Source organism: Bos taurus, chromosome 6 (assembly GCF_002263795.3).
Source record: "Bos taurus isolate L1 Dominette 01449 registration number 42190680 breed Hereford chromosome 6, ARS-UCD2.0, whole genome shotgun sequence".
Lineage (NCBI taxonomy): Eukaryota > Metazoa > Chordata > Mammalia > Artiodactyla > Bovidae > Bos > Bos taurus.
Genome location: NC_037333.1, coordinates 9,402,605 through 9,546,783, shown reverse-complemented (window position 1 = coordinate 9,546,783; position 144,179 = coordinate 9,402,605).

Sequence of the window (144,179 nt, the reverse complement as noted above, 5' to 3'; positions counted from 1 at the left end):
TCCTGCAACTTTACTGTATTCATTGATTAGCTGTAGTAATTTTCTGGTGGAGTCTTTAGGGTTTTCTATGTAGAGGGTCATGTCATCTGCAAACAGTGAGAGTTTTACTTCTTCTTTTCCAATTTGGATTCCTTTTATTTCTTTTTCTGCTCTGATTGCTATGGCCAAAACTTCCAAAACTATGTTGAATAGTAGTGGTGAAAGTGGACACCCTTGTCTTGTTCTAAATTTTAAAATTTGTTATTACTTGGAATTGCTTTACCTTGGAAATCATAAGGGCTTTCCCAGTAGCTTGCTGCTGCTGCTAAGTCACTTCAGTCATGTCCGACTCTGTGCGACCCCATAGACAGCAGCAAACCAGGCTCCCCCATCCCTGGGATTCTCCAGGCAAGAACACTGGAGTGGGTTGCCATTTCCTTCTCCAATGCATGAAAGTGAAAAGTGAAAGTGAAGTCGCTCAGTCGTGTCTGACTCCTAGCAACCCCATGGACTGCAGCCTAGTAGGCTCCTCCATCCATGGGATTTTCCAGGCAAGAGTACTGGAGTGGGGTGCCATTGCCTTCTCCTCCCAATAGCTTAGTGGTACTTAGGAATTCTCCTGCAGTTTAGGAGATGCAGTTTGATCTCTAGATTAGGAAGTTCCATTGGAGGAGGTCATGGCAAGCCACTCCAGTATTTTTGCCTGGAGAATCCCATGGATAGAGGAGCCTGGCAGGATATAGTCCATAGGGTCACAAAGAATCATACATGGCTGAAACACGCATGCACACACTCAGAAATCTTATAATCTAACAATCTTTGTCCTTTTTGCCCAACAATATATCAGGGTCCTTCTCAGTATTTATTTTACCTATTTGTTGTTGTCAGTTTCAACCCTGTCATCTCAACTCACTTCATATTTTCCAGCATGCCAATATCTCAACACAGCATTAATCTGCCTCATATTACTCCAAGGGTACAACATTTAAATCAGTATTTGTCAACTTTAAAAAAAATCTCCTTCCCCAAGAAATACTTTTAGACATTTTATTTCCTAATATTGCCCTCCATGGATCTATATATTTATTTTGTATTATATGTATATTTGTGCTTTATAAATAATCAAGAGAAAGATTATTTTTTCATCCCTATGAACTAATATCATCTCTTTGGAGGTGGTGTATTCTCTCTCTCTTTGATAATGCTTACTATAAATATTGTTGTTCAGTTGCTAAGTTGTTTCTAATTCTTTGTGACCCCATGGACTGCAGCACACCAGGCTATAGATTTTACTTTGTCTATATTCAACCCTCATCCCAGAGGTACACAGTGCTGGAGCAGAAAGGGCTGGAGCAGGTGCTCAGTGTGGATCAGAGCACAGGCTGCAGTGGTCCCAGAGCCAGTCAGATCTCTCTTGATTTGCTGCCGTCACAATCATCAGCAGTGGTTGTGTTAGTCCCATTCAAATGTCTTCCTTGGTTTAAGAAAGTCCATTACAACTGTTGGGGCTTCCCTGGTGGCTCAGATAATGAAGAATCTGCCTGCAGTGCAGGAGACCCGGGTTCAGTTACCTAGTCAGGAAGATCCCCTAGAGAAGGAAATGGCAACCCATTACAGTATTCTTGCCTGGAGAATCCTATGGATAGAGGAGCCTGGTCCATGGAATATAGTCCATGGAATTACAGAGTTGGACGAGACTGAGTGACTAACACAGCACAATACAACATAACAATTGTGCCCTCACCTTAGCTGCTGTAGCCCTTGCCATATTATGGAGCAGGAGGAGAAAGCTGCCAGAATTCCTGGGCCATTTCAGTTTCCTTCCTTTGGCCTGTTTTGGGTATAATCAAGAGTTATACTGTGTATAACTCTTCACCAGAGAGACCTTGGTTTCTTAAAGCCCTCCTGTTAGTCTCAGTGATGTTCAAGACACAAAAGGGAGCTCATCTTACAGGTATTGGAATCCCCAAGACCTATGGTGCCCAACATGGGAATCGAACCATTCACTCTCCAGAAAGCATCCTTAAGCCTATATAATCCCTTCCTCTGACTATGTCCCTTTCCAGGGGCCCACATCCAAATCTAACTGCTTCTCTCCCTTTCTTAGCTGATACCCATGTAGATAGTTCCTACAGCCTTGGTTTTACAAGAGTCTTTCTATTACACATGTTTATTCTCACTGAGAATTGCTCCACATATAGATGTAATTTTCTGTGTTCAATAGAAGAGGTAAGCTCAATAGAGGAGGTAAGTTCAATAGAGGAGGTAAGCCAATCCCTTCTCCATGGGATCTTCCTGACCCTGGAATCAAACCCACATCTCCTGCATTGCAGGCAGATTTTTTGCCAGGTGAACCACCAGGAAGCCCACTTGTGCAGCAGGGAACAAATAATAGTTGTTGAAGAATGGGATGGATTTCAAGGCGTTGGAAGCCTTGGGAAAATGTTATAAGCTCAGGAAAGGTGACTAATATCAAGAAAATCTGTGAAGTTCATAAGAATCCTACTATGCTGCCACCTTGATATCCTCTTTCTCACTCATAATATTTTGTGTCAGTTAATTCTAATATATAAACTCACTGGAATGATAATTATGTTGCCTTGTTTCTGTTGAAGCTCACAGTAGTACTTTCCTTAGAATAATTCTAAGCCACGCACAGTCACACATTTTTTTCCCCATATTTTACATTTTATAAATATGTCTATGATTCATTTTGGGTCAACATTAAGGTATATTATAACATTAAGGTATGCTGCTGCTGCTGCTAAGTCGCTTCAGTCGTGTCCGACTCTGTGCGACCCCATAGACGGCAGCCCACCAGGCTCCCCCGTCCCTGGGATTCTCCAGGCAAGAACACTGGAGTGGGTTGCCATTTCCTTCTCCAATGCGTGAAAGTAAAAAGTGAAAATGAAGTCGCTCAGTCGTGTCCAACTCTTAGCGACCGCATGGACTGCAGCCTACCATGCTCCTCCGCCCAGTATAATTTTAGGTTAATATAATATTTGTTTAGATATTAAAATATTTAGTGCCATTTTAGAAAAAATAATCCTTTTTCTATTAAATGGCTTTATACTTTTTCAAAACATAATCGATTACATTCATGTGGGTCTTTATATGGACTCTATGGTAATTTATTGATTTACATATCTATCCTTTCACCCTAACAGAAATTATTTTCCCTTATAGTAAAATTTAAAAAGATGATGTGAGCTTTTCAACTTTGTTCTTCTTAAGTTCCTTTTTTAACAATTAATTTTGACAAGTATACTGTTTAACTTCTAAATGTTAAAAATACTTTTTTTTCTGATATCTTTCTGTCATTTATTTCTAGCTTAAGCTTACTTTTACAACATTTAAATACGAAGATGTGCTTTATGGCTGGAAACATAGTCTATCACAAGAATGCAGGTGCTAGAGCATGCACTGGAGTAGAATGGATGTGATGCCTACGTGGTGCATGCATGCTCAGTTGTGTCCAACTCTTTGAGATCCCGTGGACTCTAGCCCACAAGTCTCCTCTGCCCATGGAATTCTCCAGGCAAGAATACTGGAGTGAGTAGCCAATCCCTTCTCCAGGGGTCTTCCTGACCCTGGGATCAAACCCACATCTCCTGCATTGCAGGCAGATTCTTTGCCGGATGAACCACCAGGAAGCCCACTTGTGCAGCAGGGAACAAATAATAGTTGTTGAAGAATGGGATGGATTTCAAGGCATTGGAATCCTTGGGAAAACGTTATAAGCTCAGGAAAGGTGACTAATCTCAAGAAAATCTGTGAAGTTCATAACACTGTTATGGAATCTTTTAAGAAGATATTTACCCTGTGTATACAGGGGAATAATCATTTTCAGTCCAGTCGCTGAAAATAAAGCTCAGAATCCAATTATATGCAAAGATACAGAAATTAGAATGTGCTTAATTCTAATTAATTAATCGACTTAATAAGAAAAGTTAATTGACTTAATAAGAAAAAACTCTCAAAGTTTGACCAAAAACTGCTTACATTATAAACCATGAGAAATACTACCTCAGAATGCATTTTCCACTTTGGGAAGTCAAAAGATATCTTGTGATTCCAATATCTCATTTTCCATTTCCATGGGAGCATAAGAGTTTCTGCCTGATTCAATATTTCTCAATATTTTCATCCCTCTGCTCAAAAGTCTTTGAAAAAGTTTTATATATATATATATATATATATATATATATAATGTCTAGTAATTTAATTTATCTAGATTTGTACTTCATATATAAAAGATAAGGTATAAATCTCCCTCTTTTTACTCAAAGCATGGTTAGTGACTAAAAATCATTTTCAAGTTATATTAAAATTTTAAGGCTACTAGCACTTAAATTAACATAACTTTACTTAATGACAATATTTAATATGCTTGGAAAAAATTATACCTCTTGATGAAAATAAAAATGAATAATTAAGTACAATCTGGAACCAAATGGTTTGTCAGTTTTTCTAGAAGTAATTCTATATTTTTGGTAAAGTACATCTCTTGGCTCTTCTTTTTGTTCATAAACTACTTTTTTATGATTCAATTTATTATAATAATTGTGTAATAATTCAACAGTTTCAAGTGAAAAAATTGAACTATCTTTGGAATATTGTTGTTGTTTAGTCATTTAGTCTTGTCTGACTCTTTTGTGACCCCATTGACTTTAACCTGCCAGGCTCCTCTGTCCATGGGATTATCCAGACAAGATTATTGCAGTGGGTTGCCATTTCCTTCTCCAGGGGATCTTCCTGAGCCAGGGATCAAACCCATATCTCTGTGTCTCCTGCATTGCAGGCAGATTCTTTACCCTTGAGCCACAGGGGGTAGCCCATCATTGGAATAGCCAATTATGGTAACTTAGAGAACAAAATTAACTTGTTTTTGTTTTTATGTATATGACTCATAACAATGACAACATAGTTTAGAGATCAAAATTTACATTTAATTTTTAGATATATTTACTAACAAAAATTGTTAAATTGGCAAATATAAAGTACTATATACACATTTTAAATTGAAGTAAAAGTTCTGAAAACAATCCTAGATGAAATGATGACTAAGACGTAAACCAAAATATTTTTCTTTCTAAAAATTTGCTCTCAGTTTGTCACTGAAAAACACTGTCAAACATGAAAAGCCACAATGTAGAATCAATGACCATTTCTACCTATTGATTTTAAAATAGATATGATCATTCTATTATGAATTATCACGAGATGAATGTTCTACACACTAGTAGATATTAGATCAAAAGTCTTTTTGTTATTATTGGTGTTAACCATGTTCTAAAGTGGTCAATAATGGAATAACATTTATTTTAACTTTTCACTTATATGAAATAAGAATGTTTAAGGACTACAGGGTCCCTAAACAATAGGTTTTGTCCCTTTAATTTAGGTGTCAGCAAGCTTTTCTGCAAGTGTCCACTTAAGGAAATAGTTTATGCTTTATGGATCATATAATCTCAATTTTTCCATTGTAATGAGAAAACAGCCAGAGACAATATGGGAAAGTAATCACTGTGGCCGTGTTCCAATAAAACTTTATTTATAAATGTCAATTTGCTGTACAGACTGACATTTGCCATCCCTATATTTTAATCAGTAGGCGTAAAATAACAAAATAGCAGGAAGCTTTAATAATAGAACATTTTTGATGCTTTGAAGCTTTTCTACAAGGAAAAAAATCACATCCATTTTAATTTATCCTCATTGTGTTCCTGCATTTATTCATTCTATGAAGATTTATCAAATACCTAATAGTTCTCAAACACCATGGTACAATATGTATAACCAGAAGTGAATGTGTTTAGATATTATACAACTATTAGTTAATTTTTGTCATTCCAAAATTAAGTCTCTATTAATATTTGTTGCAAAGAATTCCCTCTGTAAGTGAAAGTAACTGGTAGACAGAAGCAGATATCTCTTAATTATACATAGTGTTTAGTGAATCATAGATTTTAATATGTAAAAATTAAATTGGCACTCAAACTTTTCTTGATAATTTGAATCAGTACCACACTTGTGGTCATCAATACCAATTTATTAATTACTTGCATATTGTCTGAAGGATTATTTCTGTGTTTTCTCAAAACTCACACAATGGAAATTAGTGCTGAGGAAAAAAAAAAGTTAAGGGTGTGATTTTACCAATCAAACTTCTCATTAGAAATAGTCTCAAGGAAGTAACCATTTAATTGAATGAAAGTTGACTGAAGCAAGCACACAGACTGCTAAATAAACAAATGAGATATGCATAAATTAGATACAGTAGAAATGTCAGATAATCATTATCAATCAGGACTTGGCAAAAAATAATGACTGAAATATTAAACAAAAGTGAGTAAAAACATACTTATTAAAACCAGCCAGTTTGACATGATCAAGAATTGTTGGGTTTTGTTTATTAGAGAGATGTTGTGTTACTGAAATGTCCGTGTCTAGTACACTGCAGTAGATCTTTAAGTCAACTTTCAACTCAATTGAAAAGTGTGATATTTTACATGATCTGCAGAAAAAATAACTTTGGATTGTTTAATATATAGACTGACTTTACCAAGGCTTAAAAGAGTGTGAAATATTTCTTTCTAATGGGAAAAAAAAAAGTTTTTTTGAAGGATGACTTCTAGCTTTTTTCAAAAGCAAGTCTCATCATAAGTGTGTCTTATATGTGGGCTTCTTCTATCCAGGAGTAGCTTATATTTCTTAGGGTTTTCCTGGTGGCTCAATGGTAAAGAATCTACCTGCCAATCCAGGAGACACAGGTTGAGTCTCGGGATTGGGAAGATTCCCTGGACAAGTAAATGGCAACCCACTCCAGTATTCTTGTCTGGGAAATCCCATGGACAGAGGATCCTGGTGGCCTACAGTCCATGGGGTTGCAAGAGTCTGACCAGACTAACAACAAAACAATAATAGCATGCATTTCTTGATGTAGAACTTCTCATGGCAAATACCCAAATCAAATAATTGAAAGATTAAGTGAATGTAATACACACTTCCTTGATAAAGGCTTGTTCTCAGTAATCTTTAGACATTTGGTCCCATTTGTTGTTTTTGTTGTTCAGTTGTCCAGTTGTGTCTGCCTCTTTGCAACCTCATGAACTGCAGCATGCCAAGCCTCCCTATCCCTCACCATCTCCTGAAGTTTCCCCAAGTTCATGTCCATTGCATCAGTGATGCCATCCAGCCATCTCATCTTCTAATGCCCTCTTTTCCTTATGCCCTCAGTCTTCCCCAGCATCAGGGACTTTGCCAATGAGTTTGCTGTTCACATTAGGTGACCAAAATACTGGAGCTTCAGCTTCAGCATCTGTCTTTCCAATAAGTTTTCAGGGTGGATTTCCCTTAAAATTGACTGGTTTAATCTCTTTGCTGTCCACGGGACTTTTCAGGAGTCTTCTCCAGCACCACAGTTTGAAGGCATCGATTCTTTGGTGCTCTGCCTTCTTTACAGTCCAGTTCTCACAGCTATGAGTGACCACTGGGAAGACCATAGCCTTGACTATACAGATCTTTGTCAGCAGAGTAATGGCACTGCTTTTCAACATACTGTCAATGTTTGTCATAGCTTTTCTGCCAAGAAGCAGTCACCTTCTGATTTCATGGCTGCATTCATCAGCAGCAGTGATTTTAGGGCCCAAGAAGAGGAAATCCATCACTACATTCACATTGTCCCCTTCTATTTGCCATGAAGTAATAGAGCTGGAGATCAGTCCTTGGTGTTCATTGGAAAGACTAATGCTAAAGCTGAAACTCCAATACTTTGGCCACCTCACGTGAAGAGTTTACTCATTGGAAAAGACCCTGATGCTGGGAGGGATTGGGGGCAGGAGAAAAAGGGGACGACAGAGGATGAGATGGCTGGATGGCATCACTGACTCAATGGACATGAGTTTGACCAAGCTCCAGGAGTTGGTGATGGACAGGGAGGCCTGGTGTGCTGCGATTCATGGGGTCACAAAGAGTCGGAAATGACTGAGTGAACTGACTGAATAGAGCTAGATGCCAGGATCTTTATTTATTTATTTTTTGTTAGTATTTAGTCCTAAGCCAGCTCTTTCACTCTCTTCTTTCACCCTTATGAAGAGGCTCTTTAGTTCCTCTTTGTTTTCTGCCATTAGAGTGGTATCATCTGTATATCTGAGGTTGTTGATGTTTCTCCTGCCTATCTAGATTCCAGCTTGTAACTCATCCAGCCTGGCATTTTTCATGATGTGCTCAGTTTAGTTCAGTTCTGTTTCTCAGTCATGTCTGACTCTTTGTAACCCCAAGAACTGCAGCAGGCCAGGCCTCCCTGTCCATCACCAACTCCTGGAGCTTGGTCAAACGCATGTCCATTGAATCGGTGATGCCATCCAACCATCTCATCCTCTGTTGTCCCCTTCTCCTGCCTTCAATCTTTCCCAGCATCAGGGTCTTTTCCAATGAGTCAGCTCTTTGCATCGGGTGGCCAAAGTATTGAAGCTTCAGCTTTAGCATCAGTCCTTCCAATGAATATTCAGGACTGATTTCCTTTAGATAATTGACTAGTTGGATCTCCTTGCAGTCCAAGGAACTCTCAAAAGTCTTCTCCAACACCACAGTTCAAAAGCATCAATTTTTCAGTGCTCAGCTTTCTTTATAGTTCAACTCACACATCCATTCATGATGTGCTCAACATATAGGTTAAACAAAAACCATGACAGCAGACAGCCCTGTCACTCCTTTCTCAATCTTGAACCAATCAGTTGTTCCATACAGAGTTCTAACTGTTGCTTTTTTGACCCGCATACAGGAGTCAGGAGTCAGGAGACAGGTAAGGTGGTCTAGTATTCCCATCTCTTTAAGAGCTTTCCACTTTGTTATCCACACAGTCAAAGGCTTTAGCATAGTAGATGAAACAGAGTTAGATGCTTTTCTGGAATTCCCTAGCTTTCTCTATGATCCAGAAAATGTTGCAATTTGTTCCCTGGTTCCTCTTCCTTTTTCTAAACCCAGCTTGGGCATCTGGAAACTCTTGGTTCACATAATGCTGCATCTAGCAAGCAAGATTTTAAGCATTACCTTACTAGCATGGGAGATGAGTACAATTGTCTGATGGTTAGCACATTCTTTAGTACCTTTCCTAGGAATTAGGATAAAGATTGGCCTTTTCTAGTCCTGTGGCCAACTGCTAGGTCTTTCAGGTTTGCTGACATACTGAATGCAACCACTTGATGGCATCATACTTTAGGGTTTTGAATAGTTTTACTGGAATTCCAGTTCTACTGGACTTGGTCCCATTATTGAGACATTAATATTAGGAATTTACTCAAAGGACCAAGGAGGGGATATAAATGTGCCACATTTTGTTTGTATGCTTATTGTAAATAATAATTTGCTTTTAAAATACTTTATTTTCCAGAAAGACTCAGAGGAACTCCCTTAGGTAATCAAGTCTTGAACTACCATATTAAGTCTTCTGAGTGTGGGCTTATGAAAGACCAAGTGATAAATTAACATTTGACCCTGATCTCACTCTCACTGAGACCAATGAGGCTGTTCAAAACCTGTCTTTATTTTCTTCATTCCTAAGTGGATAATTGAAATAGTCTAAGGAGCTGGCAAAGCTCACACATTGGTTTCCTGAGTTGCAGCTAAATAGTCATTATGGTAAAAATGGCAAAATGTAAATCTCTAAAATGGCCCCATGCCAAATATTAAAGCAAATGCAGTGCAGTGTTCAAGGAGAAATTGCAGAAAATGTGGCATTATAAATGTATGGGTGGTGATAACTATTATATCTTCTTTTAATCCATCCATGTTGCCCCATGGAAAATCAATTGTGTTATCTTAGATAATAGGGAATTAATGTAAACTTAACAAAATGGTAGCCCCATTTGCACTTCCCTGTCCTGGATGTGGTTCATTAATTGGGTGGATCAATATGGCCCCTGGATATTGAAGACAACATAAAGTCTTTAATATCTAGGTGGAGGGAAAAAAAAAAAGAGTTCTTTAAAGGTATAGAGATAGAAAAGAAAAGTCATTTTTTTCTTTAACCTCAGGCTTTAATATTTTCTGTCTGCTTCTTTTTATAGGTCTGCTAAAACAGCTAAGTTTATATATAGAGTTTACTTTGTAAACTTAATTGACTTTGCTTCCTTTGGCAATGTGGTGATATTAAATTTTTCAAAAGAGAATTTTCCCTTTGAAATCAGTAGAGCATACAAAGAAAATTTGGTTTATTTCCCAATGTGTATATCCAATTTCCAAAGAACTTTCTAAGAACTAAATAGTCATTTAGTGTTTTTGTTCTAGTCACATGCATTGCGTGTGTGCGTGCTAAATTGGTTGGTTCTTCATGTCCGACTCTGCACACCTATGGACCATAGCCCGCCAGGCCTCCTCTGTCCATGATATTCTCCAGGCGAGAATATTAGAGTGGGTTACTATGCTCTCTTCCAGGAAATCTTCCCAACCCAGGGATGGAACTCACATCTCTTATGTCTCCTGCACTGGGAGGCAGGTTATTTACCACTAGTGCCACCTGGGAGCCCAGTTCAGCCCAGTCACATGTATTATCATGTTTTGTTTTCTTTTTTCATCTTGCCCACCTTTAAATGGCTGACCATCCAGGCCACATGGCTATCATTTTTTAACTTAGAGGACAACCTAACACAGTGACAATGTTTTTGAGAATAAGTGTCACTGTATGTCTGTACATTTTACAGTCATTTCAAGTAACATTGATCCTAGCTAGTGTGAAAGACCCACAGTTCTAAAGATATCTGTATAGCACTGATGCGTTAAAAATTTAAATATTCCTCCTTGAAATACATTTAGATATGGCTTACATAGATTTGTATTTACATTTATTTTTTTCGTAATTATTTTATTTTTAAATAATAATGCATATATATGGACTTTAGAAAGATGGTAACAATAACCCTGTGTACGAGACAGCAAAAGAGACACTGATATATAGATCAGTCTTATGGACTCTATGGGAGAGGGAGAGGGTGGGAAGATTTGGGAGAATGGCATTGAAACATGTAAAATATCATGTATGAAACGAGATGCCAGTCCAGGTTCGATGCACCATACTGGATGCTTGGGGCTAGTGCACTGGGACGACCCAGAAGGATGGTATGGGGAGGGAGGAGGGAGGGGGGTTCAGGATGGGGAACACATGTATACCTGTGGCGGATTCATTTTGATATTTGGCAAAACTAATACAATTATGTAAAGTTTAAAAATAAAATAAAATTTAAAAAAAAACACTTTAAAATATTGTATTAGTTTTGCCAAATATTGAAATGAATCCACCACAAGTATACATGTGTTCCCCATCCTGAACCCTCCTCCCTCCTCCCTCCCCATACCATCCCTCTGGGTCGTCCCAGTGCACCAGCCCCAAGCATCCAGTATTGTGCATGGAACCTGGACTGGCGACTCATTTCATGTATTTACATTTAAAATTAAGACGGAACAAAATGCTAACACTTTTACTTTCTGTTTCAATGCAGTCCCTTTAAATAAAAGTATGCTTCATTGTTAAAACATCACAATATGCTAGGGATTTATGTCAAAACAAAGAGTAATTATAGCAAAATATTTTTGTATTATTAGTAAAAAATCACAGGTATACATTAAAATCAATCCAGTTATTTAGTTAATATCTGACAAAGATTAGAGCAGAAAGTTGTCATTCTGGTTTTAATTTTGAAACACTGTAGTCAACTCTAACTCATTATGTCAGATTCCTGCTCCATCCTCTACTTATTAACAATTTATAGATATACATTTTTATAAGAGTTACAAAATAAACTAACCATTACTGTACTGGACAAACAATTTATTAAATAATATCCTAATGACTATAGCCAACATATGTTTCAAAGTTTTATTTGCAGAGAACATTAAAATATATAACTTATTTTTTGCTATAGTGGAAAAAGTAATTGAAAAATAAGATAAACTGATGATGTATTGAAGTAGATAATATTTTAGGAAGGTCGTGAAAAATTCCTTAAACTGATGTTATTGAGAGTTATTAGAGAAGCTACAAAAAGAATTAGTGGAAATATATTGAAATTAGTTGCCAGTTAGAATACACATATTATCATAAAAGGGGTGTGTATTAATTTTTGTTGCCATGTTACAAATTATCACAGATTTAATGGCTTAAACAATGCTCTTTGTTCATCTAAAAATTTCTATAGGTGAGAATTCTGGTCAGAACATAATTGAGTTCTCTGCTCAAAGTCTCAAAGCCTGTAATCACAGTATCTATCCACTGGACTGAGTTCTAAAATGAGCTCGGGATAAGTTGCTGGTTATGGTGCCTTGTTGAATTAGTAGAATAATAGGCAGCTTTCAAGGATGGCCTTTCATGACTCTGCCCATTTTTTGAAATATGAGCACAACTCAGTGACTTGGTCCTAACAAAAAATAACAAAATGAGGGGAGATCATTTCCACAATTAGGTGACCAAAGCAAAATAAAAAACTGTGACAGCGTGCTTGGTGGATCTCTCTTTTGCTGAATCTCTGAGGAAACACGATGTCATGTTGAGAGATACTCTTTGTAGGAGTTCACATGGCAAAGGACTGAGATTTATCCCTGGCCAAAGTCTCATGAAGAAATAAATTCTTCCAACAAGCCTGCCGATCATATCTTGATTTCTGAAGCACAGAGACTGTGAGATAACAAGTATTCTTGTTTTCAATTCAGTTCAGTTCAGTCTCTCAGTCATGTGCAACTCTTTGCGACCCCATGGACTGCAGCATGCCAGGCCTCCCTATCCATCAACTCCCAGAGTTTACTTAAACTGATGTCCATTGAGTTGGTGATGCCATCCATCCATCTCATCGTCTGTCATCCCCTTCTCTCCTGCCTTAAATCTTGCCCAGCATCAGGGTCTTTTCAAATGACTCAGCTCTCTGCATCAGATGGCCAAAGTATTGGAGTTTCAGCTTCAACAAAAGTCCTTCCAGTGAATATTCAGGATGGATTTCCTTTAAGATGGACGGGCTCGAACTCCTTGCAATCCAAGGGACTCTATAAAGAGTCTTCTCCAACACCAAAGTTCAAAAGCATCAATTCTTCGGTGCTCAGCTTTCTTTATAGGCCAACACTCATATGCATACATGACCACTGGAAAAACCATAACCTTGACTAGACAGACCTTTGTTGGCAAAGTAATGTCTCTGCTTTTTAATATGCTGGCTAGGTTGGTCATAACTTTTTTTCCAAGGAGTAAGCGTCCTTTTATTTCATGGCTGCAATCACCATCTTCAGTGATTTTGGATCCCCAAAACATAAAGTCAGCCACCGTTTCCCCATCTACTTGGCATGAAGTGATGGGACAGGATGCCATGATCTTAATTTTCTGAATGTTGAGCTTCAAGTCAACTTTGTCACTCTCCTCTTTCACTTTCATCAAGAGGCTCTTTAGTTCTTCACTTTCTGCGATAAGGGTGGTGTCATCTGCATATCTGAGGTTATTGATATTTCTCCCAGCAATCTTGATTCCAGCTTGTGCTTCATCCACCCAGCATTTCTCATGATGTACTCTGCATATAACTTAAATAAGCAGGGTGACAATATACAGCCTTGACGTACTCCTTTTCCTATTTGGAACCAGTTTGTTGTTCCATGTCCAGTTCTAACTGTTGCTTCCTGATCTACATACAGGTTTCTCAAGAGACAGGTCAGGTAGTCTGGTATTCCTATCTCTTTCAGAATTTACCACAGTTTATGGTGATCCACATAGTCAAAGGCTATGGCATAGTCAATAAAGCAGAAATAGATGTTTTTCTGGAACTCTCTTGCTTTTTCCATGATCCAGCAGATGTTGGCAATTTGATCTCTGGTTCCTCTGCCTTTTCTAAAACCAACTTGAACATCTGGAAGTTCACGGTTCACATATTGCAGAAGCCTGGGTTGGAGAATTGTGAGCATCACTTTTCTAGCGTGGGAGATGAGTGCAATTGTGTGGTAGTTTGAGCATTCTTTGGCATTGCCTTTCTTAGGGGTTGTAATGAAAACTGACCTTTCCCAGTCCTGTGGCCACTGCTGTGTTTTCCAAATATGCTGGCATATTTAGTGCAGCACTTTTGCAGCATCATCTTTTAGGATTTGAAATAGCTCAACTGAATTCCATCACCTCCACTAGCTTTGTTCGTAGTGATGCTTCCTAAGGCCCACTTGACTTCACATTCCAGGATATCTGGCTCTAGGTGAGTGATCACACCTTTGTGATTACCAGGGTTGTGATGATCTTTTTTTGTACAGTTCTGTGTATTCTTGCCACCTCTTCTTAATATCTTCTGCTTCTGTTAGGTCCATACTATTTCTGTCCTTTATTGAGCCCATCTTTGCATGAAATGTTCTCTTGGTATCTCTAATTTTCTTGAAGAGATCTCTAGTCTTTCCCATTCTCTTATTTTCATCTATTTCTTTGCACTGATCCCTGAGGAAGGCTTTCTTTTCTCTCCTTGGTGTTCTTTGGAACTCTGCATTCAAATGGGTATATCTTTCCATTTCTCCTTTGCTTTTGGCTTCTCTTCTTTTCACAGCTATTTGTAAAGCCTCCTCAGACAGCCATTTTGCTTTTTTGCATTTCTTTTTCTTGAGGATGGTCTTGCTCCTTGTCTCCTGTACTATGTCATGAACCTCCGTCCATAGTTCATCAGGCACTCTGTCTTATCAGATCTATTTCTTAAATCTATCTACCCTTAAATCTATCTCTCACTTACACTGTATAATTGCTGCTGCTGCTGCTGCTGCTAAGTGGCTTCAGTCGTGTCCGACTCTGTGCGACCCCATAGATGGCAGCCCACCAGGCTTCCCCGTCCCTGGGATTCTCCAGGCAAGAACACTGGAGTGGGTTGCCATTTCCTTCTCCAATGCATCAAAGTGAAAGGTGAAAGTGAAGTCGTTCAGTTGTGTCCAACTCTTTGTGACCCCATGGACTGCAGCCTACCAGGCTCCTCCATCCATGGGATTTTCCAGGCAAGAGTACTTGAGTGGGTTGCCATTGCCTTCTCCGATATAATGGTTAGGGAGTTGATTTAGGTCATACCTGAATGGTTTAGTGGTTTTCCCCACTTTCTTCAATTTAAGTCTGAATTTGGCAATAAGGCCACAGTCAGCTCCCAGTCTTGTTTTTGCTGACTGTATAGAGCTTCTCCATCTTTATATGCAAGAATATAATCAATATGTTTTGGTGTTGACCATCTGGTGATTTCCATGTGTAGAGTCTTCTCTTGTGTTATTGGAAGAGGGTGTGGCTATGATCCATGCATTCTCTTTGCAGAACTCTGTTAGCCTTTGCCCTGCTTCATCTTTACTCCAAGGCCAAATTTGCCTATTACTCCAGGTGTTTCTTGACTTCCTACTTTTGCATTCCAGTTCCGTATAATGAAAAGGACATCTTTTGGGGGTGTTTATTCTAGAAGGTCTTGTAGGTCTTCATAGAACCATTCAACTTCAGCTTCTTCAGCATTACTGGTTGGGGCATAGACTTGGATTACCGTAATATTGAATGGTTTGCCTTGGAAATGAACAGAGATCATTCTGTTGTTTTTGAGATAGCATCCAAGTACTGCATTTTGGACTCATTTTTTGAACATGATGGCTACTCCATTTCTTCTAAGGGATTCCTGCCTGCAGTAGTAGATATAATGGTCATCTGAGTTAAATTCACCCATTCCTGTCCATCTTAGTTCACTGATTCCCAAAATGTTGATGTTCACACTTGTCATCTCCTGTTTGATCACTTCCAATTTGCCTTGATTCATGGACCTAACATTCCAGGTTCCTATGCAATATTGCTCTTTACAGCATTGGACCTTGCTTCCATTACCAACTGAGTTATTTTTGCTTTGGCTCCATCCCTTCATTCTTTCTGGAGTTATTTCTCCACTGATCTCCAGTAGCATATTGGGCACCTACTGACCTGGGGAGTTCATCTTTCAGTGTCCTATCTTTTTGCCTTTTCATACTCTTTATGGGGTACTCAAGGCAAGAATACTGAAGTTGTTTGCCATTCCCTTCTCCAGTGGACCATATTTTGTCAGAATTCTCTACCATGACCAGTCCGTCTTGGGTGGCCCCATTCGGCATGGCTCAGTTTCATTAAGCCATTTTTTTTTTTTTTTTTACTCAACTACATTTTGGAGTAATTCATTATGTAACAATAGATAACTACTAATGGAATAGTTACACCTTCTTTCAAGTAGTAACAGTTACAGTCAGTTCAATATCTGAGTGATCTGTAATATGACATTTTGTCATATATGTATATAGAATATTTTATTTGATTTAACCTTATGATATCTGTGTGGAAAGAAAAATATACCTTATAGTTGATGACAAATTACTTCCTAAAATGTTATATCTGTTGTATCATTGAGAAATTTTAAGGATAAGCATATATTTTAGAAATACATGAATTTTGGAATGCACTATACCATTTTTTTCCCTATTGTGATGTAAGGACCATCTATATTAAAATAACCAGTAGTGAAACCTGAGAAAAGAAGGCTAAATTCAGGGCAAGCTCCCTGGAAATCAGTCGGAGCCTCTAGGTCTGGATGATATGAATCCTGAATTAAAGCATTTCAAGGAGATGAAAATCAATCTAGCATATAGTTTTGAAAGTCTCCAGTCTGGTCCTTTACTCTCCATAGGCAACTACTTTAAAATCTTTCAATATACATTTTAAGTTTACTTACATAATTCTATATGATACATGTATTCTGTTGATTCTTTAATTCATTTTTTCCAGCTTTGCACAATATTTAGTGATTTTCACCTATGGTAAAATGTAATCAGTCTCTGTTACAGTCCCTCCCTGCTCCAGTCTATTTTCTCTCCCCTCCAATGCTCTCAGTAAAAAATATATCATAATTTGGTATCTATACTTGATGACTACATAAGCACTGCTATCAGTACCATACAATGCTATAGTTACTTTTCCATTGTGTTTGCCATCACCCCCAACTGTTAGCATTAATACATGGTTGTTTATTGATGTTCTTTAGTATTTAATTCTTCTTATATAGATAATCCTAAAAATTATTCACCTGTAAGCTTATTTCAATACAGTAAAATGTATAAATTATTAATTTCAGTATACTCTTGCTGGAGATATCTGTCAAGGATCCTGATTTTTTTCTTCCATTCAGAACTTTTTTTCTTCTTTTTTTTTACTATATCTATTCAATAGAAGATAACTTAGATATTTCCTCTACCATTTTCTTTGTTCTGTGTTAAATTCTTCATTAACTGGATCTCATATCTCACCTTTAATTTTGTTGGTTTGTTTATTCATTTTGAGCATCCCATGGCTTCCTTTCAAAGGAAACACAGACAGTATCTTGCAAATTGTTGTTGTTCAGTCATAAGCTGTGTCTGGCTCTTTGTGACTGCATGGACTGCAGCATGCCATGCTTCCCTATCCTTCACTATCTCCCCCAGTTTTCTCAAACTCGTGTCTGTTGAGTCGATGATGGCACCCAAACATCTCATTATCTGTCACTTCCTTCTCCTCCTGTCCTCAATCTTCCCAGCATCAGGGTCTTTTCCAATGAGTCAGTTCTTAGCATCAGGTGGCCAAAGTATTGAAGCTTCAGCATCAGTCCTTCCAATGAATATTCAGAGTTGATTTCCATTAGTATTGACTAGTTTAATCTCCTTGCTGTCCAAGGGACTACCAAGAATCTTCTCTAGCACCACAATTTGAAAGCATCAATTCTTTGACTCTCAGCCTTCTTTCATTCCAGCTCTCACATCTGTACATGTAAATTGTAAAGTTCCTTAATTACAGATTACCTGGTTGGAAATAATTTTTCCTCAAAAATGTGAAATATTTACCCATTGTTTTATTTCATATTGTTTTGGCAAAGATTTATGCCTTTTAAATCAGTTATTTGCAAGCAAATATATTGTTTTTTTTTTCTTTGTATTCTTCTCATTTTGTTTTTGTCCCAGTTTCCTCATTGCAAGCTTTAGATTTCCTGTATATATTTGATTATATACATTTTAATATAGATTTGATATTTCTCATTATCATATTAAAAGTAGCATGGTCCTTCTTGGAATGGACACCTATGAAATTTGGTTCTTATGAATTGTATCTATTATTTCTGTGGTGCATTTCTTCACTCCAGCTTCTCTTCCTTTGTCCAACTTTTGTTGGTTGAATATTGGATCTCCTGAAATGATTCTCTCCTTGACCTCTTTCCCACAATACTTTACTTTCTAGGAGGTTTTCTTGCCTATATTTTCCTTAGAATATTTGTTTCCTGATTATTGTTTATTTCATGATAAAACAAATTTTTTTTGGTTACCAATTCATAAAATGGTAAATGGAAGCTCTGAGTTTATGTGTCTGCCTTATGCGAAGAATGCTAAGAGGGCGCTTAGATATTTGACTGTTGGGCAGCCCTCACACTGCTGAGACACATAGAAAAAGAGTGGTCCCAAAGAGAAATATTTTAAAGTTCCACATACAATTTACAAGAACAGCTGTTCTGCTGAGTGTCAGAAAGGGACTAAGAATTTAACTTTACATTGTAGAGATCAGAGATCAGCAAGGTCTGTTCACCATGTATTTTTGTACTGACCATTAGTTAAGAATGGTTTTTACATCTTCTAATGATTTTTTAAAAGGCTACTTTTGGCACATGAAAATTATATATAAAGTGCAAACTTCATTGTCTATAAATAAGCATTTATTGTAATCCAGCCAATTTATTTGTGTATTGTCTCTGGTTACTTTTATTCTATACAATCAGTTGTACTAGTTGAATAGTTGTGACTGAGATTGTATTTAACCTCTCGTTGGTTTATACTGATATTGGGCTTACTACAAATTACAGCGATGTAGTTGTAAGTTGACACAATTTAAACTGTCATGCGTAATATGATAATACAGTGTATTTTCTTTGTGTTTGTTATTAGTCAATATCTATTGCATAAAAACAAAAAGGAAATGTACAATCCAAATGCCATGCTTTTAAGGGGTTTAGATAATTTTCTTACATGATTATATGGCAAGACATTTTAGTTATGCATCTATACTCTGGTTGGACTAAAATAATACAATATATATATAAAGATTCACCAACTTGCAAAAATTAGTTGTAAAAATAGAAATATTAAAGTAGAATATTTTATCACCATGGAATTTTTACACATATACACACACATACACACACACATAGGTCAAAATGAGGCTACAACAAAAGTAAGTTTCCAGGTTATTCATTTGTTAGCCAAGAAGGGAAAGCTATTTACCTATGGTGACTTAATTAAATCATGTTTGACTACAGAGGCTGAAGAAATGTATTCAGAGAAAATAAACTTAAGACTGTTAACCTTCAGTTGTACCAATGGATTTACAAGTCTAGGACATCAGGAGAAATATCAATAATAAATTAAAAAACAAGATTTCCTATTTTTCTTTGGCTCTTGGTGAATTGACAGATATTACCAATACTATTTAGTTGTTTGTTTATTTGAGAAGCCAAAGCTGAGCTTGAAGTGACTGAAGAATTAACTTCTATGAATAGCTTGTGTGGTATAGCCACAGCCAAGAATTGATAAAAACATAAATTTAGTTCAACCAGAAATGGATTTCACTAAGATGTATTACAAATAAAGGGCATATAAATATATGTGGAAGAGAAAAAGGTGTGATTGGACAAATATTAAAAGCTTGTAAGAACTTAATGCTTATCATTATGTTTTTATTTATTTATTTATTTTAGTAGCAGGTAAACTTGCAATAATTATTTGAATCTCAGTTCAGTCCAGTTCAGCTCAGTCACTCAGTCATGACCGACTTTTCGCGACCCCATGGACCAGAGCACGGCAGGCCTCCCTGTCCATCACCAACCCCCAGAGATTACTCAAACTCATCTCCATTGAGTCAGTGATGCCATCCAACCATCTCATCTTTAGTCATCCCCTTATCATCCTGCCTTCAATCTTTCCCAGCATCCAGGTCTTTTCAAATGAGTCAGCTGTTTGCATCAGGTGGCCAAAGTATTGGAGTTTCAGCTTCAGCATCAGTCCTTCCAATGAATATTCAGGACTGATTTCCTTTAGGATGGACTGGTTGGATCTCATTGCAGTCCAAGGGACTCTCAAGAATCTTCTCCAATACCACAATTCAAAAGCATCAATTCTTCATCATTCAGCTTTCTTTACAGTCCAACTCTCACATCCATACACGACTACTGGAAAAACCATAGCCTTGACTAGACAGACCTTTTTTGGAAAACTGATGTCTCTGGTTTTGAATATGCTGTCTAGGTTAGTCATAACTTCCCTTTCAAGGAGTAAGTGTCTTTTAATTTCATGGCTGCAATCACCATCTGCAGTGATTTGGAAGCCCCCCAAAATAAAGTCTGCCACTGTTTCCCCATCTATTTGCCATGAAGTGATGGGGCCAGATGCCTTGATCTTAGCTTTCTGAATGTTGAGCTTTAAGCCAAAGTTTTCACTCTCCTCTTTCACTTTCATCAAGAGGCTCTTTAGTTCTTTGCTTTCTGCCATAAGAGTGGTGTCATGTGAATATCTGAGGTTATTGATATTTTTCCCAGGAATCTTGATTCCAGCTTGTGCTTCATCCAGCCCAGCATTTCTCATGATGTACTCTGCATAAAAGTTAAATAAGCAGGGTGACAATATAGAGCCAGTTTGGAACCAATCTTTGTTCCATGTCTAGTGCTAACTGTTGCTTCCTGACCTGCATACAGATTTCTCAAGAGGCAGGTCAGGTATTCTGGTATTCCGATCTCTTTCAGAATTTTCCAAAGTTTATTGTGATCCATGCAGTCAAAGGTTTTGGCATAGTCAATAAAGCAGAAATAGATGTTTTTCTGGAACTCTCTTGCTTTTTCGATGATCCAGCAGATGTTGGCAATTTGATCTGTGGTTCCTCTGCCTTTTCTAAATCCATCTTGAACATCTGGAAGTTCATGGTTCACATATTGCTGAAGCCTGCCTTGGAGAATTTTGAGAATTACTTTGCTAGCGTGTGAGATGAGTGCAATTGTGTTGTAGTTTGAGCATTCTTTGGCATTGCCTTTCTTTAGGATTGGAATGAAAACTGACCTTTTTCAGTCCTGTGGCCACTGCTGTGTTTTCCAAATGTGCTGGCATATTTAGTGTAGCACTTTTGCAGCATCATCTTTTAGGATTTAAAATAACTCAACTGGAATACCATCACCTGCACTAGCTTTGTCCATAGTGATGCTTCCTAAGGCCCACTTGACTTCACATTCCAGGATGTCTGGCTCTAGGTGAGTGATCACACCATCATAATTACCTGGGTCATGACAATCTTTTTTGTACAGTTTTGTGTATTCTTGCCAGCTCTTCTTAATATCTTCTGTTTTGAATCTCATATATGGTTAAACCAGTATTCCATACTGATCTTTATTTGGTCTTATGAGCTTAACCAACATTACTTGCATGCATTTTTATCAGAAATAAAAGTTAAATATTTCAACTTAGTTATAGGTCTTTAAAGGAGTAGGTGCTATAATTTAATTGCACCTCTCTAGGCTCATGGCTGACATTGACATTTTTATAAAAGAAAATTATTCTCAACTGCTATTAACATTGAGTAGCTCTGGAAATTAGCTTTTGCTAAAGATGTGAGATGAGTGTGTGCTGAGTCACTTCATTCCTGTCTGATTCTTTATGACTATATAGACTTTAACCCCCCAGGCTCCTTTTTCCATGGAATGCTCCAGGCAAAATTACTGGAATTGGTTGCCATGCCCTGCTCCAGGGGTTCTTCCTGACACAGGCATAGAACCCATATGTCTTATGTTTCCTGTATTGGCAGGTATGATTTTTACAAGCACCACCTGGGAAGCTCACATTCTTGATAATGTTCTTTAAATGCATTTAACCTAAATTTGCAAGGCAAAAAAGTGCTGATATGCGAAATATATACTATGTTGACATTTAGATGAAAACTAATATTGTTCAAACCACCAGTAATATTAAACTGCTCTATATACTTGCTGTACTCTCAAAGGTAAGGTATAAAGTGAGAGCACCACCACCCCTCCCACTCCAGTTTGCAGCAGATGTATTTTCTGAGCTCAAACCACAGTTCTAGCAGCTTTTTTTTCCAGACCTCAGTAGAAATGCAAAGGAAAATTTCATATTTCAAAATATATTTATTCAATTGAAGACCTTTCACCCAACCTGCAATTGGAAGTGATTAATCTGCAAAATAATCATATACTGAGGGAAATATCAATAGAAAAATGTAAGAGAATTTGGTATTTCCTTTAAGCCTTGAATAATCTCAATTAAAATCATATGCTCATTGATTTCTATCAATATTTGTCAATACCTATCATAGTGAAAAGACATTTTCAAAGATGAAATACAAATATCTCATCACATCCCATCATTAACAGATGAGCATTTGGAATTTTTCGATGATAAGTAATACTAACTTTGAATTTTAATTAAGTGAAATATTATTTATTCCCTATTTTAGTTTGCTAGGGCACCATAATAATTATGACAATCTGATGGATTTAAACAACAGTTTTGTTGTCTCACAGATCTGAAGGGTAGTAGTTCAAGTCAAGGCTTTCTCATGTGTTTCTTTCTGAGGGATAGGGAAGAATCTGTTTTCAGTCTGTCTTCTGAGTGATTTAGTAGTGGTCTTCAGAGTCCCTCCACTTGTTGACACATTGTCCCAATCTCTGACTGATGATCATAGTAATGATCAAGGTAAATGATGGCATTTACCTTGTGTGCATATCTGTCTCCATTTTTTTTCATTTTATAATGACATCAATTATACTGAATAGGGCCCATCCCAGTGAACTTATTTTAGCTTGATTACTTCTGTGAAGACATGATCATCAAATGAGCCCACATTCTGATGTTTAGGACTTCAACATAAAAATTTTTAGAGAACAGAATTCAACCCATAAATTCTTTGAAAACGAATTTCATTCTTCTTATTAGCAAAATTATACTATAAAATTTATTATTTTTTATTTGAATATCAGTCATTATAGTTTGTGTAAATGGATTATATATTAGTGCTACTCCTTTGCTCACCAATCTATGTGGTGAGTCAGATTTTAGTTTCTCTATGTGTCAGTTTATCCAGATATGCATCCTCCATTTGTAGGAAAGAATTGAATACATGGCTGGAAGGTTTTGTGGAGAAGACTCAGTAGGCTAATTGTTCCTTTATGTTCAGCCCTTTTTCCTGATTTAAATTCAACTCCTCCAGCCTTCCAACTATTGTACTTGGGGCTTGTAATTCTCAATATTTTCTTAGGTTCTTATATATAAACCATATTCATGATTAGTTTTCAAAAATAATTTTTGCTTCCAACTCCAAGTTGTTTGCCATCCATCCATCTACTTCTTATGTCCATCTTGTCTGTTGTACCTTGAGTCCAATTAAGTGTTCAGTGAAGAAAACTGAGATTAGGAGTATACAGAAATGGCCAAGCCCTCATTCTCAGTCATTGTCTAGGGGTAGCCTGGAAATAACAAGGTTTCAGTGTAAATGCTGAGGCAGATCCTAAAGACAGCATAGCTGAAATTTGTAGGCTAACTGCACTCCCTGAAGTTGAATGGCAAGTTCTTTTTTGAAGGGATATTTGAATAATACATCCCCATTGTTGATGCAGTTCACTTCATAGTGCTACTTAGATTTACTATTTTTTTCACTCTTTGTTTAAATTTTTTAAAGGAGTTTTCATTTCACAGAAAAATTAAAGGGAATGTAAAGAGATATCCCATTTACATCCTACAGTCATATATGCATATATTAGTGAACTCAGGTCCAGTTGCCAGCTGCTCTTAAATCAATACCCAAGGGGCAATTGTTGATAGAAAGGAAAGTTGCTTTTAATCAGAATGTTGGCAAACTTGGGAAATAGTGGACTCATTGTTCTCCAAAAACTGTTTGCAAAGATTCTGCCCAGCCATGAGTTTTCTGAAGGGAGAAAGGGAAATAATCTCTGTTAATCTTTGAGATGGGGGTCAGAGTCATCACCATCCCCCAGTGCATGCAGGCTTGTTGACTTCTTTCTTTATATGCCATCTTGTTCACACAGTTTATTCACACAATTTGATTGCAAGGTTACTGAAGGGGAATCTAGGAAAGAGATCGATTATCTGTTAATTACTTGTCCTTTATTTCCACGTCTTTGATCTACAGAAAGAGCCAACAGGTTAGGCAAGATCAAAAGATCTGAAAGGTTTGCTAGGGCCAAAAAGGAGTAGAGACTGTGTGTGTTGAGGGGGTGAGGGTGGTGGTGCCTGGTTTAATACTTACAATGTAGCTTGCCTTAAATTGGCAAGAAAAGGGATTCCCTGCTGAGGGTGGTTTCCTGCAAAGAGCTGCTTACAAATATCCTCCTCCATTATTAGCATTCTCCCACCAGAGTGGTATATTTGTTACAACTGATGAACAGCACTGAGGCATCACAATCAAAGTACCTTATTGGCCTAAAAGCTGAGCCTCCCAAAAGAACTAGATTGTCATAAATCTTCTCCCCCAAAGTTTTGCAGCTCTTATCACTAGTGAGAAGTCAACAGCACAACAAAACAGACATTGTCACAAAATCATGTCACCCATGACTTTGCTATCACATGCGCAATATGAGTATAGTTCCTCCTCTGTTCCAGTTGGGTTTTTATGCTGACAGGAAACTTACAAGATGAGGTAATCTTAAGAAACAATGGGCATTCCTCATTACCTTTTGTAACCATCTATTCTAAACTGCCTCATTCTTTTGAGGGGTCCGAATCTCTGGTGCCATACTTTTCTCAGTCAGGATTAAGGCTGTTGGGGAAGAAAATTTTTCCTCTGTCCTCTTACATTTGATGTCTGGGGCTGAAAATTAACAAATTACACATCAGCAAGAGGTAAAAGGGCAATTCTGTCATGCAAATAATATGGCCTTGTTTCAGAACTGAAAGGTAGGGGTTATGTTATAATTCTTCCAATAGTACATAAACTCCTCACTGAAAATTTCTCTACAACCAACACTATAAATTCTGAAGATTTTAAGTTGCAGATTTCAGGACTGCATGCATCAAAATCTGAAGCTACTATAGAGCCCTTTTGTGTTTTAGTCAGTTCAGTTCTGTTCAGTCACTCAGTCATATTGGACTCTTTGCGACCCCATGGACTGCAGCACACCAGGCTTCCCTGTCCATCACCAACTTCCGAGCTGACTCAAATCCACATCCATTGAGTCAATGATGCCATCTACTATCTCACTGTCTGTTGCCCCCTTCTCTGCCCGCCTTCAATCATTCCCAGAATCAGGGTCTTTTCCAATGAGTCACTTCTTCCCTTCAGGTGGCTGTTGTCTTGGAGTTGCAGCTTCAACATCAGTCCTTTCGATGAATATTCAGGACTGATTTACTTTAGGATGGACTGGTTTGATCTCCTTCCTGTCCAAGGGGTTCTCAAGAGTCTTCCCCGACACCACAGTTCAAAAGCATCAATTCTTCAGCGCTCAGCTTTCTTTATAGTCCAGCTCTCGCATCCATACATGACTACTGGAAAAACCATAGATGGACTAGATGGACCTTGTTGGCAAAGTAATGTCTCTGCTTTTTATTGTGCTGTCTAGGTTGGTCATAACTTTGCTTCCAAAGAGCAAGTGTCTTTTAATTTCATGGCTGCAGTCACCATCTGTAGTGATTTTGGAGCCCCCCAAAAGAAAGTCTGTCACTGTTTCCATTGTTTCCCCATCTATTTGCCATGAAGTAGTGGTACAAGATGTAATGATTTTAGTTTTCTGAATGTTGAGCTTAAGACAACTTTTTCACTCTCCCCTTACACTTTCATCAAGAGGATCTTTAGTTCTTTTTTCTGCTGTAAGTATGGTGTCATCTGCATATCTGCAGTTATTAATATTCCTCACAGCAATCTTGATTCTAGCTTTTGCTTCATCCAGTCCAGCATTTTTCATGATGTACTCTGCATTTAAGTTAAATAAGCAGGGTGACAATATACAGCCTTGACATGCTCATTTTCTGATTTGGAACCATTCTGTGGTTCCATGTCCAGTTCTACTGTAGCTTCTTGACCTGCCTACAGATGCCTAAGGAGGCAGGTATGGTGGTCAGGTGTTCCCATCTCTTTAAGAATGTTCCACAGTTTGTTTTTGATCCACACAGTCAGAGGCTTTGGTATAGTCAAGAAAGCAGAAATAGATGCTTTTCTGGAACTCTCTGGCTTTTTTGATGATCCAACAGATGTTGGTAATTTGATCTCTGGTTCCTCTGCCTTTTCTAAATCCAGCTTGAACATCTGAAAGTTCGTGCTTCATGTACTATTGAAGCCTATCTTGGAGAATTTTGAGAATTACTTTGCTAGCATGTGAGATGAGTGCAATTGTGTTGTAGTTTGAGCATTCTTTGGCATTGCCTTTCTTAGGGATTGGAATGAAAACTGACCTTTTTCAGGCCTGTGGCCACTGCTGCATTTTCCAAATTTGCTGGCATATTGCATGCAGCACTTTCACAGCATCATCTTATAGGATTTGAAATATCTCAACTGGAATTCCATCACCTCCAAAAGCTTTGTTTGTAGGGATGCTTCCTAAGGCCCACTTTACTGCACATTCCACGATATTTGGATCTAGGTGAGTGATCACACCATCATGATTATCTGGGTCATGAAGATCTTTTTTGTGTAGTTTTTCTGTGTATTCTTGCCAACTCTTCTTAATATCTTGTGCTCTGTCAGGACCATACTATTTCTGTCCTTTATTGAGCCCATCTTTGCATGAAATGTTCCCTTGGTGTCTCTAATTTTCTTGAAGAGATCTCTAGTCTTACCCATCCTATTGTTTTCCTATATTTCTTTGTATTGATCACTAAGGAAGACTTTTTTCTCTCCTTGTTATTCTTTGGAGCTCTGCATTCAGATGGATACATCTTTCCTTTTCTCCTTTGCCTTTCACTTGTCTTTTTACAGCTATTTGTAAGGCCTCCTCAGACAAGCATTTTGCTGTTTTGCAATTTTTTCTTGAAGATGGTTTTGATCACTGCCTCCTGTGCAATGTCACTTCCATCTATTGCTCTTCAGGCACTCTATCAATTCTAATCTCTTGAATCTATTTCTCACTTCCAGTGTATAATCATAAGGGATGTGATTTAGGTTACACCTGAATGATCTAGTGGTTTTCCCTACTTTCTTCATTTTAAGTCTGAATTTGGTAATAAGAAAGAAGTTCATGATTTGAGCCACAGTCCCTATTCAAATTTTTGGCCTCTTTTCATTGGGTATATGGGTTGGTGACTTATTCTCAGGTGAGAGAAATGGCTTACCTGCTATAGTGGTCCCTTGTTATGGCAGAAAATTCAAGTTGTAGCTGTATACCTTTTAGTTTTGAGGGAATTAGCCTGGTATGACCCCTTCCCTGCTGCTGCTGCCACTGCTGCCTAGGTCGCTTCAGTAGTGTCCAACTCTGTGCAACCCCATAGATGGCCTCCTACCAGGCTCCTCTGTCCCTGGGATTCTCCAGGCAAGAACACTGGAGTGGGTTGCCATTTCCTTCTCCAATGCATGAAAGTGAAAAATGAAAAGTGAAAGTGAAGTTGCTCAGTCGTGTCTGACTCTTAGCGACCCCATGGACTGCAGCCTACCAGGCTCCTCCGTCCATAGGATTTTCCAGGCAAGAGTACTGGAGTGGGGTGCCATTGCCTTCTCCGGACCCCTTCCCTAGATCCCTAGAAAACTTACTGAAGGAACTGTTCTCTGATTCTTCATAAGGTTTGCTTATACCTTCTAGAGCACATGGCTGTTACTGAAACCTACACTGTGTTAACCTCCTATTTAGTTTCCCTGTCTGCAGATATCTTGAGGTAATGAATTTCTTTAATGCTTTTCAGGGTATTCAGATAGCTCAATTTTCTGAAGACTATATTATGGCAGAAAATGAGAACATTAACATAGACCTGGAACAAATTATGTTTTTGCCATTCCATGTGAATTTGAACTATTTCTGATCTTTCTTTATTTTTTTTTTCTTTCCTTTTTTTTTTTTTTTTTTTTGAGAGGGTGGTATATAAAAGAATACATTTGACAAATCAATGACTGCATATTATATACCTAAATTTTCAATCTATTCTTGCAAAAATTCTATCTCATGGATGGTGGGCACAACTGTGTCTATGGCTTGCTTGAGACTGTGGTATTCTACAGTTCTTGTGTTAAGACCTGCCTGAACTATACAACATAGTTTTTTTGTGTGTGATTTGTATGAAATATGACTACTCCCACCCCCTTTAGATTTTTAAGGTATCATTAGTATCTTCTATTTCCCTGGATATAATGATGATGATGTGGTTTACTACAGAGGTTTTCCTCCTCTAATAGCTTTTGCCCATTAGTCCAAAGACTTTTATGGGTGTTATTCCAACTTCCAAGTATATAGGTTTCAATTATACACACATGGCATTGATAAAGTGGCTTACCCACTGGTGCTAATGGTTAAAGAATCCATCTGCCACTGCAGGAGATGTAAGAGATGCAAGTTTGATTTGTGGGTCTGGAAGATCCCCTGGAGGACAGCACGGCAACCCACTCCAGTATTCTTGCCTGGAGAATCCCTTGGACAGAAGAGTCTGGGGGGTTCAGTGCATAGGGTCACAAAGAGTTGGACACAGCTTAGCACAGGGTAGATAAATGACCCTGGGTGGGTAGATGGAAAAAGTAACAACTGTAAACCAGATTCTGACTTGGATGTCCATTATCTAGTTTCTGTTCATTTTCTAAAAGAGGGACCATGGTGATGCTCTAGGTATCTGGCATAAATATCACATTATAACCTGTAGCCAACAGTCACTGAAATTTCTGGGGTTTCTCTTTTCCCATTGTATGTGAACTGGATTTTATCCTTTTAGGAAAAAGATCAGAGGAATGATTATACTATACACATGCCTTGGTGTTGTTGGTCCTTCCTCTGTAGGTTCCTGTGTTCACAATCACTTATAGCTATGTGCTTATTTATTCATGTTTTGTATAGAACACCCACAAACACATGCACACTCATGGAGTCCTTTCTTTGCAGAGTAATGCAAGACCATAAAAATAAATTTATAAGCTGAAATCATACAAAGTATTCTTAATTGAATCAATAGAAAATATGATTTTCCATAAACGCTAAGATCATTTTTCAAACTTTAATTTTTTCTTACCCTCAGTTGTGTTTTTAAGGAAATGGAAAAAAGACTGAAAACCTAATGTTTATTTGTTCTTAGTCACTCAGTCATATCTGACTCTTTGAGATCCCATGGATTGTGGAATTTTCCAGACAATAATACTGGAGTGGGTGCCATTTCCTACTCCATGGGATCTTGCTGAACCAGGGATCAAACCTTCGTCACTTGCATTTCCTGCATTGGCAGGCAGATTCTTTACCATTTTGCCACCTGGGAAGCCCAATATTCATTTACTACATTGTAATTTAAAATATCAGAATTAACATGTCTTACTTTGCAGAAAAATGATCAAGAATACATTGAACAGTGGTTGCCTTTTTCTCATTGTATAATCTACAGTTTGGAACAAACATTTTTTATGTCATGAGGAAGTGACATGCTTCTTCCTGTGTTTGGGTCAGCTTTCAGTATTTTATCGTTTGCACTTTCAGTGTCATGAAATATTTCCTATAGTTCCTTTAATGACTTTTTTTGGCTGGTGTCATTTCCTCTGGAACTTCTTTATCCTTTTCATCATTACCATATTTTTTAGACTGATAAGTTTATCTTCACTCCAGTCTACTGGCTGCATATCCAGAGTTTCTTCAATTGTGATAGCCCAACATTCTGACAGTCATTTGTTTCTTCTCTAAATTCAGTTCATCTGATTTGAATTTCATTTCCAGAATAATCACCTTTTCTTTTCTTATTGGCTACTTCCCTCTTTTGATTCTGGATTATTATATACATGATAGGGGCTTGTTGTTCAGTCACTAAGTCATGTTCAACTCTTAACAACCCCATGGACTACAGGACAGGACACCAGGCTTCCCTATCCTTCAATATGTCCCCCAGTTTGCTCAAAGTCATGTCCATTGAGTCAGTGATGCCATCCAAATATCTTATCCTCTGTCACTCCCTTCTCCTTCTGTCCTCAGTCTCTTTCAGCATCAGGATCTTTTCCAGTGAATTGGCTCTATGCATCAGGTGGCCAAAGTATTGGAGCTTCAGCTTCAGGATTGATTTCCTTTAGGATTGTCTAGTTTGACTTCCTTGCTGTCCAAAGGACTCTCAAGAGTCTTGTCTAGCTCCCCAATTTGAAAACATAAATTCTTTGGTGCTCAGCCTTCTTTATGGTCTAGCTCTTACATCCATACATGACTACTGAAAAAACCATAGCTTTGACTATATGGACTTTGTTGGCTAAATGCTATCTCTGCTTTTTAATGTGATGTCTAGGTTTTACACAGCTTTCCTTCCAAAGAGCAGGTGTCTATTAATTTCATAGCTATAGTCACCATCTGCTGTGATTTGGGGAGCCCAAGAAAAGAAAATCTGTCACTGTTTCTACATATTCCGCATCTATTTGCCACAAAGTGAGTGAAGGGACCACATGTCATGATCATAGGAGCCATTCAGTGGGGAATAAGCAGGAACCACAGTTACATGCATTGCTATTTATGTGTGGTTTTGATGATGAAAGTGCATTCACAGACTCTGAGAGAAGTAAAGTGATTGGTCACTAATCACGGTGTTTATCCGTTACTCATGTGAGATTTGAAGACTGGGGACCTAGAAGTGACACTAGTACTTTCTCAATGGAACTGTAGTATCTGAAATTTGAGTGTAGATGTTGAGGTGGGGAGACAGAATTATTTAAACTCTGGTAACTGAGATTCACACACTTCAGATCCATGTTAAGTGAAGACTGCTTCTGTCCTTGTGTTGACTGTGTGTTTGTGTGTGCTGCTCTCCACCATCCGAGATCTATTGAATTAGAAACTCTAGGGTAGAGCACAGTGATGTATATTTCTCTATTTTATCAAGCCTCCCAAGTGATTTTGATAGATGTAGGTTACACACACACACACACACACACACACACACACACAGAGTAACTATCATTGCCTGCCCACCTACTTTGTTCTTAGAGATGTAGCCTTCACAACTTTGTGCAGATCAAGCCCCCTTGCATACTATGATAATCACAACACTCTGGATTGCTCCTAGTAGCTAGGAACTAATACTTGACTTCCACTGCTCCAGGTTCCATCATTCCTAATGATGTTAACAAGCCTAGCTTTGTAACACCTTCTTCACTCACCCCTAACCTGCAGAGGGAAGTTACCAGGGACCTTAGTAATGATAGTGCCCCTCTCATTATACCATTTCTGATGGACTTGGTGGAAGGGTGTGTCTTCTGGTTCTTCCCTTGAAACTTAGTAATCTGTCCTGTCTTTTTCAACTAATAAATTCTTTTTCAAAGGGTAAAGGAACAAAAGTATCAAAGGAAAACTAAGAAATTTGCAACGGAGATGTATAACATATATCATTATACTATCAGTTCAGTTCAGTTGCACAGTCGTGTCTGACTCTTTGTGAACCCATGAATCGCAGCGCGCTGGAACTCCCTGTCCATCATCAACTCCGGGAGTTCACTCAGATTCACATCCATTGAGTCAGTGATGCCATCCAGCCATCTCATCCTCTGTCGTCCACTTCTCCTCCTGCCCCCAATCCCTCCCAGCATCACAGTCTTTTCCAATGAGTCAACTCTTCGCATGAGGTGGCCAAAGTACTGGAGTTTCAGCTTTAGCATCATTCCTTCCAAAGAAATCCCAGGGCTGATCTCCTTCAGAATGGACTGGTTGGATCTCCTTGCAGTCCAAGGGACTCTCAAGAGTCTTCTCCAACACCACAGTTCAAAAGCATCAATTCTTTGGCGCTCAGCTTTCTTCACAGTCCAACTCTCACATCCATACATGACCACAGGAAAAACCATAGCCTTGACTAGACGAACTTTTGTTGGCAAAGTGATGTCTCTGCTTCTTAATATGCTATCTAGGTTGGTCATAACTTTGCTTCCAAGGAGTAAGAGTCTTTTAATTTCATGGCTGAAGTCACCATCTGCAGTGATTTTGGAGCCCCAAAAAAGAAAGTCTGACACTGTTCCCACTGTTTCCCCATCTATTTCCCATGAAGTGATGGGACCAGATGCCATGATCTTCGTTTTCTGAATGTTGAGTTTTAAGCCAACTTTTTCACTCTCCTCTTTCACCTTCATCAAGAGGTTTTTTAGTTCCTCTTCACTTTTTACCATAAAGGTGGTGTCATCTGCATATCTGCGGTTATTGATATTTCTCCCAGAAATCTTGATTCTAGCTTCTTCCAGCCCAGCATTTCTCATGATGTACTCTGCATATGTTAAATAGCGGGGTGACAATATACAGCCTTGACATACTCCTTTACCTATTTGGAACCAGTCTGTTGTTCCATGTCCAGTTCTAACTGTTGCTTCCTGACCTGCATGCAAATTTCTCAAGAGGCAGGTGAGGTGTTCTGGTATTGCCATCTCTTTCAGAATTTTCCACAGTTTATGGTGATCCACACAGTCAAAGGCTTTGGCATAGTCAAGAAAGCAGAAATAGATGTTTTTCTGGAACTCTCTTGCTTTTTCGATGATCTAGCAGATGTTGGCAATTTGATCTCTGGTTCCTCTGCCTTTTCCAAAACCAGCTTGAACATCTGGACGTTCATGGTTCAGGTATTGCTGAAGCCTGGCTTGGAGAATTTTGAGCATTATTTACTAGTGTGTGAGATGAGTGCAATCATGTGGTAGTTTGAGCATTCTTTGGCATTGCCTTTCTTTGGGATTGGAATGAAAACTGACCTTTTCCAGTCCTGTGGCCACTGCTGAGTTTTCCAAATTTGCTGAGTTTTTTCCAAATTTGCTGAGTTTTCCAAATTTCTCCAGGTCAGTAGGTGCCCAATATGCTACTGGAGATAGGTGGAGAAATAACTCCAGAAAGAATGAAGGGTTGGAGCCAAAGCAAAAACAATACCCAGTTGTGGATATGACTGGTGATAGAAGCAGCTCCGATGCTGTAAAGAGCAATACTGCATAGGAACCTGGAAAGTCAGGTCCATGAATCAAGGCAAATTAGAAGTGGTAAAACAAGAGATGGCAAGAGTGAACGTTGACATTCTAGGAATCAGCTAACTAAAATGGACTGGAATGGGTGAATTTAACTCAGATGACCATTATATCTACTACTGTGGGCAGGAATCCCTCAGAAGAAATGGAGTAGCCGTCATGGTCAACAAAAGAGTTCGAAATGCAGTACTTGGATGCACTCTCAAAAACGACAGAATGATCTCTGTTTGTTTCCAAGGTAAACCATTCAATATCAGAATAATCCAAGTCTATGCCCCAACCAGTAACACTGAAGAAGCTGAAGTTGTACAGTTCTGTGAAGACCTACAAGACCTATTAGAACTAACACCCAAAAAAATGTCCTTTTCATATGGGACTGTGATGCAAAAGTAGGAAGTCACGAAACACCTGGAGTTGAACAGGCAAATTTGGCCTTGGAATACGGAATGAAGCAGGGCAATGACTAATAGAGTTTTGCCAAGAAAATGCATTGGTCATAGCAAACACGCTCTTCCAACAACACAAGAGAGAACTCTACACATGGACAATACCAGATGGTCAACACCGAAATCAGATTGATTATATTCTTTGCAGCCAAAGGTGGAGAAGCTCTATACAGTCAACAAAAACAAGACCAAGAGCTTACTGTGGCTCAGATCATGAACTCCTTATTGCCAAATTCAGACTGAAATTGAAGAAAGTAGGGAAAACCACTAGACCATTCAGGTATGACCTAAATCATTCATTATAGTATAGCTCATATCTAATAGAATAAATATTTTCAAATATTCTACCTAGTAACATAGATGTATTCTTTCTTTATCTATTTAAAATATTTATTATAATTTTTAATTTTATGGAAATTTTGAATGTTATTTTCCATTTACAGTTATTACAAAATATTGGCTATAATCCCTGTGTTGTACAATATATCCTTGATGGTATCTTACACCAATAGTTTGTGCTTCTCACTCTCCCATCCCTATATTTATATCCCCACACTGGTAACCACTAGTTCGTTCTCTGGATCTGTGAGTCTGCTTATATTTTTGTTATAGTCACTAGCTTGCTATATTTTTTAAAATTCTACATATAAAATGATATGATATTGTATTTTCTTAGACAAATACAGTATTTTTTAAATTGAAGTGTAGTTAATTTATGCTGTGTTAATTTCTGTTATATAGCAAAGTGATGTAGTTATACATATACATATATATATATATATTTATATACACATTCTTTGTAATTCTTTTCCATTACGGTTTATATTTAACTGTATTAAATACAGTTCCCTGTGTAATACAGTAAGACCTTGTTATTTATCCATTTTATATACATGAGTTTACATCTGTTAATCCCAAACTCCCACTTCATCCCTTCCCACTCTCTGCCCTTGGCAGCCACAGGTATGTTCTCTGTGTCTACTGCTGCTGCTGCTGCTGTGTCGCTTCAGTCGTGTCCGACTCTGTGGGACCCCATAGACGGCAGCCCACCAGGCTTCTCCATCCCTGGGATTCTCCAGGCGAGAACACTGGAGTGGGTTGCCATTTCCTTCTCCAATGCATGAAAGTGAAAAGTGAAAGGGAAGTCACTCAGTCATGTCCGACTCTAGCGACCCCATGAACTGCAGCCCACCAGGCTCCTCCATCCACGGGATTTTCCAGGCAAAAGTACTGGAGTGGGGTGTCATTGTGTCTGCTAGTCTGTTTATATTTTATAGGTATGTTCTTTTGTGTCATATTCTAGATTCCATGTGTAAATAATATCATATAGTATTTATCTTTCTGTTCTGACTTACTTTACTTAGTATGAGATTCTCTAGGCCCATCCATGTTGCTTCAAATTTGTTGTTGTTTAGTTGCTAAGTCATGTCTGACTCTTTGCAACCCTATGTACAGTAGCCCACCAGCCTCCTCTGTTCATGGGATTTCCTAGGCAAGAATACTGGAGTGGGTTGTCATTTCCTTCTCTAGGGGATCTTCCCTACCCAGGAATTAAACCTAAATCTCCTGCATTGGGAGGCAGATTCTTTAATGCTGAGCCACCGGGGAAGCCCATTGCTGCAAATGGCTTTATTTAATTTATTTTCATGGCCAAGTACTATTCCACTGTACGTATGTGCAACTTCTTCCTTAGTCATTCACCTATCCATAGACACTTAGGTTGATTCCTTGTCTTGGCTACTAAGGGTGGTGTCATCTGCATATCTGAGGTTATTGACATTTCTCCTGGCAATCTTGATTCCAGCTTGTGCTTCTTCCAGCCCAGTGTTTCTCATGATGAACTCTGCATAGAAGTTAAATAAGCAGGGTGACAATACACAGCTTTGACATACTCCTTTTCCTATTTGGAACCAGTCTGTTGTTCCATGTCCAGTTCTAACTGTTGCTTCCTGACCTGCATATAGGTTTCTTAAGAGGCAGGTCAGGTGGTCTGGTATTCCCATCTCTTTCAGAATTTTCCAGTTTATTGTGATCCACACAGTCAAAGGTTTTGGCATAGTCAATAAAGCAGAAATAGATGTTTTTCTGGAACTCTCTTGCTTTTTCCCTCATCCAGCGGATGTTGGCAATTTGATCTCTGGTTCCTCTGCCTTTTCTAAAACCAGCTTAAACATCTGGAAGTTCATGGATCACATACTGCTGAAGCCTGGCTTGGAGATTTTTGAGCATTTACTAGCGTGTGAGATGAGTGCAATCGTGCAGTAGTTTGAGCATTCTTTGGCATTGCCTTTCTTTGGGATTGGAATGAAAACTGACCTTTTTCAGTCCTGTGGCCACTGCTGAGTTTTCCAAATTTGCTTTTATATTGAGTGCAGCACTTTCACAGCATCATCTTTAGGATTTGGAATAGCTCAACTGGAATTCCACCACCTACACTAGCTTTGTTTGTAGTGATGCTTTCTAAGGCCCACTTGACTTCACATTCCAGGATGTCTGGCTCTAGGTGAGTGATCACACCACCATGATTATCTGGGTCATGAAGCTCTTTTTTGTACAGTTCTTCTGTGTATTCTTATCACCTCTTCTTAATATCTTCTGCTTCTGTTAGATCTATACCATTTATGTCCTTTTTATCAAGCCCATCTTTGCATGAAATGTTCCCTTGGTAACTATAATTTTCTTGAAGATGTCTCTAGTCTTTCCCATTCTGTTGTTTCTTCTATTTCTTTGCATTGATCACTGAGAAAGGCTTTCTTATCTCTCCTTGCTATTCTTTGGAACTCTGAATTCAGATGCTTATATCTTTCCTTTTCTCCTTTGCTTTTCTCTTCTCTTCTTTTCACAGGCCTATTTGTAAGGCCTCCTCAGACAGCCATTTTGCTTTTTTGCATTTCTTTTCCATAGGGATGGTCTTGATCCCTGTCTCCTGTACAATCTCACAAAACTCCATCCATAGTTCATCAGGCACTCTGTCTTATCAGATCTAGTCCCTTAAATTTATTTCTCACTTCCACTGTATAATTATAAGGGATTTGATTTAAGTCATACCTGAATGGTCTAGTGTTTTTCCCCACTTTCTTCAATTTAAGTCTGAATTTGATGATAAGAAGTTCATGATCTGATCCACAGTCAGCTCCCAGTCTTGTTTTTGCTGACTGTATAGAGCTTCTCCATCTTTGGCTGCAAAGAATATCATCTATCTGATTTCAGTTTTGACCATATGGTGATGTCCATGTGTAGAGGCTTCTCTTGTTTTGTTGGAAGAAGGTTTTTGCTATAACCAGTGCATTCTCTTGGCAAATTCTATTAGCATTTCCCCTGATTCATTCCATATTCCAAGGCTAAATTTGCCTGTTACTCCAGGTGTTTCTTGACTTTGTAATTTTGCATTCCAATCCCCTATAATGAAAAGGACATCTTTTTTGGGTGTTATTTCTGAAAGGTCTTGTAGATCTTCATAGAACCATTCAACATCAGCTTCTTCAGCATTACTGATTGGGGCATAGACTTGGATTACTCTGATATTGAATGGTTTGCCTTTCAACAGGAAACGAACAGAGATCATTCTGTCATTTTTGAGATTGCCTCCAAGTACTGCATTTCGGACTCTTTTGTTGACCATGATGGCTACTCCATTTCTTCTAAGGGTTTCCTGCCCACAGTAGTAGATATAATGGTCATCTGAGTTACAGTCACCCTTTCTAGTCCATTTTAGTTCGCTGAGTCCTATAATGTCAACATTAACTCTTGCCATCTCCTGTTTGACCACTTCCAGTGTGCCTTGATTCATTGGACCTGACATTCCAGGTTCCTATACAATATTGCTCTTTACGGCATTGGACCTTGCTTCTGTCACCAGTCACATCCACAACTGGGTATTGTTTTTTCTTTGTCTCCAACCCTTCATTCTTTCTTGAGTTATTTCTCCACCTATCTCCAGTAGCATATTGGGCACCTACCGACCCGGGGAGTTCCCCTTTCAGTATCCTATCATTTTGCCTTTTCATAGTGTTCCTGGGGTTCTCAAGGCAAGAATACTGAAGTGGTTTGCCATTCCCTTCTCCAGTGGACCACATTCTGCCAGACCTTTCCACCATGACCCACCCATCTGGGGTGGCCCCACACAGCATGGCTTAGTCTCATTGAGTTAGACAAGGCTGTGTTCTGTGTGATCAGATTGGCTAGTTGTCTGTGATTATGGTTTCAGTGTGTCTGCCCTCTGATGCCCTCTCACAATACCTAATGTCTTACTTGCGTTTCTCTTATTTGGTCATGGGGTCTCTTTACAGCTGCTCCAGCAAAGTGCAGCCACTGCTCCTTACCTTGGATGAGGGGTATCTCCTCACCACCGCCCCTCCTGACCTTGAATGAGGAGTAGCTCCTCTCAGCCCTCCTATGCCCATGCAGCCATGGCTCCTTTCGGCCACCGCCCCTGACCTCAGGCATGGGGTAGCTCCTCTCGGCCACTCCTGTGCCAATGCAGCCTGAAAATCTTGGTAACCTCTCCTGACCTTGGGCTAGGGGTAGCCCCTCTCAGCCAGGCTTTTGCACAGTCTGTCCCAGCTGGCGCGCTTCTATGAACATCAGTTCAGTTCAGTTCAGTTGCTCAGTCATGTCCGACTCTTTGCGACCCCTTGCACCTCAGCACGCCAGGCCTCCCTGTCCATCACCAACTCCCAGAGTTCACTCAAAACTCATGTCCATCGAGTAAGTCATGCCACCCAGCCATCTCATCCTCTGTTGACCCCTTCTCCTCCTGCCCCCAATCCCTCTCAGCATCAGAGTCTTTTCCAATGAGTCAACTCTTCTCATGAGGTGGCCAAAGTACTGGAGTTTCAGCTTTAGCATCATTCCTTCCAAAGACACCCAGGACTGATCTCCTTTAGGATGGACTGGTTGGATCTCCTTGCAGTACAAGGGACTCTCAAGAGTCTTCTCCAACACCACAGTTCAAAAGCATCAATTCTTCGGCATTCAGCTTTCTTCACAGTCCAACTCTCACATCCATACATGACCACTGGAAAAACCGTAGCCTTGACTAGACGGACCTTTGTTGGCAAAGTAATGCCTCTGCTTTTGAATATGCTATCTAGGTTGGTTAATACTTTCCTTCCAAGGAGTAAGCATCTTTTAATTTCATGGCTGCAATCACCATCTGCAGTGATTTTGGAGCCCAGAAAAGTAAAGTCTGACACTGTTCCCACTGTTTCCTCATCTATTTCCCATGAAGTGGTGGGACCAGATGCCATAATCTTCATTTTCTGAATGTTGAGCTTTAAGCCAACTTTTTTACTCTCCTCTTTCACTTTCGTCAAGAGGCTTTTTAGTTCCTCTTCACTTTCTGCCATAAGGGGTGCATATATCTTTTAAAATTCTAGTACTGTCCAGATATATGCCAAGGGTGGGACTGCTGGATCATATGGCCTCTCTACTTTTAGCTTTTTGAGAAGTTTTCATACCATTTTCCATAGTGGCTGCATCAACTTATGTTCCCACCAACAGTGTAGGAGGGTTCCCTTTTCTCCACAGCCTCTCCAGCATTTATTTGTAGATATTTTATTTCTAGAAGGAAATAGAATTGTCCACTTTCCTTTTCTCGGGTCACATAGTGTTTGGCAAAGTAGATTCCACTGAGAGTATGCCCTGGTTATGGAGAATGTTGTGAGTATATTTTAAAATGATTACTTTCCTGTTCTTCCTACTTGACACAACAGGAATTTTTTCTCCAGTCTCAGTCAAGAGAACCTTGTGAGGTTTCTGGTAGTGATCCTTAATACTAGGTCCCTAGAAAATTTTTAATTCTCAGGGTAGTCCTCAGCCTCCAAAACAGTCATCCTCCAGCAATCTGTCAAAACCGGTTTAAGTATCTCTGTCAATCCCTGGCCGCAGTGACTTCTGCTACAGATAAGCTGATGATGATTGTGGCTCTTTGTATTTTCCTCCCTCTCCATTTTTCAAAGTAGTGGTTTGCCCTGTTACTTCAATTCTCTAATAAATCTAAGAAAAGTTAATGATTTTTATTTTGTTCAGCTTCTTTTTTTCTTCTTTTCATTATGAATACAGTATTGATGACTTTTAAGCTCTTTACATGTCAGTGCAAAAACTGGAGCAACAATTTTTTAAAGATCTTTTTCTCCTTACTTACAGAATTTAAGCAGTGTAATAAAATCTTTGATAGTCACTTAACTTTCTTTCACTTTTTTATTCTAAAGGTCGCCAACCAAGCTCCTTGCTCATCTGTTTATTTAATAAATTTAATAAATCTTAAATGTATTTATTTGCTAGCAAATAAAATTGACATATGATTGTAATATTTATTAAAATTTATGTCTTAAATCACTGTTACTGTTTTATATGGTGTTCTCTTTATTATTATTATTTATATTAATACACAGTTTCTGAGTTTTGGTATTATGTTAAATGTATTGTTTGTGAGCAAATAGTAATTCAAAATATGGATTATATATCTGTTCTATTATGTCAAACTATTTTGAGAGGATTTGTATCAGTTCTCTTGGCAAACATATTTTTAAAATATGCTAATATATGCTTAGTTTTATATCATCTTTGCTGAATCATTAATCAAGTAATTTTATGCCCCTCAGTATAATCAGTAATCAGCATGAATTTACTTTTGACTAAATCAACATAACTTTTTTTTTTAAGTATGGTTATCTATAAGGGAGAATCAATTATTTGTCATTTTAAGTACACTCCAAATCAAGACAAAGTTATATTTTTTCAGTGTCTAGCTTATGCATACTAATAAAGGCACTTAATACATTATGCTTCAGGGGATATTGCTCTCATATCTGCTGTCCTACATTTTTTATTTTTCTGTGGATACTAATCAGTTTTACACCTTGAGCTGAGGGACTGTGACCTCTTATAGAGGAGAGATTTGACAAATAGGTACATTAAAGTGAAATAATTCAAAACTGCCAGTTATTTATAAACAACTCTTTAGCTTCTGAAATATAGCAGAATGTTATCATTCTCAAAGTTAGCACCATTAACTTAATAGACAATACCATTGTATTTCAGTGACAATAGATTAGTTATATTCTTCAACCTTGAAGATTATGTAAAATCATTACTAGCTTTAGGAACAATTCTTCAGGTGAAAGGAAGAAATAGAATATTAAAAGTGTATATACTTTCATTCCTTTGTTGGTATCCTTCTTCAGTCTGCAAATCTCTGGGGTCACACAGAGTCAGACACACAACTAAAGTGACTTAGCAGCAGCAGTAGCAGAATTGCTACAGTATTGCTCTTTGTCCTTTTTTCTAAGCCTAACATCCCCATTAAGACTTTTCCCAAAGCTGCAAGATTTTACCACAACCTATTAGGAGTGATATGACCTAGATGTTGCCTCACTCTGACTCTTTTGTTCCATGTTATTAATTAATCCACAGGGAACATTTTCCAAATATTTTAAGTTTTCTGGCTTTATGGAGGAGAAGGCAATAGCACCCCACTCCAGTCCTCTTGCCTGGAAAATCCCATGGGTGGAGGAGCCTGGTAGGCTTCAGTCCATGGGGTCAGGAAGAGTCGAACACGACTGAGCGACTTCCCTTTCACTTTTCACTTTCATGCATTGGAGAAGGCCATGGCAACCCACTCCAGCGTTCTTGCCTGGAGAATCCCAGGGTCGGGGGAACCCGGTGGGCTGCCGTCTATGGGGTCGCACAGAGTCGACACGACTGAAGCGACTTAGCAGCAAGAGCAGCAGCAGCAGAAGCTTTATAGAGGTATAATTGATAAGTAAAAGTTTTGTGCATTTAAGGTGTACATCGTGATGTTCTAATATATGTACATTATGAAATGATTACCACATCAAATTAATTAACATACCAGTCACCTCCCAGGATTACCTTTGGGTATGTGTGGTAAGAATACTTAGTATCTACTGTTTAGGCAATTTTCAATAATACATTATTATTAACTATAACCACCATGCTATGCATTAGGTTCCCAGAACTTATTCATCTTACTGAAAGTTTATATAATTTGACCAGCATCTTCCAATTTCCTTCACCTCTCAGCCCCTGGCAACCACTGTCCCTTTTTTTCTTTTTTCTTCTATGAGTTCAATGTTTTTAGATTCTACATATAAGCATCACTGTATAGTATTTACATTTCTCTGTCTGATTTGTTTCTCTTACTCCAGGTTCATTTATTCCAGGTAATACACTCTGGCTTCATTTGTGTTTTTGTCATGAATGGCAGGATTTCCTTCTTTTTTAAGGATGAATAATATCCCATTATATATTATGGAATATTATATACTATATATGAAATATTATATGATATTCTAATATATATCACATTTTCTGCAAACATTCATGTGTTGATTGACACAGCTTGTTTGCATATATGGACTATTGTGAGTAATGCTGCAGTAAATATGGGAAAAAAGATATCTGTTTAAGACACTGATTTTATTTCCTGTGAACTTGTATCCAGAAGTGTAATTGCTGGATGATACAGTCATTCTATTTTTAATTTTTTCAGGAATCTCCATACTGTTTATCACAGTGGTTGAAAAACAGATTCAGTTCTAGACTTGCCAAGTCCTGGTCCTCCAGCCCCAAACATCCCAGCACTAGCCATTTTGCTTTGTCTCTACACAACTGTATCAGGCAGCTGTGACTGTTCAATAAATGTCCCAAAATAAAATTGTGTACATATAAGGAACCACTTTAGTCTACTACAGTCCTGTGGAAGCCATGAATGCTCTCACCCTGGGCACTAGAGCCAGGTAATCCAGAGACATACGCCGTATCTGTGGCCAATAACACTATGCCCAGACTTGTCCACAAAATCTGTTTCAAGAGATACAGCGATACCTGGACAGGTGGAGGAAGAGACCAAAGATGCCACTGCTGAGCTCCACCACCTGCCACTGATGCCAGTTCTGCCCTCAGTCTCTAGCTGTTTTCCTAAATTTCAGTCCTGCCCCTCAGGCCATAGCTACAGGCTTCCCTGATGGCTCAGTGGTAAAGAATCTATCTGCCAATGAAGGAGATACAGGTTCAATCCCTGGGCCAGGAAGATCCCCTCTAGAAGGAAATGGCAACCCACTCCACTATTCTTGCCTGGGAATCCTGACAGAGGTGCCTGGCAGGCCACAGGCCATGGGGTGGAATAAGAGAGTCAGATACAAAGTAGCGACTAAACAACAACAGCAACAAATAGGCCTCTTGCAGGAAAAGTGTGAAATGTTTCAACCTGCTGAGTTTGCAACAGACCCTGGGGATTAGCCAAGTGAGTCTGGCAAGACCTTTAAGAACTTCTTAACAGCTTTGTAGGCAGGACCTCTTGGACACAAGCCTTGCTGGCATTAAGACTAGGCATTTTGGGTGCACATCACTTAGGCAAAAGTCTTAAAAGTTTGGGTGCTGCATGTGGACCTACAGCCATCAGACTTCAAAGAGAAGAAGCTCAGGGTTTTGAGTTGCTTCCTGCTTGTGGGCCGCAAGACCAAGGGGTAGAGTTTTTGGTGATACTGTATCTCAGCTTCCCCCATCTGGATATGCAAGTTTTCTAATTTGTTTGCCAAACGTAGGAGTAGCTCAGGTAGATTTTAGATTTCTTTCAGAAAAAAAAAATATTTCATATTTAGCTGTGGGTCTATGTGTCTGTGGGCAGAGGTGGATTCAGGAGCCTCCTAAACCTCTCTAACCCTGTCAGGAAATTCCACAGTGCAAATAAGTTCCAGCACCATTCACACCCATTTCCTCTGATTTCTGAGCTCAGATTAATACCACAAATATTTTTTATTATTTTTTTTCTCATGACTTTGTGGTTTGGTTGAAAGATCCTTTTGATCTGTGCTATATTGGCTGGAACTGAATGAGCTTCATGAACTCATTCACATATCCGGGTCCTTAGGTATACTGGCTGCCTCATCTGTCACGTCTGTCCTCCTGATCTCTGACCCTTCATGCGCTAGCCTAAGCTTGTTTATATAATGGATAAAGGTTCCCAGCAGCGAGCGAAGGCAAACCTGTATGCACCAGCACCATCAAACTTCTGCTTGTGGTCATTCTTGTTATTGCCCAATTGGCAAAAGTAAGTTATATGGCCAAATTTGGGCTCAGAATAAATTCCACTCCTTAATATAAGTAGTGGCAAGGTCTCATCATACAAAAATATACTTAAAGAGATAGAAAGCATTATTAAAGCAATTTTTTTTTACAAACAATCTACACATCAGTCTTCAGGCCTCTCCTCAATTTTGTCTTCCTAAGAGTGATTCCTTCCTAAGAGACCTTCCTTCTTAAGATCTCTTCCACCCTCCTCCATTTACATGTTTTGTGCTTTTTTATACCCTCATAGAGACCCTTTCAATTTTCCCTTTGGAGAATTAACTATAATTCATAATAACACATGTCTTAATATATAATTTAATATTTTTATTAACTAATTGATGATGATTGTATTTCTTAGTATATTTTATCAGAATCTATGCTTGTTAGCTGCTTATCTCAGTGAACTCAATAGCCATCTCAGTGCCAACTGAACTGACATTTCTCAATATCATTTAAAAAGAAATTGATCATTGAATGTTGCCAATGGGTTAGAAATGTAAACTTCAGTGGAATAAAAACTGTTTAAAAGCATAATGGATTATGATAAGCATAGAATGTTTATGTATGTGTTTGTGTGTGTCAGTGATAGATACATTTTTACCTTAGTATAAAATTTTTGTTACACAATTTCACTTTAATGAGATAAAACTAATGCATTAACTTTGGAAAAGAGAGTTTTCAGAGAGGAGGATTAAATAACATTAAACCATATAAGGCAGGTAAAGGAATGAGTCTTTGAGACTCACTTCATATTTTGTACATATTGCATTTTTACTCTCTTAGCACAAATGGTGAAGTCTGTTAGAGCATGTGTTTTCTCTCTTTTTTCTCTGCAGACCAACCTGGCTGCAGTAGTAGCTCTTATTTGAGCCCTTCCAGATAATATCATCCCACAAAATATTTACTAGCAATTTAAACTTTTCATCAGAATATTATACAGAAATAAAGACAGAATAATGCAGAGCAAAGAAAAGGAAGTTTTGTTTTGTTTTATGTGTTTGTTTTTACAAAGTCTACTTCACAGCAAAGAAATTCCAAAGTTAGTATCAGATATTTTTCTCTTCTAATATCCCTTCATGGTTTTCCAATGTCTAGGACAAGCTCCCCTCTGTTACATTAAAAATAATTTTAACTCTGCTTTCATTTCTATTAAAAATGTATATATCAAAAATCATATTGTTTGTTAGCAAAAGCCAATTTTCCTGTAAATAACAGTGTCTACCTGCCTTAAAAGGCATGTTGTTCCTAATCCTATTTGGTTGTTCATGTTCTTTATGTTCCCATTGCAAAATACTCACTCATTGAGTATTTATTCTTAAGTATGAAATTAATTTTACTGTATAAGAACTCTGATGACTAATTTATATCCTCTCTTGGATAGAATAATGTAGTATACTTGTGCTAGATGGAAGAGAGCAATGTCATAAAACACATGGGCTTGAGTAGTAGCAAAGACTACCCAGATATGAACAGAAAGATTAAAAAATTAGATTTGGAAAAAGGGTTGAAACCAGGATTTCAGATATAAGTGGGAAAGTCATATTTAAACTCTGAAAAACCAATATCATGAGAAAAAAAAAAAAGAACCTTGAGTAATTCAATTTTTATTATAAGGAGGAAACAGGAGGAAAAGGGGACAACAGTGGATGAGATGGTTGGATGGTATCATCAACTCAGTGAAGGTAAGTTTGATCAAGCTCCGGGAATTGATAATGGACAGGGAAGCCTGGCATGCTGCAGTTCATGGGGTCGCGCAGAATTGGACACGACTAAGCAACTGAACTGAAACTGAAAGATTATATGATTTTATCAGGAAACAGGCAAATGATATGAGAACTTGCAAAATATGGTAAAATAAAGTTGTAGAAAATGAGAAATACATTCTAGTCTCTAAATTGTAAAATTTATTTATGACTCATTGAAGAACATATATGTATAATTTATAATGAAAGAATATACAACCCATTCTGTATCATCAAAATATTGTCATTATTGTCTAGGAATATAAAATACAATATATGATTACAGTCAGAACTTTGAAAACAGTTGTTCCCCCAAGCAGCATACAGTCAATTATTCTTTGCATTCTCCGAAAAGCAAACTGTTCATATTTTATAATTATCCTTGCCTTTTACTGAAATTCTAGAGATAGCCCATGGCTTAAATAGCCTTTAAGCAAAAAAAACCCTCTATCAAAATCTCATTCCTCTTCCCTAGAAGATTAATCAGTCTTTATAGATCCCTACTTGACCCTGATAGACAGTTTACCTTCTATATTCCACCATGCAATATTACAGAGTTCTATTATTTCTCATTTTCTTTTTTTTTAATTGGTAATATGCAATTCTTGAAATCCTTATCTAATTTGGAGGCATTGCTTTACAACTCTTTGGGCAAAATCCACAAAAAATGCAGTATAACCTTATATATCTAGTACAGCTTTATCCAGTATGATAAACACATGTTTTCAATTATAAAAATGTACTTATTTTAAAACATTTGAAAAATACAGAGAACAAGAAGGAAATGTAAAAAGCACAAAAATAAGGCCTATATTCCTCTTATCTAGTATATCATGTTCCTTTGGGTGCCATAAGAAAATACCAGAAGCTAGGTGCCTTAAAATAACATAAATTAAGTTTCTCTTGATTCTGGAAGCCAGAAATTTGAATAAGTGTGTTGGCAAAATCATGCCTCCGCAGAAACCTGTAGGGGAGCATATTTTCTTGGTTCTTCCAGGTTCTGATGGCCTCAGGCATCCCTTGGCTGTTATGAAATAGCTTCAATCTCTGCTTCTATTGTCACATTACTATATCTTCTCCCTGTGTATCTTCACGTCTTCTCTACTTCTGACCATTTACATCACTTATTAGGACACCAGTCATACTGGATAAAGGACTCGACAGTTAAAATCTTAACTGATTTTACCTGTAATTACCCTGTTTCCGAAGAAGGCGATGGCAACCCACTCTGGTACTCTTGCCTGAAAAACACCAAGGACAGAAGAGCCTGGCGGGCTGCAGTCCATGGGGTCACAAAGACTCAAACATGAATGAGCTACTGAGCACCATGCTCACTTTGGATATTTGTTTGTCATATCCATTAAAAACATATAATTTATCAAGACCAACCAATGCAATAAAGATTAAACTCATTTTACACAGCAGAAAAACCCTAAAGCTCAAGGAAATTCTAACTTTTACTCCAAAATCATTTTCCATTATACCAAAGTCCTCACAATTTATTAATAATGCAAAAAAGAGTCACTTGGGTATACATGTTAAAAATGTTTATTTCCAGTCAAGATAACTAAGAAATTCTAAATCAATAAAGAAAAGGTAGGGGCAAACTGGAGAAGGCAATTGACAACCCACTCCAGTACTCTTGCCTGGAAAATCCCATGGACGGAAGAGCCTGGTGGGCTGCAGTCCATGGGGTCAAGAAGAGTCGGACACGACTGAGCGACTTCACTTTACGTTTCACTTTCATGCATTGGAGAAGGAAATGGCAACCTACTCCAGTATTCTTGCCTGGAGAATCTCAGGGACGGGGGAGCCTGATGGGCTGCCATCGATGGGTCTCACAGAGTCGGACATGACTGAAGCGACTTAGCAGCAGTAGCAGCAGGGGCAAACTAGGTATAATTATTGCCAAAAGAAATCCTAATATCCCATGTGCCTGGTTGCTCAGTAGTGTCCAGTTGCTTGTGACCCCATGGACTGTAGCCTACCAGACTCTGTCCATGGGATTCTCCAGGCAAGAATACTGGAGTGAGAAGCCATGCCCTCCTCCAGGGGATCTCCTGAACCCAAGGATCAAACACAGGTCTCCCATATTGCAGGCAGATTCTTTACCATCTGAGCCACCAGAAATTCTAAATCAATATAGAAAAGTTAAGTGAAAACTAGGTATATTTATTATTAAAACAAATCCTAATATCCTAGTTGACTGTAAATTTGAAAGACATGTCTCTGCATAAAACATATTCCTTGTTTCATAACATTTGGGATCTTATATAATAAACACACATAGCAATTATGGAACCATAAAGACATGATGTGATTTAAATTTTTAAATAATTGTTGCAGAAGCTCAGAGGTGGGAAGATAAAAGAAGACTGATTCATTAAAGAAAGCTTCATCATCCTGATCTGAACTATGTATGTCAGGATTAGTGAATAGGAGAATAAGGTATATAAACACTTTCTATGAAGCTTGAGCATAACATGTGCAAGATTAAAGCACATAATACCTTAGGAACTGAACAGAAGAATTATGTTGGGCAGATAAGATTGAATAGTGAAGCCTAGCTTAAATTTTTGCAAATTCTGAATATCAGTCTAAGGAGATATTTCCTAAGTAGTTACAAGTTCCAAGGTCAATACAGGGCTTTCAAATTTTAATAAATTTATAAAAAATATAAAATGGTTTGGAAGGGAAAGAGAATGGATGAAGAAATACCATACAAATATAACTCTATTAGAGAAATCAAGATATGTAATCATGGGGAAGAAAGAAAAAAGAAAGGGATATTACATGAGAATGACTTCATTGGGAAAATAAGCGATCTAGTTTACTACACATAAGAAAATGAATAAAGCCTACAAGGAGGGAAAACAGATAAATGTCAAATTAACATTAATAAAACATTAATTATTTACTGAATGAATTAGTTATAGTTATAATAGCATAAATTAGTTATTGAAAATTATAAGGTTCTTGAAGAAGTTTAATCATAAGGAAAGTAAATTTGGAAATGATGAGACGCTATCAAAACTGCTAGGAGATTCAGGTATACAGACTATGTGAATTGAAGGTTTTCAAACATAGTAAGTAACAATAATATTACCAAATTTCTAAGAACTTTAAACTCTGTGCTAAATTTATGCCACTACAATGATAGATATCACTATAACATGAGTGGAGTGTTTCCCATTTTCCCTGTGAGGTAAAGTGGGTGTGGAAAATAGCTTTTCAGTTGAAGTCAGGTCAGAGTAGAGTAGAATCATATTCTTTTACCATTGAAACAAGTTAAAGGCCAAGAAGGTCCTCTGTTCTCCTTGAATGTGAATGTCCTGAGTATAGTACATATGTATTAGCCATTTCTCTGTTTGTAAAACCTCAAATATTTTGGCTAAATAAATGAAAGAAAACAACAACAACAACAATATCACTCCCTTGTGACCACTGATGTTAGATAAGTTTAGTTACTATTACAGTGATATCACATAAAATGACAAGTATGTTCTACAGAATATAAGTGGAATCGTAGTGATTTTTAAAATATATATTTACATTTGCAGTGACAGATCTTTTGGAAACAGCAAACCTAGTTTTCTTTGAAAATAAAACATTCGATAGAGAAATTTCATTAAAGCATTTAGTTGACAGATTAATTCTATAACTTTTTCTTTGTGAGAAACATTTCTATGGCTATGTTTCTAAAATATATAAACTGATATACTCACACCCAATTATAATGAGCAAGACAGATTGGTTTTTGTACACAATAGCATTTTTATGGACTCTTATTTCTTCATAGACCACTTAGCTGTAAATAATCCATGCAAATAGCAATTAGACCTTTCCTGGTTTATGCATATAAACATAATGGTTATTCAAGGAACAAGGAAATGTTTCAAGCAATTTTCTGTATAAAATATGCATATTTAAAACCATATGTTTGAAAGGCTTAGTAAATAGTTTTGAAAAGAACTACAAGGGAGTTAATTCAGAATGGTAAATTTCTGTAGGTATATTTCTCATGCAGAACGAAGTTAGTAACCTTCATATACTGTAGCAAACAGGGCAAAAACTGTTGAATTTCCTGTTATTGTCTTGAAGAATTATGCTGGTAAATATTTCAATGTGTTTTTCTTAGTTATTGATAAGGGATGAAAAATCAGATGTTCCCTTAACCACAGTGTAGTTATAGAAATTAAGGAATTATATATAATATCATATATGAAATGAGTCGCCAGTCCAGGTTCGATGCAGGATACTGGATGCTTGGGGCTGGTGCACTGGGACGACCCAAAGGGATGGTATGGGGAGGGAGGAGGGAGGAGGGTTCAGGATGGGGAACACATGTATACCTGTGGCAGATTCATTTTGATATATGGCAAAACCAATACAATATTGTAAAGTTAAATAAAATAAAATTTTTAAAAATGACAAAAAAAGAGAAATTAATGAATTAGCATTAGATATAGTACCAGTATTTCATGTGATGACCATATTAAAACTATATATTGTCCCACTAGTGTCACTTGTAGAAAAAGAAAATCTGGTCCTGCATCCAGTCCAGAATTTTACCTTGAACTCATTATGCTTCTTTAATTTCCCTTAATAGGTTCTGATAGCTCCTCAGTCTTTTCTCGTCTTCAGTATCATTTGTATTTTGTGGGACGTCTCTCAATTTACATTTTTCTGATGTTTCTTCATGTTTATCTGCAGATTAAGCATTTTTGATAGGAATGTTTAATCCTTTTATGAGCATGATCACAGGAAGAATATAAATTCTACATATGATTTATTGCTAGCAATAACTTAGTTTATATGTTATCTTTCTAACTTCTGCTTTGTGATGTTTCTGTATTTCTAATTTATAAGTCTTTGGGGAGAGTCCTATACTGAAAGTGTAACCAAGATTTATGCCTTATTTTGGCCTTGCAAAGGAGCATCAGCAAAAATGTGTAGGAGAATTTTATGTCCACTGTACAATTAATCACAAAGACATTAAGACTTACATTGAGTAGACTGAGGTGAAGAGTTATGCAGCAAGTGATCTTGCATAACAGGAGTACAGGCAGAATTAATAACAGGTGTACATGAGTTGGAGTATTGTCTGAAAGAAAATGAATCTAGTTTCTTCTATTATTCTCTGTATTTTTCTGTAAAATAGATGGCAGGATATCAGCTTGATAAGAGAGAGGAGGAGTTGTTAGGGATTTGATGAGAGAAAATGGTTATCCTAGAGATAATTAAGAGTTCATTGATTAGAGAAAAAAAGAATGCCTAGGAGAAATAATACTCAACTTGAGATGGATAAGCACCTCAGTTCACTTAGAATAAAAAGAGTGAACATAGCTGTTTTATTTATTATTTTCTTCTTGGGAGCATTTACTGAGTGTGAAATGATTTGTAGTTGACCCTTGAACAACACCAGTTTGAACTACAAGGTTTCACTCATGAGTGGATTTATCAGTAGTAAATATAGTGCTACATGCTTCATGGTTGGTTGAAGCCACAAATGTGGAATCTGGGATATGAAGGTCCCACTGTGGGACTTGGATGTCCACTGATGTTATGTCCCTTGCGGGTTCTGGAACCAGTCAGTCCCCTGGGAATAGTGATGGATGAGTGTAGTTTCAAGGACAGAGAAAAGTTTGAGAACCAAGTATTAAAAGTCTACAGTGGAACAGAGAATGATGAGTGAAAGTGAAAGTCACTCAGTTGCATTCAACTCTTTGACCCCATGGACTATACAGAATTCTTTAGGCCAGAATACTAGAGTGGGTAGCCTATCCCTTCTCCAGGGGATCTTCCCGACACAGGAATCAAACCAGGGTCTCCTGCATTGCAGGTGGATTCTTTACCAATTGAGCTATCAGGGAAGCCCGAGAATGATAAGAAAGGGAGGGAAAGTGAAATGTATTGGTAGTGTAAATAGATTTGACCAAAGTAGTGGTTGAATGGTCTAGTGGTTTTCCCTACTTTCTTCAATTTAAGTGTGAATTTGGCAAAAAGGAGTTCATGATCTGAGCCACAGTCATCTCCTGGTCTTGTTTTTGCTGACTGTATAGAGCCTCTCCATCTTTGGCTGCAAAGAATATAATCAATCTGATTTCGGTGTTGACCATCTGGTGATGTCCATGTATAGAGTCTTCTTTTGTATTGTTGGAAGAGGGTGTTTGTTATGACCAGTGAATTTACTTGGCAAAACTCTATTAGCCTTTGCCCTGCTTCATTCCATATTCCAAGGCCAAATTTGCCTGTTACTCCAGGTGTTTTTTGACTTCCTACTTTTGCATTCCAGTCCCCTAAAATGAAAAGGACATCTTTTTTGGGTGTTAGTTCTAAAAGGCCTTGTAGGTCTTCATAGAACCGTTCAACTTCAGCTTCTTCAGCATTACTGGTTGGGGCATAGACCTGGATTACTGTGATATTGAATGGTTTGCCTTGGAAATGAACAGAGATCATTCTGTCGTTTTTGAGATTGCATCCAAGTACTGCATTTCGGACTCTTTTGTTGACCATCATGGCCACTCCATTTCTTCTGAGGGATTCCTGCCCACAGTAGTAGATATAATGGTCATCTGAGTTAAATTCACCCATTCCAGTCCATTTTAGTTCGCTGATTCCTAGAATGTCGACATTCACTCTTGCCATCTCCTGTTTGACCACTTCCAATTTGCCTTGATTCATGGACCTGACATTCCAGGTTCCTATGCAATATTGCTCTTTACAGCATCGGACCTTGATTCTATCACCAGTCACATCCACAGCTGGGTATTGTTTTTGCTTTGGCTCCATCCCTTCATTCTTTATGGAGTTATTTCTCCACTGATCTCCAATAGCATTTTGGGCACCTACTGACCTGGGGAGTTTCTCTTTGAGTATCCTATCATTTTACTTTTTCATACTGTTCATGGGGTCCTCAAGGCAAGAATACTGAAGTGGTTTGCCATTCCCTTCTCCAGTGGACCACATTCTGTCAGATCTCTCCATCATGACCCGCCCATTTTGGGTTTCCCCACAGGCATGGCTTAGTTTCATTGAGTTAGACAAAGCTATGGTCCTAGTGTGATTAGATTGACTAGTTTTCTGTGAGTATGGTTTCAGTGTGTTTGCTCTCTGATGCCCCTTGCAACACCTACCGTCTTACATGGGTTTCTCTTACCTTGGGCGTAGGGTATCTCTTCATGGCTGCTCCAGCAAAGCCCAGCCATTGCTCCTTACCTTGGATGAGGGGTATCTCCTCACCGCTGCCCTTCCTGACCTTCAATGCTAGTAACGCTAGTAAGTAATGCTCAAAATTCTCCAAGCCAGGATTCAGCAATATGTGAACTGTGAATATCCTGATGTTCAAGCTGGTTTTAGAAAAGGCAGAGGAACCAGAGATCAAATTGCCAACATCTGCTGGATCAGGGCAAAAGCAGGAGAGTTCCAGAAAAACATCTATTTCTGCTTTATTAATTATGCCAAAGCCTTTGACTGTGTGGATCACAATAACTGTGGAAAATTCTGAAAGAGATGGGAATACCAGACCACTTGATCTGCCACTTGAGAAATCTGTATGCAGGTCAGGAAGTAACAGTTAGAACTGGACATGGAACAACAGACTGGTTCCAAATAGAAAAAGGAGTACATCAAGGCTGTATATTGTCACCCTGTTTATTTAACTTATATGCAGAGTACATCATGAGAAACGCTGGACTGGAAGAAACACAAGCTGGAATCAAGATTGCCAGGAGAAATATCAATAACCTCAGATATGCAGATGACATCACTCTTATGGCAAAAAATGAAGAGGAACTAAAAAGCCTCTTGATGAAAGTGAAAGTGGAGAGTGAAAAAGTTGGCTTAAAGCTCAACATTCAGAAAACGAAGATCATGGCATCTGGTCCCATCAATTCATGGAAAATAGATGGGGAAACAGTGGAAACAGTGTCAGACTTTATTTTTTGGGGCTCCAAAATCACTACATGGTGACTGCAGCCATGAAATTAAAAGACGCTTACTCCTTGGTAGGAAAGTTATGACCAACCTAGATAGCATATTCAAAAGCAGAGACATTCCTTTGCCAACAAAGGTTCGTCTAGTCAAGGCTATGGTTTTTCCTGTGATCATGTATGGATGTGAGAGTTGGACTGTGAAGAAGGCTGAGCACTGAAGAATTGATGCTTTTGAACCGTGGTGTTGGAGAAGACTCTTGAGAGTCCCTTGGAGTGCAAGGAGATCCAACCAGTCCATTCTGAAGGAGATCAGCCCTGGGATTTCTTTGGGAGGAATGATGTAAAGCTGAAACTCCAGTACTTTGGCCACCTCATGTGAAGAGTTGACTCATTGGAAAAGACTCTGATGCTGGGAGGGATTGGGGGCAGGAGGAAAAGGGAACAACAGAGGATGAGATGGCTGGATGGCATCACTGACTCGATGGATGTGAGTCTGAGTGAACTCTGGGAGTTGGTGATGGACAGGGAGGCCTGGCGTGCTGCGATTCATGGGGTCGCAAAGAGTCGGACACAACTGAGCGACTGATCTGACCTGATCTGATCTGAGTGGTTGAATAGGTGGTGTGAGAATACTGGAATGAGTCATTTTGAAAAACGGAAGACGGTAATCAATACTGAAATGTTTAAAATGATGATCTTGGAAGTGATAACAGTTGTTGATAACATACACGTATATATTTATGAATATACATATATTTATACAATATGTATGTACATGTATACATACACATGTGCTCACACACACTAGTGTGTGTCATTAGGACAGTACACATAGATAATACAAGATGTGAATATTCTGATGCCATATTGGTTTTCATTGGAGAAATAAAAAAAAAGGAAAAATAAACAAAAGGAGGCACTGTCTGTGAGAAGAAAAAAGAAGTAAGGAGGAACTCAACCTCACCAACACACCTGCAATTTTTGTGGTCAATAGAATAAAGGAAAACACATATCTAATATTTGATAGAATATCAATTATAAGTTATATACAGTGTAACTGACATATGCTTTGTGTATAAATTGTTTTCATTTCTTATATGTGACCATCAAATGTGAAATTGTTTGGTCATATGGTAAATGTATCCTTAAATGCATCTCTTTTAATATTCATTGATTCAGAGTCCATTTTGTTGATATTTAGATAGCCACAATTTAAAATTGAAAAGAGCTGGACTGTAGCCCACCAGGCTCCTCTCTCCATGGCATTTTATGGGCAAGAAGACTGGAAGTGGGTTGCCATTTCCTTCTCCAAGGGATCATCCCCACCCAAGGGATCAAACCTAGGTCTCCCACATTGCAGGCTCAGCTTAGCAGCTGAACCACCAGGGAAGCCCATATAGCCACAGTAGTTTTTTGTTTTTGTTTTTCTTATTATGTGTGTGCTATATGTTTATTCATTCCTTAGTTTTTCATTTATTTGTGTTTTAGAAATTTAATTGTGTCTTATGGAGGCTTGTATTTGGGTCCTTTTATATGTTCAGTCTTGCAATCTTACCTCTTTAATTAGCATGAATAATTCACTTATATTTAATGTAATTATATGGTTGATATGGTTGATACTGATGAGTTTTTGTGCTGGGGATTCCCAAGATCACACCCATGTTTTATGATTTTCAAGAGAATTCAGAATATAGCCATACTCATGGTTATGATTTATTATTAATAGAATAGAAATATACACAGTAAAATTAACAAAGGGAATAGGTACATGAGGCAAAGTCTGGAGTGCAAGCTTATGAAGAGTCATCTCTGACTACAGTCACACAAGGCATGCTTAATTCCTTTAGCAAAAATTGTGACACCATATAATATAGTAATTCAGGCACGGTTTTTATAGGAGGCTAGGCATATAATCATCCTCTACCTAGTGTGTACAAAATATGAGACTTCCACAAGAAAGTGAGCTGCTCAATACAAGCCACATTGCTTTTACAGACATTTTAGGCACACTGAGCTAGATTTATCAGTTCTGAGAATGGCAGGAATCCTTCCAAATTCCAAGTTTCCAGATGCGAGGTAAGGGCTAAACTTTCAGGAAGGTCTTTTTCAGGATAGCAGTCTCAAATCTGCCATCTTAATCCTTTTTTTTTTTTTTAATATATAGTCCCTCCCTTTGACACTTAGTCTAGTTATCTTTAGAAAAATTTATTTTCAGTAATACCTATGTAGGTCAATCTGCATATTGATCTCATTTATGCCCATCAGGATTAGTTAAAACTAATCTCATTAAATATAAAGATCTCTTGTAGAAAGTCAAGTGACTGCTTTCTTAGCTTCTGCATTAACCTTTTTACTTGGCCTGAGGTATCTGTCAAAGCAACACTCTGTCCAGTATGTTATAGCTGACCTGAAACCCATCCAGGGCTGAGGGCGTGCCATGATTGTCAGAAAACACGCATAAGAAGTACAGTTTAGAGCTAACACATGGTGCACCCTAGGAACAAAGAGTTTGTGATTGCCAGGACACTGCAACAGGGCATACATTGTTCAGGCAGCACAGGGAGCTACCCAGCCCTGCTACCCCAGGATTCGCAAGTGAGTTTGGAGAGTATTAGAGTGGTTCCCTGAACGCAGTCAGTTTGAAGTCTTGCTTATCTATGATACTAATTCATCTACCTCACCAATGAGAATGGCATCTGAAGTTGTGCTGTGTGTAAAGTTGAGGAGCTAAGGATATTGCCTGTAGTCTCACAGCACTGTCAGGTGTGGTCTTGAACTCAGAGTCCATTTTCTTTTTAATTAATTTATTTAAACAGAAAAAGTTTCAGCCCTTTAGAAAGACAGCATAGGAATTATCCTTGAGGAAGAGGGGAGAGCTTTCAGGAGCACTTCTGAGAAACAAAGATTCTTATTGTCTTACAGTTTCTCTTATGTCTTCCCTGGTTATGTTTACTCATAGTTTATAAAATCAGTGTGTCCCATTTAGCATAAGTAAATTTTCAATTTTCCCAATCATATTTTTTTTTGGGGGGGGATTACTTTAAAAGTAAGTTAGAATGAATCTCTATCTACTTTTTTTTTTCCCAAAAAAGGAAGTTCCTGTGAGAAGTCATAAAGGGAGATAGTCCTCGGCATGTGTAAGGACATGCCTTACATGTCTTACATTCCATGTCCTTACACAGGCACAAGAAATAAAGTTAGGATGTCTGTAGAAAAGGTTAGGACTGTGGTGATAGTGGATGCTTTCTAGAGATTATCTTAGGCATAGGTTAAATTTTAGGCAAGGCCATTTTTCTTTGTGGCTTCTGTTTCAGATAGCATATTTATTTGATATCAGTCTTAATCATTAAATAATTTTGCAGTGCCTTCTACCCTGTATATCAACATTAATGCTCTGCTCCTATGCCACTAACCAAATCAAGTCCTATGTCCAAGCTCACCATGAATGTAGAAAGGAAGTCTGCTCTTTCCACTGGACAAAGCTGTATCACATGACAACATGAGACAGCAAGCTCGATCCTTTTGTAGAAACAATGAGTGAATAAATGGAAATAATAATACAATCTACTGTACTGTCATTCATTCAGTATTTACTAATTCTATATGGTGGTCTAAATGCCTTTCATATGTTAAGAGGGATTTTTCACCATGTTTCAGGTGAAAGTATAATTTAGTATAATTATTCCTGAGTAATTTGAGCATGGCATTCAATTAATTTAATTTATGCCTGAATTTATTATTTATACCAATTTTCAGCAATTTGTATAATAAAAAGACATACACATGAACCACTTACAGACTTCAGTATAATCTCAAATATATATGCTGCTGCTGCTGCTGCTGCTGCTGCTGCTAAGTCGCTTCAGTCATGTCCAACTCTGTGCGACCCAATAGAGAGCAGTCCACCATCTGCCATCCCTGGGATGCTCCAGGCAAGAACACTGGAGTGGGTTGCCATTTCCTCCTCCAATGCATGAACGTGAAAAATGAAAGTGAAGTCGTTCAGTTGTGTCCAACTCTTCATGACCCCATGGACTGCAGCCTACCAGGCTCCTCCGTCCATGGGATTCTCTAGGCAAGAGTACTGGAGTGGGTTGCCATTTCCTTCTCCAATGCATGAAAGTGAAAAGTGAAAGTGAATTTGCTCAGTCGTGTCCGACTCTTAGCAATATCATGGACTGCAGCCCACCAGGCTCCTCTATCCATGGGATTTTCCAGGCAAGAGTACTGGAGTGGGGTGCCATTGCCTTCTCCATCAAATATATATACATATATATTTAAAACCCTACAATTATATATATATTTCTTGCTTTATTTGTTTATTTATACAGAAACACATATGTATATGCTCATCATAAAACCATTTAGCTGTATCAGTGGTGACATGATGTAATTGTGTCAACAGGAAAAGATGATGGTCAGCAAAGTGAAACAGAGTTGAAAACTATTACTTGATAAAGTAATAGGCATGGAAACCATGTTAGCTATGATGAGAAATTCATGATTTAATTTTATGAGTTTAAGTTTCTTAGTTTTATTTAAGTAATGTGCTTCAGTTTATAAAATTGGGGTAATAAACAGTAAATTTTATGGGGCTCTATGTGAATAAAATTAACATATGTTAATTTTGGAATTGGAACAGTTAGAACCAGACATGGAACAACATACTGGTTCCAAATTGGGAAAGGAATACGTCAAGGCTATATATTGTCACCCTGCTTATTTAACTTATATGCAGAGTATATCATGAGAAACACTGGACTGGAGAAAGCACAAGCTAGAATCAAGATTGCTGGGAGAAATGTCAATAACCTCAGATATACAGATAACACCACCCTTATGGCAGAAAGCAAAGAGGAACTAAAGAGCCCCTTGATGAAAGTGAAAGAGGAGAGTGAAAAAGTTGACTTAAAACTCAGCATTCACAAAACTAATATCATGGCATACGGTCCCATCATGTCATGGCAAATAGATTGGGAAACCATGGGAATAGTGACAGACTTTATTTTCTTGGGCTCCAAAATCACTGCAGGTGGTGACTACAGCCATGAAATTAAGAGACACTTGCTCCTTAGAAGAAAAGCTATTACCAACCTAGACAGAATATTAAAAAGCAGAGACATTACTTTGCTGACAAAGGTCTGTCTAGTCTAAGCTATGGTTTTTCCAGTAGTCATGTATGGATGTGAAAATTGGACTATAAAGAAAGGTGAGTGCTGAAGAATTGATGCTTTTGGACTGTGGTGTTCGAGAAGACTCTCGCGAGTTCCTTGGACTGCAAAGTGATCAAACCAGTCAATCCAAAAGGAAATCAGTCTTGAATACCATTGGAAAGACTGATGCTGAAGCTGAAACTCCAGTACTTTGGCCACCTGATGTGAAGAATTGACTCAAGAAAAGACCCTGATGCTGGGAAAGATTGAAGGCAGGAAGAGAAGGGGATGACAGAGGATGAGATGGCTTGTTGGCATGACCGACTCAATGTACCTGAGTTTAAGCAGGCTCCGGGAGTTGGTGATGGACAGGGAAGCCTGGTGTGCTGCTGTCCATGGGGTTGGAGAGTTGGACACGACTGAGCAACTGAACTGAAAGCAGTTGGATCATTGTATGGAAATAGTAAATATTTAGCTTTAACACATTATTTTTAATTTACCCCTGTAAAAATGTACATGAAAATATGAAAGGAGAAATGTCTAAACTTTTTTTTGTGATAGCATTTAATTAGTATCATTAAAGATATTTCTCTTGAATATGATGTTTTCCTTAAGCACATATAGTTAATATGTCAAAAGTTTCTCTAGTAGTCATTGAGGTCATTATTGAAAGGTACTTGAAGTGAGACAATTTGGGGCCTGGCAATAAAATGATGTGTTTGAAAAAAAGAGGAACTAAAATGTATGAAGTGAAATGAAGTGAAGTCAATCAGTCGTGTCTGACTCTTTGCGACCCCATGGACTGTAGCCTACGAGGTTCCTCCATCCATGGGATTCTCCAGGCAAGAATACTGGAGTGGGTTGCCATTTCCTTCTCCAGGAGATCTTCCCGACCCAGGGATTGGACCTGGGTCTCCCTCAGTGTAGGCAGATGGTTTACCGTCTGAGCCACCAGGAAATGTAAATGTATAAGATGTATAAGACTTTGTAATTAATTATATAGCACAAGCAAGGAAAAAGATCATTGATTAATTATAATTTTCTGGCTGTATCTGGAATGGAGGATAATGCCAGAACCCAGATCAGGGAAATGAAGTAATAGAAAAGATTTAATGGAAAGTTTGAGATTTGAATTTATACAAGTTTGTCATGATGACAGAAACCTTATTTCAATACGCACATTTAGCACAGACCCACATACTGAGTACAGTACCTTTAAGATACCGTGTGTGACGCTTGAAGATACATGTCCTTGCATTGATGCAAAAATAAGACAAACATGTTGCAGTTCACATAATTATGGAGGACAATCAAAATTAATTCGGATACTTGAATTTGTAAGAAGTTCTATTTCCTTTATGATCCATATTGTATTCTTAATACAGTGATATAAAGGAATTAAGTGTGACATAAAAAAACATTAAAAGAAATACTAGATGATATATCATAATGCATTGTCTCCTTAAATGTCTAATAATCTGACTATATATGAATAACAAAGAATATTTGCTCTCTCACTCTTTGGATTTTTATTTTCTACCCACACTTATTATTATTTCTTTACCAGTCCCTCTATAGAAACAGATTAATTTCACTATGATTCACAAGATGAATTTGCCTTAATATTCTTTACCAGACAAGGACTCCTAAATCTTGGAGCTGCTAACCCAACTCCTAAGTGAACTATGATTTCCATGATACAAAGAAAAATACCTGCATGATAAGGTTTACTCTTTGATGAATATAATATGTTGTCTTGATAAAATTAGATCTTTATTAATTTCAAAATCATTTTCTGGCTGTGTTTAGGGAGTTAAAAAGATTAAAATATATTGCCATGAATTTCACAGAAGTGATTTGTTTGGGTGAATTATCTGATAACCTAACAATTATAGGTTATATAATTATAGGTTATAATATCTGATAACCTAAGCCACTGTTAGAAAACTCTTGACTATTATCTGATGAAAAGTTAATTAAAACATTCAGCTAGCACATTTGTCTTTCTTTGAAGTTCCAATAATCATATTAATGGAATACGAACAGAATATGTGAAAAGCAAAGGCAAGCAAAAGTTAGGAGATTTGGAATACATGAATTAGAATTTTTTATACAGTAATTTCCTATGCTAAGCCAAATTTTCAATAATTGTCACATAAGAGATTCATTTGAAATTTTCTAAGAAATTCCAGTGGGTAGGTTTATTTTTTTGATCAAGCATATGAATATAAAAATGAGCATGAAGAGTGACCTTTGCTATACTTCTGATTTCAAGCAGCCAATTGTTTAATGTTGACAATCTGGCAAAGAAAACACCAGAAAAAAAAAAAAAAGAAGAAGAAGAAGAAGAAAGAAAAGAAAAATAACCATAGACTAATGAGAAAACAGAGAGAAAAGTAAGTAAGTAACTCATGAAGCATTTTGATTATCACTCACTATATCTGTTTCAAACATTATATTAAATGCATTTATCTATTGCTTTAACAAGTATTATTTAAGGAAAATTAGTATAAAAGGGGGCTTCTCTTATGGCTCAGCTGGTAAGGAATCTGCCTGCAATGCAAGAGACCCAAGTTCAATCCCTGGGTTGGGAAGATCCCTTGGAGAAGGCGATGGTAACCCACTCCAGTATTCTTGCCTGGAGATTCCCAAGGACAGAGGAGCCTGGCTGTTTGCAATCCATGGGGTGACAAAGAGTCAAACACGACTGAGTGACTAACTCACACATGCGATATAAAAGGAAGAATTGAAGCAAAAACAGATGAATGTGCACATGATATTATTCAACTTAGAGGAGAACGCTATTGCATAACAAAACAAAAATTCTCAATATATTATTTAAATGAATTTGCTGAGTTGTAAAAATAGTACAAATTAATTTATCAAAGAAAAGTATTAAGCATGATGCATTATATTTCTATTTAGAATAAGCACTAAATGTGTGGATCTTTTAAATGTTTACTGTATGAAATTTTATCATTTACTCAAGATTTCTTCTATCCATAAAGCATAGTATTTAGATGAATAACTATGCTGATGCACTGATTCTGCTTTTCAAAGCTGCTTCAAATAGAAATTACTATTTCCGAATTAGTTGTAAGGAACATACGCTAGCAAAGCAAAATTAGTACTGAATAAGATTTTACATTTTATGCAAAGAGAATACATTTAGAAAGTAATTCCTTAAAATTGTTTAAAAAATCCCATTTTATGTGCAAATGATTTTGCCTTTGGGAAGACATAAGATGGAATATATCTCCCCAGCAAAAATACAAACATTAACATTTTGTTTTAGGCAGATGTTGTCACAGATGTACGGGAAGATTTAGGATGTGCTCTGACCAACCAGCAGAAATTACTCTCTCACAGACGAGTAAGCATCCATACCAAGTGCACTGTCACCAGCCTTGAATTTCTGTGTAACATAATGAAAAGCCATCTGTCCATTGCAGCAACTGGCCAAGAGAACAACCCAATACACTATTTGATTTCCCTATATTTAAAAGTGAAATAACAGTATTTCTTAACACAGCTCATTTTTTCTCTAATATTTTAAATAAAGGGCTCTCCAAAATCCTTGACAAATTTTGTGGTTCACGATAAAAAGCAAAATGTCTACCGTTGACCCAGATGAAAACAATGTTTGTTTTGACTATTTTATACTGAGTTCTCTTTTCTTTTTAAGTAATACACATTAGGTTTCAGAGCAGTTTTAGGTTTACAGAAAAGTTGAGCAAAATAAATGCAGAGAGTTTTCATATACTATCTCTCTCCTATTCTTACATTACCCTGTTTTAATAACATGCATTGCTGTGGTATTAGATTGTGAAGAAGTAACTTCAGTTTTGGACTGTGAATTTTAAATCATTATAACTAGACTCAAACATATCTTTATTAATAAAAATAGGAACCATTACCGTCAACACATTTTGCCAATGAGAAATACTTTTTTTTTTTCCTGTACCATAAACATCCATGTTTCAGAATTGGACAAACTCTTGTAAAGTATTTTCTGCCTCCTGCTGGTTGTGGAAGCATTTTCCCCACAAAAAGTTGTCAAGATGCTTGAAGAGGGAGTGGTTGACAAGAGATTAGGTGAATGGTAGATGAGGCAAAACTTCATAGCCTAATTCATTCATCTTATGAAGCAATGAGGTCAGGTTATTGTCATGGAGAAGAATTGGACCCAATCTGTTGACCAGTACCAGCTGCAGTCATTGCAGTTTTGGGTGCATCTCATCGATTTGCTGAGCATACTACTCAGTTGTAATGGTTTTGCCAGGATGCAGAAAGCTGTAGTGGATCAAACCAGCAGCAGACCACCAAAAAGTGACCATGATCTTTTTGGTGCAAGTTTGGCTTTGGGAAGTGAAAGAGGAGAGTGAAAAAGTTGGCTTAAAGCTCAACATTCAGAAAACTAAGATCATGGCATCTAGTCCCATCACTTCATGGGAAATAGATGGGGAAACAGTGTCAGACTTTATTTTTTGGGCTCCAAAATCACTGCAGATTGTGATTACAGCCATGAAATTAAAAGATGCTTACTCCTTGGAAGCAAAGTTATGACCAACCTAGATAGCATATTCAAAAGCAGAGACATTACTTTGCCAACGAAGGTCCATCTAGTCAAGGTATGGCTTTTCCAGTGGTCATGTATGAAGGTGAGAGTTGGACTGTGAAGAAAGCTGAGAGCTGAAGAATTGATGCTTTTGAACTGTGGTGTTGGAGAAGACTCTTGAGAGTCCCTTGGACTGCAAGGAGATCCAACCAGTCCATTCTGAAGGAGATCAGCCCTGGGATTTCTTTGGAAGGAATGATGCTAAAGCTGAAACTCCAGTACTTTGGCCACCTCATGCGAAGAGTTGACTCATTGGAAAAGACTCCAATGCTGGCAGGAATTGGGGGCAGGAGGAGAAGGGGACGACAGAGGATGAGATGGCTGGATGGCATCACTGACTCGATGGACATGAGTTTGAGTGAACTCCCAGAGTTGGTGATGGACAAGGGAGGCCTGGTGTGCTGCAATTCACGGGGTCGCAAAGAGGAGGACACGACTGAGTAACTGAACTGAACTGGGAGTTTCTTGTTGGTCCAACCACTGAGCTGGTCTTCGCTAGTTGTCTATAGAACCCACTTTTCAGCACACGTCACAATCTGATTGAGAAATTGTGCATTGTTGTTGCATAGAATTAAAAGAAGACAACACTTCAAAACAACATTTTTTTGGGGGGAAGTGGGTGGGTTAGCTCATGAGACACCCACTTATCAAGCTCTTTCACCTTTCCAGTTTGCTTCAATTGCTGAATGACCATAGAATTGTTGATGTTGAGTTCTTCGGCAGTTTCTCATGTAGTTGTAAGAGGATGAGCTTCGATGATCCTCCCCATTGGTTGTTGTCAAATTCCGATGGGCAGCCACTGCTCTCCTCATCTAAACTTCTTGAACCTGCACTGCACTATATGTTTGTTAGCAGTTCCTAGGCCAAATGCATTGTTGATGTTGCGAGTTGTCTCTGCTGCTTTACAACCAATTTTGAATTCAAAATAAAAAAATTGCTCAAATTTGCTTTTTGTCTAACATAATTTTCCTAGTCTAAAATAAATAAAAAATACACATCAATTAATGTCATTAACAAAAAACATAAAATGCTAAATGCCCAGTAAAATTATTTATAACATAACCACATTTATTTAAGAATATATTCCAATATCAAACAGGAAAGTTCAACAGTGCAAAACTGCAATTAATTTGCACCAATGGTCACAATTGAATCATTATTATTAACTAACATTTATACCTTTTGTTACCTTTCACTCATTGTCTTGTACACATTTATGGGTTTTGCTAAATGTATGTCATTGCAGTATCATACAAAATATTGTCACTGCTCTGAAAATCCTCTGCACTCCACCTGTTCATCATCTCCCTTTTGGCCCCTCAACCTCTGGAAACAACTGGTAATTTTATTCTTAAGCTTTGCCTTTCCCAAAAGTCATGCAATATGAAGGCTTGGAATCATACCACATAGTCTTTCCACATTGGCTTCTTCCACTTAGAAATATGCATTTAAGTTTTCTCCATACTTCTTCATGGCTTGATGACTCATTTCTTTTTAACCCTGAGTTTTGACATATTTTATATAACCATGGAGCCATTATAGTGATATCAAGATTAACAATATACCCATCATTTACAAAAGTTGCCTTATTCTATTTTTGAAAATTAATAGACCAAGACTTTGATTTTGAGAAATTTGAAGTTTATCAAAAAACTGAATGAAAATATTCAGAATTCCCAAGCTTCCTCACACACAGCCCCAATTTGCCCCATTATTATCATTTCCTTTTAGTATAGGACATTCTTTTTCACAATTGTTGAGTCAATATTGACGTGATATTATAAACTAAAGTTCACAATTTACTTTAGAGTTCACTTTTTGTTTTGTACATTCTATAGGTTTTATAAAATATATAGTGATCTTCATCTATCATTATATTAAATTACAGGATAATTTCACTGGACTAAATATCCCTTGTGCGCTCCCTATTCCTCCTTTCTTTCCTCCTCTCTGAACCCCTGATAACCACTTATCATTGTATTCTCTTTTTCTAAATGTCAAACAATTGGAACAATATAGTACATAACATTTTATGACTTGGCTCCTTTCACTTAGTGATATGAATTTAAGGTTACTCTGTGTGTGTGTGTGTATTGATAGCTCATTTTGTTTTATTGCTGAATAAATCTCTCCAATTATTACTGAATGAATCCCTCCATTGTAGAGATATACTACATTTTGTTTGTCCATTTCCTTATTGAAGGACATTTAGTTTGCTTCCAGTTTAGGGCAATAATCAATAAAGTGGCTTATGAAAAACTGTTGTGCAGATTTTGGATGAACATACACTTTCAACTAATTTAGGTAAATACTTAATAATGCATGATTACTGGATCATATTGTGAGACATATGTTTATATTTGTAAGAAAACGCCAAACTTTCTTCCAAAAGTTCTGTATCATTTTCCTTTTTCAGCAATGAATGAAAGTTCCTGTTGCTCCACATTCAGCATTCAGTGTTATCAGTGTTTTGGCTTTTAGACATTTGAAAAGTTGTGTAGTGGTATCTTGTGTTTTAATTTGGAATTCTCCAGGACCATAAGATGTTGAGCTCCTTTTATATACTCATTTACTATCTACATATCTTCCTAGATGAGGTGTCTGTTTACATCTTGTGACTACATTTTAATTGAGTTGTTTTCTTATTGTTGAGTTTTAAGAATGATTTGCCTATTTTGGATACAAGTCTTTTAACAGATACATGTTTTGCAAATATTTTCTCCCAGTCTGAGGCATGTCTCTTCATTCTCTTAACAGTGTCTTTCACAGAGCTGAAGGTTTTAATTCTAATTAAATCTTTCTTGGTTTTTAGCAGCTAAGTCATGTCTGACATTTTGCAAAGCCATGCACAGTATCTGCCAGGCTCCTCTGTCCATGGGATTTCCCAGGCAAGAATAATGGAGTGGGTAGCCATTTCCTCTTCCAGGGGACCTTTCCAGCCCAGGGATCAAACCCACATTTCCTGTATTGGCAGGCGAATTTCTAAACCAATGAGCCACCTGGGAATCTCAATTAAGACCTACATTAAAAAAAAAAAAGTATTGATCATGCTTTAGTTGTTGTCTCTAAAATCTCACTGCCAGATGGCATCACCAACTCAATGAACATGAGTTTGAGCAAGCTCCAGGAGTTGATGAACAGGAAAGACTGGTGTTCTGCAGTCCATGGGGTTCGCAAAGAGTCGGACATGACTGAGTGACTGAACTGACTGCACTGAAATCAGTGATCAGCTGTATTTTCTTTTATATTTTGTTTTTCCAGAATTTCATAGTTAAGTATTTTACATAAGTATTTACATCTAAGTACTTTAGATCCATTGCCATTTTGAATTAGTTTTTGTAAAGTGGTAAGGTCCTTGTCTAGGTTCATTCTTTTTTTTTTTTTTAACTCATGAATGCCCAGCTCTGTTTAATGCTTTTTTGTCAATAATACATTGATGATATTTATGTGAGTTCTGGCCTCTGTTCTGTTCCACTGATCTACTTGTCCATTTGCCAATGCTATATTGTTTCAATCACTGTAGTTTTATTGTTATGAATGTCCTTGTTATATTTGCTTATTAGTTCTAGGATATTTTTTGTTGATTCTTTGGAACTCTCTACATAAAAAATCATGTCATCTTTTAAATTTGACAGTTTTATCTTTATTTCATAATCTGTATATCTTTTAGTTTTCATGTCTTATTCAATTAGATAGGAGTGGCTTAAATGTATCAGTACAATACATTTTAAATAAGAGCGGTGGGAATGTACATCTTTGCTTTGTTTCTGATCTTAGTGGGAAATCTAAAAATAGGCAAAGGCTATATTGTAACTGAAGTACTAAATGTGTGTGGATATAAAGTTATGAATGAAAATGTTTAATTAGAAAAAAATGATAGGGAATTCCTGAAACAAAGATTCATATGGAAGTATGTGTTAAGGAGTTATCGACAATGATTGAAAAAAATGACTAGCTTTTTGGTGAAATGCAGTTAGTTCTTTTATTCATTCACAGTATCAGCTTTAGTGCTAATATATGGGTCTAAATACACAATGTGGCAGGTTAATCAAAGAGAGACAGTAGAATTGTTAAAAAATAGCCTAAACATTGTTACATTATTTGTTGTATAAATATAAACATAGGTGTATAAACATATGTATTTAAACAAGTAATTAGGCAAACCAAAATGTATTTATGTATTTTAATTCCAAATTATGATTAGAAAGATATTTATTCTGAACCCTCTCATTCATCTTCATTTTTTTAAACACACACACACAGTATATCTGAGGAATGCATTGCCTTGTACCACTATACTCCAAATAGATCCCCTTTGATTAATATTTCCAGGTATTTAATTTTATAAAAGAGCATTTTTGTTAAACTATATGCTTCATTTGAACATGTCAGCACATTTCATTCATACTGAGAAAAAGAAAGCAGGGTTACTTGTATACTGCATGCAATTCAGTGATGGGCTCTGTCCTTTCTGTAGTATAGTTTTTCACATGTAAATTGTGACAGTGAATTTATAACCTCTGCACATCATTCTCCTTTGAACATAAATTCAAGATATGTGTAGGATCCCTGTAAATAGGAGGGACCTTTATTGAATTTTTATCACTGGAAAGGGGAAGGGAAGGAGGGATGGTGAGAGGGGACAAGAGAGAGAGAGAGAGAGAGTGGAGTAAGGACTTCGCATTTCAAAAAAAAATATATCCCAGTAGTGGGCCTTAGTGGAAATTCTACATACATGGAAACCAAAAGACTGAATGAAATGTGAGCAAGTGGGATGGGAGTAGTTAAGTGAAGACTTGAGGAAAGCTGAGATGTTCTTCTATGTTAAGGCCTATATATGAGCTTTAAGCTTCTTCAGAAAAAGAATTGAATAAACATTATCTGGAAGCCTTCTACTCTTTACTTAGTCATTACTCTGCCTCATATTAATTTATGGGAACCTTGTAATTAAAGAATGAATATATTGGATTCATAATTAACAATTGTATTTAATTTATAGGATGATTAATACTGTGTATCAACTTGGCTGGGCCACGGTGCCCAGATATATAGTCAAACACTATTTTAGCTGTTTCTGAAAGGATGTTTTATAGTGAGACTAATAATTAAATCTGTGAACTTTGAGTAAAGCAGATTGCCCTCCAACATTAGCTAGGTGGACCTCATCCAGTTAGCTGAAGTCCTAAAAAGAAGAAAAAACTAATCTCCCCTGAGCGAGAAGGAACTCTGTAGACAGACTGGCTCTCTGATTTGAACTGCAACATAGACTCTCCCCCTGTGTCTCCAGCCTTAGGGCCTTTGAATCTAAACCGCAGGTTTTAGTTTTGCCAGCCTCCATAATCACACAAGCCAGTTCTTTAAATCTTTCTCTGCTTAAATCCAAATCCTTTTGCTTCTGTTTCTCTATAGAATCCTGAAAAATATAACTTATATTCATAAATTATTTTCATATTTTGTCATATCTATCACCTTTGTTTTGAAATATTAGTAATTGTTGATATATACAGATAATATCTGTGAAAAGATAATTCTTGTTGCTGCTATTGAAAAAGTTACAAACACTTTTTCATATGCATTGGCATATCATGTTTAAAATTTCAAAGTACTTAAAATATCCATTGTATTCCTTTTATATCATAATATTGGCAGATAAAAAAGTTATACAAAAGTTAGGATTCTTTAGGTAGGTCCTAAAGCTGGATTTTGATACTTAGAATTTGAGTTCATATGCCTGACTTTCAGGTCACTGATCCTTCTGCATTCCCGTAATTTCCCTCAATCTAGCTCTGGTAGAGAAAGTTGGATATAAATTATTCTCTGTGGGGGGGAAAAAAATTCTGTGCTATTTCATCTTAGTGGTTATTTAACTATTTTAGAGAACTGCCTAAGGTTACTAGATTTCCTCATATGATATTGCCTTAAAATGAAATGTACCTTTCCGAAATTATAATCTCTTTAATAGCATACTATTTAGTGTATTACTGAGCACTTTAATCATACACTTTTAATTATTTTCAACTCTGGTAATGATCTTATTACCTATATCCATATTAATGGATGTCTTCCTTATAATGATCTACTTATAAACCATTTAAACTTCAAGATTATATTTTAAATATGCCATTATTGCAGAGCTTCTGTTTTTTATAATGAATTATTCAAATTCACTAGTTAACATATAAGTTGATTTTCAAAGATTTTCTGCAGGAGTGACCACATAATATTCATTCTGTAGGTATTGCATTGATTTCTTTGGAGATGGCAAAGTACTAGCTCATTAATATTGTTACAGTGACAAACCTTTTCCACAAAGAATACATAGGCTGATCAAACTGTCAACATGGATTTGTACCAGGAGTTTCCAACCAATCATCTATTATAAAAGGGCTAAATTAGAGCTATTGATGTTCTTCCAAAACTTCTATAAATTTTATTTAATATATTATACTTTATTAAGGGAAAAAATCCCTGGAGGAGGTTATCACAACCCACTTCAGTATTCTTGCCTGGAAAATCCTCATGGACAAATAAGCCTGGTGGTCTACAGTCCACGGGGTTACAAAGAATCAGACATAACTGAGCAACTAAGCATACAGCATACTTTATTAAATATCTACCTAAGTGAAAAAGCTGGCTTAAAACTAAGCATTCAGAAAACTAAGATCATGGCATTCAGTCCCATCACTTTATGGCAAATAGATGGGAAAAGAATGGAAACAGTGACATTTTATTTTCTTGGGCTCAAAAATCATTACAGATGGTGACTGTAGCCAGGAAATTAAAAGATACTTGCTCCTTGGAAAAAAAAGCTATGACAAACATTGATGGTGTATTAAAGAGCAGAGACATCACTTTTCCAACAAAGGTCTGTATAGACAAAGCTATGGTTTTTTCAGTAGTCATGTATGGATGTGAAAGTTGGACCATAAAGAAAGCTGAGCACTAAAAAATTGATGCTTTTTAACTGTGGTATTGGAGAAGACTCTTAACAGTCCCTTGGACTGCAAGGAGATCAAACCAGTCAATCCTAAAGGAAATCAGTCCTAAATATTCATTGGAAGGACTGATGCTTAAGCTCCAATAATTTGGCCACCTGATGGGAAGAGTTGACTCATTTGAAAAGACCCTGATGCTGGTAAAGGTTGAAGGCAGGAGGAGAAAGGGATGACAGAGAACAAGATGGTTGGATAGCATCACTGACTCAATGGACATGAGTTTGAGCAAGCTCCAGGAGATGGCAAAGGATAGAAAAGCCTGGTGTGCTGCAGTCCATAGAATCACAAAGAGTTGGACATGACTGAGCAAGTGTACAGTAACAACAAAATGATAGGTATAAGATAAATAGTAAAGGATAAATATTAAATTTTTGACATCCTAAATATGAAAATTTTGCAGAGTATATAGAATTTTTAGATATCCAATTACTTTAGTTGTTTTGTATGAATTCGCAGATCTTTGAACTTTGTAATCAGTTTAAACATTTATAGTGTCATTTATATATCTAATAAATAAATAGAATGTATCTTTCCTTCAATAGTGACTAAATTAGTTGGCCTGGAGATAACTCAGCGTTTAAAGGTATCAGTGACATTTTTGCTGAACATTCTTTTTTGGACAGAGATATTAAAGATTAAGTACAATCTCCTCCTCAGAGAAAAATCAGATTCATGAGAACTTGTCAAGCTCCAAAAAGGAAATAACCTTTTTACCTGGTGTTTGGTCTTACTGTAGAATAAACCTTTTATCTAAATAAGACTATGACTTTATGTATACCTCAACTTTAAGTTCTCTTTTTTTCTATGATGAGCCTATGTGCTTTAAACCTCATTTTTCTGTCTTTAAGGTCAGCTTAACTTTACCTTGTTATTATAACCTATGTTGACTTAATTGACCTTTTGATGCTAGTGTATCTGATTTCAAGTCTACTCAGTCATGATAGCATCTCGGGTCTATATAACTTGCTAGATTTTACTTGTGATCATTCATATTATCTTCTATCCCAAGTCTGGGGTGTTTATACACCATATGGTGTTTGTTAAGGGGGTTTAAACAAAATCATTTGTATTTCTGATCCAGTCTCTTATGCTAATATGATATTCTAGATGGCCCTTTTGTAGTTTTTGTGTAACAGTTACAATATTGAGTTTCCTGATTCTTTTTCTGTATCAAATTAAATTCATTCAGAAGAGATGTAAAGATGGTTTAATGTATCTTTGTAGATTTATTTTAAAAGACTGGAATCACTGACTTTAAACAAATCTACAATAAATATTAAGAGAATGCTGATGAATAGTGGTGTTAATCATTATCACTTCACTTCCTTTGCCTAAGTGCCGTCTGATTGGGTCCCCCTTTTCCCCCCTTACTTGTTTGTTTATCTATGTTGAACTAATTCTGACTGCCTCTGTAGCCCTCTCAAAGTAAAATTGAACCCTGCCCTCAATTAGGTGTTTCTGATTCTGACCCCAATTTGAAACTATTATCCTATTACTTGATAGTGGGCATTAAATCCATTTATCATCCATGTGGTGGTTAATTTTATGTGTCAACTTCACTGAATCACTGAGTTTCCAGGTATTTGACTAAATATTATTTTTGGATCTGTCTGTGAGGGTGTTTCTGATGAGATTAGCAGCTGATGTGGTGAACTCAGCAGAGCATATTTCCTCCCCAGTGTAAAGATCACTATCCTGTAGATTGACAGCCTGTGATTGTGTGTGGTGATGAAATAACAAAACTTATTGTGGTAATCATTTTACATGCAGCATATTACAAATATTGTATTATAGACTAATACTAATACAATATATCTCAATTTTTAAAAGGGGTTACCGAATAGAAAAAGAGGAGGTTGAAATTTAGCTGAAGCCAAAGACACTTTTATACTCTGTGAATATAGTTGTATTTTAATCTACAGGAAAGACAAATTTTATATATAAGGATAGTAAATCTGGAAAAAACATTATGCATAGATTTCCCTGGTATAATTTGGACGAAGGAACTGGAAAGATGACAACACAGAGAACTGAAGGCAAGTAAAGTAACAGTCCGTGAAATATCTGAGGAATAAGAAATCCTGAATAAGGCAGGGATCGCCAATGAAAAAGAGAGCATTTATTTATTTAATAGGAAACATTTGGGAAGGTGGTTTTGATTTGAAAGAAAAAGTTTGGACTTTGAATCACATTTCTTAAATTTGAATTTTATTACTCATTACTGGTATCATTTTTAGAAGCTAATTATACATTTAATTCTCAAGTTTTCATTTTTATATTTAGTCTAACCATATTGTAGACATTTGTATTTTTCTTATAGTTGTTCACATTCTTTTCTCTTGTATGCAATTCCTTAGTTCTCAATATGAAAGAATAATTATGTGAAAGGAATAAGTGACACTTTGAAACTAGGCAAGTTTGATCCTATAAGTAAGTTCTTAAAAACAAATTATACTATACATATATATGTATATATTTATAGCATTAGAAAAACTATCTTGTCAACTAAGATATCATCACATGTGTTCTCAGATTAAAGGAACACTTTTTTCGTCTGTCTTCCAAGTCATCACACTCTCCTGATTTTCTGCCGAACTAGGTAGTGTCTCAACAGAGAGACTTTGTGTGCTTACCCTTCTTCTTTTCCCTTGGAATAGCAAGTAATTACTGAATATAACTTTGGTGCGACCCTTGTACTTGATCCTTTTCCCTACCTATAGCAAATTCTTAGCAATATCATTCAGTCTTATGGCTTTTATAAACCATCTTATGCCAAATTTGCTTTATTGTTATCTTTTAGTATACCTCTATTTAACCACCTTTATGACCCAAACACCAAGAAGAGTGTTTGGCTATCATCAAATAAATAAATACAATTGAAATATTACGTATGCAGTTTGCATAACGATGAAGTAGACAAGTATATGTCTGTTGAGAACTGCCCTCATTGGTCTATAATGAGATAAAAATGAAAGATTTGGCAGATTAATACAGAAAACATTTAAAGTAAGATGACATTAAGTTAAGGATTATTCTGAGTAAAGAAAAATAAAGAATAAAAAGTTAATTTTCTGAAAAAATTGTTTCTTTTTATGTTCTCCAATCTGCATTGAATAATATAATTTCTCTGAGAGTCAAGTCCACTAGTGGAACTAAAGCTTTTCTGTTTTGTACAGTTTTGCTCCGGACTTGTTACTGGAGTAAAAAATGTGTCATTTGTTTACTGATGGTTTGTTGAAGCTTAAATAGTAATACACGTAAGTTGCATGGGAAAAGGTTTATCTCAGAGTGTTAAATAAATACCAATTGTTTTCATGTTAGTACAAACAGTTATTATATTGCAGTTATTAACCAAGTTATCAAAGAGCTTACTCTCTCTATATATTAGTGTAGGAATGTAGGATTTCTGGTTTTACATTCAGTATTTAATCTATTTTAAATTAGTTTTTGTATATGGTGTAAGATGCTGAGTCGTTCAGTTTAATTCATTTACACATAGCTGTACAAAATTGTCAATTGAAGAAACTATCCTTTTGTGAGTATGTTTTTTGTTCCTTTGTTGTAAATCAATTTGACTGTATATGCATTGATTTATTTCTGGGTTTTCTGTTCCATTGATCTATTATCTGTTTTTATGCTAGTACCATACAGTTTTGATTCTTATATAGTTGTAATAGAGGTTGAAATCAGTAAGTGTGATATTTCCAAGAAATATCACCAAAGTTGATAGATTTTGCTTTGGTTATTCAAAGTCTTTTACTACACTATACAAATTTTAGGATTGTTTATTCTGTTTCTATGAAAAATGTCACTGGAATTTTGATAGAGATTGTGTTGAATCTATAGATGGTGTTTGGTTGTATGGACTCTTAACAACATTAACTTTTCTGATCCATGAATATGAAAAACATTTTCATTTATTTGTGTATTCAGCTTATTTTATCATTATCTTATGGTTTGCAGTGTACAAATATTTTACCTCCTTTGTTAAATTTATTACTGAGTTATTTATTATTTTTGATGCAGTTGTAAATGAGGTTGCTCTTGATTTCTCTTTATGATAAAATTATTATTATTAGTATATAGTTATTATTATTAGTATATAGTATATATACTATATACTAATATAGTATACTATATTAGTATATAGAAATGTAATATATTTTTATGTTAATTTTGTATGCTATACATTTACTGAATTTGTTTATTAACTAGTCCTCAGAATTTTTGATGGCGTTTTTAGGGTTTTCTGTATAAAATATCATGGCATTTGCAAGTTTTAATCTCATTTTTCTTTCATTTTCCCTACTATTAATTTGTATCTCATGAAACCATTTGTACTTTCTCATTATATATTTATGTTTGTATTTTCTATCCCCTTATCTGTAATCCATTTTTAATATGTAAAAATATATTTTTCAAGACCAAGCACTGCTAGACATCTAAAGTCCTTTTCCAATGTCATAACTTCCCATAAAAATGCAGATTTAGTTAACTCCTATAGGCACATGTACTTTATATACTGTGTATTACAGACATTATCATTTATTCTTTTGGGGTTTTAAATTTCATGTGTATTTGTCTTTTTTTTTTTTACTGATTACATATTCCTCAAGATCTCATCTTCTCTATGTGCTTAATAACTCAGTTGCGTTCGACTCTTTGCAATCCCATGGACTGTAGCCCACCAGCCTCCTCTGTCCATGGGATTCTCCAGGCAAAAATACTGGAGTGGGTTGCCATGCCCTCCTCCAGGGGATCTTCCCAACCCAGGGATCAAACCTAGGTCTCCCACATTGCAGGTAGATTCTTTACTGCCTAAGCCACTAGGGTGTATAACAAACACTTAATATACATTTGATTAGTGAAAAAATTTGCTGAAAGATAAACCATCAGTTGTAAACTATAAAGGATTATGATCACTACATTAAATCTAAGCTTCTATATTTCTTGTTGTCAAATAACAGTGCAACTTTATGTGGGAAAAAGATGTTTACAGAGACCAATTTAGAGACAGAGAACTAACATAAATAAGTTTTAAAGACAGTAATCATATGCAGAGGCTAAAATAGAACAAATTTAGAAATTTAAACTAAAGCAAAAGTTCTCAGAAAATATGGGGAAATGTAGCTATCTGACTGGAGAAGGCAATGGCACCCCACTCCAGTACTTTTGCCTAGAAAATTCCATGGACAGAGGAGCCTGGTAGGCTGCAGTTCATGGGGTCGCTAGGAGTTGGATACAACTGAGCGACTTCACTTTCACTTTTCACTTTCATGCATTGGAAAAGGAAAAGGCAACCCACTCCAGTGTTCGTGCCTGGAGAATCCCAGGGATGGGGGAGCCTGGTGGGCTGCCATCTGTGGGGTCGCACAGAGTCAGACACGACTGAAGCGACTTAGCAGCAGCAGCAGCAGCAGCTACCTGATATATCAGACAGAACTGAGAAATTTGTTGTAAATATCTGACAGTAAAAAGTTAAGTGACCTATTTAGCTTGTCTTTCATCATTGTCAGCAAAACATTAAGTCTGTAAAATATGAAAAACTCATTTTCAGCTTATTTGTGACAAGTTGTCCCATCTTTTAGAATCAAATGTTCACACTTTTATTTCACATTTGTCTGTGTATATAAAACAAAATAATTTGAGGCAGTCTATTTGTAAGATTAAAAAAAAAACATATTACTTGTAAATAAAAAGTTAGAAGCCATGGAAAATTTTAATTGACCAAAGCCTAACTATTTAAGTTAAGCTTACTTGGGCATTAGTTTTAGTTCTAGAATCCTAGGAAGTCATGTGGACTATGCATATTTTTACTCAGAACTGATAAAGAACCTAAAACTTATATTACTCTCATTCTACATGAGAAATTAATAGGAAGATACTGGTGCTGTACAGAAAATAAAGGAAACATTTCTGCAGGTTTTTCTTTTCTCCTTCTTTCCCACTCCATTCTCATAAAATCCATTTCTTCCCAAAATATCATTTTCTCCTTTTCCCTTCAATTGATTGACTTTCAGAGAAATACTGTGAATTACTATCATGCAATTAATTCAAATAAACTTGCCAGATAAATATCTCACCTTCTCACTTTTGCAGTATAATGTAATTCTCTATGTTTTCATGCTTTTATTTTATAAAATACTTTTTACATTGTATTATAACTAGCTTCATCTGCTGTTCTATGAGCCTGTGTTCTCCTATATGGAAAAGAACAGGTTATTTATATTTCTAAATTCAATATTTTCCTGGTGCTAAGTGCATAAAATAACAACAAATTATTAAACAGATATATGAATAGATTATCTATGTATTGCATAAATACTTTAGTGCTTTTGAATCTATCATAAATAAGCATTGAAAAGTCAATGTTTACAGTGTAAATTCAGTTTCAGTTATCCTATTTAATTCAACAGATTATTGGTAAATATCCTTTATATGCAAAGAATAGTACTACATTCTAATATACAAATGCCATTATATTTTACCTTAAGTGAGCTGAAATATACATGTGGATAATAGGTGTTTGGACAGAATATCAACCAAAGGTTAAACAGATGAACATATATGTGAATTAATATTTTAAAAATTATTAGATGCAGGGAAATAAAAATCCAGCCAAAAGAGGTATTTACTGAGTCACTTATCTACATCAGGCTTCCCAGGTGGTACTAGTGGTAAAGAATTTTCCTGCCAATGCAACAGAAGAAAGAGACTCAGGTTTGATCCCTGCATTGGGAAGATCCGCTGTAATGAAAAATAGCAAGCCACTCTAGTATTCTTGCCTGGAAAATTCCATGTACAGAGAAGCCTGTTAGGCTATAGTCCATGGGGTTGCAAAGAGTCAGACAGAACTGAACACATGACATTGAACATTCAGAGAATACTGCCTAATCAGTTCTTATAGATGTGTACTTCAATCTATCTTCAACTCCTATGGGTGTTATTGGAAAAAACTCAAAAAATACCACCTTTTCTCTGCACTCTGGCTTTGCTTTATTTACTAGTAGGCTACCTCCATAAAGTGGCTGGCTATTAGGCTTAAATCTCATATTGCAATTTGAGCAAAAAGAAATGGGACAAGTCTCTTGGACTTTGCAGAGGAAAAAAGAAAATCTTGCAGTTATAAACATCTCTGTGCCCTAGCTGACCAGAGTCACTGATCTGATTTGTCAGACTGAGTCAGAATATTCTCATAACTGCTTATGGAACAAAACTGAAATGTGGAAATATATGTATACATGGCTGATTCATGTCATTGTGCAGCAGAAACTAATTGAGCATTGTAGATCAATTATACTTCAATTAAAACAAAAAAGAAAAAAGCAACATTTAACATTACAGAAGTATCTACAGTATTCTATAAAGGCAGAGAAGATATGCATACAATGTGTGCTCAGCTGTGTACAATTCTTTGTGACCCCATGGACTGCAGCCCACCAGACTCCTCTGTTCAAGGGAATCCAGGGGATTTCCCAGGATAGAGTAGGTTGCCGTTTCCTACTGCAGAGGATCTTCCTGTCCCAGAGATTGAACCTATGTCTCTTACATCTCCTGCCTTGGCAGGCTGATTCTTTACCACAATACCACCTGGGGATCCCAGAAAAGGTATGGTCATATATTAAAATTAGCTTCCTATGGTTCTTCCTATGATTTGGCATATCTAGGCTTCTGGCATTTTCTAGACTATTTTGTCAGCCCCTCTGACTTATCTCACTGACAGAAACTAAGAATCAACCTATTAAACTTCTCATATACAACATTTAATTAAGGATCCTATTAATGGAACTTCAAGGAGCAGGTTGAGGTCAATCTATGATTTTAACCTCAGTCATGTTGTCAGGGTCTTGTACTCAGACAATTATTAAATTAAGAATCCAGAGTATACAGGTAGCTCTTATCCTATATGGTGAAAGTGTAGGCTGTGGCCAGTCTCTTATCCATTATAATCCAAGCAGGAGAGTTTAGACTAGCTGACTTATTTTTGGTGCTTTAACCAATAATTAGAGGAGCTAATGGATGTGCCAACATGCAGCTCATATACACTAAAGACAGTCCTTGGCCTAGTCATTCCCAAATATAAACAAATAACCCAAAGGCATACAGGTCATTTTGGGTTCAGTTCAGTTCAGTTCAGTTCAGTCAAAGCTAGTGAAGGTGATGGAATTCCAGTTGAGCTATTTCAAATCCTGAAAGATGATGCTGTGAAAGTGCTGCACTCAATATGCCAGCAAATTTGGAAAACTCAGCAGTGGTCACAGGACTGGAAAAGGTCAGTTTTCATTCCAATCCCAAAGAAAAGCAATGCCAAAGAATGCTCAAACTATCGCACAATTGCACTCATCTCACACGCTAGTAAAGTAATGCTCAAAATTAAACTGTGAACTTCCTAATGTTCAAGCTGGTTTTAGAAAAGGCAGAGGAACCAGAGATCAAATTGCCAATATCTGCTGGATCATGGAAAAAGCAAGAGAGTTCCAGAAAAACATTTATTTCTGCTTTCTTGACTATGCCAAAGCCTTTGACTGTGTGGATCACAATAAACTGTGGAAAATTCTGAAAGAGATGAGAATACCAGACCACCTGATCTGCCTCTTGATAAATTTGTATGCAGGTCAGGAAGCAACAGTTAGAACTGGACATGGAACAATGGACTGGTTCCAAATAGGAAAAGGAGTATGTCAAAGGTGTATATTGTCACCCTGCTTATTTAACTTCTATGCAGAGTACATTATGATAAATGCTGGGCTGAAAGAAACACAAGCTGGAATCAAGATTGCCAGGAGAAATATCAATAACCTCAGATATGCAGATGACACCACCCTTATGGCAGAAAGTGAAGAGGAACTAAAAAGCCTCTTGATGAAAGTGAAAGTGGAGACTGAAAAAGTTGGCTTAAAACTCAACATTCAGAAAACGAAGATCAAGGCATCTGGTCCCATCACTTCATGGGAAATAGATGGGGAAACAGTGGAAACAGTGTCAGACTTTATTTTTGGGGGCTCCAAAATCACTGCAGATTGTGACTGCAGCCATGAAATTAAAAGATGCTTACTCCTTGGAAGGAAAGTTATGACCAACCTAGATAGCATATTCAAAAGCAGAGACGTTACTTTGCCAACAAAGGTCCATCTAGTCAAGGCTATGGTTATTCCTGTAGCCATGTATGGATGTGAGAGTTGGACTATGAAGAAAGCTGAGCGCTGAAGAATTGATGCCTTTGAACTGTGGTGTTGGAGAAGACTCTTGAGAGTCCCTTGGACTACAAGGAGATCCAACCGGTCCCTTCTACAGGAGATCAGCCCTGGGTGTTCTTTGGAAGGAATGAGGCTAAAGCTGAAACTTCAGTACTTTGGCCACCTCATGTGAAGAGTTGACTCATTGGAAAAGACTCTGATGCTGGGAGGGATTGGGGGCAGTAGGAAAAGGGGACGACAGAGGATGAGGTGGCTGGATGGCATCACTGACTCAATGGACTTGAGTTTGAGTGAACTCCGGGAGATGGTGATGGACAGGGAAGCCTGGCATGCTGCGATTCATGGGGTCACAAAGAGTCAGACACGACTGAGTGACTGAATTGAGCTCAACTGAGCTTATTCCCCTCACTATAACAGGCATTGGCTTCTGGTAAGAAAGAGTTGGAATACTGAGGAAGATGATAAAACTGAAAATTTAACACTGGGAAAATGACCTGTATAAAGCTTTTGTCTTAAGACTTTAGAAATTTTTATGTTTTTTTTTCACTTATTTTCCCCTGGTGGCCAAGTAGTTGTGAGACTAGAGTCTCCAGGTGGAGACGCCTTGTATGTATGTAAAATCTGTTCCTGATTAAAAAAAAAAAAAAAAGATGATTTTCCTGGAAGTTGTAGCCTTTGAGAACCATGTCTAAGGTCTTGTAGGATTAGTTCCCTCAACAGAAATTGTTTTGTCCAATTACTTCTGGAAAGTGAATTAATCCCTTTCCATTTGTTAAAAAGATTTTATATAATTTTCCCATGTCTTTTAGTCAACTTTTATCACCTTTTGATGACTGTATATTAGAATTTGTCACAATATAATTACTTTGTAATATAATTATTTTCTTATAAACCTACTATTTATGTTCTTTTTCCCTAAGGAGTATTGAAATTTCATAAGCACAAGGATCTTCACTATTAACTATATCTTAAACAGTAATGTCCCAGTAGACTTTCAACTAATATTTCTCAGAGTGAGCATATCATGTATTTTGCAAAGTAATTTCATTAAATGATTGATAAAAGTTTTGCCCATAATATTGCAGTTGCCAAACATAATAGGTAGATAATATTATTACAAATCTGCACATTCCCAAGATTTTCTCACCCTCTTATTTAACTCTTCCTCATTTTATTCTAAAGTCTTTAAGTCTCTGCCCATTACATTTTCTCATTTTTTTTTCTACTCCAGGATTATTGTTCAGTTCATGTCTATACTTACATTGTGAATAGATGAATGAAATAATAAATTAATAACTAGATGAGTGTATGCCTACAGGTTAACCACATTTAGTTACTTCCTAATTTTTTGTGAAAATTATTTTAATTAAAATATTCATAGTTATATGATTTGAGTAATATAAAAACAGTCTTAGAAAATTAATGTATACAGTTTTACCAATTGTAGCATAAGTGCAAGAATTCTGACAAATTAGTGCATTACCTAAATCATCTCAAAAGTCAGTTAAATAAAACATTCAGAGTAGATTACATTGTTTTACAAACTAACATGCTGATCAACAACAATAGCAGAATAAAACCTATCAATGAATTTCATCTGTGAGGGTTGTTTAGTTGGGCTTCCCTGGTGGCTCAGATGGTAAAGAATTCCTCTGCAATGTGGGAGACCGGGGTTCCATCCCTGGGTTGGGAAGATCCCCTGGAGGAGGGCAGGCAACCCACTCCAGTATTCTTGCCTGGAGAATCCCCATGGACAGAGAAACCTGGTGGGCTACAGTCCATGGGGTCACAAAGAGTCGGACACAACTGAGCAACTAAGCACAGCACAGCACATTGTTTAGTTAACATACTAATTAATGTGTGTATTTTCATACATCATTCAGAGCAGATGTGTAGCAAAAATAATTTTTCATGAATTTTTTGAATAAATGAAAGTCATGCATTTTTAATATTTTAGAACCTTCTTATAGAATTTCAACTTTACAGGAGTAGGTATTTAGTTTGTTTCCTTCATTGATACAGTGAAGCTCTACCTACCACATTGTTTAAGCAAGGAGTGCTTACTTGATAAATACCAGTTGAAAGAATGTAAAAATGTCAACCAAAAGAAAAATAGATGCAAAGAATAATAAAAAATGTAAGCCAATATATATAGGAGTGTTTTGAGAATTTAATGCAATAACTTGGTACTTGTCTGTATGGAATAATGGTAAAGATGAGAAAAATGATGATGGCATAGGGACCTTGCTTATAGTAACCTTGCTTTAACCAAATGCAACATTATTATCTTAAGCAAAATAAAAATGCATTAGTAATCCGATAATTACATATATTGTCCAATAGGTATTATAGAGATTCATAAAAATGTGCTCTCATGAAATTTATGACAATTGGTAGATTTAAGTCATTCAAATGTATACAACATATATATTTGCTAAGACCTTAGTATGTGTCAGTCATTATGTTAAGTAATAGGAAAAATAAATTATCACATAATAAATACAATTCCTGTGTGTATATATATATATATATAAGTTTTAAATACCAAGGGATGAAAAGTTATTCATGCAAATACATATATAATCTCAACTGCTATGGATACTTCCTATACAAACTTTGGGGCTTTCCAGGTAACACTAGTGGTAAAGAACCTGACTGCCAGTGCAGGAGATGTAAGAGAGGAAGGTTTGATCCCTGGATGGGCAAGATTCTCTGGAGGTGTGTGTGGCAACACTCCCAACTATTGTTGCCTGGAGACTCCCATGAACAGAGGAGCAAGGCAGGCTATAGCCACAGTCCATAGGGTCACACAGAGTTGGACAGGACTGAAGCATCTTAGCACATGCACGCACGCACGCACACACACACACACACACACATACGTAGATACTTCAAATAAAAACTGATTGTTATATGATGACCTGTAATGTACTATACAGATTTGAATGATATCAAACATTGCCTAGTATCATTTAATATTGAATATTGATTTGACCTGAAATTATATTTAACTTTAGGTATTTGATATTTAATACCTAAAAGGTAACAAGTAATTTAGGTCCATCATCTTTAACCATATTTTTAAAAATATCAAATGATCATAAAACGATCACTTGATATTATAGTGTATCAACCAACTAAATATTGAGATGACCTATTAGCAAAGGAAGAATATTCCCAATCTGGTTTTCACAAAGCAATCAAAGAGCTTAGCTTTTTTATTTTTTTCCCCCTTTGAAGAAACAGTAAATTATCAAACTTCTGTAAAACACTGCAGAAATTATCTATCCACCAACCATCAAGTTGCTTAGGTTGCCACAGTGCATCTCACCTTCCAGAGACAGACAGGCTCTCTTTTTGAATAGCAGTGCAAATTGTCCTGGTGAAATTGTGTAGTATATAATAATAAACAGACATTTCTCAAAAGAGAACTATAATAATCTACTGCAGAATTTTGTATAAGAAAAATTTTATTTCATTTTTGAGGATTAAATATATACCAATAGACTCATCATAACAGCCATTGCTAGAAGTTATATATGTATATCCTGGAGAGGGCATGGCAACCAACTCAAGTATTCTCACCTTGGAGATAGAGATAGAGGATGGATAGAGGAGCCTGGCAGGCTACAGTCCATAGGGTTGCACAGAGTCAGACAGGACTGAAGTGACATAGCACTTACACATGCATATATGCATAAAAATACGTATATGCAAATACATATATGCAAAAAAAATTCAAGAACATACTTTTAGAAAACAATAGTAAATATCTTTCCATTCATGTTCTAATAAGTATCATATCTACATCTGTGAAATTTTCATCATTACTCTCTCTATATATGTATGATTTCTCATGGATATTGTGACATATATCAAGCTCTGAAACCTAATTAGATGGAAGTGTTTCAGTGAAGTATATTTCAGAAAACATGTATGACAACTTAGCATTGCGATTTTAGACATTCCTTTGCAAAATAGTGTCTGATCTAATAGTGAATGGTACAGTTTCTTTTTATACTTTTAAAAGCAAAGGACCATAAATTTTTATTACTTAAATTGTTATATTTTATTATTTGGCACATTTAATATTTGAAATTAGAGTTGTCATATGTTTAGTTCAATGTAATGCTTTATATTCTATGCTAATCTAGAAAATGTCATTTGAAACCATTATTATTAATTATCCACATCTATGTTCCTTTACAATATTTGAGTAATGAGCCATTAACTATAGTGGCTCAGTGTCCCTGATTACTGAATAGTGCCTTGCTTTTAATGTAAATTGTTGCAACAAAATCAATGCCTCTTCTAATTAAATGAATTAATGGATTTGGGCACTAGGAAAAAAAATTGAAATGTATTACTTGTAAACTTTTCAGAGCCCCATTTCAATAATGAATTATCTGATTAGCAGTGACAAAGGAAAAGTTCAAGGAGACTGCCTAGAAAGTAATCTGAGACATAAAAAAATCAACTCTTGTCACCTTTTTTTTCATGATTATTTTATATGACATTACAATTTAGGTAGAACACTAATGCATTTTAAAATTATTTTAACTGCTTGGCTAAATTTAGTCCTTTATAGTGTCAGAATTGGAGAAGGCAATGGCACCCCACTCCAGTACTCTTGCCTGGAAAACCCCATGTACAGAGGAACCTGGTAGGCTGCAGTCCATGGGGTCGCTAAGAGTCTGACACGACTGAGCAACTTCACTTTCACTTTCCACTTTCATGCATTGGAAAAGGAAATGGCAACCCACTCCAGTGTTCTTGCCCGGAGAATTCCAGGGACAGGGGAGCCTGGTGGGCTGCAGTCTATGGGGTCACACAGAGTCGGACATGACTGAAGCGACTTAGCAGCAGCAGCAGTGTCAGAATAATCATGAATTTATTAATTTCTCCATTCCTATTGCTGTTCATTTGATTTTGCAATTTAATTATTGTAATTATCTTAGTTACCTCAATGATACTGATAATGTTATTGTTTAGTCACTTTAGTTGTGTTCAGCTCTTTTGCAACCCCATGGAACTGTAGCCCATGAGGCTTCTCAGTCCATGGGATTTCCCAGGCAACAATACTGGAATGGGTTGCCATTTCATTTTCTAGGGGATCTTCCTGATGCAGGAATCAAACCTGCGTCTCCTGCATTGATAGGCAGATTCATTACCACTGAGCCACCAGGGAAGATTGATGTTGATAATATTGATACATTATTGAACTTATTTTTTTTTTTTTGCATTTTACTTTCTTGGCCTCAAGAATTATATATAGAACTTAATTATTTCTAAAGATTTTGTAGTTTACACATTATCATTTTATATTCATTCAAGAATATGAATTTTCATCTTGTTTGTACAAATGATTGAATGTGAACATATTTAGGATATTATTTATGAAGAATTAATATTGATGATGGAATTAGTTGATTCCTAGCAGAATTCCAAATGTGATTCTTTGGGAGTAATAGTAAGGGAGTTCACGTCTTCTTTCCAGACCCATATAGTCTTCCTACAGAGGATACAGAGACATAGAGGTCTATGACTCAGTAATCATAGTGCCATCTGGAGGACAGTATACTAACCTCATGGTGTACTGCCTCCAAGCTGGGCCTTCAGAAGGTAATTTCAATGTACTAGTAGGGTAGGGTAATTGTTTTTGGAAAGAATGTATGCATATATACATATAAATTCTGTGTATGTATGTATTAAAAAAAACCTGATATTTTAAAGCAGTTGGTTTTCTCTTTAGCCACTCCACTCTTCTTGCCTGGAGAATCCTAGGGACAGGGGAGCCTGGTGGGCTGCCGTCTCTGGGGTCACACAGAGTCAGACTCGGCTGAAGGGACTTAGCAGCAGCAGCAGCAGTAGGGTAGTTGTTTTTGGAAAATATGTATGCATATATACCTATATATTCTGTGTATATGTGTATTAAAAAACTCCAATATTTTAAAGCAGTTGGTTTTCTCTTTATTTTGAAAAATAGGATTCATAACTAAATATTTAAGAAACTCTATAACTCAATGAAAGTGGCTCAGTAGTGTCTGATTCTTTGCATTCCCATGGACTATGCAGTCCATGTAATTCTCCAGGCCAGAATACTGAGGTGGGTAGCCTTTCCATTCTCCAGGGGATCTTCCCAATCCAGGCAGTGAACCCAGGTCTTCTGCATTGCAGGCCGATTCTTTACCAGCTGAGCCACAAGGGAAGCCAAAAATTAAGCAGCCTGATTAAATAATGGGCAAAAATGTTTGAATAGATGTTTCACAAAAGAAGACATGTAAATGGACAACAGGTATATGAAAAGGTGCTCAACATCATTGTTTTTAAGGGAGCTATAAATCAAAACCATGGTGATCTATCATGTCACACCTGTTAGATGTTTATTACCAAAACAGAAAAAAAAAATACCCCCAAATATAACAAATGTTAGCAAGGATATGGAGAGATTGGAAGACTTTTGCACTACTGGTGAGAATGTAAAAGAGTATAGCCATATGAAAAGAGTATAGTATTTACTCAAAAAATAAAAATATTAAACTAACATATGAATTAGTAATGCCACTGGATATATATATATATATATATATATATATATATATATAGTCTCTAAAAGGATTGCAGTATGTGTATACATTCCCATGTTCACTGCAGCATTATTCACATAGTCAAGACATGAAAGCAACCTATGTGCCCATTGACAAATTAATGGATAAAAAAATGTGGTACATGTATACAATGGAATACTGCTCGGTCATTAAAAAGAATGAAATAATACCATTTGTAGCAACAAATGAATCTAAAGATTTTTATACTGAGTGAAGTAAATTAGACAGAGGAAAAAGAGCATATGACATACCTTATATGGGAAATCAAAGAAGAAATGATACAAATGAATTTGTAAAACATAAACAGGCTCACGGAGTTAAAGAATGAACTTATGGTTGTTGAGGGTAAAGATGGGGAGAAGGAGTAGTTAGGGAGTTTGGGATTGACATGTACACACTGCTATATTTAAAATGGGTAACCCACTCCAGTATTCTTGCCTGGAAAATCCCACGGATGGAGGAGCCTGGTAGGCTGCAGTCCATGGGGTCGCTAAGAGTAGGACACGACTGAGCGACTTCACTTTCACTTTTTACTTTCATGCATTGGAGAAGGAAATGGCAACCCACTCCAGTGTTCTTGCCTGGAGAATCCCAGGGACGGGGGAGCCTGGTGGGCTGCCGTCTATGGGGTCGCACAGAGTCGGAGACAACTGAAGTGACTTAGCATAGCATAGCATAGCATAGCAAGGTCCTACTGTATAGCACAGGAAACTCAGCTCAGTGTTATGTGGCAGCTTGGATGGGAGGGGAGTTTGGGCGAGAATGGATAAATGTATACATATGGGGGAGTCCCTTCACTATTCACCTGAAAATATCACAACATTGTTGACCAGCTGTACTCCAATATAAAATAAACAGTTAAAAACAGTAAACTGCATGATCAGGTGAAAAAAAGAAAATGTGGTATACCTATACAGTGAAATATTATTCAGCCTTTAAAAGGAAGAAAATCTTGCCAAATGCAAGAAAGTAAATTAACTTAGAGGACATGATACTAACTGAAATAAGTCAGTCACAGAAGGACACCTGCTGCATAATTCTACAGCAAATTCCCTACATACAAACCTTCAAGTTGCAAATCTTCAAAGATGCTAACATTCGTCCCATCAGTGTCAGGCATGAGTGATATTGAGCTTGTCCTCCACCTCCTACTGCTGAGGCTCCATCAGCTTCTACCGTCTCTCACATCCTCTCCTTCCTCTGTTGGTGACTGTTCTTGCCTGTTCACTTGCCACCAGGCCCTGTGTACCAGCTGTCATACTGTGCTGCTGTTCTTTTCCAGGTACTCTACTGTAAGATTAAAAATGTTTTATTTATTTTTGTGTTTGTTTTTTAAGTACCACTTGTGTGAAAAGTACTATAAACTTATTACGATACAGTATTAATAGCAGACTGTTAGTTTGGGTACCTAGGCTAACTTTGTTGGACATACAAACAAAATGGACTTAAAACCCACTCTCAGAATGGAACTTGTTTGTATGTAGGAGACTTAGAGTAGTTGTTTGAGGTATCTGAAATAATTTAATTGATAGAGACAGCAGAATGGTGGTTGCCAGGTGCTGAGAGGAGAGTGAAATATGTAGCTGCTATTTGAGGAGTATAAAGTTTCAGTTATTCAATATGAATAAGTTCCAGAGCTCTGCTGTACATCACTGTGCCTACAATGGACAATTCAGTATTGTGCACTTAAAAAAATATTGAGGGTAGATTTCACATATCAGGGTATCATATAACTCTCTTTTGTTTTACACATATAAAAATTTAAATTGGTGGCTTATTTTGACATAAAATTGATAAATATCTATTATAGAGAATGTAAAAAGAACAACAGGCAAAAAGACAAAAATACAATGCCACCAACCATAAATAATCAGTGGCTAACATTTAGAAATATCTATAGTCATATATTTGAATGTGTTTGTATAGTTACTTTCATGTGGTTTTTAGTCTTTTTTTTCCATTTAGTCATACATTATAATCATTTGCATGTAACTAAATATTTTTGAAAAAAAATACTACTGTATGTGCAATGATCCCTGCATGTGCTATAAATTTATAAGCATTATCTGTTTCACATTTCTCACTATAATAATAAAAGTGTCTTCAAATTCATTAAGATAAGTATTTCTTCATATCTCAGATTATTTCTTTAGAATGGCTTCATATTCCAGCTATCATTAATAATATACCACAAACAATAGTAATACTACAACTACTATTGTAGTATATAGCTAGGCACTATTATGACTGTCATTTCATTTGATCATCTCAAAAATCCCACGAGGAAACTGTCCTTATCCTCTTTTTGATAATGCAGAAATCCAATCTGAGGCTAAGTAACTTGATATTAGTTAAAACAAGCAAACTAAAAAACACTTTGCCTATTGACTAAAGAGGTTTTAAGGGCCAGGATGCCTGGGTTTAAAGCCCACTTCCTCCCCTTACTGCTTATATGGCTTTGGAAAAGTTATTTAATTTTTTTTGTGTGACTTAATTTTCTCATCTTTTAATGTTTTATTGTGAGAATTAAACAAGGGATACATGCCCAACATTTAAACTAGCTCCTGGTTAGTAAAAATAGCTTAAGGAATGTTTGCAAATATGAAATTGGGGCCTTCTGAGAGGACTATAAAATTAGAATCCCTAAAATACAGTGCACTGACAATCAATTCAAGCAGTATGACTAACTGTACTATTTCCTTTATCTTCTACAGAGTTTTCAAATATGTGTACGTATATATTCAGTTGGATTTCGAGGCAAAGAAATTGACTATTTTCCAATACCAGGGTACTTAGAAGGCAGAAGCATTAGATCAGCTCCCTGGAAGACATTTGAGATCAGAAAGAAATGAGATCAGAATGGAAGTTCAATAGAAACAGGTGATTAGAATTTCAATAGAAAGATAACAATAAAAATATATTCTACTTTATGTAAATGCAGGTATGAAATTTCCTGAGAGACACTGATTAGGGCATTGGAGTTAAATTTAAATATATTTCAACAAAATTTTGAGCTCAGTATGAAATGATGATGAATGATTAGATTGGGTGGAAAGCTGAATTCAGTTTTGGACCTGTTGAACTAGAGGTGCAAGTGTCTTTTAAGTTAAGGAATTCCTATAGAGCTATATGTGCAGTTCACCTTATAAGGATAAAGATTCGACATATAAGTGGAAGTAGCTGATGCATGGTTGACATGGAATTATTCATATTTCTGCTTCCTGTATATATATGAAATGTATATATACCCATTTATGTTAGTCACTCAATTGTGTCTGACTCTTTGCCAATGCTATGGACTGTAGCCTACCAGGCTCCTCTGTTCAAGGGATTCTCCAGGTAAGAATACTGGGGTGGGTTGAGAGTGGGTTGCCATGCCCTCCTCCAGGGGATCTTCCCAACCGAAGGATCGAACCCACGTCTCTCTGTCTCTGATATATATATATATATATATATATATATATATATATATATATATATTTACTTTTTGTAAATTCTAAAGTATATATGACAAAATGTCAAGAAATAAAACTAAATCAGAGGTGGAAATATCCGAGAAAAAGAGTTAAAATTTGTAGCGCTAAATGAATGACAGTAAGTTTCCATGGAGATGAATGCAAACTATTGAGTACAATAGTTTGCTGAAAGCTTGAGTCATCAGTAGGGTAAAATCTGTAAAAATAACTAGGACTGAAGGGAATTTGAACAATTATTTTATCCTTTAACATATTTTAGAATTTTTACGACTTTTAAAGTTTTAAAATATTTACAAGTAATGTATTTTTACGTTGGATAAAACTATACATTGAAAATATAGTTATTTCAACTCTAAATGGAAGTGGAAACAATTAGTTTTGTTCCACAATTATTTTATCTACTTGAGCACAAAATTCAAACTCTTAATCATATCTTATTTAACCCTATCAAATTTTAAATTAAGAGACTTTATGAATTATGATATTATACTATAAAATCTTTAATGAAGCATTTAGTCACCTGAGTTTTCCAAGGCATTATGTCCATATTATCAATTTGTGTTTATAATGCAAAACCATATGTACAGACTTGCAGCTTAACACAATCTAAACCTGTTGTTTACCTTGAGAAAAATAGAAATATAATCGAAATATAATCAAGATATATACATGAAATTTATATATTAGGAATACTTTTAGTTCACTCACATTGAAAAATCACTGGAGGTTTGTGGATAAGAAGGCTTGATGTCTTTGAGATTTGGTTGTTTAATAGTAAAGAGTAATTGGAAAATGAAGGTTAATTTGAGGGCTAATGATGTTTTCATATCAAATTTCCTGTATTTTATTTGTAACTTTTTCATTGATTGAAAGATTCTTTGACATCTGTAGTGCTTACAATTTTCAGAAGTTTCACATATATGATTTCATATAATCCCATAATAGCATTAAAAAAAAAATAGTCCTCTAATCCTGTATTGCCTCTCCCCTAGCCCTCTCCCCACTGGTAACCACTAGTTTGTTCTCTGTATCTGTGAGTCTGCTTCTTTTTTGTTTCATTCTCTAGTTTGTCATATTTTTTGGATTCCACATATGAGTGATATCATATAGTATTTCCTACAAAATTTTCAGTAAATGTTATTTGATTTTTTGGTGAAAGTGATGTATAAACAGTATATAATAGAAATAGGCAAGAGTTTTGTTTGAGGCAAACCGAGTACTATAGCCCAGAAGATAGGCTCAGGAAGCACCCATGTTGTGTTCTGCTGGACTACAAAATGCGGAAGTCTTACAAAGACAAGACTCACAAAATTACATATGCTATTATATTTGTCAAGATGACTGGAACTGCCAAGAAGTAAAGGTACTCTTTAAGCAAGGATTTTGTGGTCTGAAATGTTTGCACAGTTACAAGGGAGGAACATGAGACTGTAAGGTTGTAGCTGGCAGCTGTTGGCTGATATTGTTTTGAGAATGGTTGATGGTATCCTTGAGTCATGCAATTCAGAAAATTCAAATTCTCAGTGATGCAGGAGTGTTTGTGAAGCCACATATACAATGGTCATTCCTCTGCATCTTAGGTGCCTGAAACACAGTTAATTTTTTATTTTTATATGCCTTTTTTTCCCCCTCATGGTTAAAGTAGACATGTGTATGTGTGTTAGTCACTCAGTTGTGTCCAACTCTTTGTGACTCCATGAACTGTAGCCAGCGAGGTTCCTCTGTCCATGGAATTCTCTAGGCAAGAATACAGGAGTGGGTTGCCATTCCCTTCTCCAGGGGATCTTCTCAACCTAGGGATCGAACCATGGTCTCCTATATTGCAGGCAGATGCTTTACCATCTGAGCCACCTGGAAAACAGACATAGAATGCATATTTAATAGGCTGTTTTGGTTAACTTGGAGTTCAAAATAAGTTGTATATAAGCCAGGATCATTCTAAACAAACATTCTAAACAAACTTTTCTGATCACCTTATTATCACTCAACCCTTCTTTTGCCTCTTTCTCCTGATTTCCCAGACCTGGTGTCATTGTCCCTTTAAGTTCTTCTCTAGTACTAGTGCTAAGTTGCTTCAGTTGTGTCCGACTCTTTGTGACCCCATGAATTCCTCTTGTCCATGGAATCTTTCAGGCAAGAATACTGGCATGGGTGCCATTTCCTTCTCTGGGGGATCTTCCCAACCCAGAGATTGAACTGCATCTCCTATATCTCTGACATTGACAGGCAGGTTCTTTACCACTAATGCCAGCTATACCAGCTTTAAGTTCTTCTCTACCCCTTGTTATAAATGAACATCTCAAAATGTCCTACAGTCAGTTGTGAGCTAGAGATGTCCCATATTTGCTCAAATGGGTGGATTGCTAAATTTTTAGCAATTTGCTCAAATGGGTGGATTGCAAGAAGAGAAGAATTTGTTGTTAAAAACTAAATTATAGTATAATTAAATTACTTAAAAGCAAAATAAATACTTAGAATTCATCACTTCCCAATTGTTTTACTACATTCTACTAGTGTCTATATTTGAAGACATACAAATGTTGCGGTTTCTTTGTGATGGAACTGCTAATTTAATAGTGTGCCACTTCACATTTGTCCCAAACACTGCATTCAGGGCTTCCCTGGTGGTTCAGATGGTAAAGAAATAGCCTGTGAATGCAGAAGACCCTTGTTCAATTCCTGGGTTGCAAAGATCCCCTGAAGAAGGAAATGGCTACTCTAGTCTTCTTGCCTAGAGAATCTCATGAACAGAGCAGTCTGGCAGACTACAGTCCATGGGGTTGCAAAGAGTGGCAGGACTGAAGTGATTTAGCATGCACACACTGCATTGAGTAAGGTTATGTTAGTATCTTGAAATCAACAATGGTGAGGATATTTATACTCCTGAAGTTGACATCTGTTACAATTCAGAATTTTAGAGCTATTTTTTTCCTTGGATAGCTAATTGTTAAACATTTACTAGCATGCAACTAACTACAGGTAGAATGAATGAAAGTTTTGCTATGTTATGCTTATATAATGTCTTTGCATTTTGAAAGGATAGTTAGAAATCCACGCATAACTTGGAATAGAATTGTTTGCTTGTTTACTTGTTCAGTAAAATCTGTACTTTAGGGGAAAGTTTCTCCTGCATCTCATAAATCATACTCAGTATCCAACCAAACTTTGTCTACTCAAAATGTTGACTCATATCTCATGGATCTTCTCATTTTTTCTTTTTTTTGCAACGCTGTACCTAAATCACAAGAAAAATTCATTGATCAATCCTGATGTTTTGCATTTTGGAATATGAAACAAATATATTTAAGATCCCTCAGAAAATGCAAATATATCATTATTTGCATTAATGATAAAACATTAAAACTATGTATCTCCTTTTAGTATGTATTCATTATTAAAGAAAAATATAAAATAAAGTACTTGCATAAAAATGTTTATTAGGGTTGTGGATAAAATATAATTGTCTTTATTATAAAAAGATTGACTTACAACCTCATGAAATAAGCAAAGAGGTTTGGTCAGCTTACCAATGTGTTTTGAAGCAAAGTACTTATATATGACTTAGTCTGACTTTATGGTTATTCACGATAAGGTGAATTTTAATTGTTTTATATAGCATTATAATAAAATATTTTCTTTTGTATCACCTTTTTAGAATAATATTTACCCAATATAGATTCCTATATGTAAAGAGTTTCTTAATTTTTCTGAACTAATTATCATGTATATATACCTATTTCTTGGCATTTAAGTTTGGAAATTATGTTGGGTGATGTACTTTCTGTAGATCAATATAAAATAGTTGATATTCTTATAATGTACCATGTGTTTAAGTGACAAATTGTGGAAGACAGGCTCTGAGATTAAAATTGGCTTCTGGAAATTGTAACACCTAAACAAAAAAATTTACATAATGAGAACTTAATTCTCCTTTTCTTTTGTTTTTGTTCACTCCCTAAGTCCTGCCCCACTCTTTGCTACCCCATAGACTGCAGCACACCAGGCTTTCCTGTCCTTCACTTTCTCCTGCAGTTTGCTCAAACCCATGTCCATTGAGTCAGTGATGCCATCCAACCATCTCATCCTCTGTTGTCCCCTTTTCCTTCTGCCTTCAATATTACCCAGCATCATGGTCTTTTCCAGTGAGTCAGTTCTTTGCATCAGGTGGAAGTAGGAGCTTCAGCTTCAGCATCAGTCATTCCAGTGACTATTCAGAGTTGACTTCCTTTAGAATTGACTGCTATGATATCCTTGTAGTCCAAGGGACTCTCATGAGTCTTCTCTATCACCATAGTTCAAAAGCATCAATTCATGTGTTCTCAGTCTACTTTATGGTCCAACTCTCACATCCATAATTAACTACTGGAAAAATGATAATTTTGACTATATAGACCTTTATTGGCAAAGTGATGTCTCTGCTTTTCAATATGCTATGTAGGTATGTCATAGCTTTTCTTCCAAGGAGCAAGCATCATTTAATTGCATGGTTGCAGTCACTGTCTGCAGTGATTTTGGACCTGAAGAAAGTAAAAAATTTCAGTCATTGTTTCCACTTTTTCCGCATCTGTTTCCCATGAATTGATGGGAACAGATGCCATGATCTTAGATTTTTGTATGTTGAGTTTTAAGCCAGCTTCTTCATTCTTCTCTTTCACCCTCATCAAGAGGCTGTTTAGTTCCTCTTTGCTTTCTACCATTGCTGTGGTATAATCTACACATCTGAGGTTGATATTCCTCCCAGCAAGCTTAATTCCATCTTGTGTTTCATCCAGCCCAGCATTTCACGTGACGTACTCTGCAGATAAAGTTAAATAAGCAGAGTGATAATATGCAGCATTTATGTACACCCTTCCCAATTTTGAACAAATCCATTGTTCAATGTCAGTTCTAACTGTTGCTTCTTGACCTACAGACATACAGGTTTCTAAGGAGACAGGAAAGGTGATCTGGTATTCCAATCTTTTTTAAGAATTTTCAAGTTTGTTGTGACCCACACAGTCAAAGACTTTGTGTTATTTGTTGTTCAGTTTCTCAGCTCTGTTTGACTCTTTGCGACCCCATGGACTGCTGTATGACAGGCTTCCCTGTCCTTCACTATCTCCTGGAGTTTGGTTAAACTCATGTCCAAAGGCTTTAGTGTAGTCAATATAGCAGAAGTAGATATTCCTCTGGAATCCCCTTGCTTTCTGTATGATCCAACAAATGTTGGTAATTTGATCTCTTGTTTCTCTATCTTTTCCAAATCCAAATTGTACATCTGAAAGTTCTTGGTTTGCGTACTGTTGAAGCCTAGCTTGAAGGATTTTGAACATTACCTTGGTAGCATCTTAAATAAGTGCAATTGTATGGTAGTTTGAGCATTCTTTGGCATTGCCTTTCTTTAGGATTGGAATGAAAACTGACCTTTTCCAGGCCTGTGGCCATTGATGAGTTTTTCCAAATTTGCTGACATATTGAATGCAGCACTTTAACAGCATCAGCTTTTAGGATTTGAAATAGCTCACCTGAAATTCTATCACTTCCACTAGCTTTGTTTGTAATACTTCTTCCTAGGGCACACTTCACTTAATACTCCAGAATGTCTGGCTCTAGGTGAGTGACCACACCATCATGATTATCCAGGTCATTAAGATCTTTTTTGTATAGTTCTTCTGTGTATTCTTGACACCTCTTCTAATATCTTCTGATTCTGTGGATACTTGCTATTTCTGTCCTTTATTGTGCCCATATTCGCATGAAATGTTCCCTTGTATCTCCAATTTTCTTGAGAGATCTCTAGTCTTTCCCATTATATTGTTTCCTCTATTTCTTTACATTGTTCACTTAAGAAAGCTTTCTTATTTCTCCTTTCTATTCTCTGAAACTCTGGGCATTCAGTTGGATATATATTTCCCTTTCTCCTTTTTGTTTTGCTTCTCTCCTTTTCTCAGCTATTTGTGAGGCCTCCTCAGGCAACCACTTTGCCTTCTTGCATTTCTTTTTCTTTGGATGGTTTTGGTCACCACCTCCTATACAATGTTATAAACTTCCATCTATAGCTCTTCAGGCACTCCATCGACCAGATCTAATACCTGAATCTGTTTGTAACTTCCACTGCATAAAGGGATTTGGTATGTTATACCTGAATGGCCTAGTGGTTTTCCTTATTCAATTTAAGCCTGGATTTTGCAACAAGGAGCTCATGATCTGAACCACAGTCAGCTCCAGGACATTTTCTGCTGACTGTATAGTGCTTTGCCGTCTTTGGCTCCAAAGAATACAATCAATCTGATTTTGCTATTGTCCTTCTCTTCTATCTCTTCCTCAGTCACACACCACCCCTTCTTCTTCTTGTTTATTCACATCATCTTGCATGACTAGCTCATTGCTATAAACAGAGAAGCTCTGAAAATACTTATGCAAAACTCACACATTTCAGAACATCTGTAATGCCCTCTTGTTGATTTGGGGCTAGATATACTAACAACTTCTAATGAATATAAAGTGTCAGAAGTAATGTGATTTTTCTTCTGAAATTAAATTATATAAAAATTAAGGCTTCCTCCTTCTAAGTTAGTATCTGTGGCTGTCTCTCAAATTGCTTGTACTTGAGAAAGCCAGATACATTGTTTTGAAACAGCCCTTTGGAGAGGTCCATGTGAGTATGGGCAGAAGGCAGTATCAAGACCTGAAAATGGATCTCCCCCAGTGGAGCCTTGAGATGATTGAAGTCATAGGTCACAAATAATTGAAGCTTCATGAAAGATCTTGAGCCAGAGAACCCAGATTCTTGATGCACAGAAACTGTATGATAATAAATACTTATGTTTTAAACTTTAGGGATATTAAGTTATATAGAATTAAAAGAGACTAGCTTCCTCTTTACCAAAGCCACTTCCTTGTTCCTGACCAATGGAAAGTTAGCATATATAATTATAACACTTCTAAAACCAACCATTCACTCTATCTCCTAAACCCATTTCCCATCTAGAAGTCAATACCCAGAGATACAATGGAAGCCACACATTAAAGAGATCAAAGCCTTTATCAACCTGGTTTGCTGAATGACTTCATGAAGCAATGGACCTCTAAGGTGCTGGTTTGACTTTATTAGAGAAATAAACTTCTATAATGTTAAATGCAAATAGGAGTGTTCAGTGAATTGAAAGGGGTCTTCTTTGGCTTACCTGAAAATTATCATCTGAGAAATGGAGCTCCTACCCCATCAGGAATAACTACATTCAAACCAGTTTCCCACAGATATAGTGGTTTATCTTCTCTCAAAGTGAAAGGGTATCAACACCTCCAGTTTGCCCTCAAGTTTTCAGTTCTGGAATGTATCTGATTCCATGGGAAAGGGTGCAGAAATAACTTGTTTAGAACCCTCCCAAGTTTCACCCTATGTGTCTCTTCATTTGCTTGCTCCTAATGCATATCCTTTATAATAAATTTGTGATCACTATTACTTTCCTGAGTTCTATGTCTTTCTAATGAATTGTTGAAACCTAGGAGATGAAATCTTCCTGCTTTCAGGAAGATTGGTTAGTCAGTTGGTTAGAATAGCAGGTGGCCTAGGGATCCTCTTGGGCTTCCACTGGCTCAGATGATAAAGAATCTGTCTGCAATGCAGAAGAACCAGGTTCAAACCCTGAGTCAGAAAGATCCCCTGGAGAAGGGAATGGCTACCCACTCCAGTGTTCTTGCCTGGAGGAATCCATGGACAAAAAATCCTGATGCACTACAGTCCACAGGATCAGAAAGAGTTGGAGGTGACTAACACTTTCACTTTCACTAGGGATCCTCTAACTTGCAGCTGACATCTGAAACAAATAGTTACTATACAACCCACTAGTTAAGGGCATGATCCCCAAAATGTTTCAGATGTCAGCTGAAACATTTTGGGGATCATGCCCTTAACTAGTGGGTTGTATAGTAACTATTTTGCCTCAGAATTGCTTTGGACGATTGCAGCTTTAGTATGTTAACAAATTTAAGATAGTAAGATAGTATAGAAACACAGAAATAAAAATTAGGAATATAAAATAAGTATTATATAAATATATATTCTGGAAAAAAAATTCTGACTAAGAAAGTAATTGGTTAAATTTTTAGAATTAAGGTTTATTTGGAATATTTTTTTAAATGGAAACATTCTTTCTTCTTAAAAAGCATTTGCAGATAACATGATCCTCTACATAGAAAACCCTAAAGACTCCACCAGAAAATTACTAGAACTAATCAATGATTATAGTAAAGTTGCAGGATATAAAATCAACACACAGAAATCCCTTGCATTCCTATACACTAATAATGAGAAAACAGAAAGAGAAATTAAGTAAACAATTCCATTCACCATTGCAACGAAAATAATAAAATACTTAGGAATATATCTACCTAAAGAAACTAAAGACCTATATATAGAAAACTATAAAACACTGGTGAAAGAAATCAAAGAGGACACTAATAGATGGAGAAATATACCATGTTCATGGATTGGAAGAATCAATATAGTGAAAATGAGTATACTACCCAAAGCAATTTATAGATTCAATGCAATCCCTATCAAGCTACCAACAGTATTCTTCACAGAGCTAGAACAAATAATTTCACAATTTGTATGGAAATACAAAAAACCTCGAATAGCCAAAGCGATCTTGAGAAAGAAAAATGGAACTGGAGGAATCAACCTACCTGACTTCAGGCTCTACTACAAAGCCACAGTTATCAAGACAGTATGGTACTGGCAAAAGACAGAAATATAGATCAATAAAACAAAATAGAAAGCCCAGAGATAAATCCACGCACATATGGACACCTTATCTTTGACAAAGGAGGCAAGAATATACAATGGATTAAAGACAATCTCTTTAACAAGTGGTGCTGGGAAATCTGGTCAACCACTTGTAAAAGAATGAAACTAGAACACTTTCTAACACCATATACAAAAATAAATTCAAAATGGATTAAAGATCTCAACATAAGACCAGAAACTATAAAACTCCTAGAGGAGAACAGAGGCAAAACACTCTCTGTCATACATCACAGCAGGATCCTCTATGACCCACCTCCCAGAATATTGGAAATAAAAGCAAAAATAAACAAATGGGACCTAATTAAACTTAAAAGCTTCTGCACATCAAAGGAAACTATTAGCAAGGTGAAAAGGCAGCCTTCAGAATGGGAGAAAATAATAGCAAATGAAGCAACCGACAAACAACTAATCTCAAAAATATACAAGCAACTCCTCCAGCTAAAATCCAGAAAAATAAATGACCCAATCAAAAAATGGGCCAAAGATCTAAATAGACATTTCTCCAAAGAAGACATACAGATGGCTAACAAACACATGAAAAGATGCTCAACATCACTCATTATCAGAGAAATGCAAATCAAAACCACTATGAGGTACCATTTCACACCAGTCAGAATGGCTGCAATCCAAAAGTCTACAAATAATAAATGCTGGAGAGGGTGTGGAGAAAAGGGAACCCTCTTACACTGTTGGTGGGAATGCAAACTAGTACAGCCACTATGGTGAACAGTGTGGAGATTCCTTAAAAAACTGGAAATAGAACTGCCTTATGATCCAGCAATCCCACTGCTGGGCATACACAGTGAGGAAACCAGAAGGGAAAGAGACACGTGTACCCCAATGTTCATCGCAGCACTGTTTATAATAGCCAGGACATGGAAGCAACCTAGATGTCCATCAGCAGATGAATGGATAAGAGATCAGTGGTACATATACACAATGGAGTATTACTCAGCCATTAAAAAGAATACATTTGAATCAATTCTAATGAGGTGGATGAAACTGGAGCCTATTATACAGAGTGAAGTAAGCCAGAAGGAAAAACACCAATACAGTATACTAACACATATATATGGAATTTAGAAAGATGGTAACGATAACCCTGTATACGAGACAGCAAAAGAGACACTGACGTATAGAATAGTCTTATGGACTCTGTGGGAGAGGGAGAGGGTGGGAAGATTTGGGAGAATGGCACTGAAACATGTAAAATATCATGTATGAAACGAGATGCCAGTCCAGGTTCAATGCACAATACTGGATGCTTGGGGCTGGTGCACTGGGACGACCCAGAGGGATGGTGTGGGGAGAGAGGAGGGAGGGGGGTTCAGGATGGGGAACACATGTATACCTGTGGTGGATTCATTTTGATATTTGGCAAAACTAATACAATTATGTAAAGTTTAAAAATAAAATAAAATTAATTAAAAAAAAAAAAGAAAAAAAAAAAAAAAAAAACCTGAGATTGTTTTTTAAGAATTAAGATGCATTGTCTTTAACAATTGTAAAAGAATTTTACAATTCTTTCTTTCTTCCTTTTTTTTTCATTTTTTGGGGGCATCATCTGAGTTTTTAGCAGTAGATTAACTTGGATAAGAAGTTTGCAAATACTTTTTGTCCTTTCCTACATGGGAGTTTGATCCTTTCTCAGGCTAAAATTTTGATATATTTGTTAAAAATCCCAAGATGTGTCTGTTGTACCTCAGTGACTGAAAGCAAAGGAACATTCAATGAAGACTAAGATATATTTAGTGTTACACCACTGTTTTCTTCTCAGTTCTTCTGTTCAAATTTCTCATAACTTCTCTAAGCGTCTGTCCATTATTATCCTCTTTCTATTATATGATTAAAATAATATTTATTTATTTATTCTTGAAAAATTGACAGGGATATTAGATTTATTTTACTTTTTTCCCCCTCTTTCATTTGTGAACAAAAGTAAAGAACAAGGTGATATTGTACACTAAAGGTCATAGGAGAAATTGGAGTCTTATCTACAGTCTCTGTCCTAAAGGAATACAGGCAGGAGAACTTCATGATCTTGAGGGATATTTCTATATATAATATGTAAGAGTCTACAAAATATCTCTTTTGAATCTCTTTCTATAATTTTAAGTACTTTAAATACAGCAAACATTGCATATTTTAATCTTGAACACAATAGGAAAAAAAGATGAGAGCTGGCCAAGGCATAGAAGACAAGTTATATACTTACAAATGTATAATTAAACTGAAGAGCAGGATGTCAAGATGTTAAATGCCGAATAGACCAGTTAAAACAAAGGCCATCAGCATCTTCCTCCCTCATTCTTTTATTCTCTACCACCTCAAAATTTATGACAGATAATAAGCTAAACATTTGTTTCCTTCTATTTTTTTTTCCCTTTTTTGCTTACCCAGAATTAAAGAATGTCTGCATAGTCCAATATAAAGGAAATAATAATTCCAGGTTGCTCATTTTTTAAAGTGGAATAATTTTTGCAAACTGATCAAGCGAGCAAACCATCAAAGAATAAATATTTAACAACTATTCATCACACTAAGAATTTAAAGTACAAGGTATTAGCCTTATAATTTCCATATCACTATATTGATTCCTTAAATGTAATATCTAGTTTGTTTTAAGGGTGGTTAAAAATAAACCTTTGAAAAGACTTATAATATCAATATTCATTATTTTGTATTGATTAGTTGTCACTATTTAGTTCTGAAACCAAACTAACATTTGCAGTATTATGCTTTCATTTTAAGAATTCAAAATTATCTTTGTGAAACACAATAGAAATTGTTTTCACAGCCTAAGGTAAAAAGTTACTTTTTTTTTTATAATTACAATTAATGATAGTGTTTACTTCTAATATTCCAATGAAGATTTAAAGTATAATTTGTATCATAGTGATTTTATTTAATTTATTCTATTCCATTTTAATCCACTCCAGTAATTCCATGCAAAAATACTTGAAAGGATCAAATAGCTGTTTTGTACTCACTAATAGTTTACTACCCCTAGTATGAAAAACACTTTCATAAGCAACACAATTTAAGATTACTATTGGCTTCTCTCTATTTTTTTGTTGGCCTGAGAACTTCCTGTTTATATGCTACTTGGACATAGAACCTGCCTCTCAAAATAGGTACCCTCTACTTCTCTCTTGCTCTGAGTGTGAGAAACAAGATTATTCTCCTTCTGATATAAGAGCTGTTTTTGCTATACTATTTCTCTTTTTCAAAGCCTTTTATTTGACTCGTATTTTGCTTTGCATGAAAAACATGAAAAACATTTTTCTTTGCATGAATGTTTTAATTCACTTCAGTCATTCACCACTGGATCACAAAATAAAGTAGAAATACATTATAGCCACTTCAACCTTGATGGCTTGGTGACACTCCTATAAAGTAGGTAGGTTATTTTTTCCCAGGTAAAACTTGGACTACATAGCCCAGAAGTATCAGAGAGAAACTCTGGAACTAACTTTGTTATTATATTCTGTGTTTGAGAGAGTAATTCATTCTAGTGCCCAACCTGTGAACTCTTTGAGTAGTTTCTCTTTTTTTCTTTTTGCTATTATTTATATGAGTCTATCAGATTAAAGGAAATTTAGAATATACTTGTGAGTACATTGTAAGCTGCACTTTAAAGTAATATACCAGGCATTTACTTCTTTCAACAGATCCTGAAATAGGCAAGCTCATTTAATTCTATGTGTATCTCCAGGCTTTGATTCCCAGGTTCTTGTTGTTCTGTCGCTTAGCTGTGTCCAACTCTTTGTGACCGGGTTAGACATCTGTTAACATGGCTGAAATAATTTTAGTTATACCAATTAAAAGAATACCAAGTAAGCTTTCCATTTCTTTTACTCCAGAAAGTCTGCACACTTAAGCAACATTAAATGTTCTTGCTGATATAATCCTTCTGATTAACCACTTCTACCTCTTTTGGAGTCCACTGCTTTTGGCACTGTATTACAAGTATGTGGTCTCTGTTGCCCCTCGTCATCTCCTCCTACTGAGATCTGGGAGCAGAGTTTAATAACACAATCTCCCACATAAAATAACAAACCCACAGAATATAACATATATGTATATGTATGTAGGTATGTATGTATGTGTATATATATATATATATATGAAAATAACATATATAGTATCCACCTTATTAATATGTTCTTCAATAATATAATGATTTTAGTATCTTTTGGGCTCTCTCCTCAAGCATAATTTGGGCAAAGATGGCTATATCCCCAAATCTTTTTTTCTTTGTTTCCTCTAATTATTATTCTTTTTTTTTCTTTAATGTCTGACTCCTTGAAGACTTTGTTCCTTTCACTTAACTAATCAAGTAAAGAATGAACAACTGAAACCACACTCTGGCATTCTAAGCAATTCACCAAATCCAGATTGTGAACAAAGGCACTCATTTTTTAAAAATTTACTCTAGTGTAAAATTAAAATACTCTTATTTCTAGCATCCTCAGAGTTATTTATACATCTAGTAATTTTCTAGTGTTTGTATTTTTAATCTTCCTTATGTTTATGCCTCTCCTGCCAGCAGGTTGATATCTGATTCTAATAATAAGCCTAGAGGCAATGGGGAATGGGACATGAGAAGAAACTTCCTTGGGTGAGGGAAATATTAGTTTTTAAAGAAAGACATGAGCTTCTTCATTCAAGCTAAGTACTGCTGCTGCTTCTGACAAATTGGACTTAGTAAACATGGAGGCTGGAGAGTTTAAGAACTCTGAGTAACCCAAGTCCTCCCAAATAGTTGGTTCTTGGATATGTACTCAAAGTCAGTTTTATATATGCAATCTAGTGAGATCATTAAGCTACTTCATAATTCCAATTAGGTATACTTGAAGGATCACAAAAATGAGTTATTTACTTCCTCTATTCTATTTTTAAATTGAACTAATAATTTAGTGATATATGCTTGTAATTAACTATTATTGGCAATAACTATTCAACTTAGTAAAACTTTTCTTTGAAACACTTTTTCATGATAGTTGAATAAGGCTGTTTTGGTTTGTTTTAGTTTCCCCAGCCATTTCAGTAGTGGAGAGAAAACTAGACTGGTTTCTTCTTTCCTATCACTGTAAACAAGGCAGACTTGCCTGGTTTGTTATTTTTGTATAGCCCTCTTCTTAATATTTTATTGTGTAATTTATTGATACTTATGAATCGCTTAAAAGAATAATTTTACATTTCATGTCATAAATTAGTGGTTGTACTATATGGTTCTAAAGAATTTTACTTAAGAGACAAGATCTATAGAAATATGTGTTTCTCACCTACCTTGTTTGATTCAAAACACATGTGTATCTCAAAGCTTATTATTTTTTTATGTTCAGCTAATTTTGGAAAGTAGACTCTCATGGCAATATCTTAATTGCATTACTTTGTTCAGAACTATTTTTGACTTGCTGCTGCTGCTGCTAAGTTGCTGCTGCTAAGTCATGTCTGACTCTGTGTGACCCCATAGACAGCAGCCCAGTCTTCCCTGTCCCTGGGATTCTCCAGGCAAGAACACTGGAGTGGGTTGCCATTTCCTTCTCCAATGCATGAAAGTGAAAAGTGAAAGTGAAGTCACTCAGTTGTGTCTGACTCTTAGTGACCCCATGGACTGCAGCCTACCAGGCTCCTCCGACCATGGGATTTTCCAGGCAAGAGTACTAGAGTGAGTTGCCATTGCTTGCAGTTTTGAAAATAATAGCAATAAGTAAACTTTTTAAATGGTCAAATTCTAGAATATTGACATGTTTATATATTTTGAATAAGAATGCTGTTTATCTACATATCTTTCTGTTTTAAGTATCAGTACCAGCAGGAAATCGAACATCATTAGTGGAACAATTTATAAATGAACAATGAAATTTATTTTAAAATAGATATATATCTATTACTCAGCTTGACAACTAACTGGTTTTCTTTTCACAGTTTCAACATAGTTTGCATAATTTTAACAGAGTATTGCTATGTTGTATAAGTGAATCTAGTTATCTTATCCATTAATAAGTACTCATTCTAAATCATGCTTTCTATTCTACATATAATACAACATACTTGTTTAAAATTTATAGGTTAGCTTTGTCCATTCATCATCATTAAAGTAAAATTTTCTAGTTGGCAGACATTAAATGGACAGAGTTTGAATCTTACTTGCAATTGACTCAAACATTGTTCATCTGAAAGCATATTGTTAGCAGTTTAAAATCAATGCACAATAATATCCCAGAAAAGCTATTATGCTTGGAAAGTATATTTTTCAAAATAAGATTTAGTTAATATGTTGGAAGAAGAAAATTTGTCAGTGCTTACAAACGGTTTAAAGAATTAAAAAAAAGAATTTTCTACTTCAAATTTATGACTTTCTGATATTATTTAAACCTTTAAGAGATAAGTAAATTACCAGTGGAATTGCTGTGAAATTTAGATAAACCAACCCAATCCCTTAAGGCAGAATTACAATACTACAATTAAAATAAGTCCTAATTCCTAGTCTGTATAATACATAACTTGTTAAAACAGAAAGCAAGCAAGCAAACAAATAAAACTATAAATGGACTTCTAGATCATACTGGCACTTTATTCCAGAGGAGATTTGTGTATCATTTGTTCTCATCTACTTCAATACAATTTGATTTTAATCCCACTATATAGAAATTACTTAAGAAAGTGACTATTGTCATTAAATAGAAACTGAAAAACTTCAACTATTTAATAAAGTCAATTTTTCCAAGGATTAACTGGAGAAACTTACCCATCTCCAGGGTATCTTCCCAACTCAGGGATTGAACCCATGTCTCCTGCATTGCAGGCAGATTCTTTACAGTCTGAGCCACCAGGGAAGCCATTGATCATAAAATACAAGGTTAAATTGATGGCACATGCATACTTCCTACTTTAAAGACAGAGATGAATATAGTAATCATCTTTAATATGAATTTTTATATATTTCTGGAGCGAGATGGTTCACGGTATTTTTACAAGCTGAATAAAAACATTTTATTGTCCATCAATTCAACAAAGTCTCATCAGTGCTATTTACAGAGTCTATTCCACTGTTAGATAAAAGATGTTACCAAATTATTGAATGTTTTCTATACAGAATTTCACTATATGTGCTTGTATGATATGATATGATGGTCATGTGAGAAGGCAAAGACTTCATAAATGATAAAACCTGTGGTACCATTGAAATACTTTTGCATATTTTGGATACATTTTTCCATTTTCCCTGTTTCTATTCTATTGGCATCATTGACAATCATCCCCATGATTGAATGGAGTGCTATTTTATTCAATACTTGATTTAAATCAATGTGTAATTATTTTTTTTCTTAGAATAAATATGTGGGGATTCATTCAGAGATTATTACATGAATTATTATGTATTTCCTCATAGAGTTTTATACTCTTGAAATGTTCTAAGGTCATTGTAGGCAGCTCTTAATTTTTGACATTTCAGTTAAAAATCAGTGATTCATAAGTAATGGTTTCAAACTTAAAGCTACATTTACTCATATAAATTAGATTGAAAATAATAGAAGATGCCAGACTGTCTCAAAAACATTGTTTTTTAAGCCTTTAATGAACATGATACACATCACACTCTTAGGACCATTTAAGCTATAATTTATCATAATTCAATAATAGTGCTTATTATTTATCTTCCTCATTTTAATAAAGACATATGAAAGGCAAGTATAGTTGAATCTAAGAATCCTATCATATGTTGCAAATCCTTGGTGGATTTTCTATTAGAGATTTAATGAACTTACATGTGAGTGACAGAGTTGATATTTATCTATCCAATGACATTTTAAGGTCCAGATTTTTATATTTCTACAGAACTATTCAGTTCAGTCGGTTCAGTTCAGTTGCTCAGTCATGTCCAACTCTTTGCAACCCCATGAATCATAGCAGGCCAGGCCTCCCTGTCCATCACCAACTCCCGGAGTTCACTCAGACTCACATTCATTGAGTCAGTGATGCCATCCAGCCATCTCATCCTCTGTCGTCCCCTTTTCTTCCTGTCCCCAATCCCTCCCAGCATCAGAGTCTTTTCCAATGAGTCAACTCTTCACATGAGGTGGCCAAAGTACTGGAGTTTCAGCTTTAGCATCATTCCTTCCAAAGAAATCCCAGGGCTGATCTCCTTCAGAATGGACTTAGGTGCCGCCTATATAACAAGACTTTAAATTGTTTTGTACATGAAATAATGAAAAGAAACCCAGTCAATTACTTGATTAACATTTGTCATGTCTGTGTTGAATGCATGTGTGCGTGCGTGTTCAGTTGTGTCCAACTCTTTGCGATCCCATGGATTGTAGCCTGCCCATAGTTTATCACCAAATTGATACAGACAGCTTCAAAATCTGTCCTTTAATTTACATCTTATGTTTTAATGTATCCTTTCAGTTTTCATTCACATATCATTTACATATCATTACTTACAAAGTTCTTCTCTCTCCCTTCCTTAAGTATCATTGTCTGATTAGTCTTTATGGTTAAGAGCCTTACGTATCAAAGACTCCTCCTGACTATAATCTCCACATAGAAACAGTGATTAAATTCATCTTCCTAACACATGAAACACGTCCAGCGCACATTCTATCAACTTCCATCCTGGCTGCTACCTTCAGTAATTATTGACTTACTACTTAAGTCACCTTCTATTCACCTGAGACCCATACTTATTCCTCAAAGTTCTAATCATGATCAGACTTTTTGACTTTCCAAAATTTTTTTCACTCTCTCCTATAACCTTACTGTTATGTTTTGGCAGCGGGGTGGGGAGTTGCTGCATCAAGTACATACTGTGCCTTTGTATGAAGAAGTGGTAGAAGGAGGAAAAGAAGTGGGGTGGGAAGTAGAAGGAGGAAGAGAAGAAAAAGAAGACCTACTCTTTTCTAGATGTATTAGACAGAGGTTCTTTTTTGGGCCAAATTAATTACAAAATGACCACATTCTCAGGACAGACACAGCCTCACAGTTGTCTGAGAAGCTACTCCTATCTCAGTGACCCTGTGCAGAGTACAACCGCCTAACCACACAGTGGCCCTGGTTAACATGGCCCTATTCCATCTAAACTGACAATCCAGAAGTTTAGTTTTTAAATCTACTTTGTCATGAACATGGACTCCTCTCCAACCTTCTGGGCTATAATTTTACTATACATACTTTTCTCCCTCCCTTCCTTGAGATTTTTGATGCTTCATTTATCATCATATATGGTTTTTCATTGAGCATTCCACTTGTCTGTTTCCATTTTTCATGTTTCTTACTATATTATTTTTTCTCTTTTTCTATCAATTTTAGTACATTATCTACCTCCAAATTTCTTTTTACTTTTTAAGCACATGTATTTGAAATATTAGAGAAGTCATTCACTACTTTCCAAGTTTCTTATAATCAATTCCGGGGTAGTCCTCCCTCTAGTTTTGTTGTACAACATTCAAGTTCTCTTTAGCAGAAACTTAGTGAAATGTGATGTATACGTGTAATATTTCTCAATTTGAAGGGGCTTGTTTTTTCATTCCCTAAATCTCTAGCACATAGTTCACAAAGCCCCTGTGTGTTTTGAGCTACATTGTGTAGTAATTTTATCAAGATATATTCAATACTATCAGTTTTACTGCTTTTATTATGATGCCTTATATATGATTCATGGACATCTGAAGAACTAACCGTAAACAATGATTTGTTATTTTCTGTAGAAGTGAGTTTATTATTGATTCATGACTTCCCAAGAGAAAGATGATGAAAATTGATCTTACTTCATTATAATACAACTCTGAAAAGCACCAAACAACCTCTTTATAGTTTAGCACTTTATAAAATCAAATACTTTGTCTGTGCTTGGAGAGAAGAGGAGGTAGTCCACAGAATTGTGAGAGGTGGCTTTTAAAGGTCTTGATTGCATCTAGTCAATACAAACCCTCATTTTCTTATTTTTCTGTACCTCAAATGATTATATCATTGATTGACACAGGTGTTTCTGTCAATTTACATTGAATTTTTTCTCTATATTAGAATTTTTACCATTAATAACAAATAGTTTTATACTCTTAAGCATTTTTAGAGAAGTCAATATAATTCATCTCATTTTAGTATAACACAATATATGGTATAATTATCATTATTATACATATAAGGCGACTGAGTTTATACTAAGTCCATAGTTGAACATTGCATATCTAATTAGAAGAAGATCCATAAATTAAATACAGGAGCTTTATGAAAATTTCATCTTTCTTCTATACTAGGTTTATTATTTCAAGGGTTTAGATTGCTCTTGGATGTAAACAAAACAAAAATATTAAAACAGCTTTCTTAGGTACCATGAAAGTATTTGCAAAATAGAAGAAATACTCAATATATCATTGAAGTCAAGGTATGCAAATCAATCCTTCTTTGTAGTTTAACACAGGTTCTTGCATAATCATTTGTTCATTCAAAAACTAAATATCTATTATTTTCCAGGACTATATTAAGCATTAGTATTATGTTTAAAATGTTGACTAATAGCCTCAAGAAGTTCATCACATTAAGTAGCCTGAAATTTCTTTTGGAAAGGATGTAAGCTATAATAGTGGGTTAGGTATATGAATTTCAGAGGCCATTTCAATAATACCAGGAAATTTCTCTTAAAAACGTAACTAAGGTAGCAAAGAATTTGCCAAAATGGAAACAACTCATTCAAATTATTCATAGAATGCAACTTTGAAAACAATAGGAGAATGCTTTTAAGTTGGTATGAGGATAAATCCTACTTATCTTCCATGGCCATTTATTATATGGTACTTTCAGTTAAACTTAGCAAAAAATATCCCAAATAATCACATATAAAATAAGACTCAGAGTTACAATTCAGGTAATACATCCCAGTGTATGATAGGTCTCTTGTCAGGTCAGTGTGTAAGTAATGTCATCAAATGCCCAGGGTTTTTTTTTTTGTTTGTTTGTTTGTTTGTTTTTACGTCTCTGTCAGTTTGTTAGATAAATTTATCCATATGCTATAAAAACTCAACATTTTTAGACATCACATCTAGAAACACCTCAACAGGGTTTTCCTCATGCCTCATTTACTAACATGCTTCATATTCCCATGATGTGACTGAGTTAGATCCAACAGGACACACCCTCTGGGGTCTGAAACTGGGGACGGCTTCACATAAAGCATGGACCAAGTGGGGATAAAGTTAACGTTATGTTCCATGGAAGAGGGCTTCCCTGGTGGCTCAGATGCTAAAGAATTTGTCTGCAATGCAGGAAGTCTGGGTTTGTTCTGTGGGTCTGAAAGATCCCCTGGAGAAGGAAATGGCAACCCACTCCAATATTCTAGCCTGGAAAATTCCATGGACAGAGAAGCCTGGTTGGCTACAGTTCATGCGGTCACAAAGAGTTGGACACAACTGAGCAACTAATACTTTCACTTTTCAGAGGAAAGAAGAGAATTTTATAAAGGATACTTTTTTGTCCATCTTAAGATCTTTGACAAAACCATTTATAAGCTCTGCTGTTATTCACCTTAATAGGAAATGCAGGTTGCTGGTCAATTTTGAAGGAGAGAATGATAACTTCAGATTTGAGATGGTAAATAATAAGCTTTATAATAGTTTACAAGGGAAAATAAAATGAATCTGTATTTCTAGGAAGTGGTTCAGTTCAGTTCAGTTCAGTCGCTCAGTCGTGTCCGACTCTTTGCAACCCCATGAATTGAAGCACGCCAGGCCTCCCTGTCCATCACCAACTCCCGGAGTTCACTCAGACTCACGTCCATCGAGTCAGTGATGCTATCCAGCCATCTCATCCTCTGTTGTCCCCTTCTCCTCCTGCCCCCGATCACTCCCAGCATCAGAGTCTTTTCCAATGAGTCAACTCTTGGCATGAGGTGGCCAAAGTACTGGAGTTTCAGCTTTAGCATCATTCCTTCCAAAGAAATCCTAGGGCTGATCTCCTTCAGAATGGACTGGTTGCATCTCTTTGCAGTCCAAGGGACTCTCAAGAGTCTTCTCCAACACCACAGTTCAAAAGCATCAATTCTTCAGCGCTCAGCTTTCTTCACAGTCCAACTCTCACATCCATACATGATCACAGGAAAAACCATAGCCTTGACTAGACGAAACTTTGTTAGCAAAGTAATGTCTCTGCTTTTGAATATGCTATCTAGGTTGGTCATAACTTTTCTTCCAAGGAGTAAGTGTCTTTTAATTTCATGGCTGCAGTCACCATCTTCAGTGATTTTGGAGCCCCCAAAAATAAAGTCTGCCACTGTTTCCCCATCTATTTCCCATGAAGTAATGGGACCAGATGCCATGATCTTCGTTTTCTGAATGTTGAACTTTAAGCCAACTTTTAGACATAAGCATATAGATTTTAGGTGAATCCATATTTATGGATTATTTCACCCAGGAAGAGTTTGAAAAGGCATGAGAAGAAGATTGAAAATAATGGTTCAGAAATATGGATACTTGTATGAAAAAAAAGTCATGGAAGAATTCTGAGTAGTAGAATAGAAACAGAACTGGCCTTGGAATTGTTTCTCTGTTTATGTGATTGGGGAACTTGATGGAAAAAAAAAAAACCCCAAATATTTGATAATGTTCTAGCATCAAGCTGTAATTATTAACTGAAAAAACATGAACCAATATAAATTTTACTATTTTAATTAAAATAAGTAGAATAATAAAATACACTTTGTGTGGATCACAACAAACTGGAAAATTCTGAAAGAAATGGGAATAGCAGACCACCTGACCTGTCTCTTGACAAATCTGTGTACAGGTCAGGAAGCAACAGTTAGAACTGGACATGGGACAACAGACCGATTCCAAATTGGGAAAGGAGTATGTCAAGGCTGTATATTATCACCCTTCTTATTTAACTTATATGCAGAGCACATCATGAGAAACGCTGGGCTGGATGAAGCACAGGATTGCCGGGAGAAATGTCAATCACCTCAGATATGCAGATGACACCTCCCTTATGGCAGTAAGTGAAGAAGAACTAAAGAGCATCTTGATGAAAGTGAAAGAGGAGAGTGAAAAAGTTGGCTTAAAGCTCACCATTCAGAAAACTAAGATCATGGCATCTGGTCCCATCACTTCATGGCAAATAGATGGGGAAACAGTGGAAACAGTGGCTGACTTTATTTTTCTGGGCTCCAAAATCACTGAAGATGGTGATTGCAGCCATGAAATTAAAAGACGCTTACTCCTTGGAAGGAAAGTTATGACCAACCTAGACAGCATATTAAAAGCACAGACATTACTTTGCCAAGAAAGGTCCATCTAGTCAAAGCTATGATTTTTCCAGTAGTCATGTATGGATGTGAGAGTTGGACTATAAAGAAAGCTGAGCACTGGACAATGGATGCTTTTGAACTGTGGTGTTGGAGAAGACTCTTGAGAGTCCCTTGGGCTGCAAGGAGATCCAATCAGTCCATCTTAAAGGAAATAAGTCCTGAATATTCATTAGAAGGACTGATTTTGAAGCTGAAACTCCAATACTTTGGCCACCTGATGTGAAGAACTGACTCATTTGAAAAGACTCTGATGCTGGGAAAGATTGAAGGTGGGAGAAGGGGACAACAGAAGACGAGATGGTTGGATGGCATCACCAACTCAATGGACATGAGTTTGAGTAAACTGCAGGAGTTGTTGATGGACAGGGAGGCCTGGAATGCTGCAGTCCATGGGGTTGCAAAGAATCAGACACAACTGAGCAACTGAACTGAACTCAATAAAATACATATATGTGTTTTCTCTTATTATGCATGACATTAAGTCTTGTGAGTATCCTTTCACAGTGTGAAGACAATATGATTTTAATTTATACTATTGTTGTTCCTGAATAGATTATCTCCTCTATCTACTAATTTTTACATCATTCTTGGAATTTTAAAAATATTATCAGTCCATAAATTATTATCCTGATTCTTTCATGCAGAGAAAAATGATATATTGGTATCACCATTTAATTGCAGATTATTAAATTATTTATTACTATGGAGTATCTGTTATAGATAGCTATATGAAAATGTTCACAAACTAGTTACAAGAGCAAAAATTATCCAGGAAACTAAGTTTATTTATGTAAATTTACATATACACTACCAGCCCTCAAAAATATTATCATTAACATTATTGTGTCCCTACTATATCAGTTCAATAACTATAAGCTTGCCTAGTCCACATGCAAGTCATACAATTTGTCTGAGTTTATGTTTTTAAACTAGTGGAGTTTTTCATATGTGTATTTCTATAAGACACATGTGGCATTGTAAATATATTCCTAGATTTGGATGTATTTTGAATAAAACATATTTATATTAAATCAATTGCAATCTTTATTTTTTTAATTATTGCTATAATTTATGTCAAAGAATGTTCCACCTATGTATTCTAGGAGTTTTAGGGTTTCTGATCTTAAATTTAGTTTAGTCTGTTTTGAGGGTTTTTGTTTTAATATGGCTTTTAAAAAATGTTCTCATATCAATTTTCTTCATATAGCTGTCCATTTTTCCCACTATTACTCATTAAAGAAACTGAGTTTTCCTTATTATGTGCTATTTCATCCATTTTCATAGATATGTGCCTGAGTTTATTTCTGTATCCTCTGTTCTATTGATCTATGTGTCTTTTTGTTTTTTCTCCAGTACCATACTATTTTGATTATTGTAGCTTTGTAATATAGTCTGAAGTCAGGGGGCGTGATTCCTCTAGTTCTCTTCGTATTTCTCAAGATAGCTTTGGCAATTTGGGATGTCTTGTATTTCCATAGAAATTTTAAAATTGTTAGTTTATATTTCTGTGAAAAATGACATTGACTTTTTTATTGCATTTAATCTGTAGATTGCCTTGAGAAGTATGGTCATTTTAACAATATTAACTCTTAAAATCCATGAACAGGGTATATCTTTCCATCTTTTTGTGTCATCTTAGGTTTCTTTCATCAATGTCTTGCAGCTTTCTGAGTACAAATCTTTTACCACCCAATTACATTTATCCTTAGGTATTTTGTTCCTTTTGATGCAGTTGTAGGTGGGATCCTTTACTTAAATTCTCTTTTGGATAGTTTGTTGTACACATATAGAAATGCAATGTATTTCTGTATATTAATTTTATGTTCTGAAGCTTTACTGAACTTGCTGATGAACTGTAGTGGTATTTTTGGTGTTATTGTTAGGATTTTCTGTGTATGGTATCATACTGTCTGCTTAGAGTGAACACTTTTACTTCTTCATTTCCAGTTTGGATTTCTTTTATTTATTTAAGTTGTATGATTGCTGTGGCAAGGACTTCCAATACTATACTGAATAAAGTGGTATATGTTGGCATCTTTGTCATGTTTCTGATCTTAGAGGAAAGGCTTTCATCTTTTCACCATTAAATACAAAGTTAGCTGTGAGTTTGTCATAAAATGCCTTTGTATTGAGGTATGTTTTCCTTATAACCACTTTGTCCAGAGTTCGTAATTGGACACTGAATTTTGTCAAAAGCTTTTTCTGAATGTATTTAGATAATCATATGGTTTTAATTCTTCACTTTGTAATGTGGTGTATCACGCTGATTGATTTGCAGATACTAAAACTTCTTTCCATGCCTGGGATAAATCTTAATGACCATGGTGTATGATCTTTTAATATTCTGTTGAATTCAATTTGCTAATATTTTTTGAGGGTTTTTGCATTTATATTCATCAGGGATATTGAGTTGTAATTTTCTATTTTTGTGATATCTTTGGTTTTGGTATTACTTTGATGTTGGCCTTGTGTTTTCTTGTTGTTGTTGTTGTTATTGTTGTTATTTTATTCATACTGATTCTTCTTTACATCTTTTATCTCATTGTTAAGTCTCTCACTGTATCATCTTTATGATCATTATTTGAACTTTTGCTAGGTATATTGCTTATCTCCACTTAGTTCTTCTTCTGGGGTTTTAACATATTCCATCAATTGAAACATCTTCCTCTGTGCATCATTTTGCCTAATTTTCTGATATGTATCTTTGGATTGGTTACACTTCCTGACCTTGGAGTAGTGGCCTTGTACAGGAGATGTCCTATGCATCCCAGTAGCACACTCTCTGGTCACCAGAGCCATGTGCTTTGGGATGTCTCCTGTGGAGGCTGCATGGGTCATTCTATAGTAGTAATCTGACTACTGTGGACAGTCTGGCAGGCATGGCAAGCTCCTGGTCCTGACGGTTCCCAGGCCTTGCCTTGTGTGAAGACTGCAGTACTCTGGTTGGCAGAAATGGGTTGTTAAGCAGTTGATGCAAGACCCCAGGGGAACCCAGGTCTAGTGCTGACTTACTGGTAGGAGAGCTGGGCTCTAAGGTGGGTGGTTGTAGGGCCATGGTTTCTAGATTTATTGTCAGACTGCTAGTGGGTGGGGCTGGTTCTGTACATCACTGCTATGGATTCCAGTGTGTTCAAATGTTGTTACTGACCCTCTATTGAGTGGAGTTGGATCTCAGAGTGACAGACTGAGAAGTTCAGTGTATTTTAGAGCTTTTATTATCCTTTTGATGGGAAAAACTGTGGCCCAGAATGCCCAATGGCTGGTGCCTACCTGTTGGTGGCTGTTCTGAGTGTTGCATGGTAGGTTGCAGGGTTGCGGTAGTCTTGTGGTTTGTGTCTTCCCCAAGTTGGATGAGGCTGTGGCCAGGGACTTCTAGGGCTGGTACCTTCCCACCTGTGTGTAATGCTGGGCCTAAAGCTAGAATCACTTCACTAACGTGACTAGGGTTGGGCCTAGGACATCCTAGGACATTTTTCACTGATGCCTGCTCACTGGTGTGTGTGGCAAGGTCCTGGGCCCTCTACTGGCCAGAGCTATGTCCATGGGTGCCTGTGGGTTTTCGGCTTCTTCAGGTAGCCTGTCCACCAGTGGGTGGGGCTTTGTCCCTGCCCAGCTACTTGCTTGGCCTGAGGCCTCTCAGTATGGGTACTGACAGGTTGGTGGGCAGTGGTAGGGCTGGGTCCCAAGACTAAAAAGCTGGAGAGGGGATTCCATATTGATTCTTGCCAACACCAATGTCCATGTGGTAGAACAAACTCCCCAAAATGAGTGTCTCTCATGTCTATGTCACCAGGGTAAGCTTCACTTTCCTCCTGCCTCTCCAGGGGACTCTCTAAGATAATCAAGTGGCTTCAAATTACTGCTTCTGCCCTGAGTCCCAGAGCATATGGAGTTTTGTGTGCACACTTTAAAAGTGGAGTCTCTATTTCCCATAGTCCTCTGGATCTCCTGAAATAAAACTGTTAACATTCAAAGTCAAACATTTGAGGGTATCATCTTTCTGCGCAGGATTCCTGGGCTGGGAAGCTTGAGGCCAGGCTCAGACTCCTCGATCCTTGATGGGAAAATTTTCAGCTGTAATTATTCTCAGGGTTATAAGTCTTGACAATACTGTGTCTCCTCTCCTTCTACCCATCTCCTTATGGTTTCTTCTTTATATCTTTAGTTATAGAAGATATTTTTTGATAGATTCCAGTCTTTCTCATCAACAGTTGCTCATAAATAATTGTAATTTTGGTCTGCACATGAGGGTAGGTAAGCTCTGGGTCTTCCTACTCTGCCATCTTGTAGCAATCTCTAATCAATTTAAATCTTGATGTACATATTAGCTAAGATTTGTAGTTTTACATGAAGTTTTTCTTCCACATTACCCTTGCATTTGAAATTTTATTGTATTTAAACAATTGAACCAGCACCATTAAGCTCTTCCTCAGTCTGGATGTATATTTGTCATATACATACTCAGTAGTTATGTAACTATGTAAATTCTAAGTATTATGCATATGGATATTTGCAAAAATTGACAGATTTGGATACTTTCTAAACAGGTCCATTAGTCAAAAGTCATTGGAAAGAATTTTAGCATATAAGTTGCGACAGAAAAATTTTGCCATTTTAATTTATTTTTAAAAATTAATCTATCATGGTCAACAATTTACTATTAAGGGGCCACTGCAGATGAGCGCAGTCAAACTGTTTTCAGACTAATCAGAGAATTCATAAATCATAAAAAAATGAAATTAGAAACATGAAATATTATCAGTGAGAAACATTTAGCTCATATAATTTATAATGTAGTGGTTATATTCCAAATAAGACAAAAGTAATTTTTGAAGTCCAAATGTCTTTAAATGGCACCATTTTGGAAAAATAATTGTATAGCAAGCACACTACTCTAGTATAGTTCTGAAAAAAACAGGCCTATATTCCTAATATTATTAAGGCAGATCACTTTGGAACTTTTCTAGACCAGGTCGTTCAGGTGTCTAACAGGAAATGCTGAAATACAGGAGAAGCTTGTCTCTGCAGGCCAGTAATATTTCATCATCATTGAATGTGTTTATGTATCACTGAATAGCATATATAGAGAGCCTAGTTTAGAATACCTTTCCAGCAGAGTGTTCAGTTGTCTACTGAAGATCAGGCAAATTCTCCTGCTCTCCCTAATCTCCTTACCTTCTCCCATTCAATTTAGTATCCCTGAGATTGTGTTTCTTCTACACAGTCCATTATCTGGATTCCATCAACAGGGAAGATTCTGAAAAAATATTGTCTCTATATTCTATTTTTATACTTATTGTTATTATTTTGAAGTGTAAAGTATATTAAGAACACACCTAGTGAAGACGAAAGAAAATGTCCAAATACTGATCCTGTCATATTTTCAGTCTGGTAGAAAATGCCATACTCCTGCACTGCAACACACTTTTCATTTTTACACTGCACAGAGCACTCTTCTTTTAGGATGTCTAAGATTCAAGCAGTATGGTTATCTTGAGTTGCTGAACATGAGTAAAAAACGGTATGCAATTTCTGGTAATGTGAAGAATATGACAAGTTCCTCATTATTGGTGGGATTTTTTTTCCCTTGCTATAAAATTTGGGCACAAATATTTCTCACTAAAAGAAGTGGCAAATTCTCACTAATCACCTAGTCTTAGAACAATAATTTGGAATATGTAGCTAAAATATTACAGTGATTCCACAGATGATCAATTTTGACATAATGAAATTAAATAATAGTTGCAACTACAAAACAAAGGGAAAGATCTCTGTAAAGAATCAGAGAACCTGGTTATCACCAGTCAATAGGATTTTTAATTCCTAACACATTAATACCGTTCTCAAATCAGATGAGGTTTCATTAATTGATATTATTTTTGATAAATTGGCATAATTGTCTGTTTTTCTTATTAGTTTTATAACTTTCACAATTCCTTTTAGGTGTGAATAAGTCAACCATTATTTAATAAATAACCTTGATTATAAATCATCATTAACTATGCATCATTCCTTTATTGAATTTCTCTAAGCCCTTTTTCTACCACTCTTGGGTGAAAGCACTAGTTTTTATATCAAGCAAATATGTAGCATATTTTCCCTCTGTAAACTGGTATTATGAGTTCAGTGCATGTACTGTAGCCACTCTTTGCTTTGACATTCAGTGATTTGGACTCTTAAGGAATCTTTCACAAGATGCGTAGGTCCTAGTCCTGAGCATCACACTGTTAGACCCAATTGAATCTCACTCATATATGACCACACTGTGGTTTCTGAGAATTTTTGCCAATAGCATTCTCACTTTATCTTCTGACGAGTATCAAAATTATTTCCTTAGGTCCTCAGCATTAAGTCTAATAAAAAATTCCTCAGCTTCTTTTAAAAAATTATTTCCAAGCTTACTTAACTTCAAATCCCACAGAAACATGTTACTGCCTTAGGAAATGAAGTATACCCACACGTTTCTCCTGATCTATGCAAATCTGGCACATAGCTTTCAGCTGGTTAGGTAATGCATAATTAAATGATGCTTATTTTGAGCATTTGAATGTATTGTTGAAATAGTTTTTATATGAATCATAAGACTTAGTACTGAAAGCAAATAATAATAGCAAGAAAAAAATTTAACGTCATGCTATGAAATGATCTTAAATATTTTTGCCCTGTGCATAGAGTAATTTAAGAATGACTAACTCAGGATATACTTATAACAATATATTATACGATATTCTGATATAATTTAACTTCACCTAGTCCCAGAAATTATGCAAGAATATTGTTATATGAGATTTGCCCTGGGGATGGGATTAATCTTGTTTGAAACTATTTCAGAAAACTTCATACAAGGGAAATTAGGTACTGGTAACAGAGTTTTGGTTGAGAAGGAAAATCTATTTTCTGAAGCCTAAAGCCTACGGACCTTTGCAGTTCTGCTGGCCACAGAGGATGAATTACCTAGAGTTATTTTAATTACTTACTACCATACCTATGAAAGGTATATTCTTCTAGTTCTTCCTGATCAGTGTTTCTTGAAAATGTCCCTAAATATGTGTACACATTTACAACCTCATAAATTTATATTTCTTGGTTCTTCTGAAAGGTTTCTCCTCCCTAAAGTACATCTTCAATAATGAAACTAGAACCATTCTAAAGTAAATATTTTATTTCATCCACCTTTTCATAAACATTCACTGACTCTATGCAGTTCAAGTCACAGCTCGTAATACACCATCAAAAACTGTTCAGCTCTAATACTAATGATCTACTCTTTATTTAAACTATGGTTCAACCCAACACAAAATCTCACTGTTCATAATATGTAAAAGATGAGTTCTTGCCTTAATAACTGATATATTCTGTTTCATTAGGCATGAATAGCATCCCTATAATTTAAATTTATTTATTAAAATATTACTACTAGATTAGGTGGCTCAGTGGTAAGGAATCCACCTGCCAAGCAGCAGACATAGGAAAGATGGGTTTGATCCCTGAATTGAGAAGATCCATTGGATAGGAAACAGCAACCCACTCCAGTATTCTTGCCTGGAGAGTCCTATGGACAGAGAGTCTGGCAGGTTTATTGTGACCCCCATGGAGTCACAAAGAGTCAGGCACGACTGAGGGACTAAACAACAACAACAACTAGATTAACACTTGGCATCTCACATATAATATAATCATTCTTTTTTTTTTTTTTTGATACCTAACAAAATAATCTTCACTTGCTAAATATTTGTTAATTACTTGAATAACAGTTATATTATTAAAGTAATACTGCATTATCAAATTAGTTGTTAAACTTTGAGATAATAGTTTTAATCATTAAAGTTTTTATTTCATCAGTATGAAAGTTTTGTATCTTTAGATGCCATACACTTTATTATTAGCAAAAAGTAAAAAATAAGTACATTAATTTCAAAATTTAAATGAAGATAAACTTAATGTGTAAAAACATACAAATAAAATGTAAAATGATACTTATAGTTTCCAACTATAATATTAGCTCAGATGTACAAATGACTGATTAGAAGAAATTCTTTCACAATATTGTTATTACTACTTTTGCCATTGATAACTAAATTGTCAGGTTTTCTTACTTGTGAATAGAGATGATAGAGAAAAATAGAACACAAATTTTTTCCCTTATCAGCACTGTGGTGTTTTGCAATGAAAAGAAAATACATTAGACACACTGAAGGAATATCACGTATCAGGATTTTGCTACTGTATATTTCCCACACCTGTTGGCTGGAGTGGAGTTAAAAACTTCTCTGTAGCTTTGACTTGACAGTGGGGAATCAAAGGAGTTGTATTTCCTCAGGCTTAAATGAGGAAAACTATGAACCACTAGTAGGTCTATAGAAAGGATTTCAAGCATGGTACAGGGCAGAGATAATGAATCATTATTTGGAAGTAGCTAAATAGATGAATTTGTGGTTATTGATATTTCTCCCGGCAATCTTGATTCCAGCTTGTGCTTCTTCCAGCCCAGCGTTTCTCATGATGTACTCTGCATAGAAGTTAAATAAGCAGGGTTACAATATACAGCCTTGACGTACTCCTTTTCCTATTTGGAACCAGTCTGTTGTTCCATGTCCAGTTCTAACTGTTGCTTCCTGACCTACACACAGGTTTCTCAAGAGGCAGGTCAGGTGGTCTGGTATTCCCATCTCTTTCAGAATTTTCCACAGTTTATTGCAATCCACACAGTCAAAGGCTTTGACATAGTCAATAAAGCAGAAATAGATGTTTTTCTGGAACTCTCTTGCTTTTTCCATGATCCAGCAGATGTTGGCAATTTGATCTCTGGTTCCTCTGCTTTTTCTAAAACCAGCTTGAACATCTTGAAGTTCATGGTTCACATATTGCTGAAGCCTGGCTTGGAGAATTTTGAGCATTACTTTACTAGCGTGTGAGATGAGTGCAATTGTGCAGTAGTTTGAGCATTCTTTGGCATTGCCTTTCTTTGGGATTGGAATGAAAATGGACATTTTCCAATCCTGTGGCCACTGCTGAGTTTTCCAAATTTGCTGGCACCTTGAGCACTTTCACAGCATCATCTTTCAGGATTTGAAGTAGTGAAAGAGGAGAGTGAAACAGTTGGCTTAAAACTCAACATTCATAAAACTAAGATCATTGCGTCTAGTCCCATCACTTCTTGGGAAATAGATGGGGAATCAGTGGAAACAGTGTCAGACTTTGTTTTTTTGGGCTCCAAAATCACTGTTGATGGTGATTGCAGTCATGAAATTAAAAGACATTTACTCCTTGGAAGGAAAGTTATAACCAACCTAGATAGCATATTCAAAAGCAGAGACATTACTTTGCCAACAAAGGTCCGTCTAGTCAACGCTATGGTTTTTCCACTGGTCATATATGGATGTGAGAGTTGGACTGCGAAGAAAGCTGAGTGCTGAAGAATTATTGCTTTTGAACTGTGGTGTTGGAGAAAACTCTCGAGAGTCCCTTGGACTGCAAGGAGATCCAACCAGTCCATCCTAAAGGAGATCAGTCCTGGGTGTTCTTTGGAAGGACTGATGCTGAAGCTGAAACTCCAATACTTTGGTCACCTCATGCAAAGTGTTGACTCATTGGAAAAGATCCTGATGCTGGGAGAGATTGGGGGCAGGAGGAGAAAGGGACGACAGAGGATGAGATGGCTGGATGGCATCACTGACTCGATGGACATGAGTTTGGGTGAACTCCAGGAGTTGGTGATGGACAGGGAGGCCTGGCGTGCTGCGATTCATGGGGTCACAATGAGTCAGACACGACTGAGCAGCTGAACTGAACTGAAATGAAATAGGTGACTTTAAGAAAAAATTTTTTGGATTAACATGGTTTCATAATTTTATGTATAGGTAATCACGGTTCCAGTCCAAAAAATATGAAGTCATTTAGATTGCACATGGCCTGGAAGAAGTACAGGTTTGGGAAAATTAGACTTCTGTTGGAAATGTTGAGTCTAGGGTCACATGGCCACAACTCTAATGCTAGAAACTAGCCACCCAAAGAGACAGAAAACATCAGATAAACCCCAATGGTTATCAGTCCATGGAGCAGAGGGACTGAACAGCTAACTCCTCAGAAATTAGGAGAGAAGGTTCAAAGGTCATGTGGGATCTGTAGAAGCAGTCCTTTCTTGCTTTACAAGGTTTCTTGCTCTACAGTTTGGAGCTTAGCAGGGGAACAGAGCAGTGGCAGGAATCTGAAAGATAGGATATTTGCCTCTCCAGCATAAAATTTGTCTCCAAAATTCTGATTTAAGCAAAGTAACTATTCAAATTAAGTTAGTCTTACAACACTAGACAAGTTTTAATCAACCCCTTACTTGCCCCTACTCCATAAAAATAACTATCATCAACTGAACACAGCAAAAGTACATTTACATCTCTACTGGATATTAATATCAGTATGATAGTCCTTTTCATAAAGGGAAGGCTAATAAAGCCTGGTGAAGACATAGTTACCTGCCCAACTCTCTGAACAAAGCAGTTAGAACTTCATGAGTGTTCTATGCTAAATAATCCCCCCTGCAGATGTCCAGGTCCTAATCCCCCAAATCTGTGATTATATTATATTGCATGGCAAAAAGGACTCTGTAGATGTTATTCAGCTTATTGAAATGGGGAGATTATCCTTCCTTATCTCACTGGGCCTGTTGAAACCTCATGGATCCTTATCAGGGAGAGGTAGGAGGTCAAGAGTTCTGGGTAGGGAGGGTTGAAAAATGCTAACCACTGGCTCACAAGTGAGAGGGAGGCAGACTTTGGAAACTAGTAAAGACAAGAAGAGTTTTATTTTTCTCCTAGAGGGTAAAGAATCTGCCTGCTGATGCAAGAGCCACAGGAGATGCGGTTTTGATCCTTGGGTCAGGAAGATACCGTGAAGTAGGAAATGGCAACCCACTCTAGTATTCTTGCCTCAGAAATACCATGAACAAAGGAGACTTGTAGGCTGCAAGTCCATGGGGTCCAGAGTAGGATACAACTGAGTGACTGAACATGCACCCAGAAGAAATGCAGCTCTGATGAAACATTGTAGGCTTCTGATCTGCAAAACATCAAATAATACATCTGTATTGTTTTAAAGTCATTACATTTGCAGTTTACTGCAAATTTACTGCAAGTTTACTGCAACAGCAGTGGGAAACTGACACAATGGGTCTAGAGATAGTTTTCAACCGCTTCAATACAGAATTGTATTGGACACAGAGAAAAGAGGACAAGAGAATGAACAAAGCAGCAATCCTTTCCTCAGCAGCAATAAGAAGACCAATATTTTTGCAGCATATCTAAATACTCCAGTTTGTTCACCAAGCAGTTTAATTGTTTCAACTTCTAATAAGAGATAAAGGATAGAACAAGAAAAAAATATGAGGAAGGTAGATGAAAGCGTAAAAGATAATGGATCATCAGGATACAAAATAAAATGCTCATGAAGATTAGGTAGTTCTGGCTTATTAATATATAGATTAAGAATATTTCCTATTATCATACTTCATGATAGCCATTTTTGATCACAAACACTTTTTTGGTTATCTATAAGTTATTCTTTTAAGTCTTCAGAAAATATTTCTTAATACATCGCCCATAGTTTTAGCTTTTTCCATACCCAACAACGTCAAAACACATTATGCTGTGCCTAGTCATGTCTGACTCTTTTTGCCCATGGACTGTAGCCCTTCAGGCTCCTCTGTCCATGGGATTCTCCAGGCAAGAGTATTGGAGTGGGTTGCCATGCCTTCCTCCAGGGTATCTTTCTAACCCTGGGATCCAACCCTGGGCTCCCACATGGCAGGTGGATTATTTACCATCTGAGACACCAGGGAAGCCCAAGAATACTAGAATGATTGGCCTATCCCTTCTCCAGTGGATCTTCTCAACCCAGGAATAGAATCAGGGTCTCCTGCTTTGCAGGCAGATTCTTTACCAGCTAAGCTATGAGGGAAGGCATCAAAACACATTAACCTCAGAGAATAATGTGGCTGAAGATTATTCTTAATGAAAACTACGAGGGAAGCCATCAAAACACATTAACCTCAGAGAATAATGTGGCTGAAGATTATTCTTAATGAAAACAAAATATTTTTCACAAAAGCAATCTCATGCATTTCTGTGACTCAAAACAGATTAAGTATTTGCCACAAAAATAAAAGCAAACCAAACACTGGCATGTGTCATTATAGGAACTGTGTACTTTTCTTCTAATGTGTTCAGCTGTGACTGTGTATTTCAGATGTGGCCATTCTGAGTCTGGAATCATATTGGACGAATATCACATCTCATTATGAATTTATTAATTAAAACCTAATTTTAATCTTTCATAAGAAGCACAGGAAGATGTTGCTACTTTGGGGCAACATCCTTTAAATTACTCATGGGTTAGAAGAGGATGGACAGAACTGATTTCCTATTTGGCCTCTGGATGTGTCTATTAGATTGCATGTCTATACTTGACATACAGTCTTATAAGGACAAATGTCTGGTGTATATATACTAGGTTGAATTCAACTATTTATGAGTACCAGCTGGACTCATAAGGAAGTATCTGCCATCCTGTTCCCAAAAGCCAGCCCTCTGCCAAATTTAAAGCAAATTAATGAAACTTGTTCATTGAAGGGAGACACTAGCATTACACTTTGGCAGGCACTATTTGTTACCCACTGCAGAATATATTTAGAGTTTCATTGTGCCATTGTAAACTATGTATACTGGAGGGGATACAATTGACAGTATCAGAAAATTACTTTTTTTTTCCCCACAAAATTATATAAATGTTATATGGATCTAGTGGATGAATAATCATTTTCAGGTTAGTGTGTCAAGGACTGAGATCACAGCCTGATACTGTGTTTGTGTTAGTTGTTCAGTCGTGTCGGACTTTTTGTGATCCCACGGACTATAGCTTTCACGCTTCTCTGTCCATGGACTTTTCCAAGCAAGAATACTGGATTGGATTGCCGTTCCTTTCGCCAGGGGATCATCCCAACCCAGGGATCAAACCCCAGTCTCCCACATTGCAGGCAGATTCTTTACCATCTAAACCACCAGGGAAGTCCACGACTCATGGGAATATATATTAAAGTGCATTTTTGTGTGTATGACTGTATGTAAAACTCAAACATTCAATTTTTACATTTTTTGAATGTGAATTTTGTGTTGTTAGTTTCTCAGTTGTGTCTAATTCTTTGAGATCCTATGGACTGTAGCCTGCAATGCTGGTTTGATCCCTGAAAAGCATTTAAATTATAAAGTAATATAACTTTGTATATACTACCTTGTGAATTATGATTTTTCAATGGCTTTTTAAGTTGTGCAAATGGTGGCTGCAGCCATGAAATTAAAAGATGCTTACTCCTTGGAAGGAAAGTTATGACCAACCTCGATAGCATATTCAAAAACAGAGACATTACTTTGCCAACAAAGGTCCGTCTAGTCAAGGCTATGGTTTTTCCTGTGGTCATGTATGGATGTGAGAGTTGGGCTGTGAAGAATGCTGAGCGCCAAAGAATTGATGCTTTTGAACTGTGGTGTTGCAGAAGACTCTTGAGAGTCCCTTGGACTGCAAGGAGATCCAACCAGTCCATCCTAAAGGAGATCAGTCCTGGGATTTCTTTGGAAGGAATGATGCTGAAGCTGAAACTCCAGTACTTTGGCCACCTCATGCGAAGAGTTGACTCATTGGAAAAGACTCTGATGCTGGGAGGGATTGAGGGCAGGAGGAGAAGGGGACGACAGAGGATAAGATAGCTGAATGGAATCACTGACTCAATGGACGTGAGTCTGGGTGAACGCCAGGAGTTGGTGATGGACAGGGAGGCCTGGAGTGCTGCGATTCATGGGGTGGCAAAGAGTCGGACATGACTGAGCGACTGAACTGAACTGAACTGATGTATAAATTTTAAAACAAGCGTAGCTTTTCATACTAGAGAGATTGTTAAAGAACTATTTGGAATATTCACAGACACAAAATTTGACATTCTAAAATAATTATATGGGGGGAAAAGTGAAAGTGATAGTTGCTCAATCATGTCCAACTCTTTGACCCATGGATGGAACTCCAGTCAAGAATATGGGAGTGGGTTAGCCATTCTCTTCTCCAGTGTATCTTCCAGGGGCAGGGATCAAACCTGGGCCTCCTGCATTACAAGTAGATTCTTTACCATATGAGCCAAGGGAGAAGCCCCAAATAATTAGGTGACTGTTATAAAATAGCATATACTTCCAAAATATGAATGTTTACAAGTAAGTCCTTTTAACTTATGACCAACCTAGATAGCCTTTTCTTTTCTTTTTTTTTTTTTTTTGAGATTGAGACTCTTTTATTTGTTCAGACAGACAAATTTCAGGCTCTAAATATCATGACTTCTAAGAAAATTTGCATTTAGATGATTTAAAAGAACAAAACCCCAAGAATTGTATATCAGCAGGTTAACACAAAGGGGAGGGTTTGTTTTTGTTTTCTTGGGGTTTGGGGGAAGTGAGGGGAGTGAAGGAAAGGCTTTTTTTGGTGTCAATGAAATTACAGTGCATGAATGCCAACCTTCTTTTAGTCCAGCAAAGTCCATAGGGGTGAGTCAAGGGGAACATGAGAAGCTCTTCTTCAGTACTGCTCCCCCTCAGGGGCTGACTCTGATGGACAGTGGGGGATCCTGAATCATTCCATTCCAGCAGGAAATGAAGCAGGAGCTTCTGCAGAATCTACAGGTACAGGATGCTGTGCAGAGGATGGTGGCACCAGGGACCTGCAACCAACCTAGGGCATTTCTGATCCGCTTCCCGTCTTCCAGCTCTGTGTCTGTTTCAACATGTAGATATACGTTTTCTCAGATCAGCAGTCTCCTCTCGGTCAACAAAATCATCGGCCCCTTCGTCAAATTGAATCTGGTGCACGGGTCGTGTGCTAGCTCTCGCTGTGGAGGATCTGGCAACTTTCATATCTGATATGATGTTACTGAAACTAATTTTGGGTTTCTCTCCATCCTTCTGAGCCTTCGAGCCTTCCTCGTGCTGCCGGAGCTGCCTGAGCAGCTCCGACTTGGTGGTCTGCTTGTCAAAAGGGAGAGAGTCAGCAACTGCAGTCGCAGCCGCCACCAACTCTGGGCTCAGGGACTTGAAGGTGGCCGAGCGAGAAGATGAAGTCTCAAATCCACTTCCTCAAAGGCGAGGGGCTGGAGGTATTCTTTGGGATAAAACTGAAGCTAATTGGAGACAATAAAATGTGAGGTGACCTTCATTCTGGCCTAGACAGAACTAAGCTACAGGCTTCTTCACAATAGGTATACTCAGAACATGCTCTGCGGATGGAGTGTTCAGCCCTCTGAAGTCAAAAGGTCATGGAGCATCTAGATAGCCTTTTCAAAAGCAGAGACATTACTTTGCCAAAAAAGTTTTGTCTAGTCAAGGCTATGGTTTTTCCTGTGGTCATGTATGGATGTGAAAGTTGGACTGTGAAGAAGGCTGAGCGCCGAAGAATTGATGCTTTTGAACTGTGGTGTTGGAGAAGACTCTTGAGAGTCCCTTGGACTGCAAGAAGATCCAACCAGTCCATTCTGAAGGAGATCAGCCCTGGGATTTCTTTGGAAGGAATGATGCTAAAGCTGAAACTCCAGTACTTTGGCCACCTCATGCGAAGAGTTGATTCATTGGAAAAGACCCCGATGCTGGGAGGGATTGGGGGCAGGAGGAGAAGGGGATCACAGAGGATGAGATGGCTGGATGGCATCACTGACTCGATGGACGTGAGTCTAGTCTCAGTCAACTCCGGGAGTTGGTGATGGACACGGAGGCCTGGCGTGCTGCAATTCATGGGATCGCAAGGAGTGGGACACGACTGAGCACTGATCTGATCTGATCTGAATCTAAATTAATTAGATATTGCCTTTACTGTGTTCATTTGGTTTATATAAATAGAGACAAATGCAATAAAATATTACCAATAGATTACTAAACTTATTAGTCATTTTATTCAAGGACATTTGTTCCATCAATATTTTGTTCAGCAGATTGCCATTATAAGAAACTGTTCAATCAACACAGTCTATCTTACCAAACTAAGTACACTTTAGCTGTTATTGATCTTATATCTACAGTGCTTAAAAATATGCTATGAATTGTATAGATTTCAGGTTATTTAACATAGGTAACAAAATGACCAGTCAGTCATATAACCTGACTAACTCTGGATAATGACCCAAAGTGCCTATGGCATTAACTAAAAAATAATTCTAGTTCACTTACTCTTCTATAAATTGAAAAACACTTGCAGGACTAAATGGATGTACTTTTCAAAGCAAAATAATCAAACCCGTCTATTTTGCCATTCTGATGCAATTTATTCACTGAAGCTGATAATTTTCTTTTTTACAAACTCTGTCAGCATGACTGTGAAATCAATGCCAGTGAAATATTTTGTTTACAATTTACCCTGCATTTCCCCTAGACTTTGGAGTTTTAATACCTATAGCAGTTGCATCTGACTCTATTGATCTAGTTGAAAATTAAAGGGCAAATAAAAGCAATTGGATAGTGCCATCAAACATTCTCATCCAGGGACTGCTTGATTAATTAAAGTATGCTACGTTGCATTAAAAATAAAGTTAACCTATTATTTTCATTTAAATTAGAATTAAAACTGAAAAATATAAGTAATTTATGCATGATTTTCACAACACTCTGACATGTTGGTCAATGACTTTGCTAACAATTCAATAAAAAATCTGAATTAAAGATAGTATTAGATTGGTGGAAAAGTAAGTTTTGTTTTGCATTGATAAAATTTGCTATTGGAATACAACCTTAAATAAATGCTGTTATGTTATACATCATTTTAATGTGCATTTCTTGCTTTATTTTTTTTGCTAATGAATTTTTGCTTGCTATTTTATTGTATATGTATTTTAGACTGTGGAAAGATGTTAAACAAAAAGCCAATTTGAGCAATTTTCTTATTTGAGTTCAAAATGGGTCATAAAGCAGTGGAGACAACTTGCAACATCAACAATACATCTCACCCAGGAACAGCTAGCAAAGGTACAGAGCAGTGGTGATTCAAGAAGTTTTGCAAAGGAGATGAGAGCCTTGAAGATGAGGAGCTCACTGGCCAGCCATCGAAGTTGACAATGACCAACTGAGAGGATCATCAAAGCTGATCCTCTTACAACTGCATGAGAAATTATCCAAGAACTCAATGTAGACCATCCTATGGTCATGTGACATTTGAAGTGAATTGGAGAGGTGAAAAAACTCAATAAGTGGGTGCCTCATAAGCTGACCACAAGTCAAAAAACAAAAAAATCATTTTGAAGTGTCTTCTCTTATTCTGCACAGGAACAATGAAACATTACTCGATTGGACTGTGAGATGCGATGAAAATTGGATTTTATATAACAATCAGTGATGACAAGCTCAATTTTCAGACTTATAAGAAGCTCCAAAGCACTTCCCAAAGCCAAACTTCTACCATAAAAATGGTCATGGTCCCTGTTTGGTGGTCTGCTGTTGGCCTGATCCACTATAGCTTTCTGAATCCTGGAAAAACCATTACATCTGAGAAGTATGTTCAGCAAATCAATGAAATGCACTGAAAACTACAAGGCTGCAGCAAGTGTTGATCAACAGAAAGGGCCCAATTCTTCTCTGGGACAACACCTGACTACATGTCACACAATAAACCCTTCAGAAGTTGAATGAACTAGACAACAAAGTTTGGCCTCATTTGTGAAATTCACCTGACCAGTCATCAAATGACTACCACTTTTTCAAGCATCTTGTTAACACCTTTTTTTTTGTAGAGAAAACGCTGCCACAACCAGCAGGAGGCAGAAAATGCTTTCCAGATTTTATCAAATCCCAAAGCATGGAGTTTTATGCTGCAGGAATAAACAATCTTATTTCATTGGCAAAAATGTATTGACTATAATGGTTCCTATTTTGATTAATAAAAATGTGTTTGAGCCTCATTATAATTATTTAAAATTCAAGGTCTGAAATCATAATTATTTTTATACCAAACTATGCCTCTTGAGAAATCTGTATGCAGGTTAGGAAGCAACATTTGAACTTGACATGGAACAACAGACTTGTTCCAAATAGGAAGAGGAGTACGTCAAGGCTGTATATTGTCACCCTGCTTATTTAACTTATATGCAGAGTACATCATGAGAAACGCTGGGATGGATGAAGCACAAGCTGGAATCAAGATTGCTGGGAAAAATATCAATAACCTCAGATATGCAGATGACACCAACCTTATGGCAGAAAGTGAAGGACTGAAGAGCCTCTTGATGAGAGTGAAAGAGGAGAGTGAAAAAGTTGGCTTAAAGATCAACATTCAGAAAACGAAGATCACCGCATCTGGTCCCATCACTTCATGGGAAATAGATGGGGAAACAGTGGCAGACTTTATTATTTGGGGCTCCAAAATCACTGTAGATGATGACTGCAGCTGTGAAATTAAAAGACACTTACTCCTTGGAAGAAAAGTTATGACCAACCTAGACAGCATATTAAAAAGCAGAGATATTACTTTACCAAAAAAAGTCCATCTAGTCAAGATTTCGGTTTTTCCAGTAGTCATGTGTGGATGTGAGAGTTGGACTATAAAGAAAGCTGAGCACAGAAGAATTGATGCTTTTTCACTATGGTGTTGGAGAAGACTTTTGAGAGTCCCTTGGACTGCAAGGAGATCCAACCAGTCCATCCTAAAGGAAATCAGTTTGAATATTCATTGGAAGGACTGATGCTGAAACTCCAATACTTGGGCCACCTGATGTGAAGAACTGACTCATTTGAAAAGACCCTGATGCTGGGAAAGATTGAAGGTGGGAGGAGAAAGGGACGACAGAGGATGAAATGATTGGATGGCATCACCAATTCAATGGACATGAGTTTGAGTAAACTCTGGGAGTTGGTGATGGACAGGGAGGCCTGGCATGCTTCATTCCATGGGGTTTCAAAGAATCAGACACAGCTGTGCAACTTAACTGACTGATACCTTTCTCAGCCTTCCCTGGTGGCTCAGATGGTAAAGAATCTGCCTAAAATGCGGGAGACCTCGGTTGGATCCTTGGGTTGGGAAGGACCCCTGGAAGTGGGCATGGCAATCCACTCCATTATTCTTGCCTGGAGAATTCCATGGACAGAGGACCTTGGTGGGCTAGAGTCCATAGGATAACAAATAGTCAGACACAATTGAGCGACTAAGCACAGCACAGAGCACGTGCCCCTTCCAAAGATAGGGCACTAATGTTACATTCTCTATAGAAAGAAGTTGACTCTCATAGTCTATATTATGACAGTGTTATTGTAATGGCATTATCCCATATATTTTCACACAGATAGGATTCAAAGACAGTAAGAAAATTAGGATTATGTTTAAACATTGACATCCCTTAACAAGGAGATCAATTTCCACTCTTTAAATATTTAAATTTAATGCTGATCATGCGACAAGGTTGGAAATCATAATGCTTCATGTGGTTACCATTTATAGATCTATTATTTGCTAGGTACTTTATACAATATTTTTTATTTTTGAAATATGGCAGCAAATATGTATGATTTGTATTGTATAGGTGAGAAACTTAGAAATAGTATAGTATGTGTTCCAAGTTACAGAAAAGCAAATAAATAAACTGACATTTGTATGAAACTTGACTAGCCACTAAACACCCAATATCTCAGATGCATCCATCTGGCAACATTATTTTCATAATTTTTTTTTTTTTTTCAAAATAGTTCATATGGTTTCTTAGGAGTACAAGACTGGTCAGTTTATAGAACATTCAGTTCAGTTCAGTCTCTCAGTCCTGTCCAACTCTTTGTGACCCCGTGAATTGCAGCACACCAGGCCTCTCTGTCCATCACCAACACCCAGAGTTCACTCAGACTCATGTCCATTGAGTCAGTGATGCCATCCAGCCATCTCATCCTCTGTCATCCCCTTCTCCTCTTGCCCCCAATCCCTCCCAGCATCAGAGTCTTTTCCAATGAGTCAACCCTTCACATGAGGTGGCCAAAGTACTGGAGTTTCAGCTTTAGCACCATTCCTTCCAAAGAAATCCCAGGGCTGATCTCCTTCAGAATGGACTGGTTGGATCTCCTTGCAGTCCAAGGGACTCTCAAGAGTCTTCTGCAACACCACAGTTCAAAAGCATCAATTCTTCAGTGCTCAGCCTTCTTCACAGTCCAACTCTCACATCTATACATGACCACAGGAAAAACCATAGTCTTAACTAGATGGACCTTTGTTGGCAAAGTAATGTCTCTGCTTTTGAATATGCTATCTAGGTTGGTCATAACTTTCCTTCCAAGGAGTAAGCGTCTTTTAATTTCATGGCTGCAGTCACCATCTGCAGTGATTTTGGAGCCCCAAAAAAGAAAGTCTGACACTGTTTCCACTGTTTCCCCATCTATTTCCCATGAAGTGATGGAACAGATGCCATGATCTTCATTTTCTGAATGTTGAGCTTTTAGCCAACTTTTTCACTCTCCTCTTTCACTCTCATCAAGAGGGTCTTCAGTCCTTCACTTTCTGCCATAAGGGTGATGTCATCTGCATATCTGAGGTTATTGATATTTCCCCCAGCAATCTTGATTCCAGCTTGTGCTTCTTCCAGCCCAGCGTTTCTCATGATGTACTCTGCATAGAATTTAAATAAGCAGGGTGACAATATACAGCCTTGACGTACTTCTTTTCCTATTTGGAACCAGTCTGTTGTTCCATGTCTATTTCTAACTGTTGCTTCCTGACCTGCATACAGGTTTCTCAAGAGCCAGGTCAGGTGGTCTGGTATTCCCATCTCTTTCAGAATTTTCCACAGTTGATGGTGATCCACACAGCCTAAGGTTTTGGCATAGTCAATAAAGCAGAAATAAATGTTTATCTGGAACTCTTGCTTTTTCGATGATCCAGCAAATGTTGGCAATTTGATCTCTGGTTCCTCTGCCTTTTCTAAAACCAGCTTGAAGATCTAGCAGTTACTAAAAAAAAAAAAAAAAACACTTAAATATAATTTGCATATAAAGAAGTGGTTGAGATGATTGTCCCTTAAGGGTCAGAGTCCCATGATTGAAGAGGCAAAGCAAAATTTCCTCCTTTAAAAAAAATATCTGCTGTTAAAATTAAAACTACTTTAGTTAGTTAGCTCAGTTGCTCAGTCATTTCCAACTCTTTGTGACCCCCATGGACTGCAGCATGCCAGGCTTCCCTGTCCATCACCAACTCCCTGAGTTTGCTCAAACTCATGTCCAGCAAGTAGGTGGTGCCATCCAACCATCTCATCCTCTGTCATCCCCTTCTCCTTCCACCTTCAATCTTTCCCAGTACCAGGGTCTTTCCAGTGAGTCAGTTCTTCACATCAGGTGACCAAAGTATTGGAGTTTCAGCTTCGGCATCAGTCCTTCCAATGAATATTTAGGACTGACTTATTTTATGAAACTGAGTAGGTTGACCTAAAGCACACTGGAGAATATGTATGGCTTATTTCCATTTCCTATTGGACAAATTCTGTTATTTAAGGTTGTAATTTTATGTCTCCTTATTTTAGTTTTAGGATGCCTATGATTAACCTATCTTGAAGGCCAATTTGTATTTTGATGGATATTCAACACCTCATTAATAGTTTTTGAAATCATTCTCATTTATCTTTCTTAGCTCTGACTGCTACCAAGTCACTGACAATTTTATCATATCATATCAGATCAGATGAGATCAGTCGCTCAGTCGTGTCCGACTCTTTGCGACCCCATGAATCGCAGCACGCCAGGCCTCCCTGTCCATCACCAACTCCCAGAGTTCACTCAGACTCATATCCATCGAGTCAGTGATGCCATCCAGCCATCTCATCCTCTGTCGTCCCCTTCTCCTCCTGCCCCCAATCCCTCCCAGCATCAGTCTTTTCCAATGAGTCAACCCTTCGCATGAGGTGGCCAAAGTACTGGAGTTTCAGCATTAGCATCATTCCCTCCAAAGAAATCCCAGGGCTGATCTCCTTCAGAATGGACTGGTTGGATCTCCTTGCAGGGACTCTCAAGAGTCTTCTCCAACACCACAGTTCAAAAGCATCAATTCTTCGGCGCTCAGCCTTCTTCACAGTCCAACTCTCACATCCATACATGACCACAGGAAAAACCATAGCCTTGCAATGGAAGCAAATACACTAACTGAATTAACAATAAAATGAGCAGATGTCTCTGATCTTTGGCTCAGTTCACCTAAGCAAAGGCAATAAATTTACACTTCACCCTCTGCCTGTCAGTGAAGAAATTATGTAGGTGAGTTAAATAATGTATTCTAATTTCAAAGATGTAAAGAAATGTACAGATTTGAGTTGAGAAAGTACAGGATTATTATATTGCAAATGAACAAATCGATATGTAAAGATGTGAAGGGTCTTGTTCAGTCAAAGAGCAAGCAAATGCTGAAATCAAACTTGGAACACAGATCTATCCTAATTCATTCATTTTTATCATATCATATTGTAAGATATTTACTTAAAATAAAATATATCCTTTCTAATACACTTTATTTCATGAATTGCCCATTTGTCTTCGGCATGCTACTTAGAAATTGTAGGAATGAATAAAGCAAGCCTAAAATGAAATTAAGGTGTACAATTTGATGCAATTATTAAAAGAAAAAATTAATTGTACATACCTACATATTTACAGTATTCAGAATGGTGTCCTTTCATATATACTTGTACATTACTGAACACAGAATATTTTCACTTTCCTTTATGAAAAATAAACAATAGCAAGAAGCATTATTCTGTAGATTTTTAATCTGTTACTTGGTGACATAAAATATGTTTATTCTTCATTTTCACTAACTTTAAAGAAAAAATAATATTTATTTCCTGACAGGTATGTGATACTAAACTTCAGTATTGGGAACCTACTCAGAAAAATTGAAGCTGATGGGACAAAACCACTCAAAAAAATACTGAAAAGAAATTTAGCTATCAATACTTTCATGAAGATTGTACATTTTCTCTCCTCACTCCAAATGCTCTTTAGGGATTGATATGTCTATATTTGCCTACATCAAAAAAAAAAAAAAAAATAGAATGAGCAAGTAGTTTGGTATTGAAAATATATATGCTTTCTTATAACAGACACTTCCTTGTCATTCAAATGCTCCTACTAATTCCCGCCCCACCCCCGGAAGGAATTAGGATGAATTTACAGTGTGTAAAAACAACAAAATATCCATGATTGGGCTTAAAGAAAAAACTTTTAACACAAAGAAAATGTATTAATCATCAACTGTAGGCTTTTCATAATTATTTTTATCCTATAGTCCTGTCCTGAGTTTCCTTCTTCACTTTAGTATTGGGTTTTTTGAATAAGAAAAAATTTGAATAATTTATTTTCCAACACAATGAACAAACTACTGAGATGTTGAAAAATGATGATAGAATGATTAGGGAACTAGCGTTATAAATTTTTTCCAACTTCAAGATGCCAACTTTCTTTAGTGTGCTCAGCAATTTTTTGTCAGTGTTTATATTTAGCTTGCTCTTGGTGTGTTTGACTAAAGGTGTCCCCCTTTTTGAGGAGTTTTAATCTCCCATAGCTCTGGCTATCACTACCTCCAAGACTTTGTTTTCACAACACTTATTTGTAGAAGAAATAGGCCACACACAGCTTCCCAGACACCCTATATCCTAGCTACAAATAAAGTATTAGAGATAGGTACATAACTGAATACCACCAAATAGATACCTTCTCATAAAAATTAGGAGTTAGAACAGGAGGAAAGTTAGATTGATTAGAACCAAGGCTAAGCTAATGTGACTCAGTTCTATACAACTCCAATATTGAAGGCAAATTTGGGGGGTCCTGTTGATCAAAAAGAGAGTAAATAGAAAAAAACTGAATTGCAAGAATGAAAAAAAAAAAAAATATATATATATATATATATATATATATATATATATATAACAAAGGAAATTGAGACCAGTGGTTAGAAAATGGAAACTTTTTTTCTGGTAGTTTTTAATTGGTTTTTAGATCTTGCTGTGCTGTTTGAAGTCCAAGAAATGTATGATTTTCCTTATAAAAAACTCATTATACTAAAGCTAGTTTGGACATGTTTTTGTTTCTATGATTCTAGATATAAGAGCAAAAGTATTCCTTAGAAAACCTTTTTAACTATTTTATGTTTTCCATAATTTAAGCTTTGAGAGTTTTCAGTTTGCTTTCTTTACTTAGTGCTTATTTAGCTAGAGTTCCATTACTCAGCCTGAGAATGTGGCCAGAAAACAGAAAGTTTGAAAAATTAAGAAAAGTAAATCTTCTGTAGCTTGAAGCTATAGAATGATATAACTTAAAGCTTTATAATCTTCAACAGGGTAAATCTGATAAAGTGTTAAATTGAGAACATATTTCAACTCCCAACTTTATATCTTGTTTAGGATAAAGGCATGTTTAATATTGCCCTGTTTTTTGTTATTACACAATCATCCTTGGAAATATTATTTTATCAAAATATTTTAAAATACTTAAATTTCAGAAAGTAATATTCCCTATGAATGGGAGCATTTAAATTTTATATGACTTGATTTTGTTTAACTAAAAGTATATAATAATATGATACCATTCAGAACTCCATCTGAATCTTGACTCCTTTGCCTTGATTCATATTTATACACATATTTGTTTGACTTTTTACATCTGTACACATAGCTACATGTATTTCCTTCTGAAGGAATTGTAATGCCTAAGGTTATAGGAATATTAGGAAATAAAGTATTGTGATGCAAAATTTTATGAAAACTCTAACCTCAAATATACTCTAGAATAACTTTTGTATTATATCTTGGTAAAGGTAAAGATGAAACTCCATTTGTAAACGTTTGTCACTATTTTGATCAGGAATATTTCTTATTGCCTTAATTATGTGCTTAGTTGCTCAATCATGTCCAACTCTTTGTGACCCCATGAGTTGTAGGCCACCAGGCTCCTCTGTCCATGGGTTCTCCAGGCAAGAATTCTAGAGTGAACTGCCACTTCCTTCTGTAGGGGATCTTCACAACCCAGGAATCAAATGCAGGTCTCTTGCATTGCAGGCAAATACTTTACTGCCTGAGCCACCAGGGAAGCCCTGGGTATATATCATTATATTGGTGCTTTAGGAAAAACCAAAAAGTCGATGTTCAACTTGATATCAAAGTATTTGAAGCAACTTCATTTTTAGCGGGCTTCCCTAGTGGCTCAGTGATAAAGAATCTGCTTGCAATACAGGACACAAGGGTTCTATGCCTCGTTCTGGGATATTCCCTGTAGTAGGAAATGGCAACCCTCTCCAGTATTCTTGCCTGAGAAATTCCATGGACAGAGGAGCCTGGCAGGTTACAGTCCATGGAATCTCAAAAAGAGTCAGACATGACTTGGCAACTAAACAACAACATTTTTAGTAAACAGTAGCTGAGATTTCCTATAATCTTGCTTTCTTGTGTATATATATATTGATAGATATAAACAAAAATAAATCAACATTTTTCATCTCAAGAAAAATTTCTAAGAGCTAGAAAGATATAAAGTATATAATGAATTTTATAATATATATCACAGAGAGATCTGAACTTTAGAATAATCCATCTACTACAGTTTAAAACTGTTGATTAGTAGGTAACAGAAATCTTGTAACAATAACGTTGTGTGAAGTTTAAAAATAAAATAAAATTAATTAAAAATAAAAAAAAAAGCAATAAAAAAAATAAAAAATAAATAAATAAAAGAAACATCACAATTCTTTAAAAAAAAAAATAACTGTAGTGGTTCACTGCATCTAATATGACATAGTGGTAAAAATATTTAAAGATTCCATATTGTTTCAGGAATTTCATTGAGATGTGGATACATAAATATGTATTGCTTATTTTCTTATAGTTGTTTTAACTAAAGTATTACTGCATGTATATCTTACATATAAAATACATTATATTTTATGTGTAGTTTTAGTAGTAATAACTAAGCCATATCTGTATACACACTGGCAAATTTCTAAATGTTACAAGAACCTTGATTTCCTAGTGTATCCCTTTTAATTTTATATAATAGTCTCTTTAACTTCAGGAATAAATAACCTGAAGTTACTGATCAGTTCAGTTCAGTTCAGTCGCTCAGTCGTGCCCGACTCTTTGCGACCCCATGAATCGCAGCATGCCAGGCCTCCCTGTCCATCACCAACTCCCGGAGTTCACTCAGACTCACGTCCATCGAGTCAGTGATGCCATCCAGCCATCTCATCCTCTGTCATCCCCTTCTCCTGCCTCTAATCCCTCCCAGCATCAGGGTCTTTTCCAATGAGTCAACTCTTCACATGAGGTGGCCAAAGTACTGGAGTTTCAGCTTCAGCATCATTCCTTCCAAAGAAATTCCAGGGCTGATCTCCTTTAGAATGGACTGGTTGGATCTCCTTGCAGTCCAAGGGACTCTAAAGAGTCTTCCCCAACACCACAGTTCAAAAGCATCAATTCTTCGGGGCTCAGCCTTCTTCACAGTCCAACTCTCACACCCATACATGATGACAAGAAAAACCATAGCCTTGACCAGACGGACCTTTGTTGGCAAAGTAATGTCTCTGCTTTTGAATATGCTATCTAGGTTGGTCATAACTTTCCTTCCAAGGAGTAAGCATCTTTTAATTTCATGGCTTCAGTCACCATCTGCAGTGATTTTGGAGCCCCCCAAAATAAAGTCTGTCACTGTTTCCACTGTTTCCCCATCTATTTCCCATGAAGTGATGGGACCGGATGCCATGATCTTCATTTTCTGAATGTTGAGCTTTAAGCCAACTTTTTCACTCTCCACTTTCACTTTCATCAAGAAGCTTTTTAGTTCCTCTTCACGTTCTGCCATAAGGGTGGTGTCGTCTGCATATCTCTGGTTTTTGATATTTCTCCTGGCAATCTTGATTCCAGCTTGTGTTTCTTCCAGTCCAGCATTTCTCATGATGTACTCTGCATAGAAGTTAAATAAGCAGGGTGACAATATACAGCCTTGACATACTCCTTTTCCTATTTGGAACCAGTCTGTTGTTCCATGTCCAGTTCTAACTGTTGCACCCTGACCTGCATACAGATTTCTCAAGAGGCAGGTCAGGTGGTCTGGTATTCCCATCTCTTGCAGAATTTTCCACAGTTTATTGTGATCCACACAGTCAAAGGCTTTGGCCTAGTCAATAAAGCAGAAATAGATGTTTTTCTGGAACTCTCTTGCTTTTTCAATGATCCAGCAAATGTTGGCAATTTGATCTCTGGTTCCTTTTTCTAAAACCAGCTTGAACATCAGAAAGTTCACGGTTCATGTACTGATATATGTTATTCATTTTCATAGTTTATTTATTTTACCTATTTTAAAAACTCTATTATAAATAACGTCATATAGGAAATAAAGACAAGTTTTTTTTTTTATTACTTAATGCCATGATTATTAATAAAATCAATGCTGGCAATGGCAACCCACTCCAATATTCTTGGCTGGGAAATTCCATGGACAGAGGATCCTGGCGGGCTACATTCCATGGGGTAGCAAAAGAGCTGGACACAATTTAGTGACTAAACAAATTATCAGTATAAAAGCAATATCAGAATTAAAGATTTATATCGCTGCACTTATGTCTACAAAGTAGTCCACCACATGGGTATACCACAATGTATTCATACACTACATTGTTAAGTGACAATGGCTTATGATCTCTCCTTTTTTATTACAGAAAGTTATCCTCTGATTATTCTTGAACATTTGTTCTGAGGAACAGGTGAAAGAGCATTTCACAGGTATGTCTGGGGCAATAAGTCAAAGAGTACATGTATCTTCAAATATAACAGTTAATGCAAAAATATCTTCTGAAACACATGTAACAATTTCCTCCCAAGAGCATACTGATGAAACCTTTGTATCAGAGGCTTCATATGCTTCTGCCAGCTTGTTGTGAATGAAATATTATCTTACTGTATGTCTTAAAATTTCAATTCCTAATTACAAATGAGGTTGAACAAAAATTTCCATGCAATATTGATCATTTGTGGTTCCTCTTCTGTGTAATGTCTGCTAATGTCTTTTTGCTCCTTTTCCTAATTTGTTGCTACTTTTTATTGATTCTTAGGAGTTGCTTATATGTGTTGCATAGAAATCATGTGCACATTATAAATATTGTAGAATCTCTCATAGTTTTTGTATATCTTTCCAATAATTTACATTATATTTTGATGAAAAGAAATCCTTAATTTTTATTTAGTTGCAGTATAAATTTTGGCTTTGTCCTAATATACTTCTTCTTCCAGGTCATTACAATATCATATGTTTATAGACTTTCTTAAAATAGGTCATTCACAAAAATCAGTTATCTGTCTTTAATTGATTTTTAGTGAATGGTATATTCATTTTCACTTAGAAAATTGTTGCTAAAAAATCCATGCTTTAAAAGTTCTCTTTTCTAGAATTCTTCATAAAAGAACTGAGATACATGGCTTGAGAATTAAACATTCAGACACTTAGGTGAAAGAAATTCTTACACAATGACTATTTAGTGATGTCAACCAGCAATTAATAATTCCATACCCTTAGCATGTGATATGTGGGTGTATGTTATATAAATACATTTTACTTTCTAAATGTCTACACAACAAATACAGGGTATAGCATAATAGGAAAATAAAATCCAGGTAATATAAGCATCCCAAGAATCAGTTTTTTGCTTGCAGCTCAGAAGAATGGCACCTCCATCTAATTGTCTTAAGAAAGATGGCACCTTATTAAGAATACAAAATTTTGTTGATTTGTTACTGTGGAATAACTAGGGCAGAGGACTTCCTGGTTTAAAGAAAAAATATATTATTGAGAGGCAGTTGCTATACCCAGAGTTATAGGAAAAAGACGATGGTTTTATTTTAGGTACCCTGTCTTACAACCAGTGCAGTTCCAATCCTGTGATCTTTAAATTATTCCTGCCAGTTTCCACTTTTATACATTAAACTTGGATTCTTTCCCTTCTTGCATAGCATTGATGCTTCATTATCCATTGTGGCTCAAGATTAACTTTTCTGGACATAATATTAAACCATTATTGCATATTAAGATATGGTTGGAAAAAGTATATATCTTTACACATCCAACAAAACTGTGTTTATCTACCATGTTTCAACTATATTACTACCCACCTCTATTTTCTGTACTTCATAAATATCCCTAATCAAAGGAACTGAACAGCAATTGTTTCTTTAAAAAGTTGTATCATTTAAACAATTTATTTTAGGTAAATGACCCTCTCTTGTTTACTAGTGTACTCTAGAAGTAAGTGCTACTTCGAATAGGTCTACTTAGAAATACAGATATACAGGATATACAAATATATATACATATTCCTCCAGATATACAGGAATATGTCAAAATTCTATGAAATGGGCACACATCTTGATACACAATTGGAAAATGAAAAGCAAAATGAAAAAAAAAAAAAAATTCAGGTCATTAGATAGACCCCTAATCGATACTTTGTTCTTTTAGCTCTTTTAAGATTTACATGATTAATCCTCATTCCTACCAACAGTGGAAGAGGGTTCCCTTTTTTCCACACCCTATCCAGCATTTATTGTTTGTAGATATTTTGATGATGGCCATTCTTACAGGTGTGAAGTGATACCTTCATTGTAGTTTTGATTTGCACTTCTTTTGTAATGAGCGATGTTGAACATCTTTTCATGTGTTTATTAGCTTATGTTTGGAGAAATAGCTGTTTAGGTCTTCTGCCCACTTTTTGCGCTCCCCTGGTGTCTCAGATGGTAGAGAATCTGCCTGCAATATAGGAAACCCAGGTTCAATCCCTGGATTGGGAAGATCCTCTAGAGAAGGGAATGGCAACCCACTCCAGTGTTCTTGCGTAGAGAATTCCATGGACAGAGGAGACTGGTGGGCTACAATCCATGGGGTCTCAAAGAGTTGCTCACTTTTTAATTGGGTTGCTTTTCTGATACTGAGCTTAATGAGCTGCTGTGAACCTATTTGCAGGGCAGCAATGGAAACACAGACATAAAGAACAGACTTGTGGAGACAGAGAGAGAAGGAGGGAGTGGGACAAATTGAGAGACTACCATTGAAACATATACATTGCCATATGTAAAATTAGATAACCAGTGGAAACTTGCTGTATGATGCAGGGAGCACAAATCAGGGAGGCTCATGAGGAAGAGGACATATGTATACAGATGGCTGATTCATGTCGATGTGTGGCAGAAACTAACACAGTATGGTAAAGCAATTATCCTCCAATTAAAAATAAATTAATTTTTTAAAGAAAAAAATTACATAATTAAACACAGAATAAAAATAGAGATCAAAATAACACCTATAATCCTGACAAAGATATATCGTATGATGCAACTTGATTGGTGGTCTTTATGGATCCAATCTCTAAATACCAGACTAATCACCTAGTTGCAGAAGCATTGGAACTCCCATGGGCCTTCCCACATGGGAAATATATATAGATCAAGTCTGTTATTAAATTCTAGGGAGGGTTCAATCTCCAGAAGAAGTTCAAAGAGAATAAATGGATCTGAGCTAATAGAACTCAACTCCAATAATTTGCTCATCTGGTAGGTCACTCTATCCATCCACATGACAGCGTGCATGAGTAGAGGGAAGAACTCAGAGTGTGTCCAGGGAAATTTCTACTTCATGGAAACAAAAAATAATGGGATGCATGAAAAATGGACAAATGCGAGAGAAGGAGGCCCATAAAAGAGATCAGACATGACTAAATAACCAAATAATTTTCCTAAGCTGAGGGTGTACACTAACCTCATATTTTAAAGGCAAAAGTGAACCAAAGGACAAAATTTAGAAATAATATGCAATAACTGCTATGTTGGTGATAATAATTAAAGAATCCAAAAATATGGGATTTTGTGATACATTACTTTTTTGTCTTATGGTATCATTTAAGTAGAATTTTGTTGGGTTTCTCTTTATTTATTATTATTTATGCATTGGTCTTGAATAAGAGAAACATTGTAGAAACTTCCATTTGTGCATCTGGGTCCAAAGTGGCTGACTGCATTTAGATGGAGCTTCAGTGTGATGGAGTCAGAAATCAAGGTTTAATAGGAACTACACAATTTATGCATCTGAGATGAAACTAATCAAACTTCAACTGATTTTTAGAGGACTGAGAGGACTGTGAATGAACAAAGCAAGGAAAATTAGGAAGCACATATTAATACACAAGGCAGAGGATAATGCTATCAGCAGGTATAGAAATATTTTTTGAATATTCACAGCCTAATACTTCTGTACATTATGGTGGAAAAATTTCACTGGTCCAGTATTTATTTTTAAAAATCTCATGTGGATTTTTATTGTCAGGGACCATCCTATGCGCTGTGTGTAACGGCTCTTTCAATCATTATAAAATCTTTATGAAATGGGTACTGTTGTTGTCACCATATTACAGATGAGAAAGCAGAGTAAGCGGTGGACCTGGAATTAAAGCCCAGACAACTTGGTTCTAGAAATGTGTTGTGCTATGCTGGACAAGCTCTTTTAAGAGGAATAACAACAATCCAAAAAAGTCTGTAAAGAGGAAAAAAGATTAAACAATTATACATTTTCTCAAGTATATATCATTTGAAACTCTAGAGGAAACTAAGAATGTATCTCTGATTAGAATACTTGCAAGAGACAAGAAAGTTTCTACACTTTTGAGATAATTCTGACACAACCATATTCACAAACTTTTTGAGAAGGGATAAAATAGAAACTAATATAACACCATAGGGAATTTGGATCAATTCCATCTTAAAATATCTTACAAATGAGATTTCCCATTTCACACAGTATCTGAGCAGTAGTGTCTCATATTGTACCTCCAAAGCTACCATTAAGTTTCTAATGCGGATACTGCTCTCACGTTTTAAAGGCAAATGTGGAACAAAGGCCAACACCTAGAGAAAGTTGACAGTAAGTCCGAAAATGGTGGAGATAGTTAATTTTAATCTATTTTGTCTGTTTTATTTACTGCAAGATGCAGAGAAGCTCTATATCTTAAAAAAGTAAATACACAAGTAGCCAAGGCACCATCTAACTAACATGGCTAAATCATGTCTTCTCCAAATTCATATGTTGATCTCAATCTTAGGTACCTCAGAATATAACTGTATTTGGACATTGGGCCTTCAAAGTTAAAGAAAGTTAAGTTAAAATAAGGCTGTTAGGGTAAGTTCTTATCCAATATGACTGATGTCCTTAACTGAAGTGAAAGTTGTTCAGTCGTGTCTGACTCTTTGCTCCCCCATGTACCGTAGCTTCCAGGCTCCTCTGTGGGATTTCCCAAGCAACGATACTGGTAGCAGTAGTAGTGATAGTTGCTCAGTTGTGCCCAACTCTTTGTGAGTCGCATGGACTGTAGCCCACCAGACTCCTCTGTCCATGGGATTTTCCAGGCAAGGATACTGGAGTGGGTTGCTACTTATTGGCATTTCCTTCTCTGATGTCCTTCTAAGAAGAGGGAATCTGGACACACAAATAGACACCAGTGATGCATACAGAGAGCAAAACTCTTGTGAGGATACAGTGTCTATCTGCAACCCGAGAGAAGGGGTTTCAGAAGGACATTTTGGCCTTGGAATTTTGCTTCCAGTGCTGTGTGAGAAGTGGAATTTTTATTTTTAAGCCATCTAGCATGTTT